Source organism: Budorcas taxicolor, chromosome X (assembly GCF_023091745.1).
Source record: "Budorcas taxicolor isolate Tak-1 chromosome X, Takin1.1, whole genome shotgun sequence".
Classification (NCBI taxonomy): Eukaryota; Metazoa; Chordata; class Mammalia; order Artiodactyla; family Bovidae; genus Budorcas; species Budorcas taxicolor.
Window position 1 is genome coordinate 43648072 of NC_068935.1, and position 144179 is coordinate 43792250.

Here is a 144179-nt window from a genome sequence, read left to right on the forward strand (position 1 = left end):
CACTTACATAAAGCTTCCCAGGGGGCACTAGTAGTAAAGAACCCACCTGTCAATGCAGGAGACAAAAGAGAAGCAGCTTCGATCCCTCGGTCAGGAAGATCCCCTGGAGAAGGAAATAGCAATCCACACTTGGTCGCTCAGATGGTAAAGAATCTGCCTGCAATTCGGGATACCCGGGCTTGATCCCTGGGTTGGGAAGATCCCTTGGAAATGGAAATGGCAACCCACTCCAGTATTCTTGCCTGGAGAATCCCATGGATAGAGAAGCCTGGGGGACTACAGTCCATAGGGTCGCAAAGAGTTGGACACAGCACACAAAGAACATACAGAAATAATTGATGGTGATATGATTCAGGACAGTGAGTACCTATTTATGAGGTGGTATGCCCTGAAGGAGGCATAAGGGGATTTTCAGGGGTTACTTGGGTAATAGTGACATGGATATTTACATTTTTCAAAAGTCATAAGACTGCACACTTAAGGTCTATGTCTTTAAATGAATAAAATTATACATCAATAAAAAATGAAAATAAAGTAATAAACCCAGTAAACCTATGGCTGATTCATGTTGATGTTTGCTAGAAACCAACAGAATACTGTAAAACAATTATCCTTCAATTAAAAATTAATTGAAAAAAAAGGATCTGTCACTGATTTCACCTAAGATGCCAGTTTCTTTCCAACTGAAATGGCTGAAGCAAAGCTGTCACCCCTGTGCCGTGTTCTTGTGTGCTGAAGACAATCCTCACCCCCATCCTAGAGTATTTCTAGCCTTATGTTTATGTATCCCTGTGTTCTAACATGGAGCTTTACACGATTTCTCCTTCTCAGGGTCAGAGTGGGGGGAAAAGACTAGTCTTTTTCTAGCAAAAACATCCCAAATCCTCTATTTCTCCCCATATTCACTACCCCACCAGGGTGCACTAGGAACCTCCCATGGGAGCCCCTGCTTCCCATCCTGCCCTGCCACAATGTTGGTTTACATAGCAGCTGCACCAATCAGATTACGCCATTCCACGGCCGCACTCCTCTCGCAGACCTACCACTGGCTTCCCACCACATTCAGGAAGAAACCAAGCTCCTTCCTGTCTCCTGCAAAGCCCTGCCTGAACTGTCCCTGTCCTCCTCATTAGCCCCTCCACCATGTGTTACTGTGTTCCAGCTCTACTGCCCTTCTTTCATTTAAAAAGCACCATTGTTCTTCCTAACTCTGGACACTCACAGGAGCTATTTCTTCTTCCTAGAAAGCTCTTCTCTGCCCCTCTTCAGCTGACAAACTCTCAAACAATTTGAAAATCTGCTGGAATGTTGCTTCCTCAGAGATGCCTTCCCTGATTCTCCAGTCTGTTAGTGTTTCCTGTTAGTCATCCTTACAGCATACTGCATTCTTTTTTTTTCACAGAACTTCTCAATATTTATAGGTATACATTTATTGTGTGTTCATTTGTTTATTGTACGTATTACCTATTAAAATGTTGTTTCTTCAGGGTCTGTTGATTATTCATCAGTAAAAACATGGTGAATGAATGAATGAATGCTTTTATCCTGCTAACTACCTTGAAAGTGTTTCATCATGGAGCACTTTGGAGGGTGGTTATGAAGACTAGATTAATGAAAAGGACAAGAGAACATTAGTAGAACTACAAGAGAACATTAGTAGAACTACTCTGGACAGAGTAGAAAGAGCAATAGTGCAATAGGGAAGGACATCCATTGTTTCAGTGACTGATTCTGAAGCAGATGATCCTAAACTGGGACTCATTCTTTTTTTTTTATATTTATTTGGCTGAGTCAGGTCTTAGCTGCAGAACGTGGGATCTTCAATCTTGTTGCTGGAGTCTTAACCACTAGGACCACCAGGGAAGTCCCAGGTCTCATTCTTCAGCTAATGTGTAATTAACATGTAATTAGCACTGGGTGCTGGGGAGAAGGCAATGGCACCCCACTCCAGTACTCTTGCCTGGAAACTCCCATGGACAGAGGAGCCTGGTGGGCTGCAGTCCATGGGGTCGCTGAGGGTCAGACACGACTGAGCGACTTCTCTTTCACTTTTCACTTTCATGCATTGGAGAAGGAAATTGCAACCCACTCCAGTGTTCTTACCTGGAGAATCCCAGGGACGGGGGAGCCTGGTGGGCTGCCGTCTCTGGGGTCACACAGAGTCGGACACGACTGAAGCGACTTAGCAGTAGCAGCAGCAGCAGCTGGGGAAAGAGCAAAGAACTAGATGATAGTCACTCCTTCAAGGAGTTCACATTCTAGTGAGCAACTGACTGTCCTATAATAATACAATGTGCTCAAGCTGTTACAATGGTCCTTTCCCCTCCATCTCCACTCCTGCAATTAAAAGCCAAGCAAGGACTGAGAATACCACCCTGGCCTGATCATGTTGCTTCTCTCTGCCTTCTCACTATTTTAGACTAATTCCTGACCAGGTCATTTCCCTTTCTGTTTTCACTGTGTATCCCAACCATGACTGCACAACAAGATTGTTTAGGGAGCTCTTAAAAATACTGACATTCTGGGCTCTCCTCCCTCAGACCTTCTCTGGCGTGTGATCTGGGCATGTGGACTTTTTAAATTTTCCAAGGTGATTCTAATGTGTAGTCAAGGTTGAGATACCTCATTAGAGAGACTATTGCAAGACACAGTAAGGCCTGGGTAGCTGTGATTTTTAATAAGCCCTCCCCCTTGCCTGAATTTCAACCCTAACCAGAAGTTCTCCATGTGCAGCACTCTGAGTGCCTGAATCTGCTGCTGCTGCTGCTGCTAAGTCGCTTCAGTCGTGTCTGACCCTGTGTGACCCCATAGATGGCAGCCCACCAGGCTCCCCTGTCCCTGGGATTCTCCAGGCAAGAACACTGGAGTGGGGTGCCATTGCCTCCTCTGGAATCTGCTAGAGAACTTGTTAAATACAGACTTCTAGATTCTACATGCAGAGTTTGAGATGAAGGCCATGAGGCTGCATTGAAACAAGCATTCTCCATGGTTCTTAGGCACTACAAACCAAGAACCTTGGATCCTAGAGATAGACCACTCCTACCAATTGTGGGTCCAAAGTTTTAGGTGATGTGGTGAATTACAGAAAGAAAGAGTGCACTAAGGACCACACAACCTAGTAGAAGAGAGGAAAACTGGGCATGGGCAGCTGAAAGGCTAGGGATGACATAGTAAAGATATTTAGGTAGAAAAACATGAAATTGATATTCAAACATTTTAAGATAGGCAAAACTTATTAGGTCAAAATAGGGCTGGAAAGGGCAGACCCAGACACCCTCACCACCCCTCTTTTCTGATTTGGTGCATTGGGTCTCAATAGTTCCCGGTTTGAAGTGCAGAGTTTTCATTTCTCTGGGATAAATACCCAAGAGTGGCACTTACCATGGGTAATATCATGTCTATGTTTTTAAGAAGTTTCCCAACTATTTTCCAGAGTGGCTGTAGCACTTTACATTCTCATTCACAATGTATAAGTGATTCAGTTTCTCTGCATCCTGGTCACCATTTGGTGGTGTTAACTTTTTTGTTTCAATTTTAGCTATTCTTATAGGTGACATTTTATTGTTGTTATAATTTGTATTTCCCTAATGACTAATGATATTGAATATCATTTTATTTACTTATTTTTCCATCTGTGTATCCTCTTCAGCAAAAAGTCTCTTCATGTGTTTTACCCACTTTCTAATTAAATTATTGCTTTTTTACTGTTGAGTTTTGAAATTTCTTTATATATGCTAGACACTAGTCCTTTGTCAGATGTGTGCCTTGCAAATGTTTTCTTTCAATCTGTAGCTAGTCTTTTCATTGTCTTCACAGGGTCTTTCACAGAGAAGAAATTTTTCTCTTTGATGAAGTGCAATTTATTGATTTTTTCTTTTATGAATCATGAATCATGTTTTGGGGGTCATGAGTTGACATTTGTATGAGGTATGAGGTTTAGATCAAGGTTAATGGTTTGCCTGTGGGTATCTGATTGAACTATTACCATTTGTTGAAAAGGCCGTTCTTCCTCCACTGCATTGCTTTTGCAAATTTGTTTTTAAAAAGTCAGCAGGCTGTACTTAACATAGGGCCATTTTTGGGTTCTCTACGTTGTTTTGCTGATCCACCTCTCAATCAACACCACCCAGGCTCTATTAGTGTAGTTTAACAAAATACTCTTATTCCCACGTGGTGCTAGTGGTAAAGAATCTGCCTGCCAATGCAGGAGGCTCGGATTCGATCCCTGGATCAGGAAGATCCCCTGGACAAGGAAATGGCACCCCACCCCAGTATTCCTGCCTGGAGAATTCCATGGCCAGAGGAGCCTGGTGGGCTATAGTCCGTGGGGCCACAAAGAGTCCAACAAAATTGAGCACACAACATAACACACACAACAAAATATTAGCAAATAGAATTTAGCCATAAGTAAATATTTTACATCATGAAGTTGGATAGATGAATTCCTCTCATTTTATTTTTCTTTTTCAAAATTATTTTGGCTATTCTGATTCATTTTCCTTTCTATACAAATTTAAGAATAATCTTGTTTATATTTGCAAAAAAATCTTACTAAGATTTTGAATTGTGTTAAAGCTGTACATCAATTTGAGGAGACCTGAAGTATTTACTATGTTGAGTCTTCCAGTCCATGAATACGATATTTCTCTCCACTTGTTTAGATAGTCTTTGATTTCTTGATCAGTCTTATGTAATTTTCAACATACAAATTCCAGTTCTTTTGTTAGATTTACACTTAACTATTTCGCTTTTGAGCAATCATAAATGGTACTGTATTTTTAATTTTTGTGCTTACATATTCATTGCTAGTATATAGAAATGCAGTTAATTTACATGCTTGTCTTGTATCCTGGGAACTTGATGAACTTACTTATCAGTTCTAAGGGTTTTGGATAGATTCCTTGGGATTTTCTACATAGACAATTTTATCATCTATGAACAAAGACAGTTTTATCTCTTCCTTTCTGATCTATATGCCTTGTTTCCTTTTCTAACCTCATTGAATTATAGAGAACTTCCAGTACTATGTTGAATGGTTATGATAAGAGCAAACATCTTTGCCTTGTTCACCATCTTAGGGGAAAGTATTTATTCTTTCCCCATGAAGCATCACGCTAGCTGAAGGCTTTTGCAAATGTTCTTTATCAAGTTGAGGAAGTTACCCTCTATTTCTATTTTTTGATAGTTTTAATTAAAAATATATATATATATATCTTGGGCATGCTGCAGGGCATGTGGAATCTTAATTCCCTGACCAGGGATCAGGTTAGCACTCCCTGCATTGGCAGCTTGGAGTCTTTACCACTGAACTGCAAGGACGTCTTGATAGTTTTTTAAAAATTATAAATAGGTATTGGATTTTGTCAAATTTTTTATGCATCGATTGATATGATCATGTGGTCCTTCTTCTTTAGCCAATTATTATAGTGGATTATGTTGAGTCATTTTTTAAAATTATTGACCCATCTTTGGGTCATTTGGTTAAGTTATAGAATTGTTACATATCAAGATTTTGTTTGCTAATATATTCTTGAGTATTTTTGCATCAAAGTTCATGAAGGTTATTGGTCTACAATTTTTGTTTTTGTGTCTGCAATCTCTTTGATTTTGATGCTTCACAGGTGGTTCTGTGGTAAAGGATCTGTCCTCCAATGCAGGAGACCCAGGTTCGATCCTTGGGTCAGGAAGATCCCCTGGAGAAGGCAATGGCAACTCACTCCAGTATTCTTGTCGGGGAAATCCCATGGACAGAGGAGCCTGGACGGCTAAAGTCCATGGGGTCGCAGAGTCGGACATGACTGAGCAACTAACACTTTCACTTATGGTCTATCTTGGTATTATGTTCCATGGATGCTTGAAAAGTACATGCATTCTGTTGTTGTTGGATGGAGTAGTCAATAAATGTTGATTAGATCCTTTTGGTTGATAGTATTGAGCTTTTCTATATCTTTGCAGATTTTCTGCCTGGTGGTTCTATCGATTGTTGAGAGAGGAATGTTGAAATTTCAACTATAATTGTGAATCTATTTTTTCTTTCAGTTCTATTCTTTTATTGCTTCACAAATTTCTCAGCTCTGCCATTTGGTGCATACACTTTTGGGATTCTTTGCAGGTTGGCTCCTTTATCATGTCACAAGTGTTAGTCACTCAGTCATGTCCAACTCTTTGCGACCCCATGGACTGCAGTCCACCAGGCTCCTCTGTCCATGGGATTTTCCAGGCAAGGATACTGGAGTAGGTTGCCATTTTCTTCTCCAGGGGATCTTGCCTTTATCATATAAGAATCTTTTCCTGCCACTTTTTTCTGTTTCATTGTTCCTGCCTTATTGTAGGTTTTTAAGACATTTTTTAGATTTCTATTTTGAGTTATCTATAGTGTTTTCAGTGCATCTCTTTGCAGTTTTTCTAGTGGCTGCTTTAAGTATTTTGTTATACATACATAGCTTATCACAGACTACTGGTATCATCATTTTACCAGTTCAGGTGAGTGTAGAAACTTCATTTCCCTTTTTGTTAAACTTCCCCCATCTATAATATAATTGCTGTAAGTAGTTGACAACCAGATCAAGATAGTGTACTTTTTGCTCCAATCATTAAACATAATTTAGGAAACTCCAAAGGAGACGAAAGTCCATTGTATTTACCCATATTTTTTGTTCATGCTATTATTCTTCCTTCCTAATAATCTGAAACTCCTTTCATTATTTCCTGTCTGTTTATAAAAGTTTCTTTAAACATTCTTTTCCACTGGCATAGCATTCTCTTAGTTTATCTTTATCTAACACTGTCTTGATTTTTTCTTCATTCCTGGAAGATATTTTTGCTGAATATAGAATTTTGAACTGCCAGTTCTTTTCTTTCAGCACTTGAAAATGTTGTCACTTCCTTCTGCCCTCCACGGTTTCTGATGAGAAACCTGAATTGCCTTGAATTGATTTTCCCCTATTTGTTAGATGTAATTTCTCTCATTTTGGTTTCAAAAATTTCCTATTGTATTCAGTTTTTATTGTGATTTATCTTCACCTGAATTTCTTTGGATTTATCTTGTGTGGGATTTGTGCAGCTTCTTAGAGTTGTAAGTTTGTTTCTTTTGCCAATTTTTTTTGGCATTTTTTTCTTTTAAATAAGGAACTTTTTCAGCTCCCCCTCTTCTCTGTTGAGACTCTATTGACATAAATTTTAGATCTTTTTTTTATAGTCCCACATGTCTCTGTTACAAGTTTTTAATAAAAGGAAATTTCTATTGCTCTGTTTTCAACTTCAGTGTTTCTTTCCTCTATCCTGCCCATTCTGGTGATTGGCCATCAATTACAATTTTATTTTTGCTTTTGTATTTTTCAATTCTAAAATTTCAGTTTGCTTCTTTTTTATCTATTTCATTTATTTTCTGGGATTTTCTATTTGTTTCAAATGTGTCCATAATTGCTCCTTGAAGCATCTTTATGATGACTCCTTTAAATTCTTGGTTGACTAATTCTAGTATCTCTGTCATCTTGGTGTTGGCATCTTTTTCCTTTGTGGAATATCTCCCTGGTTCTTTGTATGACAAGTGATTTTTATTTTGTTATGGACACTGTGTATTATGTTGTGAGACTCTGGCTTTTATTTAAATCTTCTGTCTTAGCTGGTTTCTTCCAACACTGCTCTGGCAAGGGAAGGGCAGACAGTTCCTCCTTATGGACAGGTAGAGGGAAATAGGTTCTCTGCTTTGCCTGAATGGCACCTGGGGTGGCTCCTCATTACTCTTAGGCAGGGATGCTAGTTCTGCCTCCTCATGCTGATAACTGTTTGGCTGGGAGAGGTCAGAATGCCTTGTTCCTGCTCCTCACATGGCCTTTACTGACATCGGGGATGTAAGTGATCTGGAGTGACCTATTTTCTACTGGGCAGTGGTAAAGTCCTGACTCTTCACTAGGTTTCCTCTGACTTCACCCTAGCATGGGCACCAGGGTAACTTCTTATGGCCTGTTGAGGGTGGAAGTCTAGGTTTACACTAGGACTTCCCTAGCATGGTGGGTTGGGGCCACAGTAATTTCTGTGGGGTTTGGCTGGAGTAGAGTGGTTATTGTCTAAAAGGTTTTTGTCTTGCTAGGCTACCCCTCTGCTTGCCTTTTCGCTGGAGAGAGCAGGCTTTCCTTGGGGATTTTCTGTCTGTGCCTTTGGAATTCTGGGTCTCCAGCTTCTCCAACACCCACTCTGGGATCTAGGAGCCAAAAAGAAAACCAAGAGAATTCACCATTGTCTAGAACCTTGCATTCCCCAGGTTCCTGCTCCTGCCTTTTTCTCTCCACCTTTCAGTGTCTTCTTGGGTGTTTTTTTTTTTTTTTAATTGAAGCATAGCTGATTTACAATGTTGTGTTAGTTTCAGGTGTACAGCAGAGTGATTCAGTTATACATGTACCCCTATTCTGTTTCAAATTCTTTTCTCATTTAGGTTATTACAGAGTACTGAGCAGAGTTCCTTGTGCTTTACAGTAGGTCTTTGGAGGTTATCTGTTTTATATATAGTAGAGTGTGCTGTTAATCCCAAACTCCTAATTTATCCCTCCCCTTTCTTAGTCCATAGAGTCAAAGTTATGGTTTTTCCAGTAGTCATGAACGTATGTGAGAGTTGGACCATAAAGAAGGCTGAGTGCCAAAGAACTGATGCTTACAGAATATGCTGGAGAAGACTCTTGAGAGTCCCTTGGACTGCAAGGAGATCCAACCAGTCAATCCTAAAGGAAATCAACCCTGAATATTCATTGAAAGGACAGATGCTGAAGCTCCAAAACTTTGGCCACCTGATGCAAAGTGCTGGCTCACTGGAAAAGGCCCTGATGCTGGGAAAGATTGAGGGCAGGAGGAGAAGTGGGTGACAGAGGATGAGATGGTTGGATGTCATCAACAACTCAATGGACATAAGCTTGAGTAAACTCTGGGAGAGGGAAGCCTGATGTGCTGGAGTCCATGGGGTCACAAAGAGTGGGACACAACTGAGCAACTGAACAACTTCTTGGGTTTGTTTTTATAAAACATGTCCAGAGGTTTTATCTGTTTTGTGGGAGGAATAGAGGAAAGCACATCTGCTCTATCTTTCTGGAAATCTATTTTGAAATTCAGATTTGGGGGGATTTTAAGATAGTGATTGGATGCACGGTAGTTCTCACACTTCGGTGTGCACCAGAATTGCCCAGAGAGCTTATTAAAGCATAGTTTTCTGAGTGCATTTTCTAGATATTCTGATAGGGGTGATGTGGGGCAGGGTTCGGAAATTTACATTTCTAACAAGTCCTGGCCAATACTACTGGTTCAGAGACTACATTTTAAGACCACTCCCTTAGGGGTATCTAGCCTGATTATTGTCAATTCTGGCTACCCATTAGAATTGCTTGGTAAGCTTAATTTTAAAAAAAAGTCCAGTCACCATCTATCCCCTCACCTCTCAGGTATTTTTATCCCATTGGTCTGAGGTAAGAACTGAGAATTTAGTAGTTTTAAAAGCTTCCCAGACATGAATGTTCACAGCAACATAATAGCCAAAAGGTGGAAATAACCCACGTATGTTCAGTCCAGTCAGTCCAGTCACTCGGTCATGTTCGACTCTTTGTGACCCCATGGACTGCAGCACACCAGACTTCCTTGTCCATCAACAACTCCCAGAGCTTGCTCAAACTCATGTCCATCAAGTCAGTGCTGCCATCCAACCATCTCATCCTCTTGTTGTTCCCTTCTCCTCCTGCCTTCAATCTTTCCCAGCATCAGTGTCTTTTCAAATGAGTCAGTACTTCGCATCAGGTGGCCAAAGTATTGGAGCTTCAGCTTCAGCATCAGTACTTCCAATGAATATTCAGAACTGATTTCCTTTAGGGTGGACTGGTTGGATCTCCTTGCAGTCCAAGGGACTTTCAAGGGTCTCCTCCAACACCACAGTTCAAAGGCATCAATTCTTCAGTGATCAGCTTTCTTTATGGTCCAACTGTCACATCCATACATGACTACTGGAAACACCATAGCTTTGATTTTACAGACTTTTGTCAGCAAAGTAATGTCTCTGCTTTTTGATATGCTGTCTAGGTTGGTCATAGCTTTTCTTCCAAGGAGCAGGGTCTTTTAATTTCATGGCTGGGTCACCATTTTCAGTGATTTTGGAGCCCAAGAAAATAAACTCTGTCACTATTTCCATTGTTTCCCCATCTCTTTGTCATAAAGTGATGGGACCAGATGCCATGATCTTCATTTTTTGAATGTTGAGTATTAAGCCAGCTTTTTCACTCTTCTCTTTCACTTTTATCAAGAGGCTCTTTAGTTCCTCTTCGCCTCCTGCCATATGGGTGGTGTCATCTGCATATCTGAGGTTACTGATATTTCTCCAGGCAGTCTTGAATCCAGCTTGTGCTTCATCCAACCCAGTATTTTGCATGATGTACTCTGCATAGAAGTTAAATAGGCAGGGTGACAACATACAGCCTTGATGTACTCCTTTCCCAATCTGGAACCAGTCCCTTGTTCCATGTCTGGTTCTAACTGTTGCTTCTTGACCTGCATACAGATTTCTCAGGAGACAGGTAAGGTGGTCTGGTATTCCCATCTCTTTAAGAATCTTCCATAATTTGTATGTATCAACTAGTAATTAAAATGTAAAAAAAAAAGTGTTACATCCATACAATGGAATAATATTCAGCAACAAAAAGGAATAAAGTACTGATGCATACTACAACATGGATGAACCTTGAAAATACTATGTAAAGTGAAAGAAGTCAGATACAAAGGGCTATATATTATATGATTCCATTTATATGAAATATCCAGAATGGGCAAATCCATAGAGCCAGAACTTAGATTAGTGGTTGTCAGGGCCAGTGGAATTAGGAGGAAATGGGAAGTGACTGCTAATGGCTATGGAGTTTCCTTTTGGGGATGATGAAATATTCTGGAAGTAGAGAGTGCTGATGATTGTTCTATCTTGTGAATATGCTAACTGCCACTGAATAGTACTTTTTAAAAGGATCAATTTTATGGTATTTGCATTATATCTCAATTAAAAAGCATTCCTCCTGGGACTTCCCTGGTTGTCTGGTGGTTAAGACTCTGCATTTCCACTGCAGGGGCTCAGGTTCGATTCTCAGGGACTAAGATCCCACATGCCTTGCGATAGTGTGGTCTAAAAAAGTAAAAATAAAAATAAATAAATTAATAAATTCCTGCTGGTTAGTATCTAACATGTTCCAACAACTGGAAGCATTATACTTCACATGAAGTTGCAAATGCTGACAGGAGTCTCAGAGAGTTTTTAAGTGTCCAGGTAAAAGGTTTGTATTTATATCTATAGATCACAAATTTAGTTTTCTGAATTTGTCTAATTAGAAAAATCACCCGAGAGCTTGTTAAAATTACAGAATTCCAGACCCCTTCAGTGAGGATTTAGATTCTGGGTCAAAATCAGATTTGGGCCTTGGGTGGTGCCTGAAAATCTATTCTTTTAACAATACCTAGAGTGATTTTGATGTTCAAACAAGTTTGGGTAACCCAGTCTTAAGTGATGGTGAGTTACTGAAGGTTCTTTTTTCTCTTTTAATTGAAAATTATGTTATTTTCTTAAATGTCTCATTGTTTCAGCAGCTTCTTTGAATAGTGTTAATTTAATCAGAATTTGGATTTACTACAGATGTTTGCCAAAGAGCAAGGAAGTGTTCTTATATTTGAGCTATATTAAACAATGGGGAATGGTCTGTGTATTTGTAAAGTCCATTTGATGTTAAGTCTAATTATGTCTCTGTAGTTAGTTCCCACAGTTTACAGATGTGAATTGATGTCAACTGTACATTTCTAATTGCTTTCTCATTGTTTCCTCCATCATGTTCCTTTTTTCTTTTATCCATGTGTAGCACATTGTTAACACATCATTCATGCAGTGTTTTTCTGAATGAAAAATACCTCTCTTTTCTGAAAATATTAGAACAAATTTTTTTAACTATAAAGTTCTACATAGATCTGTTTACTTCCTAGAAGGAACTTCTATTAAAGCTGTAGTATATATACTTTCAGACACTTTATGCGTATATAAGAAGATAGAATCATACTATGCCTTCTGTCCTTTTCACTTAGTTTGACAAACAATTTTTTATTTTTATTTATTTATTTATTTACTTTGTGCCTTCTGGCTTTTATTTTATTTATTTTATTTTATTTTATTTTTTTTAATTTTAAAATCTTTAATTCTTACATGTGTTCCCAAACATGAACCCCCCTCCCACCTCCCTCCCCATAACATCTCTGTGGGTCATCCCCATGCACCAGCCCCAAGCATGCTGTATCCTGCGTCAGACAATTTTTTAAAAAGCTGTCTACCTTATCTATCTTGATGGCTGTCTAGTATGAATGTTCACATTATAGTTTACTTAATCAGTACCCTTTTGAGAGACTTAAGTTGTAATTTGTTTTGTTGCTAATGTGATTTCTTTTTTGGCCTTTGGAATAAAGATTTAAACACTTGAAAAATAAAACCGTGAATGTATTAGGAGAAAATATAGAACTTTGTTCATAGTCATGGATTAGAGAGAGTTTCTTAAATCACAACAATAAACCCAGAAGTCATAAAGAATATGTCAATCAAATTTGACACTAGAAAAGTTATAACACTTAGCAGATACCACAAACAATGGTAAAACTCATATTGGCAGGTTAGATCAAATAGTGACACAACAGAATGAAGAGTCATACTGAATAAAAAGCACATAGAAAGAATTAAGAAATATTGAAAATTCAGTAGAAAAATGGATAAAGGATGAGTCAATTCATGGGAAGGGAAATATAAGTGGCCTATAAACTTGAAAAACTATTCAACTCCATGAATTAAATAAATACAAATAAAAACAATGCAGAAGTGTGTTTTCCTATTAGCTTGAAACAAATAAAAATAATTAATAGTAGTCTGTTTTGGCTAGACTGTGAGAAAATGGGCACTGACACACTGTTAGGGGGGTGACAATAGGTACAACAACCCCATTAGAAGGACAATTTAGTGCTCCTCATCAATTCATAAATTGTCCACACCCTGTGATTCAGTGGTTGCATTTTCTAGACTCTAATCTACAGAATTGGCACAAGTCCATAAAGATATTTGCACAACAATACTCATTGCAGCACTATTTGAAGCAAAATGTAGAAACAACCAAATGTTTTTCAATAGGGAAATGGTTAAATAAATTATGGTGCAATACGTGCAACTTTTAAAATGAAGATCTGCATTGTGCTGTCATGAGAAGATAACCAGGAAGCCATAACAGGTAAAAAACAAAATTGGAGAACAAGATGTGTGTTGTGATCCTATTTTTGATAAACAACGTTTCTTAAATGTATCTATCATGCTGCTGCTGCTGCTAAGTCACTTCAGTCCTGTCCGACTCTGTGCAACCCCACAGACGGCAGCCCACCAGGCCCCATTGTCCCTGGGATTCTGCAGGCAAGAACACTGGAGTGGGTTGCCATTTCCTTCTCCAGTATCTATCATGTATGTTTACATAACATGGAGTTCTATCTCTGTCTCTCTCTCTCTGTCTTTCTCTCACACACACACTCACATACATCCCTAGAATACACACAAACACATTTACCTAGAAAAATGTCTGGAATGTAACATAGCAAATGTTAACAGTAATTACATTCACTGTTTCTGCACATGTCTGTGCGGTAACAAATCAGAATTTGTTACAATGAACAAGCAAAGTATTATTTCTGTAAACATATGCAGACAGAATATGTATGTATTTAGATTGTATATATTCTAGATGGACTTACAAAATTCACCTAAAAAGTGTATTTCTGTGAAAGTTGACAGTTTTAGAGCGTATGAAAATGATTAGAGCTGGGCTTTGGTTTAATGTGGAGAGAGACAAGTACTGAGGAAAAGGATGGATGGCAGAGACAGTGTAGAAAGGAAAATCTATAGGATCTGACAACTAATTATATGTAAGTAGACAGATAACTGTGAGTTAAAAATAGCTCTGTCACTGAAAAATCTTGGAGATATCATTAACCTGAGGAGGGAAGCTGGAGGAGCTGATTTGGAAGGGAAAATCATAACTTCAGAGTCTAGACAGATATATTAGTTATCTACTGCTCCAAAACTTAGTGGCTTAAAATAACAATAATCATGTATTATCTCTACGGTTTCTGCGGGTTGGGATTTCAGACTAGACACAGTAGGGAAAACTTGTTTTTTGCCCCATGACATCTGCTAGGAGCTGGAATCATCTGATGGCTCTTTTGCTCACACGTCTGACAATTGATGCTGGTGGCGGCTGGGGGCCAAGCTGGCAGTGTTTGCCAGGACACCAACATGTGGCCTCTTCATGTGGCCCTCCTACAACATGGCAGTTGAGTTCCAAGGATAATCACCCTAACAGAGAGAAAGAGGATCCATCCAGGTGAAAGCCATTGTCTTTTATGACCTTGCCTTGTCTATCTCCCAGCACTGCTTCCATTGCATGGCATTGACCAGTGCAGTCACAGACCCCTATCCCTAGATTCAACAGCAGAAAGCATAGACCTCCTCTCACAGTGGGAAGAATGTTAGCAACATTGTAAGAGCATGCAGGTGAGATAAATAATAGGTGTGACTATCTTTGGAAAATACAATCTCTCATACTCCATTGTATTATAAAGTGAATGAGACTATTAATATTAATGGCTCTAAGTAATGAATTATCACTTTCAGAGTGATTTGTGTGTAACTAAGGACCCCAGTAGTCCCCCCATGCTTCAGCCTAAGTGCTGCTGCTGCTGCTAAGTTGCTTTAGTCGTGTCCAACTCTGTGCGACCCCATAGATGGCAGCCCACCAGGCTCCCCCATCCCTGGGATTCTCCAGGCAAGAACACTGGAGTGGGTTGCCATTTCCTTCTCCAATGCATGAAAGTGAAAAGTGAAAGTGAAGTCACTCAGTTGTGTCCGACCCTCAGCGACCCCAGAGACTGCAGCCTTCCAGGCGCCTCCGTCCATGGGATTTTCCAGGCAAGAGTACTGGAGTGGTGTGCCATTGCCATAAGTCATTATAGGTGAGGAGGCTACATCATTAGAGGTGGGAAGCATGATTCAAAGAAGAGTATTTTTGTGTTTAACATAAAGGCTCAATATCAAAAGACTTAATATAAAAATTAAAAAGACTCAAAGTCTTTAATATGGCACACAAGGTTCTCTATGATCTGGTTCTTGCCTAATTCTTAATCTTCCAATTATTTCTTCACTCACATCCTAAATATGAAGTATGTCAAAATATCGAGTATGCCAAATTTCAAGAAGTTCATCAAACATACTCTCCTGGGTCAGGTTCCCTGAAAGAGTTATCTCAAGAGGAAGGGCAAGGGAGAAGCAGGGTAGGCCAGGGAATGGAGCTAAGCAAGAATGTGGTCTCATTTGGAGTCCAGCTCTGGCCAGATCACTAAGGCTGTGAAGCACGAATGACATCACAGGGTGATCCCATTCTGAGGCCAGGGGGCTGTGTCATTGGCTGCAGTTTGGGGGAGGGGAGTTGGGCAGGCTGCCCACATGGCATGGTGCCTTACCTCTGGGCCCAGGAGGCTCTCCCTCCTGAGGGGAATTTTCCAGAGTAGGGGAAGCAGCTGTGAGTCTGCAGTAGCCCATGTTCACAAGAGGGGACCTCGGCCGGGCACCAGCAGGGACCACAACACACATTCACTTGTTTCAAGGCCTCAGAACTCCTTTATCCTGAGATAAAACTGCCTCTCCTTTTCTTCGCTGATATCACCTCCTCCAGGAGGTTTTCCCTGATAACTAGCTGACTGCAGCCTACCCTTCTTGGCTCAAATAACATCCAGTTACAAATTCTTTCAATGTTTTCCCCCACACATGTCCTCAAACAAATACTTCCCAGTTAGAGAAAAGGGAATAATTCAAAACTGTTAATTAAAGCTAAACAAGAATTATAGGGGCAGGACTGCCTATCGATTATTGTACTTAGGATGTTAATTTGACTATTTCTTGTTGGACCTATGCTATAATATATAAGATTTAAAAAGTCTAAACAATTTCGCTTATTAAGTATTGTAGCAAATGTTTAAACAATTAACTCTGAAAAATACAAAAAACAAAAAACAAAAACCAGTTGCAACTGTCTCTCTAGCTTAGTATCTACCACATTGTATTGAAAGTATCTGCTTTATATAACCAGTCTCCCCCGGTGGAGGAGACGCTCAGATGAACAGGAACCATGTCCTGTTCATCTTTTTGCCCCAGGCACTTAGCAGAGTGCCAAGCAGACGAGGCTGAAGTAGATATTCTGATAACCAAATACCGGGTAAGTGACTTCCTGGGTGGTGGTGCAAGGCCCACCAGCTCTACTCAAAAGATCTCTTCCATCCCCATGTAGTGGGAGGGGGATGAAAAACCTGGCACTGTATTTAGGACAAATTAAGTGATTTACAACAAAGAAAGTAGCTGTAGAGTTTCTTGCTACACCTCAGTACAAGTACAGTTCTACCATTATTACATTGTAAAAGATATGTTCTAACATGGCTTAAATGCTGCAATTCTGTCAATTTTAAAAAACAGCCTTAAGAAGGAGAGGGAAGAATTATGAAATCTGTGCCTTAGCAGGAATAGAAATGTTTCTCCTTTTTATAAGTGGAAATAGCTTGGTGCAAGAGCTGTTGAAGAATTTTCTACAGCATTAAGCCTCCCCAGAAGCTAAAAAAGAAACTAGAGTTAAGATGCAAAGGGTATAAACCAAGGGAAAAGGAATGAGATGAATTTGACTAACACCTGCAAGGCGAAACTCCCCAGTACCTGACACCCTGGTGCATGTGGGGAAGGAGGGGGCAGAGGGCTCCAGGTGGCTGGAGGCCAGAGAGGCTGAGGCTGGTAGTGGTGGGCACTGCCTTCTCCACCGCTGTTCTAGCACTCACTCTCCCCAACCCCATGTGTGATGTGCCTCCCTGGAGCTCCACAGACTTGCCTTGTGAGTTCCTGACAAGTTCTGTACCACAGGTAACATGGGGTGGTGGTCTCGGGGTGGTGGTCTCAGGGTGGTGAGAGAGGAGGAGGGGAACATCATAGAAGATCTGAAAGAAAAAGAGGGAGGTTCCAAGATCTCCACCCAGAGACTTCCCTGGTGGTCCAGTGGCTAAAACTCCGAACTCCCAATGCAGAGGGCCAGTGTTCCATTCCCGGTCAGGGAACTAGATCCCACACGCCACAACTAAAGATCCATCCACAATGAAGATGGAAGATCCTGAGTGCCACAACTAAGACCTGGTGCCATTGAATAAATTAAAAAATACAAAAAAACAAAAACCCTCCACCTAGAGGCTCCTATGCCCTGACTGGTGATGAGAGGTTACCCAAGTGGCAAAAGCCCTGGGAAACTTGTCTGGGGGCTGCCCTGGGCCAAGTTTCATCACTAGCTATTTTTATTTTTAGCCTATGCCGCTTCTCAGTGTCACCAGGTCTATAAATGTCCATATGATTTGCTGTGCCTGGGCCAAGGCAGAAGGGAGCAGCTAAAAAGTCTTGGGCTAGGCCCTGTGCTGGAAAATTCACTGCCCTCGACTGGCATACGCCTGTATCTCTGGTGCCCCAGGTTACCTCCATAGGGCACTGCCCTCAATTCTCTGGGCACCCCACCATGGCCATCACCCCTCACCAGCTCTCCTCCAATCAGGCTTCAGAAAGAGGGTTCCCTGAACACAGGTAAAATCAACAGGTGTCAGGAGGCAGATAATGGCAAATTCAGGTCTCTCACAATCCCACAGGGTGGCTTATCCAAGGCCAATCCTTTGGGGAATGAAAGAGCAGTCTCCAGGCCTGTGGTGCTGCCTGAAGCTAACAGACTCCCTCCAGCCCTCCTCTGTCTTCTAGCCACTCTGCACCCTGCTGGCAAGCTGCTTCCACCCTGGGCTGCTCTGAATGTGTGTCTGGGCTCTCAGGCATCCCGCACATCTCTCTCATTCTGGTGTTATTCCTGCAGAGTTGAGGGGAGCAGAGCTTGAGCTTCTACATTGGGTGGCTGACCAGCAGAGGAATCTGTTTCCCCACCTGCCAAAATGGGAAGAAGAATAGGCCTTACCTTACAGGACAGCTTACCCTTGCACACTGTGATTAAGAGGACTCATGACTCTAGGGTATCCCCCCCACCCAAATCTGCCAGAGGGGGCAGCTTGTCCCTACTGAGAGACTTATTTTTCTGCTTTCCTCAGTCAGCTTGTGCCCTTCCACGCAGACTGACCATTTACTTTCAATATTCTCTCCAGCCTCTTGTCACCATGACAGTTTGGCCGATTGAGATGAAAGAAACAGACTCTTCACTTGTCTTCTGTATTTTGTTTTTACTCTCATCTCTCCCATTCACCAAGCTGAACACGATCGACAGAATCATCCTATGGTTCCTCATTGCTCCAAGGCTAAAATTCCAACTCCTCAACAGGGCCTGGTAGGCCTTGCATGACCTGACTCCTCCCAGCTCTGCAAGCTCATCCATCTCTAGCCACCTCCCTCCCCATTCTGTTTCCCCACCCCCAGCTACCCTACATTCCAGCAATATAGAATTTTCTTTTTTCCACTGGGTTTCTTTCAATGTCTCACCATCTGACCACCTCACCACTGCCTACCTAGAACATTCTCCCTCCTCCCCTGCCCCGTTCTCATCTCCACCAGCTCTCTATCACCAGGCTACTTCTCACATTTCCTGCACGTCGTATCCTTCAGGAAACCTTCTCTGTATATCCCCCTCACGTCTCCAATTCTTCTAGAATATACATTTTTTCCAGTGCTCCCAGAGCACTATGCATTTCCTCTCTCACAGTACTTAATATAGCATTTTATCTACACTTTTATTTTCCCCACTAGAATGTTATCTACGTGGCCATGGACTATATCTATTCTTTTATTTAACACTTACATAGAACTGAGCACTTCTGTAAACGTTTTGTAAATATTAATTCATTTAATCCTCATAACAATTCTATGAGGTACTATTGTTATTGTCATGAAGATGATGAAGCTGAGGCAGAGTTAACTAATTTGCCCAAGGTCACATAGCTAGTAAATGGCAGAGTTGGGATTTGAACCCCGAAATCCAAGTTCTTCACTGCTATAATATGCTGTGTCCCTTGTTCACCAATGTATTCTTGTTGCTTCTCATACAGAAGATCCACCCAAGGAATATTTGGATAAAGAAAGAATGGATAAACGAATAAAGATTGTGGAAATAACAAAGTCCTTAGTGGGACCAGTGGGAGGAAAAGTGGTAGCCACAGACTGAGACAGAAATTAAATTGAGGATTCAGAGAAGTTGAAAGCAAATAGTCCAAGCAGTAAGGAAGATGCTGGGAGAAGTAGCAAGTGATGAAAGGCAAGGTGGCAGGTGCAGGGGGATCTCAGAAAGGCAAGGGACAAATGGCTCTACAGTCAACAAAGAAAATATAAAACAGATAATTAGATTTGGCCAGGAACTTGCCCCTGGATCCTCAGAGCAGTTTCCAAAGAGTGCTGGGGAGAGAAATCAGATGGCATGGCCTTGAGGAAGGAATAGATGGTGGAGAAACCAGACAGTGAGATTTTACTCTTCTCTGAGCCAGGAAAGGTAAGTAAGGTCAGGTTAAGTAAGTTAAGGTCAGGTTAAGTAAGGTCTTTTTGTCAAGATGTGATGATTAGGGCTTGCTTAAAGGCAAAAGGTAACACATTTTTGGCAAGTCAGAAATTAAACCAACTCTCACCAAAACAAAGAGTCTGCTGTATGGGAGTGGACCACACCACAGTCAGCCACATGAAATGGAAACATGGGCAAAGGATGCTAACTTTCATTGTGAAGGGAATGAAGGCTAAGAGAGCAGTGCTTTGTAGGAATGCCTTCCTGAGAGATGTCCGGTAACCTCAGACATGAAGTAGAAAGCGGTCTAGAATGAGGGACTATGGTGAAGTATTAAAGTCAATTGATTTAGAGAGTACAAGTGGAATAAAAGAGTAGAGACATGAAGAAAAAAGAAGAAAGTATGTTCAAAAGTTCAGGAGTTCAATCCCTTCCCGCTCAGTGCCTCATCTAGGAAAGCTCCTGAACTTCTGGACCACTGGATCACTGCTTCTACTTCACCTTTTATTTGTATTACTTTTGTCCCTGATTCACATATTGCTTATGTGGCCTCTTCTGAAATCTTATTTTTATGAAAATGTTATTGAATATGTATTTTTAAATGTCTATTACAAGGGAACATAGCAAATGAAGTCATAAACACACTTTAGTTCAGGACTCCACGTTGGGCACAGCATAGTTCTGGGAATACACAGCTTCATATTTAAAATCTGAGTTACATGAAGCAGTCAGCCAAGCGTGATTGGTCACTCATTGAGTCTCTCCCTAGGGCCACACCTGAGCACATCCCTCAGTGCTTCCTCATTTACCTGAGCTGCACTTTGCTTTACTGAAAATTGAACATAATTCCACCTACCACAATGATTTCAAAGACTAAACGAGACTAATGCAGATGGCTGACACTTCATAGGTGCTCAATAAATGTGAGTTGAATCAGAAACCAGGTTGGCAAACCTTCCGTGTGTAAAGGCTGCAGAGACACAACAGTAGGTAGAATCATCACAGGCAGGCCAATACTTCGAAGTGCTCAACAAAACTGAAGAAGCTTGTGCACACAAAACGCCATTTAGGTAACCGTGTTTTAGTTTCCTTTCTAAGCAGAGATACGTGGAATGCAAGGGCAGCAACCGACTTACAAATACTGACCAAGAGTGGGGAGGGATCTGAAGGAATGCAAGCAAGTCTTGCCAGGAAAGAAGTTTGCTGCTTCTGAAATGTTTCGGTCTTAGCCAGTGGCAGGATTGATCGATTGCAGTAAGCAGAGTTTTCTGTGCAGCCTGTCCAAGCATCTGTTTCTGTACTTCTGCACAACTGTTGCTCAAATTCACTCTTCTTTTCGAATTATCATCTTTAAAGAGCAAGCGAAAAATCCCTTCAAGCCACCCTAAGTATCCTAACAGCTTCCAAGTCCTCTAAAGCAGGGTCCTTAACATTTCCCCTTACCCCCTGCCTGGGTTCAAACTTCAACTCCCAAGGTCCGCCCAAGTCCCTCCCCTTGCCCTGTCATCTAATGAATATGCAAATACCACATAATTGGCAGCCAATGGCGTGGGTTCTGGTCACATGGTGCCCATGGTAGGTGAGCGGACAGAAGTTGTGTGTCGGTGAACAGAGACAGCTCTCAGTCTGGGGCGAGCGCTTCAGTGAGCGTGGACGGATGCTCGGGTAGTAGTCTCTGAGGCAGCAGCAGCGGCAGTAGTGGTGCCAGAAGAGAGGAAGGGGGAGGGCCCTGAGGGCTACACACGCTCACATTTTCAAGTTCCCTTGGAGGGAGAAGAGGTGGGGCTGCAAAAAGAGGAGGCCAGGAGCAGTTCCATCCGTCCCGTCCCGTCTTCCTCTTGCTCCCTGCACCCTGGCTCTGCGAGAGTTGAGGGTTCAGGTGGCAGTACGCGGCAGTGAGGGCAAGAGGGCCAAGAGAGTGGGGAGCGGAGCCAGGGGTGTGGGGGAAGATGCCCATCCTGCTGTTCCTCATAGACACGTCCGCCTCTATGAACCAGCGCACTGACCTGGGCACCTCCTATTTGGATATTGCCAAAGGCGCTGTGGAGTTATTCTTGAAGGTAAAGGGAGGGGAGGGGAGAGATGGGGAGAGTTCCCGAAGGATGGGGCTGGTGGTGGATTTAGGTGCTTCTGTAACGCTGGTATCGCCCCCTCCACCCCCTTCCCTTCGCGGCCCCCTCCGTCATCCCTCGTCCTGTAGCTGCGTGCCCGGGATCCGGCCAGCCGCGGAGACAGGTACATGCTGGTCACCTACGACGAACCCCCGTATTGCATCAAGGTAAAGGGCCATCCAGGGGGTGGGCCGGGCGGGAAGCAGGAGCCAGTCGGCCTGGGCAGTCGAGACCCCCTGCCCCCGCCCGAGGCGGTCCTGCGTCGCCAGGCGGGGCGGGCAGGGCGGGGTGGGGTGGGGGCGAGGGCGGGGGGAGTGGTGACTCCGCAGCTTCCGAGGAGCCGCGGCGCCTGGGGTCGGGAAGGGGGCCGGGGGAGGGGCGGCCCCGAGGAGAAACCGCAGGAGAGCCGGGCTGGTGGCGGCGACGGGCACAGCTGCCTCGGAAGATGGCGGACATTTTGCTTTTGTATGAACCGGAGAGGGAGACCGAGGGCGCTGCTGAGATGGAAAGGAGGGAGGGGAGGGAGGAGAGGAGAAGGAGGGCCCGAGACGCGAAGGGAGGCTGCGGACGGGCCCGCCCCTTCGGGTCGCACCGCGCGCGGTGGAGGCCGAGGGGCCGGACGGCGCCGGCTACTCCGCCCCGAGGTGCTGCGGACTCGCGCGCGGGTTTTCCTGGCGCCCGGGCTCCGCCCCCGGCCCCTCCTCCCCACTCCTCCCGCCCTGCGCCGCTTCTCCTCCCTCTCTTCCTCCCGCTCCCCTCCCCTTCCTGCTGAGAGCGTGGCAGAGCCGGCCGCCGGCCTTCAAAGATTAGACTGCTGCTTTTGTGCGTCTGTGGTCTCTAACCCACCCCCACCCAATGGAAAATCAGTCCGCGGAGCCAGCCTCCCAACCCCCCGGCCCGCAGAAACAGTCCTGTTCACTGCTTCTCCTGTGTCGGTCCGGTTAACCCCGGCTCTGTTACCTTAGCTACTGTTGGTGTTTCATTGTAGATTCCACCCAAGCCGCGATGGGGTGGGGCGGGGAGATGCCTAGTCGGAACCCGCGGGGACAGAGCTTTTGGGGGACCTGGCCTACCTATTGACATCATAAATTAGGTTTGTGTTAGTCACGTAGGGATTTGTCCAGGGAAGAGAAAGGAAGGAAGGGGAGGACTCGCTGTGCGCAGTTACAATAGCCAAATTCGATGACTTGATCCACGGGGTTCTGACCTGCAGGAGAGAAGTAGGGAGCATTTCACCTTCCAGCCCTCATCCTGATGGTGCGGAGATAAAGAACTGCTTTGCCTGCAGTGGCCCGATAAAATAGAATTCAGACTATTAATGCAACCTGCTTAAGAGTCCTGCTTGCATATTGAAATTTTAAACATATATTACCATAATCCTTGACGTCTTTTGCTAGATGCCCTCTTTTACTCAAATTCTCTTAACAGAGCCGAGGAGGCACTGAGTGTGTTATAATCCGTTTTAGCCGAGTGAGGTGTTTAAAAGAATGGAACCTACCAAACTGAATAGTTGGCTAAAGAGAGCGTTCCTTCAGAAGTAAAACCAAAGAGAGACTTTACTTTTGTAACTCGTATCTTCGGTTAACAGTTTGATTAGTAGGTTCCCCTGAAAACCATTCTGGTTTTAATGCTTTGTTTTCCGTTTTTGATTTATCTATTTAGAAAAATGGAGCAAGTAGACATCTTTAAGAATGCCATAAGTTTTTTAACATGTCAGTTTCCTACAAGGGTGTGACCATTTTTTTCCACATAGAAAAGCAGATGTTTGTCCATCTTCAGTATGAAGGTCTACACCCTTGGAGTACTAATACAGATAAGAACCCACTGTTGTACTGTGGCCATTTAAAATCCTCCTTATTTTGAAATAGTAAACAGGATAAATTACAAAGCAGTAGACTTTTTTTTTCTTTAAAGGAATAATTTAGTTAACATTTTGCTGAATGCCAAGACTCATAGATGAAAAATTATTTTTGATCTATAAAGCTTTTATGGCAATATTTACAGAATCTTTGGAAAGGAAAAAGAAAGTCTGGGCCCCCTCATCATCACAGCTGTTTTTTTTTTGTTTTTTTTAACCTAGCATTGTAATCACAGTGTACTATATTACTTTTGAGTTCTACCTTTTCCATCTGTTTTGTTCTATGAATTATTCCCAGTAGCCACATAGTCTTCATACTTAAAATTTTTCGTGGTCTTGTAACTTACCCATGGTATTTTAGAGGCTCCAGGTAGTTCTGTGGGCAAAGGGGAAAAGTTGAATTTTTTTTTTTTTAGTGGAAATTTCATCTGTCAGCTCTTTTTATCTTGCAATCTTGTACACTACATTTTATCCTGAAGTAAAAAACATTCTGAGCTGGCTTTGATCTTTTTTTTATGTGGACAGGTATGTGAAGACACTTTGATTAATACTTTCAATTGCTAATCATGAGCTATCCTCTTCCTTACGCTTTTCCAAAGTCATTCAGGTTTTTTTCTTTTTAATCTTACATGATAACTACATGTGCTAGGGAACAATTACTGATTTTAGTGATGTTCTTGTCATTTTGCTGTCTATAACTGAATTGCTAATGATATGCCATATTTTGGCAGCAGTTTCTTCTCTGAGTCCCTTTCAGTCACTCTTTTTCTGCCCACCCCATCCCTCCCCTCAGCATGTGGTAACTATTTGTTCTTCTGCTTCTAGGACCTAATCATTTTGGAAGGTCTGAAATTTTAGAACATCTGGTGAATTTTTCTTAAAATTTAATCTAATCTTTCACTTGCTGATAGCTGGGAGCCATAAATGTCTGTTTTCTGTCACACCAATTATCAAATCGGTCTTTATTTGACTGTCAGCAGGCATCTTAGTTTCTACTTAAAACTTCACTCTTCCCTAGGAGTCTGAGGCCCTTTTAGCAAAGTGATGTTAGATGAGATTTTATTTGTAACTTATTCTTCTGCAGAATAATGTGAAGTGTATTTTTGGGTTTCTCTACAGTTGGAGGGCTTTATCTCTTGTCAAAGAAACTGCTTACTTATTTCTCAGGTCTTGGTTATGTCCAACTGTAAACACTGCAAAACTGATTTTTTTCCTAGTAGAAGATTCAATTTTATTGGTGGTGTAACAGGCATGAGTTGTGCATTTGGTTGGAAGGTTTATTCCCTAACAGGCGTGGAACTATTCCCAGTATATCCACTTACAAGCTCTGACAATAAATCTTGTTGTGAAAAGTTACTGTGACTGGAATTCTTCACTAAAGTGTACTGTTAAGCATATGAATATAGTGTTTCACCCAGGACTTCCTAGCTTCTTACTGCATAGCTCTTTTTAAATTAGTCATACCTGTTACTTGCAGTCAGCTTGGCATGGGTGGAAGTAAGTTTGATTTGGGGAACCATATAAAAGGCATATGAAATGCAAGTATTTTGTGCTACATCTGTTTCAAGTGTTGCTTTGTAGACACATTTTATACATAGTGTCACAAGTGTTAACACTACATTTATACAATGCTATCTCTAGTGTACACAGCTAGGTTGAAGCTGTTTAATATTTTAAAATTTCCAGTGTATCCTTATAAGACTAATACATGGTTTTAAGAAGTGGGATGGGTTTCTTTTCTCTTTTTTTGGTATAATAGTTCTTAATAGTTTTGGCTGAGGTTCTGCTGTCTTGTATGTTTTGTTTTGCTATGAGTCATAATTTCCTTTTATTCAGTGAATAGCAGAGGTAAGCTTGTCGCTACTACTAAGTCTGAGCAAATTGAGGGCATCAAGAAGAAAGTGAGCCGTGAGACTGGAGTAGATAAGTATTCAACATAGTTTGATGTTTGAAGCTACTTTCTTAAAGTGATTTCTTTTTATTAAAGGCAATACTATTTTTTTAAACATAGAACGGAGTCATTTTTCTAGAAATAACTGAAACACATGTGTACATCGCAGACAGAAGTGTTTTTTTAAAAATATAAATAGGGAGAGATGTTTCAAAGAAATATCCCAAGTCTGTAATTTGAAACAGAGAGCATTTGTAAAAGTAAAAATTTCCCTTGAGTGTTGCTTTTTCACATCCTATAGCCAGCCTTACTTACTGATATCTGTGTGGCTCTGTCAACATGTATCAGCAAAAGGCAGCATTTTGGCTTACAGATTTAGGAAGTGAACCTGTGCTTTTTAAAGTGATCTTTATTGCAAACATTTACTGGTATTTTTAACTACAGCTTAACTTTTTCATATGCCCATGAGTATGTTTTGTGAGCCTAATTTGGAAAAGGAGTGACTTTTAGGGGAGCCTTTCACTGTGGTTAGAAGCTAAGGAAGTGCTTTTGGGTGAAGCAGCAGTAACATAGCCTGTGAGAACAACCAGAGGCAATTGCATCGAAAACTCAAAATGCTACAAAGGTGGTGCATCTACTTTTATGATTAGTTGTTTCTTCCCTGACCATGTTTCCTTTTCACCTTCCTCACTAGCCATTTGAAGCATTATTTTGAAATTGAAAAAGAGGAAAAAATCAACAAAATGAAAAGACAACCTGCTGAATGGGAGAAAATCTTTGCAAATTATGTATCTGATAAGATGTTACTATCTAAAATATTACAAGAACTCACATAACTCAATAGCAGAAAAAAACTAAACAATCTGATTTTTAAAATGGGCAGAAGATCTGAATAGACAGTTTTTCAAAGAAGATATACAGATGGACAGAGGGCTCATGAAAAGATGCTCACCATCACTAATCATCAGGGAAATGCAAATAAAACCACAATAGGATATCACCTCAGGCCTGTTAGAGTAGCTGTTATCAAAAAGACAACAAATAACAAGTGTTGGAAAGGATTTGGAGAAAAGGGAGGAGGGAATGTAAATTTGTGCAGCCACTGTGGAAAGCTGTATGGAGGTTCCTCAAAAGATTAAAGCTAGAAGTAGCATATGAGCCAGCAACTCTACTTCTGGGTATTTATCTGAAGAAAATGAAAACATTAACTTGAAAAGATATATGCACCCCCATGTTCATTGCAGTTTATTTACAATAACCAAGAAATGGAAATAACCTAAGTGTTCATTGATGTGTGAATAAAGAAAATATAGTATATACATACAATGGAATATTATTCAGCCATAAAAAAGAACGCAATCTTGCTATTTGTGACAACATGAATGAACCTTGAGGACATTATGTCAAGTGAAATAAGTCAGACAGAGAGAGACAAATACTATATGATCTTACTTAAATGTGGAATCGAAAACAAAACAAAAAAAGAACAAGCTTATAGATACAGAGAACAGATTGGTGGTTGTGAGAGGTGGAAGGTTGGAAGGTGGGCAAAGTTGGTGAAGGATGTCAAAATGTACAAACCTCCAGGTATGAAAAAGTCATGAGATGTAATGTACAGTATGCTGATGATAGTTAATAATATTGTATATTTGAAAGTTGCTAAGAAAGTAAATCTTAAAAGTTCATAAGAAAAAAGGAAAAATGTTGTAACTTTATGTGGCAATGAGTATTAACTAGACTTATTGTGGTGATCATTTTGCACTGTATACAAATATCAAATTATGTTGAAAACCTTAAATGAATACAGTTTTATATATCAATTACACATACATACCTAAAAAGGGAATGCTTCCAGATTTTTATCCAGCCTATAAATTAAATATATTTTACTAGAAGGAATTTTAGGAATGGAGTACTCTGACTGATAGCATTTTTTCTTTATATAAGAGTAAAAGATGGAGGAATTAGAACTTTCAGTCAGTCAGTTTAGTCGCTCAGTCGTGTCCGACTCTTTGTGACCCCATGGACTGCAGTACACCAGGCCTCCCTGTCCATCACCAATTCCCAGAGTTTACTCAAACTCATGTCCATTGAGTTGGTGATGCCATCCATGATGGGATCAGGATGGATGAGGATGCCATCTCATCCTCTGTCGTCCCTTTCTCCTCCTGCCTTCAATCTTTCCCAGCATCAGGGTCTTTTCCAGTGAGTCAGTTCTTTGCATCAGGTGGCCAAAGTATTGGAGCTTCAGCATCAGTCCTTCCAATGAATATTCAGGACTGATTTCCTTTAGGGTGGACTGGTTGGATCTCCTTGCAGTCCAAGGGACTCTCAAGAGTCGTCTCCAACACCACAGTTCAAAAGCATCAATTCTTTGGTGCTCAGCTTTCTTTATAGTCCAACTCACATCCATACATGACTACTCTAAAAACCATAGCCTTGACTGGATGGACCTTTGTCGTCAAAGTAATGTCTCTGCTTTTTAACATGCTGTCTAGGTTGGTCATAACTTTTCTTCCAAGGAGCAAGCATCTTTTAATTTCATGGCTGCAGTCACCATCTGCAGTGATTTTGGAGTCCCCCAAAATAGTCTGACACTGTTTCCACTGTTTCCCCATCTATTTGCCATGAAGTGATGGGGCCAGATGCCATGATCTTAGTTTTCTGAATGTTGAGCTTTAAACCAACTTTTTCACTCTCCTCTTTCACTTTCATCAAGAGGTACTTTAGTTCTTCTTTGCTTTCTGCCATTAGAACTTTAGTGAAAGCTTATACAGAGAACCCTCTACCAGTCATGTGTATACCACTATATTTATGTGCACTTTTGTTTGTTGTTTAGTTTTGCAGCAAAAAAATATTCCTTGTTTTAAAGAAGAGAGAGAAAAGTGGGGAAGTTTTGGTGGAAGACTAACTCTGTGGTCAAGGGAATTAACACTGCTATTTTCAGGTTAGGTGCAAGCTGGAAGATGACTGTGGAATGCTGAGAAAATTATGGAGTCCTGTCTGTTCTGTATTCTAAACCTCTCTCGTGCCCATTCATTCTTTTTTTCAAGTTTCTATTTTATTGATTTTAATTTTATTTATTTATTTTTGACTGTGCTGGGTCTTAGTTGCTGTGTGCAGCTTCCTCTGGTTGTGGTGAGCAGGGGCTACTCTCTAGTCGTGGTGCATTGGTTTCTCATTGCAGTGGCTTCTCTTGTTGCAGCTCACGGGCTCTAGGCGAACAAGCTCAGTAGTTATGGCGTGGACTTAGTTGCTCTGTGGCATGTGGGATCTTTCTGGACCAGGGATCAAACTTGTGTCCCTGCATTAGTAGGTGGATTCTTAACCACTGGACCACCAGGGAAGTCCCTATCCATTCATTCTTATTTGCTCCTCTCTTGTTTCAACTTTCAACAGTCTTCACCTGGACCATTGTGGCAGCTAGCCACTCACTTGGTCTCCCTACTTCTGGTCTTGTTCACCTCTGATTCTTCACCCTCATTGCCACTAGATTGCTCATTCATAAAATAAAGTAAAATAAAAACTCACTCCCACACTAAAAATTCTTCACTGACTCCCCATTATATTTCAGAATAAAATCCCTGCTCCTTAGTTTGGCTTTGCCCACAGTGTCTCCTCACGCTTTTTTCCTGGACTTCAGGCTCCAACCACAATAAGAACTTGACCATCTTCTTCAGACTTAATATGCCTCTTGCTTCTGTATCATTGCTTATGTGGTTCCCTCTGCTTGATTAGCCTGACATGCCTCAATTCTTCATTCTACACTGTCAAAAGTCATCTGCCCCTCTGCCCACCCCTACTGCAAACAGTGTAACAACTTCCACTCTGATCCCTTAACCGTCTGTCCAGAAGGTGCTGCTTGCTTCTTGCAATCACTTCCTCTCCTGAAGGTAGCCATTGGTCTAACTTTTACCACTATTGTGGTGATATGACCAAAATAGTGTTTCTGGAAGAGAAGTCTGACATTGGACTGCTACTACAGCAATCTAGGCTTTTATAAACCATATGATCAATGAGCACCCTCTGTGGACTATACTATACTATACTTGGAGCCTAAGGTAATTCCAAGAAAAACTTGGCCCAAGGGGAGATTGGAATAGTAAAAGATATAGTCTTAATCCTCAGGGTCTTGAGAATAGTCACTGGAAGAAGCTGACTGGAAAATGTGGAGTAAGGTATGGGGGATGTCAACAACAGTGGATTCTTAACCAACAGATTGGAGGTGAGGGAGGGAAGATTGACAAGACACAGTGTTAATTCAGTTTATCCAGTCAAGATTGCAGCTAGCTGAGATTGGATGCAAAAGGGCTTTGAAACCTCCAAGCTAGAGTTTGTACATTTCTCCTGAAAGGAAGAGCTATGAGGTGGATTTGAAGACAAATAGGGTAAGGATTCGGAGAAGGAAATGGCAACCCACTCCAGTGTTCTTGCCTGGAGAATCCCAGGGACAGGGGAGCCTGGTGGGCTGCTGTCTATGGGGTCGCACAGAGTCGGACACGACTGAAGCAACTTAGCAGCAGCAGCAGCAAGGTAAGGATTGTGTGCTTGTTTGATGATGAGGCAGAAGCCTGTGTTGAGATGGGCTGTGGAGAGGGGAGGATGAAAGGTGGGAGAGATTTAAAATATGTAGTTGAAGTTGCCCCATTTTGCATGAATGCTAGTCACTTGAAAGTTTTTGACTTTGAGGTTGGGATGGGGGGCAGGAGGGACTGCGGAAGGACAGGGCAACCATATGGAAAGGGCACATATGTCCTTTACATTTTGCCTTTGCTTCAAGAAGACAACTACTCCGAATACAGGGTTCTCACTTTCACAGAGTGTTCCAAAATGACAGCTCGTCCACATTTCAGGAACAAATGTGCTTTCTAGAGAAAGGCAGGATTGAAGGACGCTCTGTGTGTGGGGAAGAGAGGACGGGGATGAAGAAGGGAACCAATTGGTTTAATTTAAGTACTTCAATGAGAAAGTCTTTGTAAACATGTCTTTCAGCACCCTTTTACCAAGAGTGTAGATGAGAGATCCAGGCAGTCCCTTTGTGTGCCTATTGGAAGCTTGGAACACACTATCTCCTGGATACAGTGTTCTAAATGGTGATTAGGTTCCCAGACCTTCCTCCCCAGGAAAGCCTATTTAACCCTTAATGCCACTTATCCATTGAACTATTGTGTTTGCTATTGTTTCTACTGGGAAATGGAGTTGGGATTCCAAGGTGCTTTGTTTAAAACACATCCTTTCCCCCCTTCTTCCTCATAGTTCCAGGTGGACTAGTAGTCCCAGAGAGGGGTGGGGACACTGTTAGAGCTCCAGCAATGAGGGTGAAGAGCTGAGACGGCAGTGAGGGCAGGTATGACTCTTCAGATATAACAGTCATTCACGTTAGATTGGTTGTATTTGCACCATTCAGGACAGCATCCCCTAGCCACATGTGGTTATTCAGCACTTGAATAGGTGGCTAGTTGGAATCAAGATGTTCTGTAAGTATAAACTAAATGTGAGATTTTGAAGATTTAGTACCAAAACTGTGTAAAATATATCATTAAGAATTTTTATATTGACTACAAATTTAAACAATATTTTTGATATACTTTGTTAAATATTTATCTCGCTTGTATTTTTAAAACGTGGCTACATATGTGGCTTACCCTATATTTTTATTAGACAGCACTGTTGGTCTTTATTTTTTTCTTCATATATTTATGACAGTCATGTCCTAGAAATTGTTTCTGAACGAGGATCCTCTCTCTCAAAGTTCTGTTTTAAATGAGCACTTCCATAATGGAGTCATTTGTGCATGAAAGGTTATCATACAGTTCAGAGTTGATGGGTTGATAACCCTTGGCCCTGGGGCAAAAGTATGAAAACATCCCATTCTTGTTTGTATTGAAAGCCAGTTTGGTTGCTTCGACTTTTGGATGTAGTTGGTGATCCAACTGGTTGGGTTAGAAGTTTTTTTCCTGGGCTAAGTACAAAAGAATATATATGTGAACTCCTAATAAGACTATAGTAATTTAGAATTCTGTTTGTAATATGTGGCTCATCAGTGGCACGAAATGTTCCATGCTTCTAGTGTCATTAGAAATATGTAACATATCCCTTACTAGATTCACATAGCTACTTGGCCCTAGAATTCCCAAGAACAGTATTCATCAAGAAAAAGAGGATAAAGGATAAATTCTTTAGCTTGGCATAGTGTAAAACCTAAGAAACAAAGAAGGGTTTGTATCAATGCTCTTGTTGAAGGCTTTCTTGAGGTTCCCTAGCAAAGCTCTTGTCTTGTATCATGGGAAGTCATTAGTAGCATTAAAAGGAAGGGGGTTGTCAAGTGAAGCCAATGGAGGGTTCCCATAATTATTACTTTCTCTAAGCTCAGTATTCCTAAGGTGGTTACAGGAGTGACAATGTTATTTTTTGTTACTGTAATGGGTCCCATTTAAGGAATAAATACCAATATCTAATTCTGAGCCTGAGTGAGAGTACAGATATGCTGGTGAATAACATGTATATTGGAGAAAGGCATGGCAACCCACTTAGGTATTCTTGCCTGGAGAACTCCATGAACAGAGGAGCGTGGTGGGCTACAGTCCGTAGAGTTGCAAAGCGTCAAACACGACTGAGCGACTAACACACAACGTGTATATGATGTGGAGCCATTTTATAGCCCTAGTTATAAATCCTTCTGAAACTTATCTTATAGTCAAAGATGTTATCTGACTTTCACAGATATAACTTGACTTATATCTACTTCCGTAATAATAAACAATAATATAATAGCTTTCTAATAATAGCTGTTGACATTTATTGAGTAATGCTGATGTACAGGGCAATGTGCCAATGAATGTACAGTGCTTATTTCATTTCTCTTCCCAACAAACCTAAATCACAGGTACTACTATTATCCCCACTTAGCAGATAAGGAAACTGGGGCCCAGAAAGGTTAACTAATGTGGTTGAATAGTAACTTACGTCTCTGTGTATTCCAGAGTCTTAAGTAGCGAGCCACTTCACTTTTTATCAATTATGGTAGGATATTCCTTTTAATAACTTCTCAGTGGTATTTTCTAATTGTGGGATATTTCCTAGAATCATGTATTTTAGACAGAATTATCATGCTGTTGTTTATAGTTGCTTTTGATAACAATGTGTGATATTGGGTTGGCCAAAAAAATAGTTCAGGTTTTTCTGTAACATTGTATGGAAACCCAAACAAACTTTTTGGCCAGCCCGATATTAGAGCAGGTACTCGATGAATGAAAATTATTACTGCTAGTGTTACCATTTTGACTATTTCTCTGACTCTATGTAGGTGAACATCATGGTACATTTTTCTGTGAAACGCTTTGGTCTTTGATTATGCCCCCACTGAGGGAAAGATATGGAGTTGTTGGGACTCTCAGTTGATGGAGCTTGAGATAGTTGGGAGTAGAGGTTGAGGACTGGGGCCTAGGCTGAGTAGGCCCTGTAGGAAGAATGACAGGCTTGAAAAAGCAACAGGGTGGTCTTTGGCTATTTAGTGGTCTCCAGAAACTGATATGTCATCTTCACTCTGTCAGTCTCCTGAAAATGTTTTTCTTGTAGGAGAACAAAAGACAGCCGATGTAGTACACAGTAGCCATTTAGTTGCCTTTAATCCACAACCTGCGGGAGAGGCAGCAGTGGTTTTGTAAAAAGCCTGAATGCACCCTACTGCCTTCACAGAGTTTTATCTATCAGCCAGTGCCTCCTCTCCTGGTTCACTTCTCATTTCAGCCAGATTTCCCATTCTCTTCAAGCCATTCCTCTGCCGTAACCAGATAGCTTTATCCCCCTGCTGCTTAGTTAGGTTGGTAAGAGGTGAATTTCAGAAGACTGGAGGTGCTACCCAACTAAGCCACTGGGGTCTTAACAAGAGAAAAGTTATACCAAGACGTCTGTGCTGATGTGCCAGATGTTCATAGAAAAAATAGAGTTCTGTATCTTAAACTATATGTCTGATAAATTGCACTTGCTCTTTTGTTAGTTACATCCTGCTCTGTAAGACACACAGTTCAGTAAACTTAGTACTAAGTACTCTGGACTTGGATGTTATTGAACAGAAGACTCAAAACATTTATTTGTGCAGTTAAGGAGTAGTACTATTGAGGGAAGTAAAATATAGTTTATTAAGGTCTTCAGATTTATTGTGTGTGTGCTCAGTTCCCCAGTTGTGTCTGACTCTTTGTGGCCCAGTGGACTGTAGGCCACTAGGCTCCTCTGTCCATGAGATTTCCCAGGCAAGAATACTGGAGTAGGTTACCATTTCCTTCTTCAGGGGATCTTGCTGACCCAGGGATCAAACCCATGTCTCCTGTGTCCCCTGCATTGGTAGGGGGATTCTTTACCACTGAGTCACCTGGGAAGCCCACTGTGTAGCTACTTCGGCTAATTTGCTAATGTTTATTCTTTTCGTCCTTGCCTATATTTAAAATTGTTAATGCTCCTTCCTTCCAGAAACTTATCACCTTCTCCATTCTGTTTTTCCACCCCTCTTTTTTTTCTGACAAGTGTGTCCCTATCTGCAAAATTCTTTCCCTTGGTGAATGCATTCTACATCAATCATGGTTTTAAATATTCCTTTTACTCTCCATCTTGAGCTTCTCACCCGAGCATCTCTAGCTCATGACGGGACATCTCCACTCGACTCTCTTTTAATTTTAATTTTTTTATTTTTTGGCCATGCTGCAGCCATGTGGGATCTTAGTTCCCCGACCAGGGACTGAATGTGTACCTCCTGCATTGGCAGTGCAGAGTCTTCACCACTGGACTACTAGGGAAGTCTCTGCCTATCTTTCCATCAGCTCATAGCATGTCAAACAGATCTTATGGCTCTAAAACTATCCTGTCTTCTATATTCCCCATCTTTTAGTCACCCAGGATTGCAAGCTGGGCATTATTCACCTTTGATCCTGTCCTTCCATCTTCTAAGGCCCATGCCTTTGAAATATCCTTTATATATGTTCCTTCAACTCAATTTCTGGTGCCATCACTTCAGTCCAGGTCCTGACTTCTATGCTTTGGCCTGTAACAACCTTCTTCTGGAATATCCCAGTGAGTTCAGTTCAGACGCTCAGCCATGTCCGACTCTTTGTGACCCCATGGACTGTAGCACGCGAGGCTTCCCTGTCCATCACCAACTCCAGGAGCTTGCTCAAACTCATGTCCATCGAGTCGGTGATGCCATCCAACCATCTCGTCCTTTGTTGTCCCCTTCTCCTCCTGGCTTCAGTCTTTCCCAGTAGTGGAGTCTCCCAAGTGCCTCCCAAATTCCTATTCTACCCACACCAAGTGCTAACTTTCTAAAAAAGCTGATTTCATCCTCTCACTCCCCTGCTCACAACCCTTCAGAGACTCCCCAGTGCCTATGGAATCAAGCCAAAATTGCTCAGTCTGCCATTCTGAGCTCTCTAGGCCTGTTCCATGTATCTGTATAAACGTGTTTCCCCTCATTCCCTCACAGGAGACCTGCCCTTGAGCCAGACCTCTCTTTCTACCACCTGAGTTTGTGTCCCCATTCCTGATGCCAACTCTTAGACCATCAGTTAACCAAAGGGAGAGGAGATAGAGAGCCAGAGGAGCCAGAGGCCCAGGGGAGGAGAGAAAATGCACTGAAAGCACGCCAGTTAAGGGTGTGACTTGAGGAGAAGGAGGATGTGACAGAAGATGCTTTAAATGCTGTTGTAATGATGAGAATTTGCAGTAGGAAGGGGGAGAGAGCTGGATTACTAAAAGGTTAGATGTTAAAACATCTAAACCAAGATGTTTAGATTTCAATTGGCCTCCAGTTGCCAGGAAGCCCTGCTGTTTAATCAGAAGCCCCACACAGCTAGACATTGAGCAATGGGATTCTTCCAGTGTTCTTGCCTGGAGAATTCCAGGGACTGGGGAGCCTGGTGGGCTGCCGTCTATGGGGTCGCATAGAGTTGGACATGACTGAAGTGACTTAGCAGCAGCAGGGAGAATATCTAGCCTTTTAATACAGCCACGACATTGGAAAGTTGGGGGTCCTTCCTGTTGTATGTCTTGTAGAAGAACATGCATGATGTTTGGAGCCCCAGTGGTCCATTTTTCTTAAAAGCTGAACTGTGTTTAGACATTGTAAATGCCATTTCATTAGTGAAGCTGTATGTTAGCAGTTTATTTCAAGTCTTTCTAGGTACTTTCATAAAAATTAGATTTGAAAAAGTGGTCACAGGATAGCCTGTCTGTTAGATCACACCATCCACAGTCAAGTAAGTCTGGCAAGTCATGTCTCTTTGGACTGGGAGGTAGAGACCAGGATTCTGTAGCCATAGTCTGCTACTGATTAGATACATGACCCAAGACAAGTCACTTAACCTTTTAAGGTGTCAGTTTTCTTATCTGTAAAATGAAGGGATTAGACTAGATTATTTCCACTATTCCTTCTGAAAAAGTCCAGGAGAGAATTGTATAACTGAAAGGCAGGAAGTGGAATAATTCAGGCTGGGAAGTCAGGGTGATTTCAAACTTGCTTCACAATTTTAGAAAACAGTTTCTGTAAGTGGTTAATGTGCTGTATCACATATCTACTGGTTAGATCAGTCACTCCAACTTATTGGTAAATGTCACTTCATTTTATTGGAGTCATTTCTGTTTGCTGCCAAACAATTTAAAGTTCAAGACAGATTCCTAGCCATGGTTACCTCTAAAGAGTGGAACTGACAGTTTGGTGAAGAGATAGACTAACTTTGTATTTCTGTTGGGATTTTTAACGATGAATGTGTGTTACTTTTATCATGTGAAAAACAGTTTATAAAATTTTTTGAGAGAATTTTAAATAAAGAATTGGTCTGGAGGAAAGAGATGCCATAAGATCTTTAGAAAGTAAGGAATGACCATTCTGCTCTCTCCTTTGTTAAACACTTTCTGTAATGTTTGGGTGGCTTAATCTCATTCCTGTCCCTGTGTATTTTTTTCCCAAGGCCACTTTTGTTGATTTTTATCTTGTGTGTGTGTTCATAAAAATGTCTTCTATCAGAACCCCAAATCTAAACAGTTGAACATGAGCCTTGTACTATAGCATTTTTTTTGTTTGGTTGGGTTTTTTCTTTTTTTTAATAATGGCTATTGGTCAATAGTTACAGTTGAAGTGGACAGGGAGTGAAAGAGGAAACAATATTTATATCTGACCACATTTGGTAAATTCTTTGCAACTCTATGGCATTTTTCTTTCAGTAGCAGTTCAATTGCTTCTTGGACAGAGGAAAAACTTTGCTTTCTACATGTTAGCATCCTCTGGTGGAGATCAAATTACTTTTGATCTTATGCTTTCTCTGAGAGGTGTGCTACTTTATAATTTTATTTTAATTCTCTGGGGTAAGAATTGAAAAGTAATACATGAATTTTGCAAATATTTTAAGCTAATCCCTATGATTGTTAATCCACCAAAAAACCCTCAAACTAGGTATCTTAAAGAGACCAGTGACACAAAAATGGTAAACTTTGTAAGGATGAAATCATGTCTTTGCCCAGTTTACTTAAAAATTTGTGGTTATGAGAGTCTTTAACCATCTGCTGAAAAAAAAAAACAATCCAGCAGGCCACAGTCTGTCAAATAAATTTCTGCAACATACTAGGAAATCAGTTTCTAAGAACTTCTTTAAAAAGTAGAAGACTCAAGTAAGCCAGATTTCTTTTACATGATCTTGGCTGGTAGTATTTCCTGAAGCTTGTGGATGGAAATTCATGGACTGAACCACAGAATGATAGTATTCAGAGTTCTCTGGGAGAGAACTGATGTAATCAAATAAAATGGACTTCGGGCATTTTACCAAGTTCAAGACACTAAGAGTGCCCCTAGGGAAACGTGGACAAAAAGGAGTCCAAGAAAACTGGATATTCTTAAAACAAGTAATTTTACAACAGAAAGCTGTATTGGTACACATAAAACACAGAATAATAGAATGCCTCCTTTGAACCTAGAAGTGTATCAGTACCTTGAATCAAGTGAGAAAACCACACTCACACAAAAAAGTAAAATCAGACCAAATTACTAGAGTATTAAGGGGAAAAATTGTATTAGATAGGGTCTGAAAATAAAATGCAAAATAGAGAGTTTTTCAAAGTTGATACAAGAAGGAAGAAAATCCTAAAATGATACAGTGTCTTCCTAATGTGTATTTCACAAATTTAACAACCTTCTTTATAGGTGTGCTAGCTGTAAACACAATTTTAAAAGACATTTGAGCATATTAAAGTGATTTCAGCTGTTACATGTTCTGTTTACCTAAGAGGGTAAGGTAAACCTCCTCTTATATGTATCAGAATTGGAGTCCGTTTTAGTTGCGAGAGGATAATTCTCAAAGTTGAAGACTTTCAACTTGCACAAATATTCCATATAAGGCTAAGGGCAAAGACCAAGGGGAAAGTCATATGTCTTCTCAGGAGACAGAGTTGATTAGAAAAGCAGGGCTTCTTATTTTTCATGTCATCCTGTCCCACTGATCAGTTTACCAACACAAGAACAGTTTGTGATGACAAAGATGATAGAATGGTAAATTGGAGAAGAAGGTTAAGTTGGTTGAAAAGATACTGTTGAAGTTGATTTATTCAGATTGTCTGGGATGTTGCAGAACAAGTTTTTCCCAAACTATGGAGAGCAGATGGAAAAAGGAAAATAGTTTATCTTTCAAGGAGAGAAATGATGGCCCTGCTAAATTTAGACTCTTTGGCCTTAACTTGCAACATCTGGGAAAATACTCAAATCTGTTCATCATCTCGTTTGTAACCACCTAGAAGAAGAGCTCAAAGTTCAGGATAGTCTTCTGTATGGGTTTATGAAGGGTATATATAACTAGACTGATTTCATTTCCTTTCATTAAAGTTAAAAAGTCTTGTCAAAGAGAAGGAAACATGCATTTTCTCTCTGGAATCCAGTGAGGCTTTTTCTTCATTGTGATGCACTTGCTAACCAGCTAGGAAGCCTTGGACTGAATTGAACTGCTCTTCAGGGCAGGGTCCAAATAGGCTTTGGGGGACAGTCAGAGGGACTGAGCACGTGATGCTCCTTCAGTGAGAGAGAACCTGGCTTGTGACAATCTGTAATATAGAAGGATTATTTTTGCTGTTTGAAAAGATTCACTGCCATTCATTCCCTTTCAGAAGCTGTCACCCTAGAAAATTTTAGCTATTTAACTTTTTAAATTTATAAATATTCCATTTGTAAGGTCTTTTAGGGGGCGTTTCTCCTGTGGAAAGTTAGATGCAGCTGCCCTGAAAAAATGTTTTTCAGTTACCTTGGATGGAGAAACCAAAAACACATTCATTAAATCTTCACTATACACTAAATCTAACACGATCATTTATAATTTGGAAAAGGATTACAGGTGACCTTTAGAGATAGAACAAGGGTTTATAGAACAAGCTCTAACACCACTCCCACATCCCCTCCAAGGACAGTTCATCTGTTCTTTGTCTCTTTTTCTTGTTTATACTTCCTGGCAAGATTTCCTTGGAGGAAAGGGGGGTCTTCATTTTAAAAAATAAAAATAAAACAAGCATCAGTGAATCAGAGAAATGGTCCTGCTGAAATGGGATGGAGTTCAGAAAGGACAAGTGTTAGGATACTGAGGTTTGGAGGAGCCATTAAATAACATCCCTACCTTTCCCTCCTCCATTGAAACCAATGGAGAAATAAGGCAGACACAGGAACCAGCCAGTGTTCTAAATAACAGCCTTATTCCTGATAAAAGCTATACTGGAGGGTGTAGCCTAGATGTGTGTTCATGAAAAGCTTCCACATAGTTCACATGTGTTGACAGACCTCCACTAAGGTCTGTTGTAGGGGCAGAACCTACCCTTTAAACACCATAACGTCAGAGGACAGACCAGATAAGAAGATGGAAATAGGGGTGCAGAGGGTAATAGAAAATATTTCTTTTAGGCGTTACCTTTCTGAGGAAATAAATACAAACTCTTTCCTTTCTGTGCTGATATTAGTGGGGAATAAACAACTAGTGGGATAGTCTGTAGAGCTTTGGGGAGAACCCAAGTCACTGATAGAGTAAAAGGCCCATGCTATTTCTGCTGACATTCAAAGATGTCTTTAGTTGGCTATACACATTTAAACCAGGCCTGAATTAGCATTTTTATTAAGATATGAGGCATTTTTCTTTCTGTAATTCAGATTTTTTTTAACAAGGTCACTAGTAGAGAGTGACTGGGGGCTATTTTATTTATTTATTTATTTATGGCTGTGCTCTGCAGCGTGTGGGATCTTAACTTCCTGACCAGGGATCGAACCCATGCCCCCTGCATTGGGAGCACAGAGTCTTAACCACTGGACCATCAGGGAAGTCCCTGTAAGTCAAACTTATATAAAGGATGAATACAAGGTATGGAATAATAGAATATAAAGGCTGAAAAGGATCTTAGAATTGGTTTTCAATATTTCATTGCTTAAATGAGGAAACAGCTCCAGTAAGGGGTAAACGGTTTACTCTGGACCACTTGTTTTGCTAGTTAATTATGGTCAGGATTGGACCAGGGTCTTCACTGGAGCAGGGTCTTCACTGCTCCCCACACCCAACTGTTCTGCATTCTGACATCAGGGAAAGTAGGCTTAAATGAAATTTGGAAATTCTATTAAACTTATGAACGTTTAAGCTAGTATAACAAGACATGTCTATGGGTTGAATATATGGAACATGTAGAAGAATCTCTAGTAGAATGGTTTGCATTGGTGGGTTTACGGTTAGGCTGTGCTGTGTGTTGTGCTGTGCTTAGTCACTCAGTCATGTCCAACGCTTTGGGACCCCATGGACTGTAGCCCACCAGGCTCCTCTGTCCATGGAATTATCCAGGCAAGAATACTGGAACGGGTTGCCATTCCCTTCTCCAGGGGATCTCCCCAACCCAGGGATCGAACCCAGGTCTCCCACATTGCAGGTGTATTCTTTACCGTCTGAGCCACTAGGGAAGCCCACAGTTAGGCTACCTGGGTTCAAATCCTGGCTGTGTCATTTACTAGTTGTTTTGACCCAGACAAGATGCTTATCCTCTCTGAGCCTCAGTGTGCTCATCTGTTAAACGGGAAATAATAATAGTACCCACTTCGTAGGGTGGTTATGAGGCTCAGATGAGAAGGATACTTATAAAATATTCTGTTAAGCATAAATGAGTTCCTGACACATAGGCACTGATAAATATTGCCTGTGATTATTATTTATTGTCATATCATTATCCTCATTTTACTTCTGGGGGACTTTAAAAACTTGATCTGTGAAGACAGCAAAGTCTTGGTTTAGAATTCCCCCCACTCCAGCTTACTCCTTTTTCCTAAACATCTATTCTTCAGTTCTCTCAGGGTAGAAGTTTTGTAATCATCTTTTACTCTGCCTCCTTTAGGCCTATTGTCTGTCTGTCACCAAGTCCTGTCTTGGTGGTTCAAATGTTTCTCAATTAACCCCTTTCTCTTAATTTCTGTCCTAATTCAGACCCTGATTCCCTCAGACCTGGATGCCTATTCAAACCTCCTAGCTTCTTTTTCCTAGCCACAGCTTCTTCTTCTTCAGTCTATCCTATAATTCACTGCCAGACTGACCTTCCTGAGATGCTGTTTGATCCTGTCTCCCCCTGCCTTGGAATCTGTAATGAGTCTATTTTCTGCCAATGCAAGGCCCAGTTCTCCTGCCTGACCTTCAGCTCCCTCCAGATCCTCTCTACCCAATAGGTATTTAATGCCAGCCATCCACAGCAGTTCAGATTTTCTAGTAGCCACGTTAAAAAGTAATCTCTAGTCAGACTGGCCATGTTTCAAGTTCTCAGTGGCCCCGTGTGGCTGAATAGTGCAACTCCAGACTGTGCCTCTCTGACTGTCCCCACTCCCCAAACAAGACATACCCACATCTTACTTCCTCCTGGTTTATGAAAACAAAATAAGGATGCTAATACCATCCTTATTTTATAGGATTGTCTTAGGCAAATGTGAAGTGTGAAAGTGCTTTGTAAGCTGTAAAGCTCCATAAAAAATATGAAAATTATTGTCAAAAGTAAAAGGCTTTACTGTGGGAGATTGGATACATGTATATGTACATGTATATGTATGGGTGAGTCTCTTTGCTGTCCACCTGAAACTATCACAACATTGGTAATCAGCTATACTCCAATATAAAATAAGAAGTTATAAAAAAGAAAGGTTTTACTGACATAAAAGTAGGATATCTTTGGAGTAATTTGAAATCAAAGACTTTATTAAGAACAACGAGCTGTCCTAAATTCATTTATGAAAAAATCAACTACAAGCAGTGACTGAAGAATATAAACATCTACTTTCTCCCACTGGCTCTAAATAACTATCTTTTGGGAAGAATTTTTCACATTAATAAGACTCTCCAGATATTTAAATTCCTCTTTAGGCCTTTTTTCCCCTTCAGCATTCTGAGGACTGGATTTAGGGGCATTAATTCTTCTCTAGAAGAAACTAAACTGCTACCAGGAACTTTATTGTTTTGGGTAGTAAATATAGTCCATACACTTTTAGTACTGAGATAGGCCTAGCATTCAAATCTCATGTATTATCTAATTCATTGCAAAGGATTGGAATTGGCCTAAAAATTGAATGCCAGTGATTCAGGTGTAGAAACAACTTGTAAAATGTTTTCAACTCATACGATAAAGGAAATTTTAAGGAGCAATTATTCTGACAGGTGGATTAGTGACAATTTGTACACAATATTTGAAACACTGATGAGTTATAGGGTGCTTGCCTAGATGGTACTCAAACCTTATCCCAACCCTTTACCAGATTAAATAGTTCACTATTTTTTCTTTAGTTGTGCCTTGAATTATCTGGTGCCTCTCAGGAATTCAACACTCACTGCAGACAGAACTAAGATTGCAGTGTAGAAGTTAGATTGCTAAATGAAGTCATTCTGGAAAGAAAAAAAAGTCTATAAAGTGGCTTCTGGGTGAAAGACCCCACCATTCACAGGTTTGCCCAAGCCAGAAAACTCAGCCTAATGTATGACCCTTTTTATCCCTCACACATCCCCCTAATTAGCTACTAAATCCTTCTGACTCCACCCACCTCTGAAATACTTCTTTAATCTGCAGCCTCCTCTCCATCTCCACTGCCCTCCCTCAGGCTTTCATCACATTTCTTGTAGGATATTGCAACATTCCCCAAACCAGTTTCCCTACCTCAAGCGTCAGCTTCCCCTCCACCCCACAATTTATTCTCCAACTCCCAAGAGAATGATCTTGCTAAAATACAGATATGATCATGCCACTCCCCTAATAAAAACTTCAAGTCATTCCTAGGGCCGACAGATAAAATCCAAAGTACTGAGCACAATGTACAAAGCACATTACAGTCAGAGCCCAGCTTATCAGCTTTGCCTCCCACCGTGTACCCAGAGCGATGATAATCAAATTACTTGTGGCTCCCCAGGAAGCCCTAGCCTTTTATAAACTCTCTGTTCTCTTCCTTTGGACTGCCCCCTCCACTCCTCACATCAGCGTAGGGATCCCGTGATCTTCTTTTCCTGCCATTGTGTGTGTGTGTTAGTCGCTCAGTCGTGTCCGACGCTTTGGGACCCCATGGACTGTAACCCACCAGGCTCCTTTGTCCATGGGATTCTCCAGGCAAGACTACTGGAGTGGGTTGCCATTTCCTTCTCCAAGTCTCCTGCCATTAGACTTCTTCAAATGCCCAATCTTCTGTGACAGACTTTCCTAACTCCCTGGTTATTTCTTCTTTCCGTCCCCATAACTGCATTTCTTATTCCTTTGCTGCTTGAACTCATCAAGGGCTAATTCCTTTCAATATCTCCAGCATAGCATAGTTGGTCCATAAAAATTGGTTGGATAAATAAAGGAAAGAATTGATACTATCCCTCTCCCCCACCCCCAGCTGTAGACCTTCTCTTCTACTTCAAAGAATAAGTTTTTAATTCAGTGTGATTTATAATCATCTGATATTTCTAAGTATTTGATGAGGACAGTTGAAATAATAATCCTTGCTTTTAAGTAAACTGGTAAGATATTCCTTGGGCCAAAGGAATACATGGAAAGATTTTACCTTCAGATGCTTTGACTTATAGTGTATGTTAGGAAACACACATACAATGCACATTTTTAACTTCACAGAATCCAGACTGTTGGACAGGAAAGGATCTTAAATAAGGATCACCTTCACCTTGAATGGTTATGAAGATTGGGTACTCTTCAAACCTAGGGGACACCATTCTCGTTTGAATGGCTCTCCAGGGCTGTAACATACACAGCCTCACACAGTATCCCTGTTTATCTAAATCTCTTCATTTTCAGATAAGTGTAGGTCCTAAGAGCCAACAAAGTTGCTCAAGGTTATGCAGATACTTCATAGCAGGGTACAGGCAATCTCTTCTGCCTCTCAGTCATTCTGACCCAGATTGCTTTAGAAGGCTATAAAACTAGAAAAGATAATGTTTGCTCTAGTTGTATGGATAATGGTCTTTAGCTAAATATGAAACTTCAATCATTTCATTTAGTTTTGCATTATTTGCTCTGGCTTTCCACCTCCAGCTGTACTGATCTGGTGGACATGACTTCAGCTTTCAGCCTATTACACGACTCCCCTTAGGGCAGTTACCCTTTGTCCCACCAGGTTGCCAAGCTGTGCTGCCTGCCCTCTACCTTGCTGGTCTACTCCTTTGTGACCTGTTAGCTGCCATCTTCTTTTTGCTTCTCTTCTTGGCATTTCATGCTGCTTTGTTTTTATAGCCGCATTGCTGACCAGTCAATGTGGTCCTTTCCTTCTATTCTACAAACCATTCAACCACAGCGTATTGGCTGTTGACCTTGAGTTTTTGGTTCTTTGCTACTGTTCGTACCAGCTAGGGGTGCCTAGGCTATGCTGCTTCTTTGCCAAATGTTTTTGTTTCTTTTCTTTCTCCCTTACTCTAGATTTGGGGCTTTCTGAATGCTTAAAGATGCCAGACAGGTTGTCTCCAGATACTTGTGACTCCATTCCTATAATTCTCCTTATACTTTCGTTTAAAGTGAAAGTATTGTTTGGGAAGAATTATCTTGGTTAGAAAATCTCAGGTAGGTCAGATGCTCATAATAATTGATTGTATCAAGGATGATGCATTTTAAAAAATAACTCCTTCTTCTCCCCCTTATTCCTTGTTCATCCTCAGTGTCAAACTAAAGTAAATACTGTGGTGTTTTGGTAGGTTTGATTGAGCCTGAATAGAAAACTAGTAGACTTCTTGAGCCAAAGCCCACCAGCCATAATGGACTGAATTCACTGTTTGCATCTTTGCTGTTGATCATTAAGGGTGGCAGATCTTTCTCAAACTGGTTGCTTGCTTTAGTTCCACTTGATCAGTCAATATATAGAATATAATATACTTAATGAACTATCGGGCTTCCCCAATGGTTCAGTGGGTAAAGAATCTGCCTGCAATGCAGGGGATGTGGGTTTGGTCCCTGGGTTGGGAAGATCCCCTGGAGAAGGAAATGGCAACCCACTCCAGTATTTTTGCCTGGAGAATTCTATGGACTGAGGAGCCTGGGGACCTACAGTCCATGGGGTCGCGAAGAGTCAGACAACTGAGCAACTGAGCACACACATGTGCACAAGAAATTATTGATTTGTTAGAGGTTTGATACTTGTTATTTAGTGGTTGTTTGCATTTTATATATTGTTCATTGTGTAATTGGGAATTTTTTGTAAATGTTTGGCTTTCAGGCTGGTTGGAAGGAAAATCACGCAACATTCATGAGTGAACTAAAAAATCTTCAGGCTTCTGGACTGACTACTCTTGGTCAGGCTCTAAGATCCTCATTTGATTTGTTAAATCTCAATAGATTAATATCTGGAATAGACAATTATGGACAGGTAAAAAATTCTTTGAGTGAGTATAGCTAATTTATTTTGGTGACTTGGGGTAAGAATTTAAAATTGGGCATGGCAACCAAGTTTTCTGCTCCTTTTCATAACATCCAAAAGGAGGTCCATGTGTAGTTTAAATATATACTTTAACAAAAATCCTTTAAGTAGAGTCTTTTATGTGCTTTGACCATAAAATAGTTAAAATTGCCTACCCATCAGATCATCAGTTATAATGGGATGAATAAATTGTTGAAAAATATTGGAACAAGACAGTTGAAGAGAAACTTTCAGAGTCCTAAGTCCCTCATCCCTCCCAAGTCAATGAAAAAGCTCTATCATAAGAGGAAGGCAGAATAGCATTTGCTGCAGCGATCATTGCACTTTTCTACTGTAAAAACTGCTCACAATAACCAGAGTCACCGTCCAGGTTACAAATAGAAGTCTTTATATCCCCCTTTCTGTGCCAAGATTCTGAATGGAATCATGGGTGTGGATGATGCTGCCATTGTAATGTCTTTGATATCTTTCATGGTTACCTAGAAAGCAGGGGAGGGGGGGGTTTGGATGTTATGGTTTGAGAGGTTCCTGAATTATAAGAATTCCTCAGTTTATTCTGAATGTTACCTCTGCAGAGATTGTTATTTTGATCCCCACCCACTTCAGTCCCTAATCTTTTCCTTCTTATTTATCCAGGCAAATTTTATCACACACTTGAGAGATCATAGGCAAGATAAATGTAAGAATTAAAATACAGTTTTATTACTTTACATAGCTCTAATACTTTTTAAATGTATTTTAGGGACGAAATCCATTTTTTTTAGAACCATCTATTTTAATTACCATCACAGATGGAAACAAGTTAACGAGTACTTCTGGTGTTCAAGAAGAGGTGAGATTTCATTTTTTTTAATTGTGTTTAAATGGCAGAGAACATGCAGCTATTTCTGCACGTGGGAGGCATACATTCCCAGTTAAAAATAAACTTAATCAAACGTTCCATCTTGGGAATCCCTGAAAGATTGCCTCATTTTATTGACAACATCAAAGAAAAGTGAACCCTTTAACTCTTGAATTGTCTTCATTTTTGTATGAGTTGTTATGATGAAACTTTTCCAATTTTGCCTTATCAGCTTCATCTGCCTTTGAATTCTCCTCTGCCTGGAAGTGAACTAACTAAAGAACCTTTTCGTTGGGATCAAAGGTTGTTTGCCCTGGTGTTGCGTTTGCCTGGATTGGCTTCTACTGAACCAGAGCAGATAGGGAGTGTACCAACTGATGAATCTGCCATCACACAGATGTGTGAAGTCACAGGAGGTACTGGCGGATATCTACTATTTCTAAAGGGAAGAATTCAGGGCAGCAGAGTACCACTTTCCGTAAATGCCGTATCCTAGCTTTACTTTTTTCCCTTCTGTATCTTTTAACTCTGCTGCTTAAGCTCATCATTAGTGTGAGGTTTGCTCCCAGTGTGAGCTTCCCTGGTGGCTCATAGTTTTGATTATTTTGAGTTGTATTTTAGGATTTCAAATGCTTATATTGTTAAGTAGTATTTTATTTGATCAACCTTGTACTATTTGTTTTTCCTTCGGTTTAGGTCGCTCCTACTGTGTTAGAACACAAAGAATGTTGAATCAATGTTTAGAATCTTTAGTTCAAAAAGTTCAGAGTGGTGTAGTTATTAACTTTGAAAAAACAGGACCAGATCCACTTCCTATTGGAGAAGGTACAGTAGATCACCTTTTTTTCTTTTAACCTTAAAATGTTACATAGGAGAGCAATCTGAGACTGAAAAAACATTGAACTAATCGCAAAGGATACTGTCTTCACTAGCCACCCACATTCAAGTGGTTACAGACATCCATCCAAACAGCTACCATTCATCCATTGCCTGTGGCTACCTTTCTAGCTTTAATTCAATGTCAATTCTTCCTCAGAACATTCTTCCCTTTCCCTGCCCATTTCATATTTCTGGTCCTAGTGTTAGGATGACACTGAATTCTTCACTTCTCTAGTCATGAAATAGCTGGAGATTCACGACAGAGTGCCACTTAACCAGCCATCTGGTTTTGGTCTTGTGAGCGCCAATGTGTCAAACTGTCTTGATGAAATCCATATTTGTTACCACACATCAGCAAGAGGTTGTGAATGTTTAGCCAGCACCTGCTAGTATTCTATAAGATCCTACACCAGTATTTTCCTGGCCACTGTTCTTTTTTGGGGGAGGGGGTAAGTCGGGGAGGGCTCCACGTGGCTTGTGGGATCTTAGTTCCTTGATCAGGGATGGAACCTGGGCCCCTGCAGTGGAAGGGCAGAGTCTTAACCACTGAACTGCAAGGGAAGTCCCTCTTGGCCATTTATTAACTGCAGAACCTTTCGTCTTCAAATGAGATTTTATAGAAACTTCAACATCTCAAAATACGAAAGCAGAGATACTTTTGTATTGGGAAAGGGAATCATACCCCATTGCATGGCTCCCTCAGAGCTCTGGGCTTCCCTGGTGGCTCAGACAGTAAAGCAGCTGCCTGCAATGTGGGAGACCCGGGTTTGATCCCTGGGTTGGGAAGATCCCCTGGAGAAGGAAATGGCAACCCATTCCAGTACTCTTGCCTGGAAAATTCCATGGACTGAGGAGCCTGGTAGGCTACAGTCCATGGGGTCACAAAGAGTCGGGCACGACTGAGCAACTTCACTCAGAGCTATGCTCTAGGCCATCGCTTGTCTTCATTCCTGTTGGTTCATGCACAGCATACATACTCGTGTGCACCTAGACTCCATCATCACCACAGTGCTTGTCTGATCTGATTCATACATTTTAATTGTGGCCACAATTAGTGGTAGCTGCCCGGAGAAGCAAAGGGGTAAGTGCAAAGGGGCAGAAAGACACATTTCTTGCTGAGGCAGTGGATCCTATGCTTCCTGAATTTTTTGCTTTTTAGTCTCTAAAACCCTTTAAGAAGCTAGTGGAAAAATAGAGACCCCTCTCTCCAGAAAAATGTACATGGACAACACATGCACACATAATTTTGTATTTCATTTCAGGGGTTCTTGGACTCCAATTAAAAAATACCTACTGTAGACATAGATAATGGAGTTGTAGACACAGGGTGGGAAGGGGAGGGTGGGATGAAGTGAGAGCATGGCACTGCCATATATACACTACCATGCATGGAATACATAGCTAAGGGGAAGCTGCTGCAGAGCAGAGGGAGCTCAGCTTAGTGCTCCGTGATGACCCAGAGGTGCGGGCTGGGGTGAGGGGTGGGAGAGAAGTTCAAGAGGGAGGGAACAGGTGTATACTTATGGCTGATTCACGTGGTTGTACAGTAGAAACAAATACAGCATTGTAAAGCAATTATCCTCCAATTAAAATACAAGTTTTAAAAAACATATGTAGAGATGGCCTAGGACTTCTATGACTAAATTTATAGAACTCTACCAAGAGAAACAAAAAAGTCTATATTAAACGGAGAAGTACCATGTGCTTGACTGGGAAGAATGGATAGTGTGAAGGTATCACTTCTCAAATAAATATAAGTATATATATATATATTTCATGTACTTTGATCTAAAAAATTTTAACAGGATTTTTGGGAAACGTAAAAGATGATTTTAAAGTCCATTCAGAAATAATAAATGTTAAATACCTTAAGAAACACCTGCTGTAGAAGACTGAGGCCTCATAGCTTATTTCAAAGTAATTAATTGTAAAGGAAGGACATGTTGTATTGGTAATGATAGACCACTCAAGTCCATAATTTTGTGTTCATTACCTTCCCATGAACTGGGAACTTTCCTACTGAAAACCAGTTAAATCGTGCCATATAAATAGCTCAAACATTCTTTCTAGCTCCATTTCCCCTTTGTCCAGAGTTCTTAACCTTTGAGATTCTGATGAAAGCTAAGAATTTTCTCCTCAGAAAAATCCACATCCCCAGAACTGTAAACTGGGGGGATCTTTTGGTTCCCTGAAGCCATTATATGTATTCTCTGTAGTTCCATGGACCTCAGTAAATCCCCTGCTCTAAAGTAATTACTTGTTTAAAGTAATGCTTAAATAAGTAAATCAAATGATATGTAATTTAAGAAAAACATGAGACTCAAATCATTATCATGTATTTTTTACAATTATAATTTAGACTAATGAATCATAACATTAAAGGTTATGTAACTCTGCCTTGCCCTGTTTTCAGGGGGCAAATGAAATATGCTAGCTCAAATAATTAAAATACACTCAGGGTCTATTATTCAGCAGTATATGATGCCCAGTTTCCATGGGATTTTAATATGGGTGAAGAAGGAAACTAGAATGAAGTAGCCCATATAAACTTGATGTGTTCACTTTGTGTTCCCTCCCCAACTATATACATAGATTGATTGTATTGTTGTCATTCCTTCTACCTTCTAGTGAATTTGCCTTTGTGGTCATTGGGTCTAATTGTTTAGTAAAGAATACTTTTTTTTAAATCTAGTTGAAAATAGAAAAAAAAAATCTAAATGGAGTTTATGACTTATTCTGTCAGATTCCAAAAATGTGAAACTATACCAGGGAATGAATAATTTTCATATGCCTAATTTGAAAAAATCTCTGTTGTGGTTTAGTGTGTTTAATTTGTGTCAAATCTCAGGAAATTTAAAACTAACTTTATGACAGTTTTCCATATAACTACCTGTTTTGGTTATAGTTAAGGAAGAAGGGTATGGGATGTCAGATTAGAGGGGTTGGATTAGATGATGAAAAGAGTTGCGATTGTAAAGCAACTGTACTCCAATAAAAATAATAATAGTAAAAACAAAACAAAAACAGAAAAGAGTAGCTCGAGAGCACATTTAGAAAGTCTAGTGAAGTCACTTTTTTTCTTCCATCTTTCATGAATCTCTGTTTTGGTCTTGTTTTGTACTTTGCTTTCAACTGAAAAATCTGTACAAGGAGATCAGTGGCTGTACAAAGAAATTCATGACTTATTCTGTCTTTTGTTTAATTTTCAGATGGACTTATGGATTCATCCAGGCCAAGCAATTCATTTGCTGCTCAGCCATGGCATAGTTGTCATAAGCTCATTTATGTGCGGCCTAACTCTAAGACTGGTGTTCCTGTTGGACATTGGCCAATTCCAGAATCTTTTTGGCCAGATCAGAATTTACCTTCACTAGTAAGTGTCATAAAACAAAAAGGTAAACATCATTCTGGATTTTCAATTTTCATCCCGCATGCTGTGCCTGACAGACTTAGGTTACAGAGAACCGTTTAAAATAGCTTGTAAACTTTTAAGCTGTGCCTTCTATCACTTACTGGAAAGTCTAGCTTATACCTAAAAGAAAGAGAGGACTTCCTTTCTGTTAGGGCATTCTTTCTTTCAGTTGCCTTAATCTACCCTCTTTAGATTTTAAAATATTGTTATTTTTGATGCTGTTGCAATCTGTGGCTTGGTTTTTATTTCAGAGCCGCTGACTGGATTTCTGTGGTAAACACAATGTATAAAAAGGGCAGGCATTGATTTTCTTGCACATCTTCGGGAAATTAGAACTTAGTTTACACTGTGTATAGGTTCTAGAAACATATTCAAAGCAGAGATTCATTCATTCTCTGAGGGAGCCATTGGACATGTAGTGGGACTTTGTGGGCCTACTTTTCAGTATTTTTATAGTCAGTGGACTTAAGTTCCTTGGCAGTGTACTTTTCAGTTCAGTTCAGTTCAGTTTCTCAGTCGTGTCTGTCTCTTCGCAATCCCATGTACTGCGGCACGCCAGGCCTCCCTGTCCATCACCAACTCCTAGAGTTTACTCAAACTCATGTCCATTGAGTCAGTGATGCCATCCAACCATCTCATCCTCTGTCATCCCCTTCTCTCCCGCCTTCAATCTTTCCCAGCATCAGGGTCTTTTCCAATGAGTCAGTTCTTCGCATGAGGTGGCCAAAGTATTGGAATTTCAGCTTCAGCATCAGTCCTTCCAGTGAATATTCAGGACTGATTTCCTTTAGGATGGACTGGTTGGATCTCCTTGCAGTCCAAGGGACTCTCAAGAGTCTTTGAATGATGAGTAATTAAGCAATATTTTAAAAATTATCTCTAAGCAAAGATTTATCTTTTTGTTCACTATATTTGGTGGAACAGGGTTTGATATTGTAGTTGCTCCATATGAAACCTATTCTCTCTTTCATCCTCCTCTCTCCTCCCAGCCAATATAAAAAGGCCAGAGCAATCCTTGGGGCACCCAGGTGTCTCAGTGGCAAAAAATTCGCCTGCCAATGCAGGAAACATGGGTTCAGTCTCTGAGTTCAGAAGATCCCCTGGAGAAGAAAATGGCAATCCACTGCAGAATTCTGGTCTGGAAAATACCATGGACAGGGAAGCCTGGCAGACTACAGTTCATGGAGTGACAAAGAGTTGTACATGACTTAGTGACTAAAGGCAACAACAATCCTTGCTAGGGGTGGGGCGGGGAAAGAGGCACAAAAAGGTCACTGCTTTTCCACTACCTTCCAGATTCAGCCAATCTATAATTTTAGACATTTCTGACATGAACTGGATTTTTCTCCTGACTGCTATTTTGAGGTTCCTGCATTTTTTTCAGAGGTGCCCATGGAAGGCCAGAATATACGACTGAAGAGCCATCCTCAGTCCCTGCAGTGGGTGAGGCTCCATCTCCTCGTCTGTCCCTCAGGACACTGAGGTGGCATGGTTGTCAAACCTCAGAGCCCAGTTACTCTCAGCTCCTTCAAACCCCAGAGTGAATGTTTTAGTTACAAATCTGCATCATTATTGCTGGTGACAGGGTTTCACTCATGTCTTTTTTAGATTTCAATCTAATAAGTCAGAAATATTTCACAAGTTTAATTAAAATTAAAATCAGGGGAAAAAACAGAATTGAAGAAATTCCAGATAACTCACATAGCTCGTGTTACCATTCCTCCAGGTTTTTTTCTTTTTCTTTCTTTCTTTTTAAATTTTGGCCACATGACAGGGCATGTGGGATCCTAGTTCCCCAACCAGGGACCAAACGCATGGCCTCCACATTGGAAGTGCAGAGACCCAACCACTCGACCACCAGGGGTAGTCCCATCCTCCAGCTTTAAAAGCACATTGGAAGGCTATTTTTCTCAGTCCCCAAAACCTCTTGTAGGTTTGTAAATCATAAAGGCAAATTAGCATGTTTTTCCCTTTTATAAAGAAAAGAAGATGTTTTATCATATTCACATCAGCCTTACAGATCTCTGAGCAAGAGTACGCAGAGCCATGTCTCACTCTTGACCCTGTGACTTGTCCTATCTCTTTCTCTCTCCATTTGCCTTTGCTGCCAACATTTCTCTCACTGGTGCTCTCCATCCCCACAAGCTAAACCCGTTAATAAAATGACTGCTCCATCAATCTGCTCTGGTACCCCAGGTACACGGGCCTTTCAGCCCACCCAAGAGCATCCCCATCTCTAGCTGTTCAGGAAGTGTTTGGGTGTGAGAAATGCTATAAAAATTCAGCTGCAAAGAAAATTTCAGCCAGGCCCTGGAGTTGTGACGGGCTCATTTTCAGTCTCTATCTTGCCTTTTCCATTCCTCTGTAATTGTTCGTCTTGCTTGTTAGTGGCTCCAGCTCTGTCATTACCTCATTAGAAAGCTTCATGGATTTCCTCTTCCGTAGCAGTTTCTGACTTATCTGAAACCTTACAGTACAAAGTAGTGAAGGGAAGATAGTCCTTGAATGTCACAAAGTGGATCTGAATTTCCGGGTTCTTAATATTCAAGGCAGTTTTCTTCTTTACTTCCCTAAAACTGTAGTTATGAGTGTTATAATTTACCTTTCTTCTTCCCAATGCCAAGTAGATGGTAGAGCGAAAGAATCTGAGTCCCCTCTGCCATTGATGACACTTAGAGCTCAAGAGCCATCTTTCTCAAAATAGCCCATTTATATCTCAGCGATGGTTTAACAAAACATAAAAGACTTGCATGTAACTATGGCTGATTCTTGTTGATGTATGACAGAAAACCACAAAATTCTGTAAAGCAATTATCCTTCAATTAAAATTTTTTTAAAAAATGAATGACCAACAAGGACTTAAAAAGAATTTCAGAGTTGTCAGATATATCAACTGTCTTGATAACAGATTGTATTTTCCCCTCTTGTTTTTTAGCCTCCACGAACATCTCATCCTATTGTGAGGTTCTCCTGTATAGATTGTGAGCCAATGGTAATAGACAAACTTCCCTTTGACAAATATGAACTTGAACCTTCACCCTTAACTCAGTACATCCTGGAACGAAAGTCTCCCCATACTTGCTGGCAGGTACTTCCCCTTTGTTGTTAGCCAAATGTCTGGAACCACTCGGCGATCTGGGACTTGTTTAAAGAACTTTCAAAGGTTAATCTGGGAATAGTTGGGCTGAGTCTATTAATAATGTTTCTCACAAATGCTATCAAGTAAGCAACGTGGCTAAGCAAATAACTTCAGGCTGATATGAATCACTAGCCTACCATACATTGCCATTTAAGGAACCTGATGAAACCTACATATTCGAGGATTTGGGGACTCCCCTGAAGCCTATCCAGGGACCCCAGGTTAAGAATTCCTAACCTAAAGGATGTAATTCTATTCAGCTATGGCTTCTGCAGATGAAGAAATGTTCTCAGTCCTTATTGTGAACTTGACAGATTGGACTAAGTTTTTTTTTGTTTTGTTTTGTTTTGTTTTTTTGGTCAAACCGCATGACTTGCAGGATCTTAGTTCCCCAGCCAGGGATCAAACTTGCACCCTCTGCAGTAAAAATGTAGAGCCCTAACCACTGGACTGCCAGGGAATTCCCAGTACAAGACATTTTTGACAAACAAAACAAAACAAAAACATAAACCTGAAATTACCTTATGTATTAGTATTATGTAATCAAACTCTTCTTGTAGTACAAACCACATTGGTGTGTGTGGTATGGATTTTCCTTGGATGAAGGAGATGCATAGGCAGATGTACAACACTGACTCTTCCAAGAGGTATACTTCAGCCAGGAGGGCTTGCTTACTTGTTAATAAACTCACCTTTGGATTTTAATTTGTGAAAATCCATGTGTGGTAATCACAGCTATTTTATTTGAATATAATAAGGAAGTCCTACACTGTAAGAATGTTTGTTCTATTTGTAAACTACAGCAATCAGTAATTGTTACGTTTTACTTACGCAAGGGACACTTTCAGACCACCATCTGTTTCAACCTAAAATGTGAAATCATTGCTACTAGTTGTCTTTAAACTACTTAAATTCTACAAAAATGCTAAAACTGGGTAGAAAAAAAAGGAACAGGTGTAAAGTAAGGATGGTAAAGTGCAAGAAACAGAGTGATCTCATAAATATAATACTGAGCGAAATAAGCCAGACATAAAAGGTCACCCTTTTATTTTGTTGAAAGTCAGGAGAGTGGTTTCTCTTGGGGGTACAGAATGGTGACCAGAAAAAGACACAAAGGGTTTTCTGGTCAGGTTCTATTTCTTGATCCAGGTGCTGACGACACATATACGTACATTTTTTGAACATTCATTGAACTGTATACTTATAATTCATGCATTTTTGAATGTATGTTTATATTTCAATAAAATACACCAAAATGTGCTAGAAATGTAGATATAGGGATGAGAGCATGCTAAGTTAAAAATCAAGGTAAAAGCTTGAATTTATGAATTGAAAAACATTTTGGAATACAAGCATATAAAATTACAAATTACAGTTTTCCCCCCAAATAAACCCTTTATTCTATATAGCATCTTCCTTGTAAATCTTCTCCAAAGGAACTTAAGAAATCCTGTCCTTGATCCTTACAGCACCCCTTAAATATGCCATACATCTTTCTCTGGCATCTTATGTTACTTTGGTTTAGAGTAGTTTAATGCGATGAGTTAGTGGGAATGAAAAAGAATAAGATGAACCAGGAGCCAGGAAATTTTGTAAAGTCATAATGGAAACTGGATTCTAACCCTAGCTTTCCCACCAACTATGTGGTTTTTGGACCAGACACTTTCTCTAGACTAGATGATCCCTAATGATCCCTTTGAACCCCTAAATTCTGTGAATCTGCAGGTGATAAAGAATTTGGAAAAACTCAATGGGCTTATGGGAAGGAAGGAAGGTGTGAGGGTGGGAAGGGAGGGAATAAAGGCAGAAAGAGAGTGAGCAAGGAACAAAAAAACAGTGCTTCTCCTTGCAGAAGAGTTATAGGTATGATCCTTGCTGGCTGTAACTTTTTTATCCTTTATGTTGATTTCCCCCCTTTCTATTATACACACTTAGGAAACAGGAGGAAATCCAATGTGTGTGAAAGTCGCTCAGTCGTGTCCAACTCTTTGTGACCCCATGGACTGTACAGTCCATGGAATTCTCCAGGCCAGAATACTGGAGTGGGTAGCCTTTCCTTCTCCAGCGGATCTCCCCAACCCAGGGATGGAACCCAGTTCTCCTGTATTGCAGGCAGATTCTTTACTGGCTGAGCTACCAGGGAAGCCCGGGTCCAACATGTTTTATTACAATTGTCTGTTTCTATTAAGGTTCAAATTAAGAGAGGAAATCTAGTAGATGAGTCATGTTTTAACACAATTCATTGTTTTGTGGAGGCATCCATTACATAGGAAAGATTTATTTTGAGCTACCGCTAAGTATAGAAAGAATTCAGTGAACTGGTAGGTGATGTTGCTGGTTGAACAAGAATTAGCAAAGTAAGTGGGTTCTGTTCACCATCAGGGTTTGACTTCTGTCTTCAGTATCCTGCTGAAAGATGTTAGAAAAGGTAAAGGTCTAGGTCCATAAAATTACATACTAATGTCCTGATTTGGCCAAACAGTGAACGTGGAACACAGAGAAATCATGATAGCTAGAGGACTCCAGAGTAGCATCTAGGTGAATGGGACCTGACAATATCATATATATCAAATTAGGAATAAGGAATAAGATGCCTAGTCATGTGGAATAAAGATTAATGTTCTCATTTTTATTGAATGTTTGTTCCACCAGGATTATTTACAAGAGAAAATGCCTTCCAGATTGAACCAAAGCATCTCCTTGCTCAATATAATTGTCTCAAAATAATTAGCACCAGTGCCTGGCTTGTAATAGACTCCTCAATAAATATTTATTGGACGAAAAATGAATAAATGGGTAGGGAAATGGGGCATCAAAGGGAAGTAGAGCAAAACTTAATAGTAGTTCACATAAGGAGTGTTAGCATACTCCTTTAAATGGGCTTTGTTTCTGTAATTGCATGCTTTAGGCATGGGGCCATGCTCCATTTTCCCAACAGTCTCCACTCTGGTCACCACTTGTTCTTTTGAGAAGTCAATTTGTTTTGATGGCTGGTATCACTTAGTGGTATTTCAGCCTAATTTTCCATTGTGCTAAGTAAGTAAATATTGGGGTATTGTTGCTGCAGCCTGTGGTCTCCAAATGGTTATTTCATTTCTTAACACAATTTATAAAAGAATTTCAATCTGAACGTTCTATTTTTTGACATAAATATAGAGAAAGCAGTATTCCCGTTTTTAAATCACAATTGTGCCAGAGATGCTGGTATAGCATATTGCTGTGAGTTTGGTTTGACATAAAATCCTTATTGTCATAACTGTACATTACTTCATGATCTTCTCAGGTATTTGTTACTAGCAGTGGAAAATACAATGAACTTGGATATCCATTTGGTTATTTAAAAGCCAGTACGACTTTAACTTGTGTAAACCTCTTTGTGATGCCGTACAACTACCCAGTTTTACTCCCTCTTTTAGGTAAGTCAAGTATGTGCCATTCAGTCATCTTTTCAGTGTGGTGGTAGTTTAGTTACTAAGTTGGCTCTGACTCTTTGTGACCCTATGGCCTATAACCTGCCTCCTCTGTCCATGGAATTTCCCAGGCAAGAATACTGGAGTGGGTTGCCATTGCCTTCTCCAGGGGATCTTCCCTGCCCAGGGATTGAATGTTTCCTGCATTGCAGGCAGATTCTTTACCACTGAGCCACCAGGGAAGCCCTTAGTCATCTTTAAAATACAGCAAAAATGAAAAGTTGATGATGAACTAAGCATTTTAAATGGATCCAAAGAGTAATGGGTGTCAGGATATATAAAAGTCTAAAAACTGATTCAGAAAGATAGAACTGGCATCCTGCTTTCTGTTGTGTTCGTTTTCCTTTTGTCGTTTTTGCATCAGACAGAAAAGACTCTTCACCTGGGAAAGTGGAAGTATTAGTCACTCAGTCGTGTCCGACTCTTTGTGACCCCATGGACTGTAGCCCGCCAGGTTCCTCTGTCCATGGGATTCTCCAGGCAAGAATACTGGAGCGGGTTGCCATACCCTCCTCCGGGAGGTGGGGGTGTGATTCTTATGCTGCTCTTTGGTTTGCAAGCTCCAGTGTCGTCACCCCTCTTCTTTTTTTTTTAAATATGTGTGTACACACTTCCTTGTTTTCTTATTGTTTCACTTATTTACATTTATTTTATTTTTGGCTATGCCACAAGGAATGCAAGATCAAACCTGTGACCCCTGCATTGGAAGTACAGAGTCCTAACCACTGGACGGCCAGGGAATTCCCACTTTTCTCTGGTTTTAAGTGCACTTGGCTTTTGGTAAACTAGTTTGGACACCCCCAAAATTGATTGTGGTTGACACTTCAAGAATCTGATGGTTTTTTTCAGAAAATAGGGCTTCCATGGCGTTACTGGATTGCAGTTAGTTCCTCTACAAAAGAATATGAAATGCACTTGAGGCGTCTGTTTTAAGCAAGGTAGCAAGTTAAAGTAATAGATACAAGAGTGACTTCTGCAGTAACTGCAGTTGTAGAAGCTGTGGTTTCCATGGCAAAATTCTAAAAGGAACAACTTCAGAAGCTGTTACTCAGACATCACTGAAAATGTGTATGGAGATTTTTTTTCTCATTTAAGGAGCCACGTCTGTTTAGAGTAATATAGTACCACATGGTATCCTTCTCCTTGTAAAGTTACGAACAGTTTTAGTTGCTGAGGTTTCTTAATTTTTGCAAAAAGGATCAAACCTTTACCGGTTTTAATATAGTCACTAAAAGCATAAGATTTTTAGTGCTATAAATAGTCTGTGTATCAAATGTCCTGATAAAGCAGTTCTTTTAAATGTTGCAAATGAAGATTAAGAGTGGGTCATCATAAATGATAGTTTTGGCTAGCCTATTTACTTTATTCCTTTGTCTACTCTAAAAATATCCTCTAAGAGGCGATTGTCACTTATATAAAATATAGATTATGTCTTTGAGATTAATAATGTTACCAATAAAGAGTGTTTTGTGGGGTTATTTACCCTGTCTTATTAAATATACCTTTATGACCTCTGGTTTTCACAGCTATAAAATGAAGGATCAAACTAGCTAATCTTCACTTAAACTGTTAAGAATATTATTTTTCTGTTTTTTAAGTACACTTTTTATTTTGAGATAATTGTGGATTCACATGCAGTTATAAGAATGATAAAAAAAAGAGACAACAACAAAAGCGCAGACAACAGAAGCGAAAATAAATACATGGGACTACATCAAACTTAAAGACTTTTGTGGATCAAAGGATACAGTCGAGAGCAAAAGGAAACCTATGAAATGGGAAAAAAAAATTTGCAAATCGTCTATCTGATCATTTGGGCGAGGGCTCTATCCAACCCTGCCTAGACCATCATTATTCCTTTGCAAACATTCCAAACCAGAAACCCCAGAGGCATCTTTGATTTCTTCCCCTTCCCTGATCCCACACATCCATTTGAGGTTCACCTCATCCTTGACTCAGTTCGTATTTTTCTCTTTGGCTTCAAATATCCATTTCTAGGCTTTTCTATAACCCATGTCTTCCAAGGAGCATAGGGTTTTTTACACCCTTTGAGGCTGAGGTCCTTGTGCCCTTGAATCCCTAACTTGGGCTTCATGTTGAGGTTCTGCAATAGTTTCCACCCATACTTATGCCATTACTTCACTTTCTGGGTTGTGTGGTTTCCATAGAGATTTGGAGTCTGAACTGTAGGATATAGCTGCCCTGATAATGAATCCTGGCTCTGCTGTTTGTTAGCTTCATGACCCTGGATAAGATACGTAACCTCTCTGAGCCTCAACTATTTCATCTGTAAAGTGGGGATAATAATAGTACCTACCTGAAAGGGATTTCATTGGGGTTAAATGAATTGTGTTAGTCACTCAGTCATGTCTGACTCTCTGTGATCCCATGGACTATAGCCCGCCAAGGCTGCTCCATCCATGGAATTCTCTAGGCAAGAACACCAGAGTGGGTAGCCATTCCCTTCTCCAGGGGACCTTCCTGACCCAGGGATCGAACTCATGTGTCCCACATTGCAGGCAGATTCTTTACTGTCTGAGCCACCAGGGAAGCCCTTAATACAGTTAAATTGCATCGAACTCACCTGGCAAAAAGTAAGTGTTCAATAATGCTTTCAGTCATTATTGTCTAATAATACTGTCCTCATTATTAATATCTATGTTATCTTAGTAGCTCTTGAAGGCCCTGATATTCCATATAATATAATTATATATTCTAATTATATGTAAGGATATAATATAAAGATATAGGACAGTTTTGTAGCTTTAGTAGGCAGTTCAGTTCAGTTCAGTCGCACAGTCATGTCCGACTCTTTGCAACCCCATGAACTGCAGCACGCCAGGCCTCCCTGTCCATCACCAACTCCCAGAGTTTACTCAAACTCATGTCCATTGAGTCGGTGATGCCATCCAACCATCTCATCCTCTGTCGTCCCCTTCTCCTCCTGCCCTCAATCTTTCCCAGCATCAGGGTCTTTTCCAATGAGTCAGCTCTTTGCATCAGGTGGCCAAAGTATTGGAGTTTCAGCTTTAGCATCAGTCCTTCCAATGAATACTCAGGACTGATCTCCTTTAGAATGGACTGATTGGATCTCCCTGCAGTCCAAGGGACTCTCAAGAGTCTTCTCCAACACCACAGTTCAAAAGCATCAATTCTTCGGCGCTCAGCTTTCTTCACAGTCCACCTCTCACATCCATACATGACTATTGGAAAAACCATAGCCTTGATGAGACAGACCTTTGTTGGCAAACTAATGTCTCTACTTTTTAATATGCTGTCTAGGTTGGTCATAACTTTCCTTCCAAGGAGTAAGTGTCTTTTAATTTCATGGCTGCAGTCACCATCTGCAGTGATTTTGGAGCCCCCCAAAATAAAGTCAGCCACTGTTTCCACTGTTTCCCCATCTATTTGCCATGACGTGATGGGACCAGATGCCATGATCTTCGCTTTGTGAATGTTGAGCTTTAAGCCAACTTTTCCACTCTCCTCTTTCGCTTTCATCAAGAGGCTCTTTAGTTCTTCTTCACTTTCTGCCATAAGGGTGGTGTCATCTGCATATCTGGGGTTACTGATATTTCCTCTGGCAATCTTGATTCCAACTTGTGCTTCCTCCAGACTAGTGTTTCTCATGATGTACTCTGCATATAAGTTAAATAAGCAGGGTGACAGTATACAGCCTTGACGTACTCATTTTCCTCTTTGGAACCAGTCTGTTGTTCCATGTCCAGTTCTAACTTGCTTCCTGACCTGCATACAGATTTCTCAGGAGGCAGGTCAGGTGGTCTGGTATTCCCATCTCTTTCAGAATTTTCCACAGTTTATTGTGATCCACACAGTCAAAGGCTTTGGCATAGTCAATAAAGCAGAAATAGATGTTTTTCTGAAACTCTTTTGCTTTTTCGATGATCCAGTGGATGTTGGCAATTTGATCTCTTGTTCCTCTGCCTTTTCTAAAACCAGCTTGAACATCTGGAAGGTCACAGTTCACGTATTGCTGAAGCCTAGCTTGGAGAATTTTGAGCATTACTTTGCTAGCGTGTGAGATGAGTGCAATTGTGCAGTAGTTTGAGCATTCTTTGGCATTTCCTTTCTTTGGGATTGGAATGAAAACTGACCTTTTCCAATCCGTGGCCACTGCTGAATTTTCCAAATTTGCTGACATATTGAGCACAGCACTTTCTTTTAGGATTTGAAATAGCTCAACTGGGATTCCATCACCAGGGCATTTAGTAAAAAGTCATGAATTTAAGTCATGTACACTTTGATGTCTGGAACATCCCTATGGTACTGCAGAGTACAATAACTGTCCATAAAAGTGACCCCTGTTTATTAATTAAAGATTTTCATCAAAAGTAGTTAAGAAAAATTTAATTATTTAAGCACCAAAATGTACCTGGGTGAGGCTTAATTGAATCAATGAGCTACCATAAGAATCATGTCAGTAGAGTGGTAACCAGATTATCACAGATGGAGAGAGTCTCTCTCAATTGGGAAAAAAGGAATTTTTTTTTCTATTGAAGGTCATTGACTAAAGCATTTGTAGCAACTTGTCTTTTTGTCCTCTTCTTTAATATGCTACATTCAGTCACTTATTTTGAAAAAATTAAGAACTGGGGACTTGTGTAAAGAATAAAGCTCATCTCCATCTTAAGACCAGTTATTATCAGGAAGAGGAAAAGAGAATAATTGAGAAAGGATAATTTGATATTTATTCATCACTATATATCCAGTGCTTTTCAGTTTATGCTATTTATAAATTTTGTATATTATTTTCACATCCATAATCTAGTTACTCAGAACAATCCTATGGGGTAAGGCAATGATCATTAAACTCATTTTACGGATGAAATAGAGGCACAAAATGATGAAGTGATTTCCTGAAGCTCACTAAGCTAAGTACATAGCATGTGTCTGAGCTTGGAGTCAAACCCCACCTTTTTGAAGCAGGAAATGGGGAGAAAGGAACTGGAAGAGAAAATATCTGTAGTTTTTGAGGTGTTGACAGTGTTGTTTTACTCTCATTCCACATTCTCACCTCCTCATCTTTCAAAGGTGGATGGGCTAATTGTTCATGGTATCTTTACCACTCTCCAGGCTCCATGTGAATGGAAATCTAATACCATGGAAATCATTTTCTGAGCAACAAAGATAGTGACTAAACCAGTGTAAGCTTCCCTGGTGGCCCAGATGGTAAAGCGTCTGCCTGCAATGCGGGAGAACCGGGTTTGATCCCTGGGTTGGGAAGAAGATCCTCTGGAGAAGGAAATGGCAACCCACTCCAGTACTGTTGCCTGGAAAATTCCACGGACGAAGGAGCCTGGTAGGCTGCAGTCTATGGGGTCACAAAAGTGGTGTCACCCTAACTGCTCTCTACCCTTAATCTAGTCAGTGGAAGATTTTCTTCCTCTCACCCCCATTAAAAAGTAAATCCAACAAGAAATAACTAGACTAAATTAGCTCCTGGGTAGAATCATTGCAACTGGCATTGTTAGAAATATTAGGACTATTATTGACTCTCATTATCTAATCTATTTATATCTAAATGTCTCTTCAGTCTGGTGGTATTTAAATTTGTCAGTTTCCAAAATCTGCCTAAGTCCCCACAGACTTCACACAAAGACATGGTATAACAGGATATTTCCACGGTCTATCATTTCTTTCTTTAAGATATGAATGGTCTTTAAGGACCTGCATGCTGCAATGAGCCAGAAATCTCTTCAAATCTTTTTCCCTTTGTTCTTTCTACCCTGTACCAAAAGAAGAAAAGACCTACGTTTTGTAAATTCATTTAAATTAGCTTCAGCAGGAGTGAATAATTTATTATAGCAGTAAAAGGAAGAAAATATGTAGTTGCCTTTCTTAACCAGAGTAATTCATAATTTCAAAGAATACCCCTATTTGTAGAGAAATTATGCATACGGCACAGAGATGGTTTTGTTCCTAGAAGTAAAGCATTTGTTTTTTGGATAAAAGCCAATTAAACCTGAAGAAACAATATAGAGAATGAATTTATAATATCTTTGCTATTTATAATAGGTGTAGCAGGTTCATGTTTGTTGATGTCTGGGATATCAACTTTGAATTATTATATTAAAAATTTCTTACCCTTGGAAGGAAATAATGAGACATTTTGGGAATTTTTCATGTAGTGTACATAATGCATTTAAATTATTTAAGTAATTAAATTTGAGTGTGAAAATATAGGGAATATCTGCTTATTTGAAGAATATCTTTAGTTCTATTAATAATGCACATGATATTCAAGAACCATATTTATTGAGGTATAATTGACATTCTGTTAGCTTCAGGTGTGCAACATAATGATGCAATATTTGTATATATTGCAAAATGATCATCACAATAAATCTAGTTAATATCTGTCACTGTACATAGTCCCAATTTTTCTCTTGTGATGAAAAAATTAAGATTTACTCTCAAAAAAAAACCAAACAAACAAAAAAAAAGATTTACTCTCTTGCTGCTGCTGCTGCTAAGTCGCTTCAGTCGTGTCCGACTCTGTGCGACCCCATAGGCGGCAGCCCATCAGGCTCCACCATCCCTGGGATTCTCCAGGCAAGAACACTGGAGTGGGTTGCCATTTCCTTCTCCAGTGCATGAAAGTGAAAAGTGAAAGTCAAGTTGCTCAGTAGTGTCCGACTCTTAGCGACCCCATGGACTGCAGCCTACCAGGCTCCTCCGCCCATGGGATTTTCCAGGCAAGAGTACTGGAGTGGGGTGCCATTACCTTCTCTGATTTACTCTCTTAGTAACTTTCAAATATGCAATACAGTGTAGTTAACTATAATCATGCTGTACATTACATCCCCATGACCTATTTCTCTTATAACTGGAAGTCTGTATTTAAACCCCTTCAAGCATTTCAACCCCTCCACCCCTCACTTCAGGCAACCAGCAACCTGTTCTCTGTGTCTATGAGTTTGTTTTGTTGTTGTTGTTTTAACATTCTCTATTTAAAAAAAGTAAATATTCTAGCAACCAGTGACCATGGATTCATCCTTAGGTGAAAATTACTACACTAGAATTACCAATACATAAGAGGCCAGAAGGGTTTCCCTGATGGCTCAGTGATAAAGAATCTGCCTGCCAGTGCATGAGACGCAGGTTTGATCCCTGGGTTGGAAAGATCCCCTGGAGGAGGGCATGGCAACCCACTCCAGTATTTTTGCCTGGGAAAACCCTGAACAGAGCTGCATGGAGGGCTACAGTCCATGGGGCTGCAAAAGAATCAGACACGACTTGGCAACTAAACAACAAGAGGTCAGAGAAATATTTCACATAGATCAGAGTCAGTGTTTTAATATTATGCTATGTGGCTTCACAGATGAAAGATAAATATGTAACCTGAGAATTTATCTCATTTTCTAGAAAACTACTATATATAATTTTGGTACACAGTACCCCCCCAAATCAAATAAACTCGAATGAAATATTCATCTAATGTAATTGAAACTAGAAATTTCTAGGGAGTGGTATAATAGATGTGTGTTGCTTGATTTAGATCTTGGAATTTAGGACTGGAATAATGTAATATTTTCTTGGATTTTCTCTTGCAGATGACTTGTTTAAAGTTCACAAGCTTAAGCCAAATCTGAAGTGGCGACAGGCTTTTGACAGCTACTTAAAAACTCTGCCTCCATACTACTTATTAGTATGTATTTCTGTATATATATATATGTATTAACTCTATCCATGATGATTCCTGTCACAAAAATGTCAATGAATCAAAAACTTCATCCCTGAAATAAGATTTTCTTTAGTTTATAAATTTGAGTCGCCACTGTCTTTTCAAATTATGCCTAAGAGCTTGGAGATGTCATGGCGGCACAAAAGAAAACTGCTTATTTTATTTCGTTTAACTGCCATGGTTATTGTTATAAAACACATCTATATTTCTCTTATAAAATTAACCTTATGATATTATAGTTTTGGAATTTAAGAAAAAATATAACTGGATTCATGTATTATATTAGCCTCCCTTTTTAACTCTAGAAATTCGAAGTATGGGGTTTTCCTCTGGAAAAAAAGAACAAAACCTGACGACATTATATTTACTTATTGCTTGTTAAATGTGTCCTAGACACAGCATGAAATAGAGGCACTGATTGAGGGGAATCCCAAAAAAGTAAAAAATGACTTGGTGTCATTTGGATTTTTACAATTTGAGAAAAATATTCATAATTATTTTGAACTGGTCATATAATCTAAATCAAGATTATCAAAATCATTTCAGAGGTGGATGTGGTCAACTGTAAGCCAAGTTTCTAGAGGTGAAAAGGCAGAATCTCAAGTGGTACCATTTGTGTCACTGGGAGGAGAAATTGGGGTGTGTTAGTATTTACCATGGCAGGAATGGGGTGCACAATTAAATGTAATGTGAAATGATTTTATGACTTGGAAATTAAGACTGAAAGCAATTTATCTGTTTGAATTTGCTGTTACTTGCTCTTCTTATCCCACTCTCTTCTGATTTTTTTGCTTTCTGCTCCTTACTTCTCTGCTGTTTTCATTGCCACTTTTTAATGTTCCATGTTTGGTTTTATGTGCAGCACCTTGACTTCTAAGAAATGAATCATGTCCCTTTGCCCCTTATAACTGAACTTTGAGTATTTTAAGATTTATTCTATTCTTACTGTTGTGTATTTTGTTTCCTTATAGCCATTAAAGAAAGCACTAAGGATGATGGGAGCTCCAAATCTGATATCAGATAATTTAGATTGTGGACTTAGTTACAGTGTTATCTCTTACCTTAAAAAACTCAGCCAACAGGTAGTATTGGTAAAAACAAACAAACAAAAATCCTTTGCCCTCAGAAGTGCATTTCCTTATTCTTTAGTGTAATTGTAATTTTCAAATTAAATGTGTATATATTTCTACACTTTATGAATTAGTAGTAATGTGATTCTCTATGGCTTCTGGCTTCACCATTAAACTGCAGTTAAGGGTCTGTCAGTATCATTGGATGCTGTGCCATTTCTCTTTTTGCTTGCCAGTTTGTTTTACCCCAAGCTGGTTGATACTTTGTGGCCTAAGAGGGGCAGAGGCTTAATAGATTTATCTCATGGGTCACATTTTGTCTATCCTCAACGTAGTTTCTCCTCAAATCACATTGGGCTAGAGCATCCCCCGTTTTAGGTCAGCACACTGAGGCATGGTGTGATTAAATGACTTGCCTGAAATTCATTTTTAGGCAACAAATACCAGCATGCTTTTTCTTGGAGAGGGGGAGATGAGACCAGTGTACCTCACACTGGAGGGTGGCAGGCCCTCCCTCTGTTCCTTTACACCCCCACCTCATTTACCATTATTCACCTTGTCCCTTGCCTGCCCCTCTCTATTAGTACTCATCCTCCACTCACCCCTACTTATCATACTTCTCACCTCTACTTAGCCCATTCTTGCAAGGTGAAAATGCTTGAGAACTACTGAGTTAGAGCTTTACTGCCATACAAATGTGTTATGTTATATGACAAATTACTGCAGCAGCTTAACTTTGTTCTTATGCACAAATGTATTCCCAGGTAGGGACTAGTAATAGCATTTGCAGTGACAGTAATACTTCAAGTTGGATATGTTTCAAAGCTGGGCCTTTAGAAAACAGAGAGTAGTAAGTAAATAAGTGTCAGATTTCTGACACCAAAGAACATAGATGACTCTGCAGTTTGGGATGCTGACACACCTTGCTAGGAACTGGCAAAAACTTAAGTATAGTCTGGAGTTTACCAGCTCCTACCAGTCCAGTGTGCTTATACATGCAAAAGAGAGTAAAGCAAACCCAGATTTCTGATCTACCAAGCATCCCCTTAACTCCGTTCCTCTCTGCTAATAGATTTTTGTTGGTGGTGTTAATGTTTTGTTTTGGTTATTTATTGATTGATCTCTTGATTTATATTTTTTTATTTGATGTTTGCCTTAGGCCTTTAAGGCTGTGTCAGCAAGGTATGGCCAGAAGGAAGAATAGTGAACAGACTTGAAACTCATGCAAGTTCTGGGACCTTCTGGGATACATTGCTTGTATAGTTTTATAAATGGGCTTTTAGGACCCTTTGTGGAAACAGACTCTTCATTTGCTCTTATGCCCTATTTCATGACTAAATTTTTTAAAAGATAATAAATATACCTCATTCTAATAATTAAAATTAATGAATATCTCTGACCAAACCACAAGAAATTCAAAATTAATTTGGGCTTATAGGACATTGGTGGAATTCTACTTTTTAGAAAAAAAAAATCATTACTAATTTATACTAGCTCTAATTACTAATTTACTTACTAATTTAATAATTCTATGACACCAGTGTTCTTTGAACCATCTCAGATGTATGTAAATCAGAAAATATGCCCAATATACTGCTATAATACACTCTCAAGCAATATTTATCAGTATGATATAATAGGATCTATTAAGAGAATTTTTTGTTGTGATTTATAAACGAGTACTATTATGAATTATTTACTTGGTAATATTTGTTAAATTAAGTATCACATTTTTGTGAGTGGTCTGATACTAGAAATAAACACTATAAGTTTTTTCAGATACAATGCCAATCTATGTAATTTGAATTTCAGCACTAGTGCAATTTTATAAATGCAGAGTTTTACCTTTTATAACTGGGTTCAAAATGAGTATGTTGACTTAGACTAGACTTTACAGAAACAAAATGTGATTTTAAATATCTATGAATGTAATTCTTACCCATGGTTTTCATTCTTTCCATGATTCAATCATAATTTTGACACTAGAGAAGAGGAAAAAATGTATTATTGGTCTTTCTAGCCCCCTCTGTTCTTTGTGGTAGTTCAGAGAAGCACAGGAACATGTTTAATTATCTGCTTTTCTGTGATTTGTAATTTAAATTTGTTCAGTGGGGTTCTTAAAGTATCATCTTTCTTAAGTAGTAAAAACAACAGTGATAATATAGCTCTTTTTATAACATACTATGTACTTTCATTTTAGACCAAACTAGAGTCAGAACGAATACTAGCATCAGTGGGGAAGAAACCTCCCCAGGAAATTGGAATCAAAGTGAAAAACCATTCTGGAGGTGGTGTTTCCTTGACTCACAATAAAAACTTTAGAAAACTATTGAAAGAAATCATTGGGGATACTGCACCGAGACTGACAGAACTGAACACCAAAGAATTTGCTGGCTTCCAAGTAGGGCTCTTAAACAAGGTAAATTGTGACATAAATAGCTTGTTGGGGGGGAGGGGGGTGGGAATAATGTCTGTGAAATACAAAGGGGAGAAGGAATGGGAACAAACAAGGAGAGCTTTCAGATCCCTTGCAGAACATTCGGTCCTATCCAAAATATCCATAAGACATGTAGTCCACATGAAAAGGCCCTTGAAATCTGGTCCAATCATATTTGGTTCATGCCAAATGGACAGAACCAAGTATCAAGGACCTCTTGGTATGTACTACATGTCTTATGAACATTTTGGACAGCACCAAGTATGACCAAATATCAAGGATCCTTCAGGTGGACCAAATGTCTGCTAAACTTCAGATCACACTGCTGAGCTAACATTTGTGAGAGAATGGGGAAAGGAAGGAGGAATGAGTATGAAGAGCTTCAGGCATCAGTATAGCTTGTAGAAAGTCTTGGCCAGCCCAACAGGGAACCCTGGCACCACAAGATCCCATAGAGGAGGTCCACATTGGCAGAACTGGCCAGGCCTGAACATCCCCCGTCATTCTCAATCACTGGCTGGGGGCAGCCTGGAAAGAGCATGGCCTCTGTTCCAGCGCTGCCCCAGATCCTGAAGGTACTGTGGCTGGAGGTGCTCAGATCACTGTACCCCTTGTGGATCAGCCATTGCTTCCTGGATGGACATCTCATCAGCTCCTCTCCATGGCTGCCAGGGGAGGGCATCTAGATTATAAATAATGGGCCTGCAAGGCTGCCACAGGCACAGATCTCAGGATCTGATGTCTTAAATGGTATACTTGAAAAAGGATATACGCATGGCTTTAAAGCTACGTGGATATAGTAGAATTCAGAACAGGGCCAGCAAAGGCGAATTTTCCACTGCAAAATTGTACTGAAGTCAGTTGTAATGAATATCCCTCTCTTTGCTAAGATTTTAAGAGGATTAGGAATTACATTTCTATATTAAAAGCCTCAGGAGTAACTGAAATTGTTTCATTTCAAATAGGATTTGAAACCTCAGACATATAGAAATGCTTATGATATTCCACGTAGAGATCTTTTAGACCAGTTAACCAGAATGAGATCCAATCTGCTGAAAACACACAAGTTTATTGTCGGACAAGATGAAGGTAAGTGAACAAAGAAGTACTTTTTGTTGATAAAATGTCAAATCTGACTAACATGAAGGTGTTTGTTGCATAAAGTATATGTTATTTTGTAATACTTTAATATTTATAATACCTATTTTCTCTAAATCCCTTCATCTACTAGCACAAGTTTATTGTTCTTGGGTTTAAGGGGAAGTGGGCATTAATTGGCATGTATATTACACTACACATGCTTTAGCTCTTGTAAGTCTCAAAACAACCCCGTGAGATAGATACTGTTTTTATGCCCATTTTTATGGACATTGGAACTCAGAATGAGTGTTTTAATAGCTTCCCCAGTTCTAGTGAGCTGGAAAGCAGCAGAAACTAGGTCTATCAGAATTCAGAAATTGTACACCCTGACACTGTACCACCTAGCCTTCTCTGATAAGTACAATCCAGATTCCTCATTTACAGGAAAAGAATGAACGTGATACTGTCGAGGATAATTGATGATGATGTACAATTCCCCTTGATTCCATTTTGTTCATTTTAAACAGTGTCATTTGTCCATTAAAATGAGCAAATCTTAGCCTGGCCAACCTCCTGAAATTATATGTCAGTATTTTTTTTGAGGGGGGGTAGGATCTTTTTTGGGGGAGGGCTTAGAAAACCTGTAGATCTAATCAAGTTTTCCGAAAGGGTATGGCCCACTAACCAAGATTCTCTAGATGATAAGAGAAAGCCAGAGAGCCTAGGCTCTTTGAAACACAAAATATTGGGTTTTGAGTTGGGATGTGGTATAGGGAATGTCAGCCCATTCTCAAACCTGTGATGAAGAGTGAGGGAGTTGTTCTTGGTCTAGGGATTTGAGCTTGTAGGCCGTGGTGATGTTAGACTGAGTGATGAATGGGGTGAAGAGAGATGATTTTATTATTTTTTAAAATAAATTTATTTATTTTAATTGGAGGTTAATTGCTTTACAATATTGTATTGGTTTTGAGAGATGATTTTAGATCCTAGAATGCTAGATTCAAGATTTTAGCCTATCGGTTGCTGAGATACACAATGCTAAACCAGACTATGATCATGTCCTCTCAGAAGGACCACACACACTTCAACTATAGAACATGTGTAGAACATCTGTTGGTCTTCTGGTGATTTTGCAGATACTCTTCATAGTGTTCCAGTCGCACAAATGGGTAACTATCAAGAATATCTAAAGACATTGGCTTCTCCACTTCGAGAGATTGATCCAGATCAACCAAAAAGACTACATACTTTTGGCAATCCATTTAAACAAGATAAGAAGGTGGGATACCAAGTTCTATGTCTGCGTAAATCATGATATTCTTGGAATAACTCCTTCCTTTTTGGCAAGGTGTATATAAGTCAGAGGCCTTACTTCTATTTGTTTAAGAGATAAAATATGTCTCCAGGGCTCTTTGTGAACGGAAAGTGGGAGCCTCCTGATGGAAGAGTATGTTGGTTAAAAAATGGTAGCTGGCATTTACTGCATACATAGTAGGAGCTGATGTTCTAAATGATAACATTGAATGCACACAACCATTCTGCAGATGAGTATAACTGTCTGCCCTATAATATGAAGAAATCAGAGCTCATTGTGGTCAAATGATTCACCCTGAGTGACACAGCCAGTTAGAGCTAAGATTTGAACCTCTGTCTTCCCAGCTCCAGAGTCTATATTTACTCCCAGCTCCACACACTAATTCCTTCAATATTGAGATCACCATTTATCTCCTTTGTTTACATTATTCAGATCTTTAGTGCTCTATCTAGACAGTTATTAAGTGTTCTTCTTGAAATATGAAGTACTAAGTGATGTTGCTTTATTGGCTTGTGCTACAAGAGATACAAACATGAGATGTGTGTGCACATGCATGTGTATGTGTGTATGTATCTCTGTGTGTATATGTGAGAGATATGCTGACTTGATGATATAAGCGTGAAGACAAATAAGAATTATATCTGCAATCATGGAAGAAACCATTGTTACAAAGGTGCAGAGCACGCAGTAATGTCTTCTATAACAAAACGGGACCAAAAGTATTCTACTTTACCTGAATCCTCAGTTAACTGGAGTTCTTAATCGTCTGTGTCTTGGTTTTTGTCACTGGTAGCACTGGCGATGACTATGACATCTAACTAATAGAGCTCTGTGGAGAATTGAGTTAGTACCTGTACATCATTTAGAACATTACCTGACATGTGGTACATGCTCAGTGAACATGTTTTCCTCTTTCTGTACTGTTTTGCTTTGGGGAATGCTTTGGAAAAGTCATTTATCATGGTTTTATTCAAATAATGGAAGTGCATCTTCCTGGGTTATCCTTGGATGAAAACAGCTTTTAGTTAACCTTCTATACTGCTGTCTCTCATCTTTTATTCCCAGGGGTGAAAAGCCCACTCCTTCATTTGTGTCCAGCACCAAGGTGAATATATATGAATCTCTGTGAGGTTGCTACTGAGGGAATGACATTTTCCATCTACCTCTCTGTCACCATTTACATGCAGCATTCTGTATACTGATTATCAATGTTTCTTAAGAATGTGTTTAAATCACACAAAAGAGAAGGATTTCCTTACCAAGGGTTGATGCAAACTGGTTTGTAGCTTCTTCAGAAGGGTAACTGTGGGTTAATTTCCATTTTGGTTGATGAGAGTTTCTTATTCCCCAGGCTTTCAGGTTAATCATGATTGTGTTATGTTTGACCGTAAAACAAGTTTCCTCCTTGTTCCACTTAGACTGGATTAAAATTGAGTAGTGTTTTCTGAAAAGTCTGTGTGAGGTATGGCAAATCTTTGGCCCATGATTAAGATCTATATTGTTGACATAATGCATGATCATATATGCATGTGAAGAGTGTGTCCAATGTTCTCTTTAATGGAATATGTTCATTGATGTTTTCTAGGGAATGATGATCGATGAAGCAGATGAGTTTGTAGCAGGGCCGCAAAACAAAGTGAAACGTCCTGGAGAAGTCAACAGTGCTTTGTCATCTAAGAGAAGGCGGAGTATGTCCCTGCTGTTGAGGAAAGCACAAACACCACCTACTGTAACTAACCATGTGGGCGGAAAGGGACCACCCTCAGCCTCGTGGTTCCCATCTTATTCAAACCTCATAAAACCCACCCTTGTATATACAGGTATAGAGTAGTGGTTGTGACTTCCTTATGGCCCCTAGAGGACTAAGACACTAAACAATTTTCTTTTATATTCATTTCTTTTGTATCCAGTTTTTGTTCATTAAGTAAGCCATTATTAATCATCCATGTGGTAGGTACAAAGCACCCTGTGAGAGAAGAGACCTTGTTTCAAGGATCTCCATCTATATGAGGGGAGGGAGATCCCTACTTACATAGTAGTTAACACAAGATGGAAAAATGTTGGAAGGTGTGCCTGTTGACTTTGTCAAGTCAAGGCTGAAGGAGGTGCAACAATTGGGAGTTGCTGCAGAAGTCAGTAGGAGCAAATGGGCTCAGTAAAGGCTGGGTCTGCACTGGGTCAGTAAAGGCTGGTGCTGTCTGTGTGCCCATCTCCTCTCTTCACTCCAGCCCAGTGCAGTCTGGCCCAGCCTCCTCCATTCCACTGGATGGTGCCAAGTATAAAACCCACACCCCACCATTACTCTCCATTCCTCTGATCTATGCTGCCATCATGTCACCAAGATACTCCAATAGCTTTTTATTTTTCTACTTTCCAACCTCATCTAACTAATTTTCTGACCTGCAGCCAGAGTGATCATATCAACACAGAAATCAGATCATACCACATCCATGCTGAAAATGCCTCATTACCTTTCCTCGGCACTCAGAGCACAATATGACCTCCTGACTCTGGTCCACCAGCTCTGCACGACCTGGGCCCACCATCCTCTCCTAACACGTGTCCTCTGCATGGCACAGGCCGGCTCTCCCTCCTCCTCCAGCCTCTGCCCAAAGGACACCTGCTCAGAAGGGATCTGCCTGACCTCGTGATCCACTGAGGCTCCCCCTCCTGCTCTCTGTCCCCTCCCTGCTTGCTTCTCCCGGAACACGAATTTGAACTGTAATTATTTTGTTGGATCATAGTACACTTCCTTCCTGGCCTTCCCATGAGGATGGACATTCCATAAGGGTGGGGACTGTTTCTCTATGTGCTGTTGGAGGCTGCCCCCAGCTCCTGGCATGGTGCCCAGCACAGAGGACAATGAGTCAATGGAGGAAAGGTGTTAGACCTGGAGTAAAAAGAAATTCACTTTTCTGAGACAGAAAAGATTAATGAGGAGGATCATGTACTGGCAGAGAATTGGGGTGGTGGAGGACATATAGAGCCTTCAGATCTAGTGGTCACCAACTCTGTTTCCTCAGAACTTTTAAGGAAGAGAGGACGGAGTTTGAGGGGGGCACATGTAGTCTGGTGTCAAGCTCAGTAGAGCATGGCATTTCATAGGTAAATGACAGAAACCATGATATCAAGTGAGACTTGCTGCTTTTCAGCTTGTAAAGCACAAGCTGCAGCTAAGCCCTCAGTGCCAGGGATCTGAGACTGTTTATTAGTTGTTCTGTCTTGTTTCCATATATATTCTTGGTGCCATGGAGATTACCTTCCTGAGCTCAATTTGAGGGGTCTTGAGCTCCATCTGGTACATCCTCTTGCTTTATGAAACCATTTCCTCAAAACTGAGGAGCACCATGATATCCCTTTGGAGTTACTATAACACATCTACCCCACAGCTCAACTTCTCATTTTGGTTTCCAGGTGTTACTGTCACTCACGATGCTCATGAGGAGAAGATGGAAAATGGTCAGATCTCACCTGATGGCTTCTTGTCAAAATCTGCTTCACCAGAGCTTATGAATATGGCAGGAGATGGTATCCCACCCGACCAAGTGGATTCTCTATCTGATGATTTCACTAGTCTCAGGGAAGATGGCCCGATTCACAAACCTGGGAGTAATGTACTTATAGGAGAAACCAAGAACTGCAGCGTCTCTGTGGATGATCAAAAAGTCTCAGTAACATCTGCTTTGGAAATTGTGCCAAGTACATTGCAGATAACTCCTGCTATGGCACAAGGAATCAATGCTGATATAAAACACCAGTTAATGAAGGAAGTTCGAAAATTTGGACGAAGTAAGTAGTAGAAGAACATCTATCAGTAATATAATGGGGAGATCCCTTTCATTTTAAGATTAAAAATAGATTCAGGGTAACTCTTAAGGTGCATTTTTGGGAAATATTGGACTTTCACATAATTGAAAATGATTCCTCTTGTTTTACCTAAACATCTCAATGCACCTTTCTGGTTGTCCCCCCTTACTTATTGTAATAATTTCCTTTTGCTGCTGTAACAGGTTGTCACAAACTTTGTAGCTCAAAACTGAATTATCTTAGAATTGTGGAAGTGAGATTTGAAATTCTTTTCACTGGGCTGACATGAAGGTGCTGGCAGGCTAGCACTCCTTCTGGATGCTCAGGGGAGTCTGTTTCCTTACCTCTTCCAGCCTCCACAGGCTGCCTGTGCTCCTTGACTCATGGCCCCTTCCTCCATCTTAAACCAGCAATGTAGCCCCTTCTTAAGCCAGCAATGTAGCCAAGCAATGTAGCTCCTCTCTAACCTCTGCCCCCACCCTTACATCTTTTCTCCCTGACCAACTCTACTGCCTCCCTTTCCTGAGGATATTTGTGATTATATTGGGCCTCCATGTATAAACCTGGATAATCTCCCCAGCTCCAGATCCATAACTTAATCCCATCTACAAAGTAAAGTCTCTTTTGCGAGATAAGGTAATATGTTGACAGTTTCTGAGCATTAGGACATGGACAACTTGGGGGGTGGGGCATCATTCAGCTGACCACATTTGATTAGTGTTTACAGGTTTCCCTAACAGATACGTGCAGATGTCTTGATGATTGTTGAAGATGTGTAAATATTGAATTTTATTTTTTGTCCATATTTTTAACAATAATAATATTTTTAATATCTTCAGAGTATGAAAGAATTTTCACTTTGCTTGAAGGAGTACAAGGACCTCTTGCAGTCAAGAAACAGTTTGTTGAATTTACCATCAAGGAAGCTGCACGGTGGGTGTGAAGAGGAGCTCTTCATTGTGTTTTTTATTTATTTAATTATTTTTGGTGACGCTGGGTCTTCTTCCTGTGCTCAGGCTTTCTCTAGTTGTGGTGCACAGGCTTGTTATTTCAGAGGCTCCTCTTGTTGCGGAGCACGGGCTCTAGGGTGTGCAGGCTTCAATAGTTGCAGCATCTGGGTTCAGTAGTTGCAGCTCCTGCACTCTAGAGCACAGGCTCAGCAGTTTGGGTGTGTGGGCTTAGTTGCCCCGAGGCATGTGGAATCTTAATTCTTGGACCAGGGATCAAACCTGTGTCCCCTGCATTGCAGAGCAGATTCCATTAGACAACCAGGGAAGTCACTTGTGTGTTTTTGTGAGCATAAGGACCCAATGTAAGACAGGCAGAGGGATTGATCCTGCCTTTCTTTTGTAAGCCCTGGCTGTAATGCATAGTTACAGCTATCTCCAGAGGCATTTAGATTGCTATTATCCAAGTCCAACTCATTCACCAAAGTCTATGGGAGCTTTCTGGACTCTTCACAGTCTGAGGTGGGCTTGGGCTCTCAGTTGGTACTCTTGGTATTAGCTAAGCCCCATCTTTACATGAAGATACATTCTCTATTTCCCATGTAAATTGTCAGTTCCATGTGGTACCCCACACAGTGCTTTAAGGACCTTTTGGTTAATAAAATTCCTCTTTCTTTTTTAGGTTCAAAAGACGAGTCTTAATTCAGTACCTTGAGAAGGTACTAGAAAAAATAGAATCCTATCACCTTCTCAACAATGTTAATCACATCAACAGCAGATCATGATGTTACGGCAGAGACCAAGAAGGAAAAAAGAACAAGTTCTCTGTGTTGTAGGACAGAGCGGGATATTGTTGAACATCCTAGGATGTTTTAATCAAGGGAACTGGCTTCCAGAGGTTAAGAAAAAACAATGACACCTTTCATTTTCTGATTCTCTGGCAGTAAAAGCTGGCTTTGCCCTATGTTTTCTTTGAAAGTACTAACTGGTTGTTTTATTGTTACTTTTCCCAATTGAGGAAGGTGACATGATTAATCCAGCAGATTAAGTTCAGTGAACACACACAAGTGATAAGGGTTCACTCTTGAGTTTGGTCATCCTGGGCATGTCCAGAGTGACTAGGGGCCACCTGCAGGTAGAGCACTACTTGATGTTCTTACTATGGCATTTAGAAAGAACAGGGGTTTAGAGTCCAACTGCTAATTGTGTGTGTTCTGAACAAAGTTTTCAACAATTCCTAGTTGTGCCTTTAAAACCATGCAATATTCAGGACAGTTTGGATCAAAGAGTGAGAAAGCTGCTATTTGGGTAACTTACTTCTCCATGGGAGGGGGCAGGGAGAGTCACCAAATGATCTACCTCCAGCTGTCTTCTATTTTGTCTAGAGACATTACAAAGTACACCTGAGGCCACCTCCACCCCTGAATTTGTTCTTGCATGTGATGCCAGAAAGGCTTCAGGTGGACTTGTGCATTCTGTGCTTCAGAAGCACTAAAAGAAAAAGTAATGTAGATATTTCCTTTAATGTTTATACAAAAGTTTTTATGGAGCAGTATTGTTATGTTTGTATTTGCAGAAATTTAAGTGTACAAAGAGATTTTGACTTTTCATATATAAAATAAATCATTTTATTGATTTTTCACAAGGTCATTGACGCTTGAGAAATTTCTAGTTTTATCTTTCTTGTGATTTGTAACTCCTTTCAGAAAGAATGCCCACTGTAATTAAGATGTTAGCAGAATGATGTAAACTTCAAAATATCACTCACTGAACTGGTGAAACTGGTGGAGTGGGGTACTCCAGAAACACTGAAAACACTGGGGAAAATGATTGGAATCAAGTTTACTGGGACTCTGGAAAATAGAGGTTTACAGCAACCAAGTGAATGTTGAGTCAGAAGAAGACCCAGTGAAATGTGATAGGAAAATCTGGTAGGATTTTAACTTATTCTTGCCTCATTCTTCTCCCCAGTATAACAGTGGTCTTGAAGATGTCAGCCTGCATTCCAACTGAGGGTTCCTGGCTCAAGAGGGAGGAGAATAGACCTTATTCCCAAGGAATTGTGTTTGTTTAAACCTGTCCAGAGGCCTCCCTGAAGGACTGATCAATGGGATTGATTGCTTTTCTTTTGTCTAACTATTAAAAGATGCTTACTCCTTGGAAGAAAAGTTATGACCAACCCAGATAGCATATTGAAAAGCAGAGACATTACTTTGCCAACAAAGGTCCATCTAGTCAAGGCTATGGTTTTTCCAGTGGTCATGTATGGATGTGAGAGTTGGACTGTGAAGAAAGCTGAGCGCTGAAGAATTGATGCTTTTGAACTATGGTGTTGGAGAAGACTCTTGAGAGTCCCTTGGACTGCAAGGAGGTCCAACCAGTCCATTCTGAAGGAGATCAGCCCTGGGATTTCTTTGGAAGGAATGATGCTAAAGCTGAAACTCCAGTACTTTGGCCACCTCATGTGAAGAGTTGACTCACTGGAAAAGACCCTGATGCTGGGAGGGATTGGGGGCAGGAGGAGAAGGGGACGACAGAGGATAAGATGGCTGGATGGCATCACCAACTCAATGGACATGAGTTTGAGTGAACTCCAGGAGTTGGTGATGGACAGGGAGGCCTGGTGTGCTGCGATTCATGGGGTCGCAAAGAGTCGGACACGACTGAGTGACTAAACTGAACTGAACTCTTATAAGGACTTCCTTGGTGGTCCAGTGGTTAAGACTGTACTTCCACTGCAAAGAGCACAGGTTTGGTTCCTGATGCAGGAACTAAGATCCCTCATGCCACGTGGTGCAACCAAAAAAAATTTTTTTTAATTTTAAAAACTGTTATAGTAGAGAAGCAGCTATGTGAAGGATGTTCCTCAAAAACATTGAAAGGCAAGTGAGGGGCTTCCCTGATGGTCCAGTGGTTAGGAATCCACCAGCCAGTGCAGGGGACAGGGATTCAATCCCTGGTACAGGAGAAGTCCACATGCCACAGAGCAGCTAAACCCGTGTGCCACAACTACTGAGCCTAGAGCGCATGCTCCTGAAAAAAAAAAAAATGAAAAAGGCAAGTGAATAAGCTCCTGATGCTTATGGCAAGTAAAGTGTTAGTTGCTCAGTCATGATGGTGGTTGTTGTTCAGCTGCTAAGTCTTGTCCAACTCTTTGCGACCCCATGGACTCCAGCATACCAGGCTGCTTTGTTCTTCACTATCTCCCAGAGTTTGCTCAAACTCACGTCCACTGAGTTGATGATGCCATCCGACCATCTCATCCTCTGTTGTCTCCTTCTCTTCCTGCACTCAATCTTTTCCAGCATCAGGGGCTTTTCCAAGGAGTCAGCTCTTCACATCAGGTGCCTAGCGTATTGGAGCTTCAACTTCAGCATCAGTCCTTCCAAGAATATTCAGGGTTGATTTCCTTTAGAATGGACTGGTTGGATCTCCTTGCAGTCCTAGGAACTCTCTAGAGGTCTTCTCCAGCACCACAATTAGAAAGCACCAATTCTTCAGCGCTTAGCCTTCTTTATGGTCCAACTCTCACATCTGTACATGACTACTGGAAAAACCATAGCTTTGACTATATGGACCTATGTCAACAAAGTGACGTCTCTGCTTTTTAATATGCTGTCTGAGTTTGTCGTAGCTTTTCTTCCCTGCTGGCACTAGTGGTAAAGAATCTGCCTGCCAGTGCAGGAGATGCAGGAGACACAGGTTCGAGCCCTGGGTTGGGAAGATCCACTGGCATAGAAAATGGTAACCCACTCCAGCATTCTTGCCTGGAAAATTCCATGGACAGAGGAGCCTGGCAGGCTACAGTTCATGGGGTCACAAAGAATTGGACATGACTGAGCACATACACATCTTAGATTCCATATATATGAGTTAATATGCGATATTTGTTTATCTCTTTCTGACTTACTTGACTCTATATAATAAGCTCAAGGTTCACTCACCTCATTAGAACTGACTCAAATGTGTTCCTTTCTATGGCTGAGTAATATTCCATTGTATATATGTACCACAGCGTCTTTATCCATTCATCTGTCGGTGGGCATCTGGTTTGCTAACATGTCCTAGCTATTGCAAATAGTGCTGAAGTGAACATTGGTGTACATGTGTCTTTTTCAATTATGATTTTCTCAGGGTATATGCCCAGTAGTGGAGTCATTGGGTCTTATAGTAGTTTTATTCCTAGTTTTTTAAGGAATCTCCACACTGTCCTCCATAGTGGCTGTATCAATTTACATTCCCACCAACAGTGCAAGAGGGTTCCCTTTTCTCCACATCCTCTCCAGCACTTATTGTTTGTAGACTTTTTGATGATAGCCATTCTGACTGGTGTGAGGTGATATCTCATTGTAGTTTTGATTTGCATTTCTTTAATAATGAGTGATATTGAGCATCTTTTCATGTGTTTATTAGTCATCTGTATGTCTTCTTTGGAGATATGTCTTTTTAGGTCTTCTGCCCACTTTTTGATTGGGTTGTTTGTTTTTCTGGTGTTGAGTTACATGAGCTGCTTATATATTTTGAAGACTAATCCTTTGTCAGCTGTTTCATTTGTTTTCACCTTATTTATAGTTTTCTTTGCTGTGAAAAAGCTCTTAAGTTTAATTAGGTCCCACTTTATTTTTGTTTTTATTTCCATTACTCTGGGAAGTGGATCATAGAGGATCTTGCTGTGATTTATGTCAGAGAGTGTTCTGCCTATGTTTTCCTCTAAGAGTTGTATAGTTTATGGTTCTACATTTAGGCCCTTCATCTATTTTGAGTTTATCTTTGTGTATGGTGTTAGGAGGAGTTCTAATTTAATTCTTTCACACTTAGCTGTCCAGTTTTCCCAGCACCACTTATTGAAGACACTATCTTTTTTCATTGTATAGTCTTGCCTCCTTTGTCAAAGATAAGGTGCCCATAGGTGCATGGGTTTATCTCTGGACTTTCTATCTTGCTCCATTGGTGTATATTTCTGTTTTTGTGCCGGGACCATACTGTCTTGATGACTGTAGCTTTGTAGTATAGTCTGAAGTCAGGAAGGTTGATTCCTCCAACTCCATTCTTCTTTCCCAAAATTTCTTTGGCTATTCAGGGTCTTTTGTGTTTCCATATGAATTGTGAAATTTTTTATTCTAGTTCTGTGAAAAATACCATTAGTAATTTGATAGGGATTGCCTTGAATCTGGATTGCTTTTGGTAGTATAGTCATTTTCCCAATATTGATTCTTTTTCAGCCCAGGAACATGGAATATCTCTCCATTTGTTTATGTCATCTTTGATTTCTTTCATCTGTGTCTTAAAGTAGTAAAACAGTTTTAGGATAAGATAGTTCTGTAATGGTACTTTATGCCATTGAGTTGTACATGTAAAAATGTACAACAATTTTAAAATGGTAAACTTAAAGGACTTTCCTGATGGCCTAGTGGTTAGGATTCCATGCTTCCACTGCCAGGGTCCTAGGTTCAATCCTTGGTCAAGTAACTAAAATCCTGCAAGCCGCGGCATGACCAAAAAATAAAACTAAAAGGTGCTGTCACCTCAACAGAGGTAGGGAGGAAAACTAACAGACTAAAACCACAAACATGACCTAGAACCCCATAAGGACAGACAAATACATCTCCATTATTGTTGCCTCTGATCCTGGTGACAAAATATCTGCAGAAACCAAGGCTCTACTTCATGGAGTTAAACATAAACACCTGGTCCAAAAGATAGAGATACCGAGAGTGAATCCAGGGGAAGACAAAGAAATTGCAGACCCAGCTGCTGCTTCATGCCAAAAGGTGAATCTGCAGATCAGCAACAAGATGTGGGAGCTGCAAAATGGTGGCTGCTTCTCTTCCACCACAGTCTCCGACCTCCCAGAGTCCCTCTGTGGCAGCCTCTGACCAAAACTATGCAGGAAGTAGAAGTGTCTGTGATGTGAGTCACCTAACCAAAGTGACACTTTACAACGGGCACCTCTTGTCATCTTGCTACTTATGAACATCTCTTTAAACCATACTTCATCTGTAAATAGAAACAACAAAGACGTGATTCTGCCTAACCGGATACATTTCTCCCACCTACAACCAAGAGAACACTAACACATCTCTGAAAGAGGGCACGAAGTCATATCTTTTAAGTCTTATTCATTCTTTACCTGATTCACACCCCAGTTTAATATCATGTACCTTAAATACCAAAAAATAAAATTAATAATACATCTTGTGTCATAAGATAAGGAGATGAGAGGGTGTTAGAAATTATTTGGTTAATGTGTATGTGAGTCGATTCATACAAAAATAAATGATACTCATAGTCATTACAGTCCTTGTTTCTGCATATGGTTACGTGGTTACTTCTACTTCCCATTCCACAGTTTCTTACTCTCACAAGCCCTTTCCCTGGTGATTGTCCTTTCCATGATGAAGTGACCCAACCTCTCACTCTTTAGGTTCATGGCCATTAGCAGTCCTAAATGAATTAGGGTGGTGTAGTTTCCATTGACTTTCATCAGTGGGCATGAGAGTACTGAGAGGTGCCTTATAGAAGCTCCTGCAGTGAATAGGAGGCGTGATGGTGGGCATCCTTGTCTTGTTTTTAATCTTAAAAGGAATATTTCCAGTTATTCACATAGAAATACAGTATGCTACAGATTTCTGATGTGTAACCTTAACAAATGCTTTCAAAATTTTCTTTATGAATAGTTGTTGCATCTCATCCCATATGCTGTATGCATTTATTAGGCTAATCTTATGACTTTCCTCTTTTAATCTGTCAATAAAGTTGATGGTTCAATTGCCTGTAAGCTCCAAATTCCCCTTTTCGTCCTGCTCTATGAAAATGTTTTGGGCTCTTGCCATTTTTTTCCTGTGGCAGTTGTTACTAAAGTTTACCACTGGAGGGCGCCAGAGACAGTGAAAAGCAAGAGATTCGCTTCTGGTTCTGGCTTGAGGGCACAGCCATCTTCTGCAGGGCACCAGGCTTCTCCAGCGCCAGGCTCTCCCCCTCACATGGCTTCTACAGGGCCCGACTGGTGCAGAGCAATGTGGCCAGCACCACTCCGTAGCTAGAAGCCTCCTTTAGACCTCCCTCAGGCAGTATTATTTGGGTTGGCCAAAAAGTTCCTTCTATTTTGTCTGTAAGCTATGATGGAAAAACCTGGATGAACTTTTTGGCAAACCCAATATATCAGAGTGTTTCTAGTAAGACACTTGCCCATGTACAACATTGCCAGTCACCTCAGAGAAACATTTCCAGCAACTTTCAGAGGGCAGATTTCCAGATAGTTCCACTAGTGTGTCTCCACTACACAGCAACCAGTAACGCTGAAGAAGCTGAAGTTGAACAGTTCTATGAAGACCTACAAGACCTTCCACAACTAGTACCCAAAAGAGATGTCCTTTTCATTCTAGGGGACTGGAATGCAAAAGTAGGAAGTCAAGAAACACCTGGAGTAACAGGCAAATTTGGCCTTGGAGTACAGAATGAAGCAGGGCAAAGTCTAACAGAGTTCTGCCAAGAGAACGCACTGGTCATAGTGCATTCCAACAACACAAGAGAAGACTCTACACATGGACATCACCAGATGGTCGACACTGAAATCAGATTGATTATATTCTTTGCAGCCAAAGATGGAGAAGCTCTATACAGTCAGCAAAAACAAGACCGGGAGCTGACTGTGGCTCAGATCATGAGCTCCTTATTGCCAAATTCAGACTGAAATTGAAGAAAGTAGAGAAAACCACTAGACCATTCAGGTAAGACCTAAATCAAATCCCTTATGACTATACAGTGGAAGTGAGAAATAGATTTAAGGGACTAGATCTGATAGACAGAGTGCCTGATGAACTATGGACGGAGGTTCGTGACATTGTACAGGAGACAGGGATCAAGACCATCCCCGTGGAAAAGAAATGCAAAAAAAGCAAAATGGCTGTCTGGGGAGGCCTTACAAATAGCTGTGAAAAGAAGGAAAGTGAAAAGCAAAGGGGAAAAGGAAAGATATACCCATTTGAATGCAGAGTTCCAAAGAATAGCAAGAAGAGATAAGAAAGCCTTCCTCAGCGATCAATGCAAAGAAATAGAGGAAAACAACAGAATGGGAAAGACTAGAGATCTTTTCAAGAAAATTAGAGATACCAAGGGAACATTTTATACAAAGATGGGCTCGATAAAGGACAGAAATGGCAGGGACCTAACAGAAACAGAAGATATTAAGAAGAGGTGGCAAGAATACACAGAAAAACTGCACAAGAAAGATCTTCACAACTCAGATAATCATGATGGTGTGATCACTCACTTAGAGCCAGACATCCTGGAATGTGAAATCAAGTGGGCCTTAGAAAGCATCACTACTAACAAAGCTAGTGGAGGTGATGGAATTCCTATTGAGCTATTTCAAATCCTGAAAGATAATGCTGTCAAAGAGCTGCACTCAATATGCCAGCACATTTGGAAAACTCAGCAGTGGCCACCGGACTGGAAAAGGTCAGTCTTCATTCCAATCCCAAAGAAAGGCAATGCCAAAGAATGCTCAAACTACCTCACAATTGCACTCATCTCACATGCTGGTAAAATAATGCTCAAAATTCTCCAAGCCAGGCTTCAGCAATACGTGAACGGTGAACTTCCTGATGTTCAAGCTGATTTTAGAAACGGCAGAGGAACCAGAGATCAAATTGCCAACATCCACTGGATCATCGAAAAAGCAAGAGAGTTCCAGGAAAACATCTATTTCTGCTTTATTGACTATGCCAGTGCCTTTGACTGTGTGGCTCACAATAAACTGTGGAAAATTCTTCAAGAGATGGGAATACCAGACCACCTGACCTGCCTCCTGAGAAATCTGTATGCAGGTCAGGAAGCAACAGTTAGAACTGGACATGAAACAACAGACTGGTTCCAAAGAGGAAAAGGAGTACGTCAAGGCTGTATATTGTCACCCTGCTTATTTAACTTATATGCAGAGTACATCATGAGAAACGCTGGACTGGAGGAAACACAAGCTGGAATCAAGATTGCCAGGAGAAATATCAATAACCTCAGATATGCAGATGACACCACCCTTATGGCAGAAAGTGAAGAGGAACTAAAGAGCCTCTTGATGAAAGTGAAAGAGGAGAGTGAAAAAGTTGGCAACATTCCGAAAACTAAGATCATGGCATCTGGGCCCATCACTTCATGGCAAATAGATGGGGAACCAGTGGTTGACTTTATTTTGGGGGGCTCCGAAATCACTGCAGATGGTGATTGCACCCATGAAATTAAAAGACGCTTACTCCTTAGAAGGAAAATTATGACCAACCTAGACAGCATATTACAAAGCAGAGACATTACTTTGCCAACAAAGGTCCATCTCATTAAGGCTATGGTTTTTCCAGTAGTCATGTATGGATGTGAGAGTTGGACTATAAAGAAAGCTGAGTGCCGAAGAATTGATGCTTTTGAAGTGTGGTGTTGGAGAAGACTCTTGAGAGTCCCCTTGGACTGCGAGGAGATCCAAGCAGTCCATCCTAAAGTAGATCAGTCCTGGGTGTTCATTGGTAGGACTGATGTTGAAGCTGAAACTCCAGTACTTTGGCCACCTGATGCGAAGAGCTGACTCATTGGAAAGGACCCTGATGCTGCAAAAGATTGAGGGCAGGAGGAGAAGGGGACGACAGAGGATGAGATGGTTGGATGGCATCACCGACTCAATGGACATGGGTTTGGGTGGACTCCGGGAGTTGGTGATGGACAGGGAGGCCTGGCGTGCTGTGGCTCATGGGGTCACAAAGAGTAGGACATGACTGAGCCACTGAACTGACTGAACTGAACTACATGTTTTATTGACATTCTGTGCATTTCTGCCAGGTTCCTCCAGCCAGGTGAGAATTTCGACAGGAGGAACGGGAATTCTTTTCCTTGGGTGGCAAAGTATCTCCTGTGTGGGTTACTAGAGTATTTAATTTCAACCCTGTAGTGAGGCACTGTCTCCAGTGACCCGTATCTCAGTCCTATTTCAGGAGGGACTTTTCCCTGGGTGACCTATCTCAGCCCTGGGCCAAGGGATGTTGATTTGGGTGCTTTATCTCTAATTTCAGAAGGTGGCACCACAAAAGTTCTCTGCCACTCACTGAATCACAGCTGGGCCTCTCCAAAAAGATCTAGACTTTAGCCCTTGAGGCATAGTGAGAGCTTGCACTGGTCCTCCATCTCAGCCTAAGGGTGGTGACTCTTCCTGGAAGAGGGCTCATACGTGAGTGCACTACCCCAATTCAGGGGTAGATGGTTCCTCATGGACTCTGTCTCATAATCTCTGTGAAGTGGGGCTTTTTCTGAGGTGCTCTATCTCAGCTCAAGAAGAGAACTTTCTGTAAGTTCTCTCTCTCCCTCAGTCCTGAGGGATGACATGTTCTTGAGGGCTCGATCTTGCCCTTGAGAAAGAATACTTTTCCTTGGATGCTTTATATCAGCACTGTGGAGGACTTGGTTATGTTGGGGGTGCTTTCCTTGGTTGCTGCATGGCAGCCATTGAAGTGGGCAGCTTCTGTGGATGCGCTATCTCAGTCCTGGGGTGGGGGTGACTATTCTTTCTTTGAGTGCTGTATCTCAATCCTGTGGGGGACCCTTCCTTGAGTGCTCATCACAGTGAAGTTGGAGGGTGGTTGCTGGATATTGAACCTCAACCTGGGTCAGGACGTCTTCCTTGGGATCTCTGCTACATATTTAGGAGAGCAGATTTCTAGAAGATTCTGCTGCTATTGTACCACAATGCCTTCTCTGCCATTCAGTGATCCACACCCTGACTTTTCCAAGCAGGCATGAGTTTCAGCTTCTGGAAGGTGCAGTGGGATTCTCGTGGGTGTTGTATCTCAGCCCAGGAGGAGTACTATTTCTTAGTGGCTTTATATCATGTTCCAGAGCATGGAGTTCAAGCAAATTCCACTGGTGTGACACTACCCACACCTCCACCATTCTGCGAGCCACAGCTGGGCTTCTCCAACATGGTCTGGATTTCTGCCCATGGAATGGAGGGGAGTGACTCTTTCTCTGGTTGGGAGTGCTCTTCCCGGGGCACTCTGTCCTCCATTTGGGGTAGGAGGACATTTCTTTGGCTGCTGTTTATCAGCACTGCAGGTTGTGGCTTCTTCCTTGAGTGCACTCTCTCGGCTCCAAGGTGGCGGGGGAGTTTTCTCTAGATGTTCTCCCTCAGTCTGAGGGGGGTGGCTTTTCTTTGTGAACTCTCTCAGCTGTGGGAAGGCTCAAGGCAGTGGCTGCTTTCTTTTAGTCTTGGAGCAAGCTGCTTCTTCCTTTGTTGCCCTGTGTCAGCTCTTCAGTTGGAGTGGGAGGGGGCGATATATCCTTGGGAGCTCTGCCTCCACCTTGGTGGGGGCAGTCTTTCTTTGAGTGTACCATTTCAGCCATGGAGGGATATATACCACAGATGTTCTATGTCAGCCGGGATGATGGCTCATCATTACCGTGCTTTGTAATAATTTTGAAGTGGAAGCTCTCATTGTAGTTTTCTTTCTCAGTTCTGGCAGACAGCTTTTCCTTGGGGACTGTCTCAGCCTTGTTAGATACAGGCTTTTCCCTGTGGCTTGTCATTTGTATTCTATTTCAGCATTGTTGTGATTTTTCTCAACTCTGAGGAATAAGACATTTCCTTGAGTGTTATATCCCCTTGGGAGATTCTTCTCTGTGTCCAACTCTTCCCTGGGAGGACCTTACTTGGTGCTCTGTCTCAACTTGGAGGGGGAAGGAGGGTGGAGAATAGTACTTCTGTTTCTCTCTTTCCCATGAGGGGTTTGAAGTCTTCTTCATGGGACTCATCCATAGAGAGGGCTCTTCTTTGGGTCTCTATCTTAGCTCTGTGGGAAAGACTCTTTAGGAGCTCTATCACAGCTCTCCCTGGTGCAGGGATGGTGGGGAGAGTATGCCTTGGATGCTGTATCTCAGCCTGTGGAATTTTTCTTTGGGTGCTCCAGCTCAGTTCTGAGGAGGACAGACTTACTTGTGGGATCCAACTCAGTCCTCGAGGCCTTCAGCCTAGAGTGCTTTAACTCAGCCAAGAAGTGGGGATGGCTTTTCCTTGAGTGTTCTATCTTAGCAATGGCTGGACATAAGGGTAAGGGGATGAACTTCCTTGGGTTCTATAAGGAATTACTGTAGACTAGGTGGCTTATCAACAACAGAAATTCATTTTGTACAGTTCTGAAGGCTGGAAGTTTGAGATCAGGGTGCCAATATGGACAGATTCTGGTGAGAGCTCTCTCCCAAATATGACTCCACTTTTTTCCGTTTGACTATCCTGAACATGGTAAAGAGCTAGTTAGCTCTTTGGCCTCTTCTTATGATGGCACTCATTCCATTCCCATGAGAGCTCCACTGAATTACTTTCCCCAAACCCCACCTCCAAATGCCATCACATTGATATTAGGGTTTCAGTATATGACTTTTGGGGAGTGGGTACAATCAATCCATCGCAGGTGCTCTATTTCAGCTTTAGAGATAGTGACGGCTCCTTATATCTTCTCTTTCTATGTTTAGAGTGCTCTTGACTTCTTACTAACCAATCTCTTTTTACTTTATTCCCCCATTACAGGCAATAATTCTTTATATTACATGTTCACTGTTCAAATTACTGTGTGGTTTCTCTCTCTTGATTCAGCACAGTCTCAAATAGAATTGGTGCTGTGAGTAATCCCTAAGGTAGGCCCTTGGGAACTTCTTTGATTGTGCCTTTAGGCTTGAGTACAGTGCTCTGCTTCTTGCTAATGGGAAATAGGATGAAAGTAATCCATGGCATGAAGCAACATCACAATTTGTAAAACTGTCATGATGGATGATTGCCATAAAGTGCTAACCAAAGTACTGGGGAGCTGAAGTATCAAAATGGTTCCAGCAATGCATGAGAGTTCCTCTTGTATCATATCCTCACAAATGTGTAGTGTAGTCTGTCCTTAATTTAGACATTTTGGTGGACCTTTAATGGTATCTCATTATGGCTTTAATTTGCATTCCTTTGATGATTAGATTTGGAGCACCCATTTATAAGTTTAGTAGCCATTTGGATATGTTCTTATGAAGTAACTTTTAAGATATTTTGCTCATATTTGAGTTGTCTTTTTCTTATCAACTTGTAAGAGTTCTGAATTCAGCTCCTTTGCTGGATATATATATACTATGAGTATCTTCTATGAGTCTCTGGGTTACCTTTTCACTCTCTTATTAGTGTTTGTTGATGAAAAGAAGTTCTTAATTTAATCAAATCCAATTGATTAATCTTGAGTTTTTTGATATCCTGTTTAAAAATCTATTCCTACCCCAAAGTTATGGAGATGATGTCCCAAGTTGTCTTATAGATCTCTGGCCCATCTCAAATAACATTGTGGATGCAATGAAGTAAAGGTCAGTATTCATGTTTCCTGTATGGTTATCTAGTGGATTTATTTTTAAAATGATTATTTCTACATAGATATGCAGTGAAGTTTTTCTGTAAATTTGTCTATTTCACCTAGGTTTTCAATTTTAATATGAAGTTGTTCACTATGTTCCAACCCCCTTTCAAAATCCTTGCTGGATCCATAGTTAGGTCTCCTTTTTCATCCCCAATGTTATTTATTTGTGGATTATCTTTCTCTTGACAGTTTCACTAACGGTTTGTCTATGGTTTTGTTGCTTTCAAAGGACAAACTTTTGGTTTTGTTGTTTTTCTCTATTGCAGTCTCTTATTGATTTCTTCTTTATTTTTACTATCTCCTTCTTTCTATTTTCTCTGGGTTTATTATACTGTTCTAACACTGGACACATGTCATTAATTTTCAGGTTTTTTTTTTCTCTTCTAACATACAAATGCAAAGGCTATGCACTTCCAGCGAAGGTCCACTTTCAATGCATCCAAAATGTTTTGATATGTAATATTCTTCTTCATTTCCAAGTATTTATTTGAAAGAGTGTTTTAAAATCCTTGAATACATTTTGTTGTCATTGCTATTGACTTCTTTTTTTTGAGTTGATTGGAGAGTATTATTCATGAAATTATTAATATTTATTTTAACATTGTTGAGACTAAAGATCATTTTTACGTGCATGCTTGAGAAGAACTTATATTCTAACTGTTGGATACAGATTTCCGTAAATGATTGATTAAGCTTGTTAATTTTGTTGAAAATATTTATGCATTTACTAATTATTTTTTCTGTTTGAACTAACAATAATTTAGAGAATTATGTTAAAATGCCCCACAATAAAGGCAGATTTTTCAGTTTCCTTCAATAGTTTTACTTATTTTCTTCTATTATAAATGTTAAGGCTGTTTTATTATTAGGTGCATTCAGATGTACAGTTGTTAAATGTTTCTGGTGAAATAAAATTTGGTTATTTTATAGTGAGCTTTTATACTCCACTTATGCATTTTTAAAAAGTCTCTTTTGTCTGATATTAGTATAACTACCTCAGCTTTCTTTTGGTTAATTTTTGCCTTTTATACAATATTAATTTCTTTACATTTAATCATTCTATGTCCTTAAATTTTAAATCTTTATCTTAGCATAAAACTAGAATTTTAAAAAAATTGATTCTGACCACCTTAACTGGCAAATGTGGTATATTTACATTTATTATCATTACACATAATATTTAGACTTGCCTTTAGCAGGTTGCTTTGTGCCTTTTCTTTGTACTTCATGCTTATATTCTTTATTACTAATTTTTTAATTTAAATTTTGACAATGAATGAAAGCATGAAAGTGAAAGGTGCTCAGTCGTCCAGGCCAGAATACTTCAGTGGGTAGCCTTTCCCATCTCCAGGGGATCTTCCCAACCTAGGGATCGAACCCAGGTCTCCTGCATTGCAGATTCTTTACCACACAGGTCAAGAAGCAACAGTTAGAACTGGACATGCAATAACAGACTGGTTCCAAATCGGGAAAGGAGTACTTCAAGACTATATTTTGTTACCCTGCTTATTCAACTTATATGCAGAGTACATCATGAAAAACGCTGGGCTGAAGGAAGCACAAGCTGGGATCAAGATTGCCGGAAGAAATATCAATAACCTCAGATATGCAGATGCTGCTGCTGCTATGTCGCTTCAGTCGTGTCCGACTCTGTGCGACCCCATAGATGGCAGCCCACTAGGCTCCTCTGTCCCTGAGATTCTCCAGGCAAGAATACTGGAGTGGGTTGCCATTTCCTTCTCCAATGCATGAAAGTGAAAAGTGAAAGTGAAGTCGCTCAGTCATGCCCGACTCTTCCCGACCCCATGGACTGCAGCCCACCAGGCTCCTCCGTCCATGGGATTTTCCAGGCAAGTGTACTGGAGTAGGTTGCCATATGCAGATGACACCACCCTTATGGCAGAATGTAAAGAAGAACTAAAGAGCCTCTTGATGGAAGTGAAAGAGGAGAGTGAAAAAATTGGCTTAAAGCTCCACATTCAGAAAACTAAGATCATGGCATCTGGTCCCATTTCTTCATGGCAAGATGGGGAAACAAGGGAAACAATGACAGACTTTTGGGGGGGGGGCTCCAAAATCACTGCAGATGGTGACTGCAGCCATGAAATTAAAAGATGCTTGCTTCTTGGAAGAAAAGTTATGACCAACCGAGACAGCATATTAAAAAGCAGAGACATTACTTTGCCAACAAAGGTCCATCTAGTCAAAGCTATGGTTTGTCCAGTAGTCATGTATGGATGTGAGAGTTGGACTATAAAGGAAGCTGAGCGCTGAAGAATTGATACTTTTGAACTGTTGTATTGGAGAAGACTCTTGAGAGTCCCTTGGATAGCAAGGAGTTCCAACCAGTCCATGCTAAAGGAAACCAGTCATGAATATTCATTGGAAGGACTGATGCTGAAGCTAAGCTCCAATACTTTGGCCACCTGATGTGAAGAACCGACTCATCTGAAAAGACCCTGATGCTAGGAAAGATTGAGGGTAGGAGGAGAAGGGAACGACAGAGGATGAGATGGTTGGATGGCATCACCGACTCAACGGACATAAGTTTGAGTAAACTCCGGGAGTTGGTGGTTGACAGGGAGCCCAGGCGTGCTGCAGTCCATGGGGTTCCAAAGAGTTGGAAACGGCTAAGCCAGTGAACTGAACTGAACTGAAGGCATGAATGAATGCTGTGTGAATTTTTTTTTTTCTTTTCTGATCACGAAGCCTATTTGTAGTTGGCATTTGTTATTTGCTTACACTGGTTCCACTTTGTCTTGATGTTTGTATTTGGTGTGAGAAAGGGGTTCAACTTTATTATTTTTTGCATGTAGACATCCAGTTCTCCAAGCAACATTTGTTGGAAAGACTATTCTTTTCCCATTGAATAGGCTTAGCACCCTTGTCAAAATGTAATTGACCATAAATTAAGGTTCTAGTTCTAGACTCTTAGGTTTGTTCCTTTGACCTATATGTCAGTCCTTATACCAGCACCACACAGTCTTGATTATTGTAGCTTTGTAGTAAGCTTTGAAATCTGGAAATGTTTGTTCGCTTACCTTGTTCTTTTTCAGTGTTTTGTTTGTATTTTGGCTATTTACTTCCCTGTGAATTTCAGAGTTACTGCCAAATTCTGCCAAAAAAAAAAAAAAAACTAGCTAGAATTTTGATAGGGATTATATTACATCTGTAGATCAATTAGGAGAGTATTGCCAACTTAACACGTTTTCCAATCCGTAAACATGGGAAGTCTTTCTATTTATTTATGCCTTCTTTAAATTCTTCCAGTAATGTGTAGTTTTCAGAGTACATGTTTTCTACTTTTAAAATAAATTTATTCACAACTATTTTATGTTTTTAAATGCATTGTAAATGAGATTGGCTCAGCTAAATTTTCTTATTGGTTATTGCTAGTGTAGAAAAAATTGATTTTTTATTTATTGCTCTTATATCCTGCAACTGTACTGAACTTATTTATTAGTTTGGATATATTTTTAGTGGATTCCTTAGAATTTTCTATGTACAAAATCATGTTATATGCAAATTGTGATGGTAATTCCTCCTATCCAGACTTGATGCATTTTATTATGATTTCTTGTCTAATATTCCCTGCTAGAACTTCTAGTACAGTATTGAAAAGAACTGTTCAGAACAGACATCCTTGCCTTGTTTCCAATAGGAGTTTACATATCCAGTACTATAGTTTACATATTTCATACCAATGTTAGGTCTGGGGTTTTTGTAGATGCTTGTTATCAGATTGAGAAAGTACCCATCTATTCCAAATTTATTGGGTACTTTTGTCCTGAAGAGATTTTTATTTTGTCAAATGCTTTTTCTGTACCTATGGACACAATCATATAGTTTTTTTGTCCTGTCTTTTGTTAATATGATGTATTACATTAATTAATTTTCAGGTATTAACCCAACTTTCATTCCTGGCATAAATGCTGCTTGATCTCAGTGTACAATCTTTTTTATATGCAGATGGATTTGGTTGGTCAATATTGTGTTGAAGATTTTTCATCTATAGTTATGATATTATTTTTCTTGCTATGTCTCTTTCTGGCTTGGGTATGAGGATTAATACTGGCCTCATAAAATGAAGTAGGATTCCTTCCTCCTTTCTTTTTTTGAAGACATTGCTAAAGATTCGTATTATTTCTTTCTTAAATGCTTGATAGAATTTACAAGTAAGATCACCTCATCTGGGCTTGTATTTGTGGGAAGATTTTTAACTTCTAATTTAATCCTTTATCTTAGTATAGTTCTACTTACATATTTTTTCTTGAGTCATTTCAATAATCTATGTCTTCCAGGAATTTTCAAGTTTCATCTAAATTGTTTAATTTTTTGACATAAAGTTGTTCATAATATAATCCTTTAATTTCTGTAAGATCAACATTGATGTTCCCACTTTCCTGATTTTGATAATTTGAGCATTTTTCCCTTGACCAGTCAAACTGAAGGTCTGTTATTTTTTTATCTTCTCAATGAACCGACTTTTGATTTCATTGATTTTCCTCATGGTTTTTCTGTTTTATAGTTCATTGATTTTCCACCCTAATCTCCATCATTTCCTCCCTTTTGTTTGCTTTTATTAAGTATATAAATTTAAAACTTTAGGGGTAACTAAAATTATTTGCTTCATTTAAAGTGGGGTTTGAGACATCAGACATATAGAAATGTTTATGATATTGCACATAGCAGTCATTTAGACCAGTTAACTAGGAGAGCCAATCTGCTAAAAACAGATAAGATTTTGTTTAGAACATTTGTTGATGAATGAAATTTCAAGTCTGACTTGCATGAAGGTGTTTATTGCATGAGTAGGTGGTTTAAACGATCTGATCACATGTACCACAGCCTTGTCTAACTCGGTGAAACTATGAGCCATGCTATGTAGGGCTACCCAAGATGGACGGATCACGGTGGAGAGTTCTGACAGAACGTCCACTGGAGAAGAGAATGGCAAACCACTTCAGTATTCTTGCTTTGAGAACCCCATGAACAGTATGAAAACGCAGAAAATAGGACACTGAAAGATGAACTCTTCAGGTTCCATGGGGTCGCAGAGTCAGACACGACTGAGCAACTGAACTGAACTGAACTGAGGTTATTTTGTGGTACTTTAATATTTATAATATTCATTTTCACTGAATCTTTACATCTAACTAGGTCCAAGTTTATTTTTTTTAGCTTAAGGAGAGGTGTGTTTTAATCAGCACACATACTACCCACTTTATGTTTGTCTCTTGTAATAACCTTTAAAACAGTCCATAAGGTAGATAGTTTCCACATATTTTATGGAAATAGAAACTTCTAGTAAGCCTTTAAGTAGTTTCCCCAGGTTTAACCAGTTGAAAAATGGAAGAATCTAGATGCATAAGATTCCAGATAATGTATACTTATATATCACAGTGCCTATAGCTATGAGTTCAGCAGAGAATTCCTTGTTTACATGGAAATATTGAAACCGATAGTATTCAGGATAGTTGGTGTCAGTTTATAAAGCCTCTTTTTTCAATTTTGTTGATTCTAAGCAGGATCATCTGTTCATTAAATTGAGCAGCTTTCACAGCTGGACACAGCCATGAAATTATATTCCAAGATTCATATATAAAGTGACTTTTCTGGGAAGAAAGTCTGTACATTTAATCAAATTATCCAGAGAGAGCAATTATCAGTGCCCACTATCCAGGGTTCTCTGGGGAAAGAATGCCATGGAGCCTAGGCTCTTGCAAATAGGGAAAAAGAATGATCTTTTAGTTGGGATGGTGCTATAATGGAAGTCAGCCCATTCTCAAACTTGGTTTGCAACATAGGGGAGTTGTTCTAGACCTAGTTGTTAGAGCCAATAGGCAGTGGTAACAGTGGACTGATAAATTACTTAGACGAAGGGAGATGATTCTAGATCTTAGAACATGATGTAGACCCTAGATACAAGATTCTAAACTCTGTTTGGTGCCATGGTATAGGTTGCTAACACAGTCTATTACCATGTCCTCCCTAGAGGATCGTTCATTTGAGCTGTATAACATTAATTACTTTCCTAGTGCTTTTCCACTTTCTCACCAAGGTGTTCTACTCATGCAAATAGTTAACTATGAGGAAGATCTGAAGACACTGGCCTCCCCACCTCAAGAGATTGATCCAGGTCAACCTAAAACAGTTTATACTTTCAACCATATGTTTAAAAATGAGAAGGTCTGTCCAAATTTTGATACTTGTATAAGTATTAGTATAAGTATTATACTTGTATTAGTATAAGTATTTTCTTCTTCCAAGGATGAATGTAAATCTCAGGCTTTACTTCTATTTATTTAAAAGATAAAATGTGACATAGTGATTCTTGTGTAAACAAACTGAGAGCCTCCTGGTACAAGAATGTGTTGGTTGAACAGAAATAATAGTTGTTTTTTATTGGGCTAAGTCTTGGGGTTTTTTATTCTTTTTATAATTGAGGTATATTTAATTTACAATGTTGTATTAATTTCAAGTGTACAGCAAAGTGATTCAGTTATACATATGTTCTTTTTCAGATTCTTTTCCATTATAGGTTATTACACGATATTGAGTATAGTTCCCTGTGTTACACAGTAGGTTCTTGTTTCTTACCTATTTTATATATAGTAGTGTGTTAGGATCTGGTGTTTAAATTATAACATTTAATGCCCACAATTGTTCTGTATATGAGTATTACTATCTGCCCTTTAATAAGAAGAAATCAAGGTTGACAGTGGTCAAATGCCTTGCCCTGAGTTACACAGCTAAGAGATAGAGTCAGGATTTGAATCTATATCTTCCTGGCTCCAAAGTCTATATTCTTTCTCACCTGCATAGTAACTCTCTTAATTCCAGATTATATTCTACTTCCTGTTTCCATTATTCAAGCCACTAGTGCTCTATCTAGACAATCACTGAATGTTCCTCTTGAAAAATGAAGTACTAGGGACTTCCTTGGCGGTTCAGTGGTTAGGACTCTGCACTTCCACTGAGCTTTTGTGTAATAAAGTTTTATTAAAGTATAAAGGAGATAGAGAAAGCTTCTGACATAGGCATCAGAAGGGGGTAGAAAGAGTACCCCTCTGCTAGTCTTCAGCTGGATGTTATATAGTCACTGCTGCTGCTGCTGCTAAATCGCTTCAGTCGTGTCCAACTCTGTGCGACCCCATAGACAGCAGCCCACCAGGCTCCCCCATCCCTGGGATTCTCCAGGCAAGAACACTGGAGTGGGTTGCCATTTCCTTCTCCAACGCATGAAAGTGAAAAGTGAAAGTGAAGTCACTCAGTGGTGTCCGACTTTTCGCGACCCCATGGACTGCAGTCTACCAGGCTCCTCTGCCCATGGGATTTTCCAGGCAAGAGTACTGGAGTGGGGTGCCACTGCCTTCTCCACTAGCAGTCTGTTAGTGAAAGAAAGGAATGTCTTGAAACTCAGAATGGCACCAGGCCCCTCATCCATAAGATGTATTTTGAAATAATCTTGGCACCAGACGATTCATCCCGGGCCATAAAATGATTGACTTGAATCTTGTAGAAGGGCAGATTACCATACAAATAGTTTCATTTACATAGATTAGGGGAGCAATACCTGAGTATAACATAATGGTTTGTCAAGTAGTTTCCGAGCCATTAAGTGGAACCAACTTGAAGACAAGAGTCTGGGGTAAGTGCATAGTACATTAACATCGCTTAAGACAAACATTTCCATAAGAAAAATGCATTGGTTAACTGAAGGTTTGAGAATAGTTAACTTTGGGTGAGACCAGGTGTCATTATGGCAACACAGTATTTTAAGAGAAACCTTCTTTTAAATTTGTATGAAAAGTGAAAGTGAAGTCGCTCAGTCGTGTCCGACTCTTTACAATCCCATGGACCGTAGCCTACCAGGCTTCTCCGTCCATGGGCTTCTCCAGGCAAGAATACTGGAGTGGGTTACCATTTCCTTCTCCAGCGGATCTTCCCGACCCTGGGATCGAACCCGGGTCTCCCACATTGGAGGCAGACACTTTACCCTCTAGAGAAGGAAAAAACATTGTTAGTTTGTTTCCTCCTGCCGCTTAAGAGAGATAAAAATGTCTGACACTTGCAGCCTATTTCCTCCGTTTGGAGACCCCTGGCCTTCCTGCCTGTTACCCTCTCAGGGTCAGGTTCGGTCCCTGGTTAGGGAACTAAGATCCCACAAGCATGTGGCATGGCCAAAAAGAGAGAAAGAAAAGAGAAATAAAGTACTAAGTGATATTGCCATGATTGGATTACCCTCATGAAGGTCTTATGTGAGAGTGTTTTGTGTGTGAGAGAAAGACATACTGACTTGATCATTAAACCATGAAAACAAAGAGAATTATATCTGCACTCATGGAAGAGATCATTGATATAGCGGCACAGAACATGCAGCAATCTCTTCTATAACAAAACTAGAGTAAAAGCTATTCTACTTCACCCCCAAAATTCTTCCTTAATTTGAGTTTTTCTTAATCTTCTGTGCCTTAGTTTCCTCAACTTAAACAATGGAGATAACAATCACACCTAACTTACAGGGTTTGGTGAAGGATTGAGTTAATACATGGAAAGCATTTAAAACAGTACCTGGTAGAGACAAATGTTCAATGAAAATGTTTTCACCCATTATGGGGTATTTTTTTATGGGAAATGCAAATATGGGAAAGTATTTTTGTCACAGATGTATTTGGATAATGCAAAGGCATATTCTTGGGTTATCCTTTGATGAAAATAACTCTTAGCTAACCTATTATACCCTTCAATTTCATGTTTTATCTGCCACAAACACTGAAAAATACTCTGAACACCTGCCCAGCCCCAGAAGTGACATATTTGAATCTCCATAGGTTAGAGATGTGAAGATTTACATTACCAATACTCTAACTTTCACCATCAACATGTACCATTTAATAAAGTGTTAATCAGTGTGCTAATAGATTTAAAGCACAAAATGACAAAAAAAAATTTCCTTTTTTCCTCCCCTAAGAAGAGCTAAAACAAAATGGTGTGTATTTCTCTAAATTTAGAGATAACCATGTATTTATCACTTTGGTTAATGAGAACCACTCATTCCCCAGCATTCTTAGTAATCAGAGTTGTACCATGTTTGGCTTTGGCCAACACCTCCTATTTTACCTTCTCCTTATTTCACTTAGACTGGATTGAAATTGGATTGTGTTTTCTGAGAGCAGAGTGTGTGTTGAGTGATAGTAAATCTTTGACCCATGATTAAAACTTCTTTTAATGATATAAATGTATGGCTGTATATGCATATGAAGCCTGTGACTGCATATTGTCTTTAATGGAATATGTCCACTGATGTTTTTCAGCAAATGAAGGGTGATAAAGCAGTTCAATTCACAGCAGGGCATCAAAAACAAATGAAACATCCTGGAGAGCCCAAGGGCCACTCATCATCTAAGAGAAGGCGAAGTATGTCACCACGGCTAAGCAATCAAGGAGGGGGAACTCTATCTCTGGGGTTTAGTCATGTCAAAAGAAGCTTATAGCTATGTCCTTGAAGGATGGACAGATATGAGCATATTTGCAAGTAGAGGAGCAAGGCACTAGTTAGGTCTAATCATTTGGAGTTGCTGCAAGAGTTAATAAAGCAGGTTCCTGAGACAGAAGAAGATGAAGGGCTAAATAAGAGGACAGATCTGCTCACATTCCTCCTGTGTTCACATTTTGTTCATGCTCTAACTAAGTGCAGTCTGGCTCCTTCTTATGGTACTCCAATGAAACAGTGTCAAAGTCACCAGTGTCTGCTACACTTTGGCACTGATTTCTCAGCAGCATGTGATACAGTTGTTCACTCCCTCTTCCATGGAAAATTTTTAGTGTCCCCAGACATCACATTCTCCCAGATTCCTTGCCCTTTTATTAGTGACTTATTTTTTTTTCTTCCTTTTCTGTCTTCTTTCCCACCTCTAAGTACTGCAGAGACCCAAAGCTGAATATTGGGCTCCTTTCTCTTCAATTCACCATCTCTATAGATGATCCCATGCAGTCTTACAGCTTTACATATAATTCACACTACAAAAATTCTTACCTTTATTCCTCTAGATCACAACTTGCTCCTGAACTTCAGACTCATATACAACTGCCTACATGGTATTTCCATTGAGTATCTATTATTACTAGAAATCTAAAATTCAACTGGTTCTACATGTTTGATCTTCTGACCTTTTCCCTTTTCAAAGATGCTCTACTTTTAGCCTTCTGTATCTCAGCTAATAATACCATTCATCAGATGTAATGTACATAAATGTGTAACAACCTGTTATCCACAGGTATAGGGGACATGGAAGGGTTTAGAAGTCCTAGTATTTAAAGTTTGCAGATATCCATAGTATAAGTCAAAAGACCTAGGTCAGGCTACCAATGTGAGGTCACTGAACTAGAATCAGGAAAGGTTGGCCACACTCCATTATTGCGAGCAGTTGCTTAATACCTGCACACACTTGGTCTATCCAGTAGTTCAAACTAAAATATTCAGATTCACTCAAGATTCTTATTCTTTTATTATTCTTTCACTTATATCACTTAGCAAGTTCAGCAATTTGATACTAAGTATGAATTTCACATCCCACCATTACTCTCCATTCCTCTGATCTATGCTGCCATTGTGTCACCAAGATACTCCAATAGTTAATTTTTCTCCTTTCCAACCTTCTCATCTAACTCATTTTCTGACCTGCAGCCAGAGTGATCATATCAACACAGAAATCAGATCATACCACATCCATGCTGAAAATGCCTCATTACCTTTCCTTGGCACTCAGAGCACAATATGAGCTCCTGACTCTGGTCCACCAGCTCTGCACGACCTGGGCCCACCATCCTCTCCTAACACGTGTCCTCTGCATGGGCGCAGGCTGGCTCTCTCTCCTCCTCCAGCCTCTGCCCAAAGGACACCTGCTCAGAAGGATCTCAGAAGGATCCCCCTGACCTCCTGATCCACTGGGGCTCCCCCTCCTGCTCTCTGTCCCCTCCCTGCTTGCTTCTCCCCAAACACGAATTTGAACTGTAATTATTTTGTTGGGTCATAGTACACTTCCTGCCTAGCCTTCCCATGAGCATAGACATTCCATAAGGGTGGGGACTGTTTCTTTGTGTGCTGTTGGAGGCTGCCCCCAGCTCCTGGCACGGTGCCCAGTACAGAGGACGATGAGTCAATGGAGGAGATATGTCAGACCTGGAGTAAAAAGAAATTCACTTTTCTGAGACAGAAAAGATGGATAAGGAGGATCATGTACTGGCAGGGATTTGAGGTGATATAGACTGTGGATATCAGACATCTTGAAATAGAGTGAGACTTTCAGCTTTCCAACTCATAAAGAGCCTTGACAAGACATTAAATCACGAGCGCCAGGGCTCTATGAATGTTTGCATAGTAGTTCAACTGTTCAGATACATTACTGTATGTATTGAGAGTGTCAAGAGAGAAAAAGTGGTCTATTGCATGTTCCTTGCTCAGTCCTATTTTGGGGATTTATTTCCACTTGGAACATCCTCTTGCGTTATGAAATAATTTCTTCAAAACTGCAGTGCACAGGGATGTCCCTGTGGGGGTGGTAAGATGCATCTAATTCACAGCTCAATCTCTTAATTTGGTTTCCAGTTGCTACTGTCACTCACGATGTTCATGAGGAGAAGATGGAAAATAATCAAACTCCACCTAGGGGCTTCTTTTCAAAATCTGCTTCACCAGAGCTTATGAATATGGCAGGAGATGGTATCCCACTCAACCAAGTGGATTCCCTGTCTGATGATTTCACTAGTCTCAAGAAAGATGGGCCGATTCACAAACCCAGGAATAATGCACTCATAGGAGGAACCAAGAACTGCAGTGTCTCTGCAGGTGACTCCAAAGCCACAGCAATGTCTTCAAAGGGAACTGTGCCAAATAAATTGCAGATGAGTCCTGCTATGGCACAGAAAATTAACGATGATATAAAATATCAATTAATGAAAGAAGTTCGGAAGTTTGGACGAAGTAAGTAGCTAAAGAATATCTATTAATAAAAGCATGGGAAGTTGCTCAATTTAGAGTAAACTGAACCTACCTTTTGAACTCATCTTTTGATTGAATTGGGTTTTTACATAATTTACAATAGTTTGTCTAAAAATTCCTAATATCCCTGTTAGTTTTTTTTGTTTTGCATGGTTAATATTTACAGAAGTTTCCTTAGTAGAGATGTACAGGTGTTATAATTCATCATTGGAAAGGCATGTGTAACCCTGTGAAATAGAGTGTAACACTGTGAAATAGAGTGTAACATTGTAGCCCATGAAGAATGGTTGTTGTAGTGGTAGATGCACTATTCTCATCTCTTTAGAAATACTTTTTTTTTTTTAATATCTTCAGATTTTGAAAGAATTTTCACTTTGTTTGAAGAAGTACAAGGACCTCTTGCAGTCAAGAAAAAATTTGTTGAATTTACCATCAAGGAAGCTACAAGGTGAGTATAAAAAAGAACTCCTCAGGTTTTTTAATGCAGTCCTGCCCAATGCTGAACAGGGGCAGGAACAGGCCTTGTTTATGCCAAACCCTGGCCCTCAATTACAGCTTATGCTATTTCCATAGGCATTAGATGACTATTATTTTAGTCTAACTCATCCACAGAGCCTTCTAAGCTCGCTATAGTCTGGGGTGGGCCTGGGCCCTTGATTGCCTCTCTTGGTATTTTCCTAGACCGTATCTTTCCATTAGGATATGTTTTCTGTTCCCATGTAGATTGTAAGCTTTATTTTCTATTTATTACTGTGCCTTACACATCATAGATGCTTAAATCTCTTCTGGTTAATTCAATGCCTCTTTATTTTCAGGTTTAAAAGAGTAGTCTTAATTCAGCAACTTGAAAAGGTCCTAGAAAAAGTTGAATCCGACTGCCTGAGCAAAAATAATTAATCACAAGAAAAATAGATAACCGTGTTCTCACAAAGAACAGTGAGAAGCAAGTAATGGGATGAGATGCTGCTGAAGATTCTTAAAATATTGTTGTCAAGAAAATTGCCCTTCTAGAGGCTAAGAGAAAAAGCAGTGGAGCCTTTCAATTTTATGGTTCTCTGTCAGTATAAGCTGGGCTATTGCCCTAAGAATTTCTGGTGAAAGTATAGCTTGTTGTCTGTCTTTGTTCTCCTACCTGAGGAGGGGGATGTTATTAACACATTAAGCTAAATGTACAGTCCTGGGAGCAGGTTCAATAGTTTTAGCTGGTAGTCATAACTGCTCTCTTTCACTATTCATTTCTTATTCCTTTTGCCCAGCGGCAGCCCTATAGTTGGTCGTGGTTCTTTGCCTTGTAGGATGATTAAATCTTAATTGTTGAAGGGTCTGGGCTAGATGTCCTGCCTTCAGTAGGTTATTGTTTTCCATAAACTTTAATCAGAAGACGTGAGAGTAGTCAGCTCTTCAGCAATGTTGGGTATACTCTTCTTTAGCCCCTTGTATAGTAGGAACCCCAAAACCCTTTGATTGTCAGGTTCCATTACCCGAGCCTGTAGGGGATCCCCTTCTTCACCTCTTGATTGAAAGGGATGAGGGGACCGAAATGGCTAGCTGACAGTCTGAATTCCATATCACTGTCATCCACCATGTTCCTTAGTGGACTAAGATCTCTGGTTCACTAAAACAAAGTAACAAGGATGGGAAGCATTTTAGGGATAAGTAGTGAGAGGAGGCACTTTCATCTCCACCCCTTGATTTCAAGACCCATGAATCGACTATGGCAGAAAAAACAAACTGCTTTCTAGAATTACTTCAAGCATAATCTCCATCCCTGCCCACTTGGTTCTTGAGCCCGCTGGGTTATGATCTGAATGCTGGAGAAGGAAGCTGATTGAGGTCTAGATGATGAATACCTATCCATCAGATTATTAAAATTCTGCTCTGGTAAGCTTATTTACAGAGAATTCTCACAAGACACAAGTATCTTCATATCATGTATCCATTTGGACAGGTGCATCCACATATTTTTCCCCTGGACCTCCTTGTCCCAAATGTTCAATTATGCATCCTCAAAGCCCTCGACCCCTCAGCCAATGAAATGGACGTGACCTAGGCATGGATATGCACTCATACTTGTGGCCATCTCTCCTGGCAGAAGGAACGACAGGTGCACCGCTCCAAGTTCTTCCCTGGGAGGATTACCCTTCACCATGTCCTTCCAGGCTGTCCCAAATTGGACTGGACTGCTGCAGCTGTCCACTTCTGGCTTGAGTGGTAGGCAGGATTCTCAGTGTGCCCTTCAAGATTCCAGTCTTCTGGTTATTTAATCAATCTCTAACATGAGTACTGCTGTGGTGGGATTTTTTTTAATGCAAAATAAGTTTTATTTTGTTGGCACTGAAAGAAAAAAACAAGCAAAATAACAGTATTTCTACACTGAGGTGAAAGCAATGTTTAAACTATCTTAGCAATGAAATGTATCCCAAAAGAAAGTATGTTTCATGAAGATTCCAAAGTACAGGTGAATCTTAACACAACAGTACAGGAATCTGTAATACTGAAGATGACTTTCTTCTGACAGGATGTTTAACAAACATATTTTTAAAATTATAAAGGCAGTGAAGCAATCCCTTTTAAATAACTGTGTCAACAGTGATATGGTTTTTTCCATTAATACTCTAACAATCTCATTTTAATATTTTTTACTGCTATGACAATTTTATTTAACACATAAATTCTGCTGTACTTAAGATAAACATTGTAATTAAACTTAAAAGCTTTTGTACAGCAAAGGAAATCATAGACAAAAATGAAAGGACAACCTATAGAATATTTGCAAATGATGCAACTGATAGGGATTAATTTACAAAATATATGACAGTTAATACAGCTCAATACCACACCCAAAACACCCAATCCAATCAAAAACTGGACTGATGATCTTAATAGACATTTCTCCAAAGAAGACATACAGGTGGCCAACACACACATGAAAAGATGTTCAATGTCTCCAATTATTGGAGAAATGCAAATCAAAACTATGATGAGGTTATCACCCCACACCAGTCAGAATGGCCATCATCAAAAAGTCTACAAATAACAATTCTGAAGAGGGTGTAGAGAAAAGGGAACCCTCTTACACTGTTGGTGGGAATGTAGATTGGTGCAGCCACTATGGAAAACAGTATGGAGATTCCTTACAAAACTAACAGTCAAGCTACCATATGATTTAGTAATCTCACTCTTGGGCATATATCTGAAGAAAACCATACTTCAAAAAGACACATGCACCCCAATGTTTACTGCAGCGTTATTTATAATAGCTAAGACATGGAAGCCCTAGAGGAGGGCATGGTAACCCACTCCAGTATTCTTGCCTGGAGAATTCCATGGACAGAGGAGTCTGGTAGGTTACAGTCCATAGAATCACAAAGAGTCAGACATGACTGAAGTGACTTAGCTCACACACAAGACATGGAAGCAACCTAATCTGTCCATCAACAGATGAATGGATAAAGAAGATGTGGTATGTATATATGTATATATATACAATATTCCATTATCTATATATTTACAATAATGGAATATTATTCAGCCATAAAAATGAAATAATGCCATTTGCAGCATCATGAATGGGCCTAGAGATTATCATATATCATACTATGTGAAGTAAGCCAGACAAAGACAAATATCATGTTTTATCACTTACATGTAGAATCTGAAAATATGATATAAATGAACTTATTTACAAAACAAATAGACATCAAAAACAAACTAATGGTTACCAAAGTGACAGTGGTGGCAGGGGAGCAGGAGGGGATAAATTAGGAGTTTGGGATTAACATATACAAACTACTATATATAAAATAATAAGCAACAAGGACCTACCATATAGCACAGGGAATTCTTTCAATATCTTATAATAACCTATAATGGAAAAGAATCTGAAAAAGAATATGTGTGTGTGTGTGTGTGTGTGTGTGTGTGTATGGAAGGAAGACACTAGGGTATAAGTCTGGCTTCAGCTGACAACCAGTTCTCCTGACCTTGGCAATGACATGAACCCTGGAGGACTTAAGTGTAAATCATGGCCCTGACTCAAGAGATACTGCCGGGTTGAGGTGAGCATGAAGGTAAGAAGCCACAGCGGATCCCGGCACGTATTATTAATATGTTCTCAGTCAGCATTCTCCCAGGCCTTGGTGCTGCATATAGGAAATGGTCATGACCCAGTACCTAGGAAAGGCAACAAGGCCTGGGACAGAGAGTTCAAGGTGGGTCATTCACTGATGATTAGTGATCTAATTTGGGGGACAGAGAAAACAGATTCTATAAATAGTGATCTAATCTGGGGGACAGAGAAAACAGATTCTAGGGGCCAGAGATTAACTGAATGAGAGAAGTTTCACCAAGCCTGACAGGACAGCAGTTACTGAGAGTCATCAGAGCTGAAGGGCTGAGGCAGATGACACCTAGGTCCTCCCTCCCTAGGGAAGGAAGGTGAACAGAGTGTGTGATGTATCCAGGGTCACATGACAGACAGGGACCAATGGGATGCTGTGAACCAGGGAAGCCTAAGCCTGCAGGCTGAGGGCAGCACCACCAGAGGAGGAGAAGAAGAAGCTTGAGCTCAGGACAGAGCTGCGCAATGAGTCATAGATCCAGGGAAACCCTGATGTGCTCGTGCCCTGGGCTACTTAGCTAACCTCTTAATGATTCCACATCCTCTTCTGTCATCTGAGGGTCATGACAGCATTGACCTGTTGGGCTTATTGTGAGGATTTACAAAATAGCTCATTTAATGTTTATTAGATATTTTCAAAATACCAGACCCTTATCTAGGTGTGAAATCACAGTGAACCAACACTCGCTCATGGATCTTACTTTCTAGTTGGGAGATAAAGACACCAGACAACCAGAGCTTCTGTCAAATGCTCTGAAAAAAAGTTGAAGTCAGGTGAAGAGGAGGAAAACAAGTGAATGGTACTGTGAATTTCGTAGTCAGGGGAGGCCTTTCTGAGGAGACACCTAAGCTGAGAAAGAAGGAAAGTGCTTGAGTTCTGCCAGGCTCAGGTTTCTTCAAAGTATCCTTCCCAAGGTCAGAGCAAAGGAAAAGATATGTGTCTTAATTAAATCTTTGTGGGGAGTTCCAGCTCATATATGTGGGGTCCAGCCTGGCTGTGACCTTTCTTCCTGAATGTCTGAGCTGCTTCAGCATCAGATGAAGAGACAACAGTTTTATGGAGATGGCTGAACAAGCTTCTACCATTGCATAAGTCAGTTCTCTGTGATGAATCCATACAACACACGTGTGCGTGTGCGTGCACACACACACACACACACACACACACACACACACACACCTCCTACTGGTTCTCCTTTTCTAGCTGAAGCCTGAATTATAGATTTTGGTATTGAAAGAGGTTCTAGAGAACACATATTAAGGGTGAATTCTCTGAGATTGTTCTGTGTTTCTGGAATTCCTTCTTTAATCAGATTAAAGTCGTTAGTAACTTTTATCCTGAGTTTTAAAGGGGACTGGTAGTCCATTGCAGTAAGTAGCAAAGGGGTTTCTCAAATTACCATATTTGGATACCTATAATCCAGTGCCTGTGAAAGGCAAAGGTACAGGTGAGCAAGTAGATGCTATTTGTGACCATTTCAGTCAAAATAAGGAGTGTAATGGAGATGACTGGCTGCTTCTAAATCTGCTGGATAATTTAGGAAAGAAAATAATATGCTCAGGTCCGTAAAGTCTCCTTTGAAGATCTACATAAAGGACCTGAAAGTTTCTACTAACTGCTATAATCTCTTATAGCCCCAGGGCCAACAGGTGGGAATACCAAACCCAAAGTCTAATGCTATGGTTGGCTGAACTACAACACAAACTGAATTCTCAAGTTCTCAAGATCTCCTCTGTTAATCTTAGGGCACTAGTTAGAAATGAATGGGACCCCGAAAAGTAGAATGGGACACAGGCACAAACTCTGATGAAACTGGGTACTTGGAACCCCTAAATTCTGTAAGGCAATTTTCCAGTAGAAGCAAAACTTCTGTCAGAGGTGACTTTTCCTTTGCTTGAAGAATCAGTGATCCTCTGGCCTGAAGGAGCAGCCTTGCAGGGCATGGGTGATCTTACTCAAAAGTTGCATCTACCACCTCTCTTTCCTTCAAAATCCTGTGAGAAGCCTCAAACTCCCACAGGCCACCAAGTATGTAAAGTGTGACCCTTGCAGAGGTACAGAATTTGCCAAAAGAATGACATAAATTTCAAAATGTGTACAGACAGAATTCTGTGGAATTTGTGTGTCAATAGTTCTTTACAGTGAAGTGGAGGTAGAAGGAAAATACAGTTTAATCAGACCAAATTTTTCATATGTGGGCTTATTAATCTGAGACTCTGGATTAAATGTTTTGGTGTCAGGGGTTAAGAAAGCCTCTCAGAGTTTGTGAAGCTGGTGCCTTAGTCTATTCAGGATGCTCTAGTAAAATACAAGAGGCTGGATGGTTTGCACAACAAACATCACAGGTCTGGAGCTCCCAAAGCCCAAGATCAAGGCAGCAGCAGTTTTGGTGTCTGGTGAAAGTCCACTTCCAGGTTCATACAAGGCCCACTTCTCACTACGTTCTCATGTGTTGGAAGGGGGAAGGGAGCTCTCCATGGTCTCTTTTATAAGGTCAGTAATTCCATTCATAAGGGCTCCATCCTTGTGACCCAATCACCTCCTAAAGATCCCACCTCCAGATACCATCACATTAGAGGTTAGGGTTTTGACATTTTCTTGGGAGGTATATGAACATTTACTCCATTGTAGTTAGTTGGTTGAAAAAGCCCCAGAGGACTCAAAGAAATGCAGGAACTTCCTTGACATACTGCAGAGTGAGACATCCAAAGGCTTAGGGAGACTGGAACATTAGCGTGAACTTATTACATAATATGTGCTCATTCACCTCAGGATATCCAAAGAACACAACTTTCACCAAGGCAGTGGTATACTGATTTCCAAGGGGAGCCTAGGCATCTGTGAAGAGCTCTGTGATGGGTCTTCTCTGTTGATCATAATGACTGCAGCTTGCCCTTGAGGAAGGCCATGCTACACTGCCAAATATCACTGTCCCAACTTTAAATGGACCTGTGGCCAGTGACAAGGAGGCTGTGCAAAGGTGGAACTTCAAGTCATCAGAATTCTAAGAGATTATTCAGCACCAGCTCTGAACTAACACTGATGTTTGGGCTTACATAAGTTGTGGAATCAATGTGGTTTTACCTCATGTCCATCTCAGTGGTTAGTCCCTGAATCTACCCTCTGCTTATTTCCTAAGATTCAGAATGTATAACTGTATAAATATATTCAGAAAATGATAAAATTCCCACACTGGTTCTCTGACTTGTTAAATGAGGGCTATCATGAAATAGGTCTTTGGGGACAATGGACACATATACGGAGCTTCCCCAGTGGCTCAGTGGTAAAGAATCCACCTGCAATGCAGGAGCCACAGTAGATGTGGGTTCGATCCCTGGGTCAGGAAGATCCCCTGGAAGAGAGCATGGCAATCCACTTTAGTATTCTTGCCTAGAGAATTCCATGGACAGAGGAGCCTGGCATGCTAAGTCCATAGTGTCACAAAGAGTCGGACATGACTGAAGCGACTTAGCATACATGCACACAAGGATATATGTATATGTTTTTATGGCTGAGTCCCTTTGCTGTCTACTTGAAACTATCACAACATTGTTAATTGGCTATATGCCAATATAAAATAAAGAGGTTTAAAATAAAAAAGTAAATAAAGAACAAAAAACCAAACCAAAAAAAATGGAGCTCCTCTATAGTATGGAGTAATGGAATCTGATTATCAAAGGAAATTGTGTTGTAACTACACAGGGTCTAAGATATGTGCAGAATGTCTAGAGCTCTTCTTAGTACTTTCATGTTTTGTGATTAGAGTTAATGAGAAATTACAACTCAACTCTGGGAAGATATCTAATGGTCCAGACTCTTTTGTAATTGAGGTTTGAGTCCTCCCTCAAGCCAAGCACCAAAACCAGCTGAGTTTTGCCTCAGTGGTGCCTCAAGGGAAAAAAAAAAAGAAATGGATAGGGAAAGGGTGCAGTAATAAATACCAGCTACACATGGTGACATGCTGAAGAAACCAGAACTGTAACAGTATTTACTGGATGATTTAATAACACCCCCACCTCAGGTGAGAAGACAAACAACAAATTATTCATTCAAATAAAATGCTTAGGGCAAATGCCCAGTTTTACTAACAGAAATTTATAACATTAAATTTCCAATGCTTTTTCTTAGCCTCTGGAGACAATTTTGTTAACCAAATACATGCTGAGAGGCTTTAACAACATTCCATTCCATTCCAGAAGATGGCAATCTGGTCATTATTTCTTATTGATTATGACGATAACAGGATTATATGCTTAGAATGCAAATGTCTTTGTTGAGAAAATGGTCAGAATCTATTTTTTCTAGTATTATCTTAAGGTGCTTGATTAAGTGCCCTCTTTTAAATCTGAAAATAAAGAGACAAGTCATTAACCAAGAGACATGCAAAGAAATTATCATGTAGGAGCACTGTAGGGAACAGAAAGAGGAGCTTGATTTTACAAAAGAATATGAATGGACCCTGATGGTAAGAGACAATCCAGCAAATAGAGAGTGTCAACTGAAGTTCAAGGCCTAATCACACTCTGGTGAGAAGGGGAGCTTGGAAGAATGAGATGGGCTCAGATAATATGAACCTAAATAACTATGGAGACAACTTTAACTCTCACAAAGGACTTGAGTCCGAGAAATACCAGGCAGGGCTGTACCCAACCCTCACCCCAGCACTGCACTGGGCCCAACTCCTTAAAAACAATGGAGAGTTCTTCTTTACACTCACCTTGCTGCTTCCTTGATGGCAAATTCAACAAGTTGTTTCCTTACATCTGGAGGTCCTTGCACTTCTTCAAGCAATTTGAAGATTTTTTCATATTCTGAAAATATTTTAAAAATAAACTTTCAGTCGTTCTCAAATATAAAGTTGAGTTAGAATTCAGTCTTGGTGTATCCAATAAACTCATTAACCATTCTTCATAAACTAGAATGTTATACAATATGTGTTTTTAATGTTTAAATCAAGATACCTGAATATATCTAATAATAAAACTTTTGTAAACAATAACTAAGTAAGAGTAAAAAAGGAAAAGAAAGAGAAAAAAGGGGAAAAAAGAGAAAAATATGTTATAACATTTTAGTCAAACTATAAAGGAATCATTCTAAATTATGTGAAAGCCCATTTTAGGGAACTAATGAGCCTTAAGAGATATGTTCAATCTATTTTAAATCACAAAATGAGAGTCTTCCAATGGTATGATAGAAACTGTTATACAACATACTTCGTCCAAACTGTCGAATTTCCTTCCTTAACTGATGTTTTATATCAGCACTGGTTTCCTCTAGACATAATGGTGGTTTGGGGGGCATCATTCCAAGTGGAGACATTGCGATGGCTTTTTGGTCATCTGTAGAGACATAGCTGGTAATGAGTCCTCCTAGAGGGCATTACTAGAAGGTTTGTGAATCAGCCCACCTCGGCTGAAGCTAGTTAAGTCACTGGATAGAGCATCTAATTGGTTGGGTGGGATACCATCTCCTACCATATTCATAAGCTCTCGTGGAGTGGATTTTGAGAAGCCATGAAGTGGGGATATGACCACTTTCCCTCCCCTCCTCATGGATATTGTGAATGACAGAGGCTTCTGGAAACCTAATATAGAGATTGAACTAAAATTAGGTGTCTTACATCAACCCTACATGGACATTCATGTGCTCCTCAGTTTCTAAAATTATTTATTTCATAGTAGGAGAATAGACCACAGAGAAATCTCAGAACTGAAAAATTCTCAGGAGTCAGTAAGTTCAAAATGAGCAAGTGAAATAATTATAGTTTGAATTTGTGTTAGGGAAGAAGTAAGCTGGGATGGGACAGAGAGCAGGAGCTGGAGGAGGAGAGGGCCAGCCTGTGCACAAACATAGAAAGACTTCCAGGCTGAAGTAAGGGCGTACACAGGGCCCTGGGGAGGGGACTGGCCAGGGACGACAGAGCAGAGGACAAAGGCAGAGAGACCAAGGAGGAGACATTAGGACATGCATTAGGAGAGGATGGCAGGGCCAGGGCATGCAGAGCTGGTGGACCAGAGTCAGCAGCTCAGACTGTGCTCTGAGTGCCTAGTAAAGGCGATGATGAGTTTTCAGTATGGATGCGGCACACATCCTGGTTTCCGTGTTGACATGATCACTTCAGATGCAGATCAGAAAGTGGGCTGGCAGAGGGAAGCTGGAAAATAGGGACATAGGTGAAGAACTTATACTGTAGTAGCTTGGTGAGCAATTCAGCAGTGTGGACTAAGGGATAGAGAAAAATGGTGGGATTTGAGAATAATTACAATATTTGGAGGGAAAAAGGCAGAAAAAAGAATGAAAAAGTACATCCAATAAAGAGGAAAAAACCAGTAGACTGTGGAGTATAAGAATCAAAGAATCTTTCTGTAAAGGAGTGGTTGAACATACGTATCAAATGTGGCTGAGAAGGTTTCCCTGGTGGTCCAGTGGTTAACAATCTGCCTGCCAATGCAGGAGACACAGGTTCGATCCCTGGTCCAGAAGGATCTCACGTGGCACAGAGCAACTGAGCCCATGCACCACAACTATTGTGCCTGTGCTCTAGAGCCCACGTGCCACAAGTACCGAAGCCTGTGCTCCACAAGAGAAGCCACTGCAATGAGAAGCCCGCACACAACTAGAGAGTAGACCCCCCTCACCTCAACTAGAGAAAGCCTGTGCACAGCAATGAAGACCCAGCACAGCCAAAAATAAACAAAATTATTTTTAAAACGTGGCTGAGAAATCACCAGCAGTGTCAACCAAAACTGGTGACCCTAATGAGATTAGCTCCAATGGAGTAGGGAAGGCAGAAGCAGACTCTCCTGGGTAAGATCACAAAGAGGAGTTGAGGATAAGTATCCTCACCATCTTCCATGGACACGGATGAGGCCCCAAGATGGGATTCTTCATCTCCTGTTTGTTTCATTGACGGCAATGCCATACTTGACCTCTTAGATGAGGAAGGACTTCTGGGCTCTCCATGGTGTTTCTTTAGTGTTTTAGGCTCTACAGCAAACTCCTCTGGTTCATCAGTCATCATTTCCTGAAAACCTCAATAAACATACTCCGTTAATGATAAAAAGTACCACTAAAAATTGCATTCTACATATATATAAATGTGAGTATACACAACATGCATTTACATCATTAATATGAATTTTATTATGGGTCAAGGTTACCATGCCCCAACAGGCTACTCTCAGGAAAAGCAACCTATTTTTAGTCCAGTGAAAATGAAAAAAGGAGGAAGGTAACATGAGTATAGTTCAGAGGCAAACACAGTACATGATTAATCATGATGCTTGTGGAATGAGTGAATCTCATTAGCTAGAATTGAATAAACACATGATTACCTCTTTGAGAAAATATAAACCATTCTGTCAACCATTATTAGGAGAAATAATTTCATTTCTTTTCCCTATTTGATTTAAACTCATCACTAACAAATATTGACTGAAACTTTACAGACTGCAACTTGTAGATGGTGAAGGCAAGAGTAGTAGGAATATTCAATCCACCCACTTCCAATAGCACAGAGGTTCAAACGTCAATCTCAGAGCTACATGACAGGCACTACTCAATGCTGGCAGTAGATAAAGATGAGATGTCCTGGTATGAAATACTAACTTAAAGTTCTTATCACCCAAGGATAAACCCGAGAATGTGCAACACTGTTATTTTAATAAAGTCATGATAAACACCTTTCTGAACCATTTACATTTCTCATTAAAGAGGACTGCAAAGGGGGAAGTTATTTTCATGGTTTATTTTATACCAGTTAGGTTCTCTTCTGGGCTTCCAGGGTGGCTCAGATGGTAAAGAATCTGCCTGCAATGCAGGAGACCAGGTTTTGATCCCTGGGTTGGGAAGATCCCCTGGAAAAGGGAATGGCAACCCACTCCAGTATTCTTGCCTGGGGAATTCCATGGACAAAAGAGCCAAGCAGGCTACAGTCCATGGGGTCACAAAGAGTTGGACACAACTGAGTAACTAACACTTCCACTTCACTTTCAGGTTCTATTCTAATTGCTTTACATTTACTAATTTATTTTTATCTTCCAAGATGCTAAAATTTTGGCAAAAACTCAGGGACAAATTAACAAAGCAAAGATTTTGGGTTAAGGCAGAACCAACATTTGCAAAGATTCCTGTAATTGGTGGGATGTCTTGGCAGTAGAGGAGCTTTCCCCCAGGTCAAAAGCAGTCAGCCTTAAATAAAATCTGTTAATCAAAATCTCTGTACTTGGAAGAGTACTGCCTTATGAAAGAGTTGAGATGAGTAAAGGAGGTGGCTAGCATTTAGAGTAGCCAAAAAGAACATGAATGTAACTGAAATCTGTACAATAAGGCCCCATGTGGTGTGTTCAACGATGTTTTAAAAGGGAACTAGAAAAACAGGATTGAATAGTGAAAATAAATTTCAGTCTCCTTACTACTACTACTACTCACTCCAATACTGATATGCTTATATATCAATCCATCCCGCATGAGGTTTCAGAGTGTGAATCCATCCTTCCGAGAATTATCATTCCCTAGGAAACTACAGAAATTGCATTTTGAACCCAAACTGCTGAAGGTCAGAGCCTGGGCTAAACTGTTGAATGTTGACCAGCACAGGAGGCTTAACAACCCTCAAACACGACTCCAAGCCCAACAAAGGAGTTCATCACTCCCTTGGTTTCTTTATGCTCCTGCCAGGGACCTCACATTGGATCTGTTTAGGTAAAAGCAGAAAGTAACACCTCTCTAAGAGCTTTTCTCCAGTCTCTGCATTGTGCAGTTTCAGCACCAGAGGGGAACTTTGGTAGGCAGAATTTCTTAAAGCTGAGATAAGAGTATAAAAAGAACACTGACTTTTTATGATGACACTCCAGCCTTTCATAATATTCAACATTAAAAGTGGTTTTGTTGAGGCTTCCCTGGTGGCTCAGTGGTAAAGAATGTGTCTGCCAATGCAAGAGACCCAGCTTGATCCCTGGTCCAGAAAGATCCCACATGCAGCAGAGCAACAACTTGTGTGCCACAACTATTGAGTCTGTGCTCTACAGCCCAGAAGCGACAACTACTGAGCCCACTTTTCCCAACTACTGAAGCCCACTTGCCCTAGGGCCTGTGCTCTTCAATAAAAGAAGCCACCACAATAAGAAGTTCATGCATTGCAACTAGAAAGTAGCCCCGGCTTGCTGCACCTAGAGAAAAGCCCTCATAGCAACAAAAATTCAGCACAGCCAAAAAAGTAAAGTAGTTGTTAGAATGACTGGTGATTTTCAAATTTTTTTTTTCCTTTTTCCTTTCCACAGTGAACACTGGTTCATCTATGTGGTTTGCATAGATGCTTTCAATTGCAGGAGCAGAACACTTCACCCATTTTGGCTAAAATGATACAACAGTTCAACACACACCTGAAGATTAGCTTTACGTGAGGCTTAACCCTCAAGAGCCTAGTCTCTTTCCATCATTCCCATCTGTTTTCTTTGATGCCACTTTCATCCCATTTGGGATGTCAGAGGCTCCTGAATTACATGCCACTTCAATCATATCTAGCAGGAAAAAACAGGTATGTACTTGTCCTAGCATTCCCAGTAGAAGTCCGAAGATTTACTGTGACTGGACGTTTTAGTTCACATTCTTATACTTGAATCAATTACTATGGTAAAAGAGGGAATTAGAATGTGCTGATTTCCAAAGCCCAGTTCAAAAATGGTAAAAAAAAAAAAAAAATCAGAAGTATGACATTTGAAAAACACTAATAATAACATGGAGAAACCTCAGGTAAAATTGATTTAGGTTACATTTACCCATAAATAAACAATACTAAGAATGAAAAGGAGACATGCCATAGATCCATTAGAAGTTTTCTTAATGGAGGGCATACTATGAATGACTTCATTTCAGATTTTAAAACTGAGATGAACTAGACATACCTATGGAAAAATAAAACTTGCCAAAATTTACCAAACAAGAAATAGAAAATCTGAGTGCTCCTGTATCTGTTAAAACTATGAATAAAAAAAAAAAAGAAAAACCTTATTATCCAGAAAGCATCCCTGAGGAGTCGAGGAGGACAAACATTTAGGAGGACCTAACACCAGTTCTAATAAACTCTTTTGGAAAACAGAAAATAGGGGACTAGTTTTCAACTCATTTTATGAGGTCAATGTAAAGCTGATACAAACATCTAACAAAGACATTAGAAGAAAGGAAAACTACAAGTCAAAATCTCTTCCTTGAAAATAGACACAAAAACTGTAAACCAAAGATTAGCACACATACCCCCTTCAAAAAAAAAAACTGATGAAAAAGATATACACCAACATGGTGTAATATACACCTTAGGAAAAGCAAGGTTCAAGTCAAATTCAAAAATCACTCAGTGTTGGACTTCCCTGGTGATTCAGTGGTTAAGAATCCTCCTACCGAACCCTGTTACACTGTTCATGGGAATGCAAACTAGTACAGCCACTATAGAGAACAGTGTGGAGATTCCTTAAAAAATCTGGAAATAGAACTCCCATATGACCCAGCAATCCCACTCCTGGGCATGCACACCAAGGAAACCAGAATTGAAAGAGACATGTGTACCCCAATGTTCATTGCAGCACTGTTTACAATAGCCAGGACATGAAAGCAACCTAGATGTCCATTGACAGATGAATGGATAAGAAAGCTGTGGTACATATACACAATGGAATATTACTCAGCTATTAAAAAGAATGCATTTGAATCAGTTCTAATAAGGTGGATGAAACTGGAGCCTATTATACAGGGTGAAGTAAGTCAGAAAGAAAAACACCAATACAGTATACTAACACATATACATGGAATTTAGAAAGATGGTAACAATGACCCTATATGCGAGACAGCAAAAGAGACACAGATGTAAAGAACAGACTTTTGGACTCTGTGGGAGAAGGCGAGGGTGGGATGATTTGAGAGGGTAGCATTGAAACATGTATATTACCATATGTGAAATAGATTGCCAGTCCAGGTTTGATGCATGAGACAGGGCACTCAGGGCCGGTGCACTGAGATTATCCTGAGGGACAGGATGGGGAGGGAGGTGGGATGGGGGTTCAGGATGGGGGACACATGTACACCCATGGCTAATTCATGTCAATGTATGGTAAAAACCACTACAGTATTGTAAAGTAATTAGCCTCCAATTAAAAATGAAAAAGAATCCTCCCCTCAATGTAGGGGACACAGGTTTGATCCCTGCTGCAAGAAGATCTCACATACTGAGGGAAAACTAAGCCCATGTGCCACAAGTGCTGAGCCTGTGCTCTAGAACCCTGGAGCACCAACTACTGAAGCCCGCACACCCTAGAACCTGTGCTTCACAACAAGAGAAGTTGCCACAGTGAGAAGCCCACATACCACAACTACAGAGCAGCCCCTGCTCTCCACAACTAGAGAAAGCCCTCACACAGTAGTGAAGACTCAGCACAGCCAAAAAGAAATAAATAAATCATTTTAAAAAATCAGTGTTAACCACATTAAAAAAAAAAAAGAAAAATCATATGATCATTTTTAGAGAAGTTTTTTTTTTAATTTTCTTTTTATTTATTTATTGGCTGCACTATGCAGCATGTGGGATCTTAGTTCCCTGACCAGGGATTGAACTGGTGACCCTGCAATGGAAGTGTGGAGTTTTAACCACTAGATCACCAGGGAAGTCCCCACATGATCATTTTTAAAGATGAGTCCAGTGAGTCCAAGTTCAACATCTACTCATGATTAAAAATTATCAGTAATTCAGAAGAGAAGCCAGTTTCCATAACCTAATCAAAATCTTACAGCAAAAAGCCATATGTTTAAAGAAAAAAAATCCTATAGCAAATATTATACTTAATGGTGATATACCAAACACTTTCTACCTGAGTTTATAAACAAGACCAGGATGCCCACTATATGTTCAAGAACATATGGAGGTGCTAAAAAGTGCAGTAGCACCAAAAAACACAATAGCTATGAGGTTTTCAAAGGAAGAAGTAAAAGTGTCATTATTCACAGATGACATTTTTCTACACATAGAACAGTCAAAAGGATGCAAAATTGAGTTAATCAATGAATGAAGTCAAGTGACTTGATATAAAGGAAATACTAAATAAAAAACCTAGTATTTCACTATAATACTAAAAATAATTAGAAAGAGAATTTAAAATACCACTGAAAATAGTATCAAGAACATAAAATGCCAAGAAATTAATGAAAGAGGTGCTAGAGCACTATATGTAAAAATACAAAACATCACTGAGAGAAAAGAAAGACCTCAGTAAATGAAGTGAAATAATTTTTGAATGGATTGGAAGACTTGTTATTAAGTCATTGTCATTTTTTCCCAAAATGATTATTACAATCATATTTAAAATTCCATTATGTTAGTTGTGGGGAAAATCTTCAAGCTGATAATAAAATGTATAAGGATATTAAAGGGCTGTGAACAGTTATGACAATCTTTAAGAAAATGAACAAAGTTGGAAGACACACAGAATCAGATATGAGATTTACTATAAAGATATAGTATTTTTAAAACATGTGGTATTGGAGCAAGGATAGGCCAATTTTTTTTTTCACCAATGAAAGAGGACATAGAATATATATTTTTATATAGAAATAAATCTGGAAATATACAATTGCTAGATTTATGACACTGCAAGCCACAACTCAATGTGTAAATGATAGTCCATTTAATAAGTTTACTTGATAACTACAGGGAAAAAAATAAACCTTGACTCTTACCACATTCAATTCTATAAAACATTTAATTGAGATTAATACAAGATCTAGAAGAACACTCAGAATGTGATCTTCATAGTATAGGGTAGGCAAAGGTTTTTAAAGGTATAAAAGCACTAACCATCAAGAATAAATTAAGTGGACTTAAGTTTCCCATTAATCAAAAGACACATTTAAGAGTGAAAAAGAAAAATAGTTCTGGAAGATACTAAAAAAATTTATATATTTAAGTATATATACTCATGTCTATATCTCAAAAGATAGAATCCAGAATATATGCAGAACTACAAATCATTTTTAAAATAAAAAGATATCAATAAAATATGGGTACAAAACCTAAAAATCTACTTCACAAAGACATACGTGAATAGCCCCGCTAAAACCATTATTCGGCAGAAAATGCAAGTTTAGACATAATGAGAGTTCACTGCACACACACTAGAGTAGCTGAAATTATAGACTGACTTTATAACAAGTGTTTTTGAGCATACGGTGGAACTTGAATTTTCATACATTGCTGAACCCAGATTCCCACACAAATGCCCAAGGCCATACTTGAAACTTTAAAGAACTTCTTTAAGGCTGAGGCATAGAAATCATAGGAAAAGTATCCCACCCCACGGCTGAGCCAGAACAACCGAGTTCCACCCTAGTTTCAGAGCACCCTCGGAATAGCACCCCCTCGGTTGTGACGGCACCTAAGTCCTCCCAAGATGGAGACAAGCGCTCCCACTAACAGTCCCCACGGACAACGAGCAGATCACAAGGAAAAGCTGCCTCATCAAAGCAAAGACGCACAGTCCAAGCACAACTGCTCCTCATGCTGATCTGAGCACCTGAGAAAAGGCTCTCACCACTGAAGGAAAGCCCCCCAAGAGAGAGGGACCCACAGCCCTGAGGTAACACACCCAGGAAACGTCTTCACTCAGGGCTGGGACAGCCGCCAAGAAGCACTCACTCCCTCTCCCCCAGCTTCCGGGGAAGCATCCCTTCACTCGGGTGAGGAGAATCACACAGGGAACTGTCCCAGAACTGAGCAGGAGCTCCAGGGCCAGCCCTGTCCCCGACAAGGATGAACTAAAGCATCCGAGAAACGGCATCCCTCTGGGCTGAAGCCAGCCCCCAAGGCAGTGTCTCCCCAGAGCTGAGGAGGTCCCCTAGGAAGGGCTCCACCCTGGATGTAGAACACCCAGGTACAGGCACCCTCCGAGGCAGAGAGAAAGCCCCCGAGAAAGAATCCACATTCCTGCTTATCAATCCTGACCTTAATGGAGGAGCCCGGAAGCAACTCACAAAAGGGCAGTAAATGTCAAGGCTTCACAGGTGTAACTTTCTAGAATGTACCCTGGGCAGCTGCCGGAAATAAGTTCTCCTCAGGTGTCTGGGAGGGAAGTACGTTCTCCTCAGGTGTCTGGGAAGGAAGTACACTAGGAAGTGTCTCACCAGAAGCAGATGTGTTACTGCCTGGGAGGACTCAAGGGAAGCCCCTGACCACATGTGCTACTGGCGACATCTCTACATCACTGGGCACTGGAGATGCTGCCGCCTAACCCTGAGCAACTGAACAAGTGGCCTAGAACCCGGAGCCGGAGCCAGCTTCCACTCCACCACCCCGCAACCCCGCCCCACAGCCCTACCTCTGGCGCCCTCTGCAGGCAGACTTCTGTGTCCGCTTCCACAAGAAAAAAAAATTAAAGGAACCAGACCCACTTTCACAGGTCAGCCCAAAAGGGTGACTTTGAAACTGAGGAAGTAAGTCAGTACTAGCACACTATAGTAACAGAAAAAGAGAAAGGTTATATGATCATCCTAATTGATGCAGAAAATATATGTGATAAAATGCAGAAAATATCCGTGCTGCTGCTGCTGCTGCTGCTAATTCGCTCCAGTCATGTCCGACCCTGTGCAACCCCATAGACGGCAGCCCACTAGGCTCCTCTGTCCCTGGGATTCTCCAGGGAAGAATACTGGAGTGGGTTGTCATTTCCTTCTCCAACGCATAAAAGTGAAAAGTGAAAGTGAAGTCGCTCAGTCGTGCCCGACTCTTAGCGACCCCAGGGACTGAAGCCTAACAGGCTTCTCCGTCCATGGGATTTTCCAGGCAAGAGTACTGGAGTGGGGTGCCATTGCCTTCTCCATGAGGAACGATTAAAAGCATTTAAGAAGGGGGTCTATCAGAAATCTACAATGCAGTTATTCCTAGGGGAGAAACATTTAAAGGACTCCATGTAAAATCAAAACAAGACAGAATTGCCCATTGTCATCCTTTCTATTCAACACTACAATACAGGATTTCTGCCTTGAACTTTCAGGCAGAAAGTTCAGGCTCTTCACACAGCAAGGTCTCAGACTATTGAATTATGGACAAGTCCTGAGAATTGTGGTTTTTCAAAGAGTTGTCAGGCACCTTAAATGTGACAATCCTCTGAGAATGGAGTTTTGGGGAAGCTCCAAACCTTTTCCTCCCCCTTCAGTGGCTGATATATTGCCACTTTTTAAAGAAACCATAATTGTGAGTCTTTTGATTTCCAAGGGTCCCAAGGAGCAGAAGAGATGCTGGGAAGAGGACCATTTAAAACACCACAAAGTTAGCTGTTATGATTGCTTTATTATTGTTTTGCTGTTGCTAGTGTTGTCTTAGCCATTGTTCTTGAATAAATGCTATTCAGATTTTTACAAGTGCTTTGTTAATTACAAAGTTCTAAAAACCCTTTATTCTGACAATATCTGCCAGTGTCTTCATTACTTTTTAGGGGTAGTAAATTTTCAGAAGTTCTCCCTCCACAGATCAAGAAGTGCCTGTTCCTATATGCTGCATTTCAGTCCAAGTATAAATCCAAGAAATCAAACTGTATATTATTTACAGAATCTTTTTCTTCTAGAAGCAAACTAACATGTGGTGCTTATGTAATTGTGCACAACTGTCTACAACCAGGACTTGTTTCTTTAGTCAATTAGTTGTAGAAAACTCCACATAAGGATATGGTGTGGCATCAGAGAGTATATGTTTTTATTGCTGCATAAGAAATTATCTCAAGGGGGCAGCCCTAAGATGGAGGAGGAATAGGACAGGGAGACCACTTTCTCCCCCATAAATTCCTAAAAAGAACATTTGAATGCTGAGAAAATTCCAGAAAACAACTTCTGAATGCTGGCAGAGGACATCAGGCACCCAGAAAGGCAGCCCATTGTCTTCAAAAGGAGGTAAGGACAAAATATAAAACATAAAAAGAGAGACAAAAGAGTTAGGGATGGAGACCCATCCAGGGAAGGGAGTATAAAAGAGGAGAAGTTTCCGAACACCAAGAAAACCTCTCTCACCGGCGGGTCTGTGGGGAGTTTTGGAATCTCAGAGGGCAACATAACCAGGAGGAAAAATAAATAAATAAACCCCACAGATTATGTGCCTAATGACAACTCGCAGCAGAGAAGTAGCCCAGACACTTGCATCCACCACCAGAAAGCGGGGGGCGGTGGGGGGCGCTGAACAGGAAGGGGTGAACTGCATTGCTTAGGGTAAGGACCAGGCCTGAATTCCCTGAGGGCAATCTGAGGGAGCTAATGTGAGATACCAACCCAAACTGTGGGATAGCCAGAGAGAGAGAACAAAAGAACGAGAGAGAGAGAACTATCCTGCAAAAACCCCTAACCTAAGGCACTGCTGGGCCCGCTCACAAAGGACTGAGCGAATATCAGAGGAGAGCTAGCCGGCTGTGGGCCGGCCCAACCCCCGCTGGAGGCAGGGAGGCAGGTGGGCAGCAGCCAGAGCCAGAAAGGGGCAATCTCGGCCCCAGAGATGGCATCTTCTACCAAACTGTGAGCAGGCTCCCAGTTGCTAAGCAAGACTTCCTGGGATTCTGGACGGTTGACACTCGCCAGGAGGGTTGCAGCCAGAGATCAGTTCCCCAGAAAAGACACACAGCACATCTGAGATGGCATGCCTACTGCATACCCAGGAAACTGAGCAGCTGGGATGGGGAAGGCAATATGATGCACCCCACTCCCTGCCCAGGAGAGAGTGCGCTCACCAAGCACTTGGTCACCTGAGCTGCTCGGACCTGGGAAGGGCAGAAAATGCAGGCCCAACTGAGTCAGCGCCCTTGTGGAGTACCTGAGAACCTGAACCTGAGCAGCTTAGACCTGGTAAGTGCATGCAACCCAGGGCCCGCTTTAGACAGTTCGCCTGCAGAACAACCTGGAGCCTGAGCAGTGTAGACTGGGAAGGCACACACTGGGGCAAACCCAGTGTGGCCAAGACACTGCAAGCACTCCCCACACATGCCAATGATATTTGTTTGCAGTGCTCCTCCCTCCCCACAGCACAACTGAACAAGTGAGCCTAAATAAGTGACCACCTTCGCCCCCTTGTGTCAGGGCGAAAATCAGACACTGAAGAGACCTGCAAACAGAAGCCAAAATCAACAGAGGGAACCACTTTGGAAGTGACAGGTACAACAGATTAAAACACTGTAGTTAGCACCGACTACATTGGAAGGGGCCCATAGGTCTTGAGAAGTATAAGCTGGAACAAGGAACTGTCTGAAACTGAACTGACCCCACACTGCCCACAACAGCTCCAGAGAAATTCCTAGATGAATTTTTACTATTATCATTTTTAAATTTAAAAAAACTTTTTTTAAGTCCTCTATTACTCCTTTAATTTTCATTTTCATAACCTACTATTACCTTGCCAAAAAAAACCCCTATTTTTAAAGCAAACTTCATATATATATATTTTATAATTTTTGTGATTTTGTTTTATTTTTTCCATATTGTATTTTTGAGAGTCTAACCTCTACTCTAGATTTTGAATCTTTGCTTTTTGGTATTTGTTATCAATTTTGTACCTTTAAGAATCAAATATTTGGTACCCATTTTCACTTAGGAGTGTGATTACTGGCTTGATTACTCTCTCCCCCTTTTGACTCTCCTTTTTCTCCCCCAGGTCACCTCTATCTCCTCCCTCCCCCTTCTCTTCTCTAACCAACTCTGTGAATTTCTTTGTATGTTCCAGGCTGTGGAGAACACTTAGGGAACTGATTACTGATTAGATCTGTCTCTCTCCTTTTGATTCCCCCTTTTCTCCTCCTGGTCACCTCTATCTCCCTCCTCCCTCTTCTCTTCTCCATGTAACTCTGTGAACCTCTCTGGATGTCCTTCACTGTGGAGAATCTTTTCTCCATTAAACTGGATGTTTTATCATCAGTGCTGTATTGATGGAGAATTATTGAGGCTACTGTAAGAATAAGACTGAAAACCAGAGGCAGGAGGCTTAAATCCAAAACTTGAGAACACCAGAAAACTCCTGACCCTAGGGAACATTAATTGCCAAGAGCTCATCCAAATCCCTCCATACCTGCACTGAAACCAAGTTCCACCCAAGAGCCAACAAGTTCCAGAGCAAGACATACCACACTAATTCTCCAGCAACACAGGAACATAGCCCTGAGCATTAATATACAGGCTGCCCAAAGTCACACCAAACCCATAGACACCTCAAAACTCACTACTGGACACTTCATTGCACTCCAGAAATAAGAGCTCCAGCTCCACCCACCAGAACACCGATGCAAGCTTCCCTAACCAGCAAACCTTGACAAGCCACTCGTCCAACCCCACCCACAGGGAGGAACCTCCACAATAAAAAGGAACCACAAACTTCCAGCATACAGAAAGGTCACCCCAAACACAGCAATCTAAACAAGATGAAAAGGCAGAAAAATATTCAGCAGGTAAAGGAACATGATAAATGTCCACCAAACCAAACAAAAGAGGAGGAGATAGGGAGTCTACCTGAAAAAGAATTCAGAATAATGGTAGTAAAAATAATCCAAAATCTTGAGAAAAAATGGAGTTACAGATAAATAGTCTAGAGACAAGGATTGAGAAGATGCAAGAAAGGTTTAACAAGAACCTAGAAGAAATAAAAAAGAGTCAATGAATAATGCAATAACTGAGATCAGAAGCACTCTGGAGGAAACCAACAGTAGAATAACTGAGGCAGAAGATAGGATAACTGAGGTGGAAGATAGAATGTTGGAAATAAATGAAGCAGAGGGGAAACAAGAAAAAAGAATTAAAAGAAATGAGGGCAACCTCAGAGACCTGTGGGACAGTGTCAAATGCTCCAACATTTGAATCAAAGAAGACAAAAAGAAAGGCCATGAGAAAATACTTGAGATAATAGTTGAAAACTTCCCTAAAATGGTGAAGGAAATAGCCACCCAGTCCAAGAAACCCAGACAGTTCCAAACAGGATAAACCCATGGTGAAACACAACAAGACACATATTAATCAAATTAACAAAGATCAAGCACAAAGAACAAATATTAAAAGCAGAAAGGGAAAAACAACAAATAACTCACAAGGATAACAGCTGATCTTCCAATAGAAATTCTTTAGGCCAGAAGGGAATGGCAGGACATACTTAAAGTGATGAAAGAGAAAAACCTACAGCCCAGATTACTGTACCCAGCAAAGATCTCATTCAAATATGAAGGAGAAATCAAAAGCTTTACAGACAAGCAAAAGCTGAGAAAATTTAGCACCACCAAACCAGCTCTCCAACAAATGCTAAAGGATCTTCTCTAGACAGGAAACACAGAAAGCGTGTATGAACTTGAACCCAAAACAACAAAGTAAATGGCAACTTACTGGGATCATACTTATCAGTAATTACCTTAAATGTAAATGGATTGAATGTCCCAACCAAAAGACAGAGACTGACTGAATGGATACAAAAACAAGACCCCTATATATGCTGTCTACAGGAGACCCACCTCAAACCTAGGGACACATACAGACTGAAAGTGAAGGGCTGGGAAAAGATATTTCACGCAAATGGAGACCAAAAGAAAGCAGGAGTAGGAATACTCATATCAGATAAAATAGACTTTAAAATAAAGGCTGTGAAAAGAGACAAAGGACACTACATAATGATCAAAGGATCAATCCAAAAAGAAGATATAACATTTATAAATATATATGCACCCAACATAGGAGCACCACAATATGTAAGGCAAATCCTAACAAGTATGAAAAGGGGAATTAACAATAACACAATAATAGTGGGAGACTTTAATACCCCACTCACACCTATGGATAGATCAACTAAACAGAAAATTAACAAGGAAACACAAACTTTAAATGATACAATGGAACAGTTAGACCTAATTGAGATCTATAGGACACTTCACCCCCAAAAAATGAATTTCACCTTTTTCTCAAGTACACATGGAACCTTCTCCAGGACAGACCACATCCTGAGCTATAAATCTAGCCTTGGTAAATTCAAAAAAATTGAAATCATCCCAAGCATCCATCTGACCACAATGCGGTAAGATTAGATGTCAATTACAGAAAAAAAAACTATTAAAAATTCCAACATATGAAGGCTAAATAACACGCTTCTGAATAACCAACAAATCACAAAGAAATCAAAAAATAGATCAAAATATGCATAGAAACGAATGAAAATGAAAACACAACAGCCCAAAACCTATCAGTTCAGTTCAGTTCAGTCGCTCAGTCATGTCCGACTCTTTGTGACCCCATGGACCGCAGCATGCCAGGCTTCCCTGTCCATCACAAACTCCCGGAGTCCACCCAAACCCACATCCATTGAGTCGGTGATGACATCCAACTATCTCATCCTCTGTCCCCTTTTCCTCCTGCCTTCAATCTTTCCCAGCATCAGGGTCTTTTCCAATGAGTCAGCTCTTCCAATCAGGTGGACAAAGTATTGAAGGTTCAGCTTCAACATCAGTCCTTCCAATGAACACCCAGGACTGATCTCATTTAGGAAGGATTGGTTGGATCTCCTTGTAGTCCAAGGGACTCTCAAGAGTCTTCTCCAACACCACAGTTCAAAAGCATCACTTCTTTGGCACTCAGCTTTCTTTACAGTCCAACTCTCACATCCATACATGACCACTGGAAAAACCATAGCCTTGACTAGGCGGACTTTTGTTGGCAAAGTAATGTCTCTTTTAATATGGTGCCTAGGTTGGTCATAACTTTCCTTCCAAGGAGTAAGCATCTTTTAATTTCATGGGTGCAATCACCATCTGCAGTGATTTTGGAGCCCAGAAAAATAAAGTCAGCCACTGTTGCCACTGTTTTCCCATCTATTTGCCATGAAATGATGGGACCAGATGCCATGATCTTAGTGGGACACTGTAAAATCAGTGCTAAGGGGAAGGTTCATAGGGGAAGGTTCATAGCAATACAGGTTTACCTCAAGAAACAAGAAAAAAGTCAAATAAATAACCTAACTCTACACCTAAAGCAACTAGAAAAGGAAGAATTGGAGAACCCCAGAGTTAGTAGAAGGAAAGAAATCTTAAAAATTAGGGCAGAAATAAATGCAAAAGAAACAAAAGAGACCATAGCAAAAATCAACAAAGCTGAAAGCTGGTTCTTTGAGAGGATAAATAAAATTGACAAACCATTAGCCAGACTCATCAAGAAACAAACAGAGAAGAATCAAATAAACAAAATTAGAAATGAAAATGGAGAAATCACAACACAGAACACAGAAATACAAAGGATAATAAGAGACTACTATCAACAACTATATGCCAATATAATGGACAACTTGGAAGAAATGACAAATTCTTAGAAAAGTATAACTTTCCAAAACTGAACCAAGAAGAAATAAAAAATCTTAACAGACCCATCACAAGCACGGAAATTGAAACTGTAATCAGAAATCTGCTAAAAAACAAAAGCCCAGGACCAGACAGCTTCACAGCTGAATTCTACCAAAAATTTAGAGAAGAGCTAACACCTATCCTACTCAAACTCTTCCAGAAAATTGCAGAGGAAGGTAAACTTCTAAACTCATTCTATGAGGCCACCATCACCCTAACACCAAAACCAGACAAAGATGCCACAAAAAAAGAAAACTAGAGGCCAATATCACTGATGAACATAGATGCAAAAATCCTTAACAAAATTCTAGCAAATAGAATCCAACAACATATCAAAAAGATCATACATCATGACCAAGTGGGCTTTATCCCAGGGATGCAAGGATTCGTTAATATCCACAAATCAATCAATGTAATACACCACATCAACAAATTGAAAGATAAAAGCCATATGATTATCTCAATAGATGCAGAGAAAGCCTTTGACAAAATTCAACATCCACTTATGATAAAAACCCTCCAGAAAGCAGGCATAGAAGGAACATACTTCAACATAATAAAAGCTATATATGACAAACCCACAGCAAACATTATCCTCAATGGTGAAAAATTGAAAGCATTTCCCCTAAAGTCAGGAACAAGAGAAGGGTGCCCACTCTCACCACTACTATTCAACATAGTTTTGGAAGCTTTAGCCACAGCAATCAGAGCAGAAAAAGAAATAAAAGGAATCCAGGTTGGAAAAGAAGTAAAACTCTAATTGTTTGCAGATGACATGATCTTCTACATAGAAAACCCTAAAAACTCCACCAGAAGATTACTAGAGCTAATCAATGAATATAGTAAAGTTGCAGGATATGAAATTAACACACAGAAATCCCTTGCATTCCTATGCACTAATAATGAGAAAACAGAAAGAGAAATTAAGGAAAAAATTCCAGTCACCATTGCAATGAAAAGAATACAATACTTAGGAATATATCTACCTAAAGAAACAAAAGACCTATATATATAGAAAACTATAAAACACTGATGAAATAAATCAAAGAGGACACAAATAGATGGAGAAATATACCATGTTCGTGAATTGGAAGAAACAATACAGTAAAAATGAGTATATTACCCAAATCAATCTATAGTTTCAATGCAATCCCTTTCAAGCTACCAATGGTACTTTTCAGAGAACTAGATCAAATAATTTCACAATTTGTATGGAAATACAAAAAACCTTGAATAGCCAAAGCAATTTTGAGAAAGAAGAATGGAACTGGAAGAATCAACCTGCCTGACTTCAGGCTCTACTACAAAGCCATAGTCATTAAGACAGTATGGTACTGGCACAAAGACATAAATACAGATCAATGGAACAAAATAGAAAGCCCAGAGATAAACCCACACACCTATGGACACCTTATCTTTGACAAAGGAGGCAAGAATATACAGTGGAGAAAAGGCAATCTCTTTAACATGTGGTGCTGGGAAAACTGGTCAGCCACTTGTAAAAGAATGAAACTAGAACACTTTCTAACACCATACACAAAAATAAACTCAAAATGGATTAAAGATTAAATGTAAGACCAGAAACTATAAAACTCCTAGAGGAAAACAGGCAAAACACTCTCTGACATAAGTCATAGCAGGATCCTCTATGACCCACCTCCCAGAGTAATGGAAATAAAAGCAAAAATAAACAAATGGGACCTAATTAAACTTAAAAGCTTTTGCACAACAAAGTAAATTATAAGCAAGGTGAAAAGACAGCCTTCAGAATGGGAGAAAATAATAGCAAATGAAGCAACTGACAAAGAATTAATCTCAAAAAATAGACAAGCAACCCCTGCAGCTCACTTCCAGAAAAATAAATGACCCGATCAAAAAATGGGCCAAAGAGCTGAACAGACATTTCTCCAAAGAAGACATACATATGGCTAACAAACACATGAAAAGATGCTCAACATCACTCGTTATCAGAGAAATGCAAACTAAAACCACAATGAGGTACCATTTTATGCCAGTCAGAATGGCTGCTATCCAAAAGTCTACAAGCAATAAATGCTGGAGAGGGTGCAGAGAAAAAGGAACCCTCTTACACTGTTGGTGGGAATTCAAAGTAGTACAGCCACTATGGAGAACAGTGTGGAGATTCCTTAAAAAACTGGAAATAGAACTGCCATATGACCCAGCAATCCCGCTGCTGGGCATACACACCAAGGAAACCAGAATTGAAAGAGACATGTGTACCCCAATGTTCATCGCAGCACTGTTTACAATAGCCAGGACATGGAAGCAACTTAGATGTCCATCCGCAGACAAATGGATAAGAAAGATGTGGTACATATACACAATGGAATATTACTCAGCCATTAAAAAGAATACATTTGAATCAGTTCTAATGAAGTGGATGAAACTGGAGCCTATTATACAGAGTGAAGTAAGTCAGAAAGAAAAGCACCAATACAGTATACTAACACATATATATGGAATTTAGAAAATGGTAATGATAACCCTATATGTGAGACAGCAAAAAGATACAAGTGTATAGAACAGTCTTTTGGACTCTGTGGGAAAAGGCAAGGATGGTATGATTTGAGAGAATAGCATTGAAACATGTATATTATCATATGTAAAACAGATCGTCAGTCCAGGTTCGATGCATGAGACAGGGTGCACTGGGATGGCCTAGAGGGATGGGATGGCAAGGGAGGTGGAAGGGGGATTCAGGATGCAGAACACATGTACACCCTTGGCTGATTCATGTCAATGTATGGCAAAAACCACTACAATATTGTAAAGTAATTAGCCTCCAATTAAAATAAATAAATTTAAAAAAATTTTAAAAGAAATTATCTCAAACTTCGTGGCTTAAAACATTACATCTGTATTATGTCTTATCTCATAGTTTTGCACTCAAAAGTCTGGATGTGCTTCTCTTGATTTTCCACCTCAGCTCTTAAAAGGCTCAAAGCAAGATTTTGTCTTAGCTGAATTTTCATCTGGATGCTCTTAGGTGGAATTTGCTATCAAATCTATTCAGAATGTTGGCAGAATCCCATTCCTTGCAATGTGGGACCGAAGTTTTTGATTTTTTGGTTGACTGTTGGGGGTCACCATTAACTAATAGAAACAACTATTTGGCCCTTTTTATATAACCCTTTTCATCCTCAAGTCAGCAACTGCACATTCGTTCATCTTGTGTCTTGTATTCCCTTGTCCTCTTGTGCTACCAGCTAGAAAAATCCTCTGCTTTTGAAAGGCTTATGAGAGTAGGTTAGGCCCCTCCATATAACCCCACTATATGACAGTCAACTGATGAGAAGCCTTAATTACATCTGCAAAATCACTTTTGTCATGTTAGATAACATGATCAAGGAATAAAGGTCATAGAGATCATATTAGAATTCAGCCAAGCATAGACAAAGAAGGCAATGGCACCCCACTCCAGTACTCTTGCTTGGAAAATCCCATGGACAGAGGAGCCTGGTAGGCTGCAGTCCATGGGGTCGCTAAGAGTCAGACACGACTGAGCGACTTTACTTTCACTTTTCACTTTCATGCATTGGAGAAGGAAATGGCAACCCACTCCAGTGTTCTTGCCTGGAGAGTCCCAGGGACGGGGGAGCCTGGTGGGCTGCCATCTATGGGGTCGCACAGAGTCGGACACGACTGAAGCGACTTAGCAGCAGCAGCAGCAGACAGAGAAAGTTTTGTAGCAGAAGTACAGTCATAGGTATTTTGGCCACATCTTAATGGAACTTACTTTTAGCTTCAGCCTCTCTTTAGTCTGATGTATACAAACATTCTATTGATAATGGGGTGCTTCTGTGCATCCCCAATGCTATGACTTGGTAGGTCAGACAACTTCCAGGTCAGATTGGGCAGCTCAGGTGGCATGAGAACTTGGTGTCCTGTGTCTAAGCATTCAGTCTCTACTAAGGTCCCAGCAATAAGTCAAATGTTTCTTGAAGTGGCAGAATGACATTTGCATTTCTAGGACATTATTGTCTCTGCAGAGGTCAGGTCTTGTAATCAGTAAGCATCTGATAATTTCTCTTTCCACATTGCACTGGCACCCTAAAAAGTGGGTGCAGGTCCCTCTGGGTATCAATGAGAGAAAGATAAAACTGTATAAACATTTGCTCTGTCACCAGGTCTTTCCTCAAGAGGCCTCTCCTTCATTTATAAGGTTTTGGATCTGTAAACTAGGTCATGTCTGGGATTTGATTGTTTCAAGGCCTCTCATTTATAATGGGAATAAGGAAGAATATATTTGGAGTGCAGTAGATTGTACAGAGCATCTCTTAATACTGCTATGCCCAGTGATTAACATCAATGGAAACTACAACAACCTAATTCATTCAGGACTGCTAATGGCGGTGAACCACAGGAAGGAAACTTTGCATCACCCTATCAGGAAAATGACCCTCTCCAGAGAAGGTGCTTGTTGAGGACAAAGAGAATATGTAATGGGTAATGAAAGAAAAGACCATATGACTGCTTTCAGAAACAAGGACTGGAATCATTATGAGTATTCCTTTCTTATTTTGATATAAATATGTTTACATACATATTGACCAAATATCTTTTGTTTTTACCCCTTCTCATACCCTTATCTGCTAACTTCAGATGTCTTCATTAGACTTAACTTTGTTTCTCAGGACTTAAGATACAAGCTGTTAAACTCAGAGTGTGAATCAGGCAGCAACAGAAGGAATAAGACCTGAAGGTAAAAGTTAGGCTTTGTATTTTCTTTTGGATTTCACTGGTCTTAGGATGTTCCCTATGATCCTGAATTGGCCAGCTCAATAAATAGTGGGATGACTCTTTGAAATCTAAGTTACAGTTCCAGCCTGGTGTCAGTTCCTTTTGGAACTAGGGCAACATAATTGAGGAACTGCTACATATCCACTAGCAAAAATTTTCTTCCTGCCCTCACAACTTTCAACTCTGCTAGACTAGATGTCTTCCTTCCAAATGGAGAAATTTTATCAACATGGGACCCAATAATGACTCATTGAAATGGCAGTCAAGAAAGACTGCCAGTTAGCCACTTTGGACTGCTCATTCCTCTTAACCAACAGGCATGAAGGAGGTTTCTGTGCTGGCTGGAATGATGGAATCTGACTACCAAAAGAAACTGGGTTGCTACCATTCAGTGGCTAGGAGAAATATGTGCAGAATATCTAGAGCCTCTCCTAATACTCCCATGTTTTGTGATGAAGGTATATGGGAAATTACAACATTCCAAATCACACAGGATATCTAATAGTCCAGATCCTTCAGGAATGGAGGATTGAGTCACCCCACCCCCTAGGCCAAGCACCAAGACCAGCTAAGGTGCAGTCTCAAGGCAAAGGGAACAAGAAATAAGTATTACAGGATGCCATTTTAAACACCAGTTACAATAATGTGACCTGCTGCAAAACAAGGGATGTAAGTAAACTGATATGTTAATAATCCATCACACCAGGTGGGAAAGAAACAAACACACACACACATGAATTATCCATTCAAATGAGTTCTTAGGGCAAAAGCCCACTTTTTACTAATAGAAATTTATAATATTAAAAAGTTCCACTGCTTTTTCATAGCCTCTGGAAGGCAAGTCTTTTAAACACATGCTAGGAGACTAGGAGATTACAACAGCACTTCATTCTACTCTAGAAAACAGCAATTTGATCTTCTTTTTTCACTGATCATTGAAATAACTGGATTATATGTTTTAGGCATAATAATCTTTGTTGAAAGAGTAGCCATATTCCATTCTTTCTAGTACCTTCTCAAGGTGATCAATTAAGACTTGGCTTTTAAATCTGAAAATGAAGAGACATGACAGTAACAAAGATAACCAATGAAACGATGACATGGGCAGCACTGTGGAGGATAGAAAGAGGAATTTAGAATCCACTTGGGAATAGTAAGTGGACCCTGATGGTAAAAGACAATCCAGCAAATACAGAGAGTATCAACTGAGGTTCAAGGCCCAATCAAATTCTTGTGTGAACAGAAGTCCCCTTGGGCTTGGAAGAATGAGACAGACTCGGGTAATATTCACCTGAATAACTATGGAGACAGCATTAACTCTCATGAAGGATCCAGTGAGAAACACAAGGTGGGGCCTGTACCCACCCCTCACCCCAACATTGCATTGAGCTATTAAAAAATTTGGAGAATTCCTCTTTAGACCCACCTTGCTGCTTCCTTGATAGCAAATTCAACAGATTGCTTCCTCACTGCTGGTGGTTCTTGCACTGTTTTAAGCAATGTGAAGATTTTTTCATATCCTAGAGATATATTTTTAAAATCTTCAGTTATTTCTCAAAATATGAAAAGATGGTAGAACTCAATCCTGGTGTATCTGCTACTTCAGATATTCAATTGATAAAATGTTACATAGGGTATGTGTTTTTACATGTGTCAGTCATGATGCCTAAACATATCTACCAATGGAATTCTTGCAAGCAATAACCAAGTAAAAAGTAAAATAACCCCCCAAAAAGGTGCAGTGTAATATTATAGTCAAAATAAAAAGAAGCTATCCTAAATTATGTGAAAACCCAACTTGGGCAACAAATGAACCTCAAGACTTAGGTTGAATCTATCCTAAATCATAGAATGAGAGAGACTCTGCATGTTTTGTTTTTGTTTTTTTGGTGCTTCTTTTCTAATAGAAATTGTTATACTGCTTACTTTGTTCTGGTTGCTGAATTTCCTTCTTTAATTCACATTTTATATCAGCATTGATTTCCTCTGGACTTAATAACAATTTAGTCAGCATCGTTCCCAAAGAAGCCATTATCAAGATTTTTTGTTCATCTGCAAAAAGACAGCTGGTAATGAGTCCTCCTAGAGGGCATTACTAGAAGGTCTGTGAATCAGCCCACTTGCTGAGGCCGGTTAAGTCATTGGACAGAGAAGCCAACTGATTGGATAGAATACCACTGCCTGCCAAATCTATGAGGTCCGCTGGAATAGATTTTGACAAGAAGCCATCATGTGGAATATGACCACTTCCCCTCCCTTCCTCATGAATATTATAAATGACAAGAGCTCCTAGAAACCTAATATAGAGTTTGAACTGAAAGATATTTGTGCTCAATTACCCCCACAGGGACATCTATGTGCTCTTCAGTTTCTAGGGAATTATTTATTTCACAGAGCAGGAAGATGTTCCAAATGGAAATATCAGATCCCACAAATAGGACTGAGCAAGGAGCACACAACAGAACACTTTTTCTCTCTTGACACTCTCAATACATACAGAAATGTATCTGAACAGTTGAACTACTATGCAAACATTCATAGAACCCTGGCACTCATGATTTAATATCTCCTCAATTCTCTGTACGAGTTGCAAAGCTGCAAGTCTCACTCGATGTCAAGATGTCTGATATCCACAGTCTATCACCCCAAATCCCTGTCAGTACATGATCGTCCTCATGCACCTTTTGTGTCTCAGAAAAGTGAATTTCTTTCTACTCCAGGTCTAACACCTTTCCTCCATTGACTCATCGTCCTCTGTACTGGGCACCGTGCCAGGAGCTGGGGGCAGCCTCCAACAGCACATAGAGAAACTATCCCCTCCGTTATGGAATGTCCATGCTCATGGGGATGCCAGGCAGGAAGTGTACTATGATCCATCAAAATAATTACAGTTCAAATTCATGTTTGGGGAGAAGCAAGCAGGGAGGGGACAGAGAGCAGGAGGGGGAGCCTCAGTGGATCACGAGGTCAGGCAGATCCTTCTGAGCAGGTGTCCTTTGGGCAGAGGCTGGAGGAGGAGAGAGAGCCAGCCTGCGCCCATGCAGAGGACACGTGTTAGGAGAGGATGGTGGGCCCAGGTCGTGCAGAGCTGGTGGACCAGAGTCAGGAGCTCATAATGTGCTCTGAGTGCCGAGGAAAGGTAGTGAGGCATTTTCAGCATGGATGTGGTGTGATCTGATTTCTGTGTTGACATGACCACTCTGGCTGCAGCGTTAGACAGTGAGGGTCAGACTAGCAAGAATGGGGATCAGATCAGATAAGAAACTATTGTAGTATCTTGTTGAAAGTTCACATCAGAGTAGACTAGAGATGATAGAGAAAAATGGTGGGATTCAGGACTCTTTACAATAATATATATAGGGAAAATGACAAGGGAAAGTAGGGGGAAAAAGAACAAAAGGGGGTTACAAATAGGAGAAGAAAACCAGTAGACCTTGGAATATGGGAGGCCAAGAAAGTTTCCATGAAGGAGGGAGTTAACAACTGTGTCAACTATGGCTGAGAAATTAATGGCAATCTCAGCCAAAACTGGAGAGATTGATGAGAACAGTTCCAGTAAAGTGGAGGTGGCAGAATCCACACTTAACTGGGTAAGATCATGAAGAGGAGGTGAGAACAGTCATCCTTATCATCTTCCATTGACTCGGATGAGGTTCCAGAATAGGACTCTCCTTCCTCTTCCTATTTCACTGACAACAGGTCCACACTCAGCTTTTCCTTAGATGCAGAAGGACTCGGGCTCTCTGCAAAGTTCCATTTGTTTTTCAGGCTCTACAGCCAACTCTGTTTCATCACTCTTCGTTTCCTGAAAAACATCAATGCACAGGTTCCATTCACAACAAAAATCCAACAATCACAAAATTGCAAACAGTTTGTGTATATATATACAACCAAGAAAGTGAATCACTAATTTGAGTTTTATCCATGGTCCAATATTTACCATACCTCAACAAATACTCTTTCCAGAAAACACCACTTAATTTTAATCCAGTCTAAAAATGGAGGAAGTTAATACACAAAGTTGTGTCAAAAAGCCAAATGTGGTGTAATCATGAGTAATCAGAATGCTTGGGGAATGGACAACTCTCATCAACAAAAAAGTGGATTACTTCTTTGAGGGAGTAGAAACCAATCTGTGTCAACTCTTGTTAGGGGAAATAATTCCTTTTCTTTGTCTTCATTTTAGAAGGTCAATATAAACTGATAATATCTCACAAGGATATTTGAAGAAAGGAAAACTATAGGCCTTTGTACTAATATCTCTCCTGAACTAAAACCCAATAATCCTAAATCAAAGACTAATTAATAAAATATAATCATATATAAAAGGATATACATTCTGTCTTGATGAGGTACATTGTAAGAAGGCAAGATTCAAAACTCAACAAAATACTTAACAACAGCAAACCAAAGGAAAACATTATGATTACTTTTATAGATGGGTTAAATTTCAATACCTATTCAAGATAAAATCTATCCACAATTAGAATAAAAAGCAACTTACTTAATCTGATAGGTGTATCTACTCCCCCAAAAATCTATAGCAAATGTCCTACTTAATGATGAAATATCAAACATTTTCTCCCAAAGTTCAGAATAAATGGTGTCCAGTATCTATTCAACAATTAACTGATGGTTCTAAAAAGTTCAGTAGTGCCAGGAAATTATAACAGTTGTGAAGTTTGGAAAGAAAAAAGTAAAACTGTCATTATTCCCAGATGTCATTACATAGAATATGCCAAATAATATGAAATCATTATAGTTAATAAATGAATTTAATCATCTTATTAGTTATAATAATAGCCACTTTTAGTTATTATTACCACTTTTCTATTCCCATATAATAGCAACAAATAACTAGAATATGTAGTTTTAAATACAACTGAAAACAGGATCAAAAACATAAAATATCTAAATCTAAGTAAATAGTGCTAGAGCACAACACAAAAGGAAATAGCAACTAATATTCTTGCTGGGAAAATCTCATGGACAGAGCAGCCTGGCGGGCTACAATCCCTGGGATCACAAAGAGTCAGACATGACTGAGTATGAACAACACAAAAAGTATAAAACATTACTGAAAGAAATTAAAGACCTCAGTAAATGGAGAAAAATACTTTTTGCATGGACTGAAAGATTTGTTATTGAGTCATTACTGTCAATTCTCCCCAAAAATGATCTCTACTGTGCAAGTGTGCTAAATTGCTTCAGTCATGTCCAACTCTTTGCACCCCATGGACTGTAGCCTACCAGGCTCCTCTGTCCATGGAATTCTCCAGGCAAGAATATTGGACTGGGTTTCCACGTCTTCCTCCAGGGGATCTTCCCAACCCAGGTATTAAACTCACATCTTTCACATCTCCTGCATTGGCAGACAGGTTCTTTACCACTAGCACCACCTGGGAAGCCCTAATCCTATCTAAAATTCCACCATGTTGCATTTTTCTGGAAATTGACAAGTTGATAGTACAAAGTGCATAGAGATAGACCACATCTTGGGTCACAAACCAAACCTCAGTAAATTTAAGCAAATTGAAAGCATATCAAGCATCTTCTCTGACCACAATGTTATGAGACTAGATATCAATTATATGAAAGAAAACTGTAAGAAACAAGCACATGGAGATTAAACAACACATTTCTAAATAACCAACACGTTACTGAAGAAATCAAAAGGAATTTCAAAAACCTTCTAGAAACAAATGACAATGAGAACACAACTCAAAACCTGTGGGGTGTAGCAAAAGCAGTTCTAATAGGGAAGTTTATAATAAAATCCTATGTCAAGAAACAAGAAAAACATCAGCATCAAATAGACAACCTAACTTTACACCTAAAGCAACTGGAAAACGAAGAAGAAGAATAAAAGCCAAAATAAGTAGAAGGAAAGAAATCATAAAGATCCAAGCAGAAATAAATGAAAAAGAAATGAAAGAAACAATAGTAAACATTAATAAAACCTTGAGCTGATTCTTTGAGATGATAAAAAAAATTGACAAACACTTAGCCAGACTCATCAGGAAAAGAGAGAAAAATCAAAGCAACAAAATTAGAAATGGAAAGGTTACAACAGACAATGCAGAAATACAAAGGATTATAAGAGACTGTTATAAACAACTATATGGCAATAAAATAGATAACCTGGAAGAAAGGAACAGATTCTCAGAAAAGTTCAATCTGCCAAGACTGAAACAGGAAGAAACAGAAATTATGAACAACCCAATTACAACACTGAAATTGAAGCTGTGATCAAAAATCTCCCAAAACACAAAAGCCCAGGACCAGATGGCTTCACAGGAGAATTCTATCAAATATGTAAAGAAGAGCTAATGCCTACCTTTCTAAAACTCTTTCCAAAAGTTGCAGAGGAAGGAACATTTCCAAATTCGTTCTATGAGGCCACCATCACACTGAAACTGAAATCAGACAAAGACAACACAAAAAAAGAAAATTACAGGCCAATATCACTCATGAACATAGCTGCAAAAATCCTCAATAAAATTTTAGCAAACAGAATTCAGCAACACATCAAAAAGCTCATACACCATGATCAAGGTGGGTTTATTCCAGGGATGCAAGTATTCTTCAATATATGGAAATCAATCAATGTGATACACCATATTAACAAATTGAAAGATCAAAACCATATGATTATCTCAATAGATGCATAAAAAGCTTTTGACAAAATTCAGCACCTATTTATGATTAAAACTATTCAACAAATGGGCACAGAGGGAACCTACCTCAACTTAGGAAAGGCCATATATGATAAGCCTACAGCAAACATTATTCTCAATGGTGAAAAACAGAAAGCATTCCCCCTAAGATCAGGAACAAGACAAGGGTGTCCACTTTTGCCACTAATATTCAACATAGTTCTGGAAGTCCTAGCTACAGCAATCAGAGAAGAAAAAGAAATAAAAGGAATCCAGATGGGAAAAGAAGAAGTAAAGCTCTCACTGCTTGCAGATGACATGATTCTGTACATAGAAAACCCCAAAGATAGTATGAGAAAATTACTAGAGCTAATCAGTGAATTTAGCAAAGTTGCAGGATACAAAATCAATACGCAGAAATCACCTACATTTCTATATACTAACAATGAAAAATCAGAAAGAGCAATTAAGGAATCAATCCCATTCACCATTGCAACAAAAATGATTAAATATCTAGGAATAAACTTATCTAAGGAGACTAAAGAACTGTACACAGAAAATTATAAGACCCTAATGAAAGAAATCAAAGATGATATAAACAGATGGAGAGATAGTCCATGTTTCTGGGTAGAAAGAATCAATATTGTGAAAATGACTGTACTACCAAATGCAATCTACAGATTCAATGTGATCCCTGTCAAATTACCAATGGCCTTTTTCACAGAACTAGAACAAAAAAATTCACAATTCATATGGAAACACAAACACCCTGAATAGCCAAAGGAGTCTTGAGAAAGAAGAATGGAGCTGGAGGAATTAAGCTTCCTAACTTCAGGTTATTTTACAAAGCTACAGTCATCAAGACAGTATGGTACTGGCACGAAAACAGAAATATAGACCAATGGAACAAGACAGAAAGCCCATAAAAAACCCATCCACCTATGGGTACCTTATTTTTGAAAAAGGAGGCAGGAATATACAATGGGGCAAAGATAGCCTCTTCAGTAAATGGTGCTTGGAAAACTGGACAGCTACATGTAATAAAAGAATGAAATTAGAACACTTCCTAACACCATACACAAATATAAACTCAAAATGGATTAAAGACCTAAATGTATGACCAAAACTATAAAACTCTTAGAGGAAAACATAGGCAGAACACTCGATGACATAAATCAAAGCAAGATCCTCTATGACTCACCTTCTAGAGTAACAGAAATAAAAACAAAAGTAAACAAGTGTGACCTGATTAAACTTAAAAGCTTTTGTACAGCAAAGGAAACTATAAGCAAGGTGAAAAGAAAACCCTCAGAATGGGAGAAAATAATAGCAAATGAAACAACTACTGCTGCTGCTACAACACAAAGGATTAATTTCCAAAATATGCAAACAGCTCATGCAACTCAATGCCAGAAAAACAAACAACTCAATCAAAAGGTGGGAAAAAGACCTAAACAGACATTTCTTCAAAGAAGACATACAGACGGCTAACAAACACATGAAAAGATGCTCAACATTGCTCATTATTAGAGAAATGCAAATCAAAACTACAATGAGATATCACCTCACACCAGTCAGAATGGCCTTCATCAAAAAGTCTACAAACAGTAAATGTTGGAGAGGGTGTGGAGAAAAGGGAAAACTCTTGCACTGTTGTTGGAAATATAAATTGATATAGTCACTATAGAAGATGGTGTAGAGATTCCTTAAAAAACTAGGAATAAAACCACTATATGACCCAGCAATCCCACTCCTAGGCATATACCCTGAGGAAACCAAAATTGAAAAAGACACATGTATCCCATTGTTCATTGCAGCACTATTTATAATAGCTAGAACATGGAAGCAACCTAGATGTCCATCGATGGATGAATGGATAAGGAAGTTGTGGTAGATATACACAATTGACTATTACTCAGCCATAAAGAGGAATGCATTTGAGTCAGTTCTAATGAGGTGGATGAATCTAGAACCTGTTATACAGAGTGAAGTAAGTCCGAAAGAGAAAGATAAATATCATATTCTAATGCATATATCCATTTGAATGCAGAGTTCCAAAGAAAAGCAAGGAGAGATTAAAAAAAAAAAAGCCTTCCTCAGCGATCAAGGCAAAGAAATAGAGGAAAACAACAGAATCGAAAAACTAGAGATCTCTTCAAGAAAATTAGAGATACCAAGGGAACATTTCATGCAAAATGGGCTCAATAAAGGACAGAAATGATATGGACCTAACAGAAGCAGAAGATGTTAAGAAGAGGTGGCAAGAATACACAGAAGAACTATAAAAAGAAGATCTTCATGACCCAGATAATCACAATGGTGTGATTATTCACCTGGAGCCAGACATCCCAGAATGCAAAGTCAAGTGGGCTTAGGAAGCATTGCCATAAACAAAGCTAGAGGAGGTGATGGAATTCCAGTTGATCTGTTTCAAATCCTGAAAGATGATGCTGTGAAAGTGCTGCACTCAATATGCCAGCAAATCTGGAAAACTCAGCAGTGGCCACAGGACTGGAAATTTCATTCCAATCCCAAAGAAAGGCAATGCCAAAGAATACTCAAACTACCACACAATTACATTCATCTCACATGCTAGCAAAGTAATGTTCAAAATTCTCCAAGCCAGGCTTCGGCTTCAACAGTACATGAACTGTGAACTTCCAGATGTTCAAGTTGGATTTAGAAAAGTCAGAAGAACAAGAGACCAAATTGCCAACATCTGCTGGGTCATTGAAAAAGCAAGAGAGTTCCAGAAAAACATCTACTTTTGCTTTATTGACTATGCCAAAGCCTTTGACTGTGTGGATCACAAAAATAGTGTGGAAAATTCTTCAAGAGATGCAAATACCAAACCACCTAACCTGCCTCCTGAGAAATCTGTATGGAGGTCAAGAATTAACAGTTAGAACTGGACATGGAACAACAGACTGGTCCAAATTGGGAAAGGAGTACATCAAGGCTGTATATTGTCACCCTGCTTATTTAACTTATATGCAGAGTACATCATGAGAAACGCTGGACTGCATGAAGCACAAGCTGGAATCAAAATTGCCGGGAGAAATATCAATAACCTCAGATACACAGATGACACCACCCTTATGGCAGAAAGTGAAAAAATAAAAATAAAAACTAAAGAGCCTCTTGATGCAAGTGAAAGAGGAGAGTGAAAAAGTTGTCTTAAATCTCAACATTCTGAAAACGAAGATCGTGGCATCTGGTCCCATCACTTCATGGCAAATAGATGGGGAAACAATGGAAACAGTGAGAGACTATTTTTGGGGGGCTCCAAAATCACTGCAGATGGTGACTGCCACCATGAAATTAAAAAATGTTTGCTCCTTGGAAGAAAAGCTATGACCAAACTAGACAGCATATTCAAAAGCAGAGACATTAATTTGCCAACAAAGGTCTGTCTAGTCGAAGCTATGGTTTTTCCAGTAGTCATGTATGGATGTGAGAGTCGGACTATAAAGAAAGCTGAGTACCAAAGAACTGAAGTTTTTGAACTGTGGTGTTGGAGAAGACTCTTGAGAGTCCCTTGAACAGCAAGAAGATCCAGCCAGTCCATACTAAAGGAAATCAGTCCTGAATGTTCATTGGAGGGACTGATGCTGAAACTGAAACTCCAGTACTTTGGCCACCTGATGCGAAGAACCAACTCATTGGAAAAGACCCTGATGCTGGGAAAGATTGAAGGCAGGAGGAGAAGGGGATGACAGAGGATGAGATGGTTAGATGGCATCACCGACTCGAACATGAGTTTGAGCAAGCTCCGGGAGTCGGTGATGGACAGGGAAGTTTGGCATGATGCAGTCTGTTGGGTCGCAAAGTGACACAACTGAGTGACTGAACTGAACTGAACACACATATATGGAATCTAGAAAAATGGTAGTGAAGAATTTATTTACAGGGCAACAATGGAGAAACAGACATAGAGAATAGACTTATGGACATGGGGAGAGGGGAGGAGAGGGTGAGATGTATGGAAAGAGTAACATGGAAACTTACACTACCATATGTAAAATAGATAGTCAATGGGAATTTGCTGTATGGCTCAGGAAATTCAAACAGGGGCTCTCTATCAACCTAGAGTGGTGGGATAGGGAGGGAGATGGGAGGGAGGTTCAAAAGGGAGGATATATATGTATACCTATGGCTGATTCGTGTTGAGGTTTGATAGAAAACAGCAAAATTCTGTAAAGCAATTATCCTTCAATAAAAAATTAATTAATTAAAAAACCCACCAATGGCATTTTTCACTAAACTAGAAAAAATAATTTTAAAGTTTGTATGGAACACAAAAGACCCAGAATAGCCAAAACAATCTTAAGAAAGAACAGAGCTGAAGCAGTCACACGTCCTGAGTTTAGACTATATTACAAAGCTAGAATCAAAACAGTATAGTACTGGCACAAAAACACACAAATCAATGTGTATTTGATTTTGAAGATCAATGGAAGAGGATAAAGAGCCCAGAAATAAACCTATGCACCTATGGTCAATGTATGACAAAGGAAGAAAGAATGTGCAATGGAGAAAAGATAGTCTCTTCAATAAGAGGTTCTGGGAAAACTGAACAGCTATGTGTAAAAGAATGAAATTAGAACATTCTCTAAAACCATGCCAAAAATAAACTCAAAATGGATTAAAGACTTAAATGTAAGACCAGAAGCCATAAAACTCCTAGAGGGAAGCATAGGCAGAACACTCTTTGATACAAATTGTAGAAATATTTTTTTGGATCTGTCTCCTAAAGCACATTCATGCTTGCAAGAACTACTAAATTTTATTCAGAGGTAAGTGAAAATAAAGGTTTACTACTATTTTTATTGAAGTACTGTTGACTTACAATGTTGTGTCAGTTTCTGATGTACTACCAAGTGGTTCCGTTATACATATACACATGTATTCTTTTTCATATTCTTTTCCATTATGGTTCATTTGGGTTCCCTGGTGGCTCAGATGGTAAAGAATCTGCCTGCAATGCAGGAGACCTGGGTTTGATCCCTGGATTAGAAAGATCCCCTGGAGGAGGGCATGGCAACCCACTCCAGTACACTGATTATAGTTCCCTGTTCTATACAATAGGACCTTGTTCTTTTTCTATTTTATATAAAGTAGTATGCATCCACTAATGTGAAACTCCTAATTTATCCCTCCCCTACCCACTTTCCCCTTTGGCAACCATAAGTTTGATTTTACTGGTATGTCTGCGAGTCTGTTTCTGTTTTGTAAATAAGTTCATTTGTATGTTTTAGATTCCACATATAAATGACATCATATGATATTTATCTTTCTCTTTATGATTTACTTCACTTAGTCATGATAATCTTTAGGTCCATCCATGTTGCTGCAAATGGCATTATTTCATTCTTTTTATGGCTGAGTAGTATTCCATTGTATATATAGTACCACATCTTCTTTATCCATTCACCTGTTGATGGACATTTAGGTTGCTTCCACGTGTTGGCTGTTGTAGATCTGTTGTAGTGCTGACAGATGGGATGCATGTACGTTTTTGAGTTAGAGTTTTCATCTTTTCAGGATATATGCCCAGGATTGGGATTTCTGGACATATGGTAACTACATTTTTAGTGTAAGGAACCTCCACACTGTTCTACATAGATGTTGCACCAATTTACATTCAAACAGTGTAGGAGAGTTCCCTTTTATCAACATCCTTTCTAGATTTGATATTTATAGATATTTTGATGATGGCCATTCTGACTGGTGTGAAGTGATACCTCACTGTAGCTTTGATTTTCATTTCTCTAAGAACTGGAGACATTGAGCATCTTTCCATGTGCCTGTTGGCCATCTGTGTGTCTTCTTTGGAGAAATGTCTATTTAGGTCTTCAGTCCATTCTTTATTGGGTTGGATTTTGGTGGGGGGGATTGCTATTGAGCTGAATGAACAGTTTATATATTTTGGAAATTAATCCCTGTCAGTTGCATCATTTGCAAATATTCTCTCTCATTCTGTAGGTTGTCTTTTCGTTTTTGTTTTTGGTTTTCTTTGCTGTGCAAAAGCTTTTAAGTTTAATAACAAAGCTTATTTTAAGTACAGCAGAATTTCTTTAAAATTGTCATAGCAGTAAAATGTATTAAAAAGAAATTGTTAGAGTATTAATGGAAAAAGCCATATCACTCTTGACACAGTATTTAAAAGAGATTGCTTCACTGCCTCTATCATTTTAAAAAAATGTTTGTTAAACATCCTGTCAGATGAGAATCATCTTCAGTATTACAGATTCCTGTACTGTTATGTTAAGATTCACCTGTACTTTGGAATCTTCATGAAACATACTTTCCTTTGGAATACATTTTATTGCTAAGAAAGTTTAAACATTGCTTTCACCTCAGTGTAGAAATACTGTTGTTCTACTTGTTTTTC

General features: G+C 40.1%; 1 protein-coding gene across 1 annotated transcript; it reads left to right on the forward strand.

Moving 5' to 3' along the window:
• The first annotated feature begins 21432 nt into the window (after positions 1-21432).
• Positions 21433-76398, forward strand: LOC128069938 (integrator complex subunit 6-like). Its single transcript, XM_052663193.1, has 18 exons — positions 21433-21643; positions 21784-21861; positions 45155-45304; positions 46098-46187; positions 46429-46612; positions 46893-47021; positions 50285-50448; positions 53423-53575; positions 56910-57042; positions 64671-64765; positions 65773-65883; positions 68072-68290; positions 69274-69397; positions 70525-70667; positions 72289-72523; positions 74118-74492; positions 75350-75443; positions 76140-76398. The coding sequence occupies exons 1-18, from the start codon at positions 21533-21535 to the stop codon at positions 76240-76242; spliced, it is 2691 nt and encodes an 896-aa protein (XP_052519153.1). The 5' UTR covers positions 21433-21532; the 3' UTR covers positions 76243-76398.
• The last annotated feature ends 67781 nt before the right edge of the window (positions 76399-144179 follow it).

What these genes read in the sequence shown, in the direction of transcription:
- LOC128069938 (XM_052663193.1), top strand. Translation starts at nt 21,533, where the DNA reads ATGCCCATCCTGCTGTTCCTCATAGACACGTCCGCCTCTATGAACCAG. An exon ending in AACCCCCGTATTGCATCAAG is followed by an intron (nt 21,862 to 45,154) that starts GTAAAGGGCCAT and finishes TTTGGCTTTCAG; the next exon opens with GCTGGTTGGAAGGAAAATCA. An exon ending in AGTTTTACTCCCTCTTTTAG is followed by an intron (nt 57,043 to 64,670) that starts GTAAGTCAAGTA and finishes TTTCTCTTGCAG; the next exon opens with ATGACTTGTTTAAAGTTCAC.